Source organism: Quercus lobata, chromosome 8 (assembly GCF_001633185.2).
Source record: "Quercus lobata isolate SW786 chromosome 8, ValleyOak3.0 Primary Assembly, whole genome shotgun sequence".
In the NCBI taxonomy this organism is placed as follows: Eukaryota; Viridiplantae; Streptophyta; class Magnoliopsida; order Fagales; family Fagaceae; genus Quercus; species Quercus lobata.
In genome coordinates, this window is record NC_044911.1 from 12,921,138 (window position 1) to 13,065,316 (window position 144,179).

General features: G+C 33.3%; 6 protein-coding genes, 2 long non-coding RNA genes and 4 pseudogenes across 11 annotated transcripts in view; 10 read left to right on the forward strand and 2 right to left on the reverse strand.

Moving 5' to 3' along the window:
- The first annotated feature begins 9,844 nt into the window (after positions 1-9,844).
- Positions 9,845-10,722, forward strand: LOC115958040. Its single transcript, XR_004084441.1, has 2 exons — positions 9,845-10,098; positions 10,234-10,722. It is a non-coding gene; the product is annotated as an uncharacterized LOC115958040 (long non-coding RNA).
- A 7,166-nt stretch (positions 10,723-17,888) lies between these two features.
- Positions 17,889-30,480, forward strand: LOC115958009 (annotated as a pseudogene). Its single transcript, XR_004084432.1, has 14 exons — positions 17,889-18,312; positions 18,976-19,093; positions 20,253-20,308; positions 20,468-20,517; positions 20,621-20,720; positions 21,447-21,556; positions 21,690-21,817; positions 25,709-25,773; positions 25,951-26,039; positions 26,789-26,851; positions 26,988-27,132; positions 28,745-28,912; positions 29,540-29,637; positions 29,790-30,480. The product of XR_004084432.1 is annotated as a tRNA nucleotidyltransferase cca2-like (transcript).
- Positions 30,481-36,178: 5,698 nt separating this feature from the next.
- LOC115958426 (MYB-like transcription factor ETC3) lies at positions 36,179-37,293 on the reverse strand. Its single transcript, XM_031076843.1, has 3 exons — positions 37,002-37,293; positions 36,384-36,468; positions 36,179-36,289 (listed from the first exon to the last, which is right to left on the reverse strand). Exons 1-3 carry the CDS (start codon positions 37,069-37,071, stop codon positions 36,202-36,204), a joined length of 243 nt encoding a protein of 80 aa, XP_030932703.1. The 5' UTR covers positions 37,072-37,293; the 3' UTR covers positions 36,179-36,201.
- A 5,590-nt stretch (positions 37,294-42,883) lies between these two features.
- LOC115956092 (protein translation factor SUI1 homolog 1) lies at positions 42,884-45,439 on the reverse strand. Its single transcript, XM_031074555.1, has 5 exons — positions 45,290-45,439; positions 44,438-44,524; positions 43,656-43,861; positions 43,505-43,558; positions 42,884-43,150 (listed from the first exon to the last, which is right to left on the reverse strand). The coding sequence occupies exons 2-5, from the start codon at positions 44,472-44,474 to the stop codon at positions 43,106-43,108; spliced, it is 342 nt and encodes a 113-aa protein (XP_030930415.1). The 5' UTR covers positions 44,475-44,524; positions 45,290-45,439; the 3' UTR covers positions 42,884-43,105.
- An 11,825-nt stretch (positions 45,440-57,264) lies between these two features.
- LOC115956408 lies at positions 57,265-61,544 on the forward strand (annotated as a pseudogene).
- Positions 61,545-81,254: 19,710 nt separating this feature from the next.
- On the forward strand, positions 81,255-88,011 carry LOC115955483. Of its 2 annotated transcripts, XR_004084145.1 has the most exons (8): positions 81,255-81,324; positions 81,756-81,856; positions 81,936-81,944; positions 83,240-83,387; positions 85,313-85,393; positions 85,509-85,605; positions 85,728-85,881; positions 86,727-88,011. It is a non-coding gene; the product is annotated as an uncharacterized LOC115955483 (long non-coding RNA). The 2 variants fall into 2 exon arrangements; XR_004084144.1 differs by lacking the exon at positions 86,727-88,011 and having other exon boundaries at positions 85,728-86,141.
- A 36-nt stretch (positions 88,012-88,047) lies between these two features.
- On the forward strand, positions 88,048-93,740 carry LOC115955481. Its single transcript, XM_031073606.1, has 5 exons — positions 88,048-88,557; positions 89,338-89,390; positions 89,787-89,850; positions 89,936-90,079; positions 93,597-93,740. The coding sequence occupies exons 1-5, from the start codon at positions 88,528-88,530 to the stop codon at positions 93,663-93,665; spliced, it is 360 nt and encodes a 119-aa protein (XP_030929466.1). The 5' UTR covers positions 88,048-88,527; the 3' UTR covers positions 93,666-93,740.
- A 294-nt stretch (positions 93,741-94,034) lies between these two features.
- On the forward strand, positions 94,035-97,006 carry LOC115956409 (annotated as a pseudogene).
- Positions 97,007-101,600: 4,594 nt separating this feature from the next.
- Positions 101,601-107,581, forward strand: LOC115955480 (proteasome subunit beta type-2-A). Its single transcript, XM_031073605.1, has 3 exons — positions 101,601-101,906; positions 102,025-102,148; positions 106,931-107,581. The coding sequence occupies exons 1-3, from the start codon at positions 101,749-101,751 to the stop codon at positions 107,261-107,263; spliced, it is 615 nt and encodes a 204-aa protein (XP_030929465.1). The 5' UTR covers positions 101,601-101,748; the 3' UTR covers positions 107,264-107,581.
- A 1,480-nt stretch (positions 107,582-109,061) lies between these two features.
- Positions 109,062-113,328, forward strand: LOC115955482 (annotated as a pseudogene).
- Positions 113,329-137,324: 23,996 nt separating this feature from the next.
- LOC115954899 (sufE-like protein 2, chloroplastic) lies at positions 137,325-141,244 on the forward strand. Of its 2 annotated transcripts, XM_031072899.1 has the most exons (3): positions 137,325-138,179; positions 140,080-140,185; positions 140,867-141,244. In XM_031072899.1, exons 1-2 carry the CDS (start codon positions 137,523-137,525, stop codon positions 140,137-140,139), a joined length of 717 nt encoding a protein of 238 aa, XP_030928759.1. In that variant the 5' UTR covers positions 137,325-137,522; the 3' UTR covers positions 140,140-140,185; positions 140,867-141,244. The 2 variants fall into 2 exon arrangements, with proteins under 2 accessions (XP_030928759.1, XP_030928760.1); XM_031072900.1 differs by lacking the exon at positions 140,867-141,244 and having other exon boundaries at positions 139,998-140,172.
- Positions 141,245-144,119: 2,875 nt separating this feature from the next.
- Positions 144,120-144,179, forward strand: part of LOC115955377 (2S sulfur-rich seed storage protein 1) — a 626-nt gene continuing 566 nt past the window's right edge. Inside the window, exon 1 of the mRNA XM_031073487.1 lies at positions 144,120-144,179. This exon is cut by the window's right edge and continues 566 nt beyond it. Within this exon, the coding sequence (XP_030929347.1) occupies positions 144,168-144,179 (12 nt within the window). The 5' untranslated portion in view covers positions 144,120-144,167.

A 144,179-nucleotide genomic window follows, 5' to 3' on the forward strand; every position in this document is an offset into this window, starting at 1 on the left:
TTCCCTATGGTGGTATTTGGCAAGTGGGATTGAAGAAAGTTGATAACAACATTTGGTTTTGTAATGGTTGGCAGGATTTCGTTGAATACCATTCTATCTGTTATGTTTATTTTCTAGTTTTCAGATGTGAAGGAAAATTAAGCTTCCATGTTCTTATATTTGATAAGACTACCACTGAGATTCAATATCCAGTCAATAACAACTGTAAATTGGAAGATCATCAGCTATAAATAATAGACTTATATGAAGATGATAGAAACATATCCCTTAGCTGATTTGCCCATAAAACATGAAACCAGACAGAAGTTTGTTACGAAAGTAACAAAAAACTTTCTTCTACATAAAGAGGAAGACAGAATGAGTGGTTGGCCTGGTTTGGATGAGTCTATATGTAATGTATTTATATAAAGTAGGACAGTAGCAGAACTAAGATACACGGATTCGGGTATATGATACAGCAATTGATGGTGTCATATATATGAATTATTTGTATTATTGAATCATATGTGTGGTTAGTATGTGTGGTTTGGATGAGTCTGTATGTATTGGATCTATTAAATTTTCCTACAAGTAATGTGCAATAAATCTAAGTTGGGTGATGAGTGTTATGTGGGTAACATTCCAATTTACACAGAGAGAATATTGGAAACATCAACATATCTAAGCAGAGGACATTTTCCAACCAAAGCACAAGAATCATATGTAGCAACAAAGAACAACAGGGAAAGAATGAGTTACGATTTCATATACACTTAGCTAATCCATTGAAAACATTGCAACATACAAACAGAACAATGTAATACAGTACCAGTTTCACAGAATGCACGTTGGAAGGGAGTATTATCTTGAACAAATGTGTGTTTTTACACCTCGCCGGTGATGGTCTCAGTTGGGCCCCACTCTACTTCGGCGAGTCCTTGCTTTAGGAACCTTATGGTTTTTCTGTGAAAGAGTGGTTGGTGTGTGTGGTTTGGAAGAGTCTGTATTGTAGAATGTATGAAATTTTCAGTTTAAATTTTCATATGTAGCAACAAAGAACAGCAGGTAAAAAATGAAAAACTGATTTCATTTAAACTTAGCGAAAACTAATGAACAGTTTCTCTTTAGTAATGCAAAAGTTGAACGTACATAATCATCATTTGTCAGACGTTAAGAACAACATTTTGTATTGCACAAAATGTGTAGACATTAACAACAACGTCTAATGTTCGTTGGTAGAAATTTCTGGAAGTCATCATTGCTTGAATCTGAGAAGTCTGAAATATCTCTTTCATCATCTAACGCAGTAATTTCATTAATAGACTTCATGGCTCGCTCTTGCGCCTTCCCCTTTAGATGCTTCCTAGCTTTTTGGATTGCATGAAAACGGTCTAGTCGCCTTTGCATTTGATTGTTCTCTTGTTCAAGACGCGCAAGTATGTTGGCAGGTTCATCTCTAGGTAACTCGGCTGAGCGTGCCTTAGGAACTCGTAACCCGTGTCATCGACAATACACCTCCAACTCACACCTCTTCTCGTATAGGGTTGACCATGGTGGTTCTGCTACGGTGAACTCTATTGCGGTTGTATCTGTACTTAGTTTTGTGGGTTTGCCGACCATGATGTGTCCGACGCTTCCAAGACTCTCGTACGTGTATATTGGTATATTAATGAAATCCCTCTTCTTTCCGACCCATTTCCCTCCATAGTGGTCTGTGTATGTCTGTAGTTGTTGATTTGCTAGAGCTTCTGATGATCCATATGTTGAAGTAGATCCAAACTTGTTTCGCATTTTACGATTTGACATTGAGACGCTGCGACTCATAGTTTACTCAATCTAGGAATTTAGTGGGAGTAGAAAGAAATTCATTATTGTGGTGCATTTATAACCTTATTTCATGGTTCAAGCATTACAATCAAAATTTAGTAGAGCTTGTCATGTCAATACAGGCTAGAAAAACACTGTATGAAGAGGGTCATAACTGTTACCAATGTCATGTGTCTAGATTCTTGTGGGGACCACCAATTTAAATATGAAATTGGTGTCTAATTTTCCTCCATCTATCTAAATTTAACTGGGATCAATTGTAATTACGCTACTATTGCTGATAGAAGTTAGGTGAATTTCCACAGTGCTCCTTTTTGAAAACTTATTCCCCCACACCCGTGTATTTTCAGGTTCACCTCTCCTTCTACAATAATCAAAACCCAAGATTGTTCCTCTCCTACTCAACTAACGGTGCATGGTCGCAGTTACCACACTGATTAAGCCACCTTAACATACAGCTCCCCTATTTTTCAATGAATGCTATTTATGTATCTTATATAGGAAGAGGTTCTCCATCTATTCCGATTTTACTTTTCTTTACAACTTTAATGGTCTTGGTTTATGCTCTGCAAAACCAATTCCAACCATTCCTAAGGTTTGATTACTCATTTCTTTAATATGCCTAAACTTTTGTTCCTTTTTGTCAAAAAATTTTGTTGTCTAATTATATAATTTGATTGTTTTTCTATGATTGATGTTGTATGTTTATTTTCCGTTTCATAACAAGTTGTAAGGAAACTGATAATTTTAATGGTCCTGGTTTATGCTTCCTAAGGTTTGATTACTTCTTCCTTTCATCTGCCTATGCTTTCGTTCGCTGTTGTGAAAAAATTACATTGTTTAATTGTATAATTTATTTGTTTTCCTAGCATTGATGTTGCAAGGAAACTTAGAATTTAACTGCTCCTGGTTTATGCTATGCAGAACGAATTCCAACCATTTCTAAGGTTTGATTACTCTTTTCGTTCATCTGCCTATGCTTTCCTTCCTCTTGGTGAAGAATGTTTATTCTGTAATTATATAATTATTTTCTTTCCTATGATTTATATTGCATGTATATTTTCTGTTTCATAACAAGTTGCGAGGAAACTGTAGTAGTGTTTGAATTGAAATTGAGAGTTCTGATAATGCATTAATATTTCCATGATGTATTTCAAAAAACTTGTTTAGAAAAGGAATTTCAAAACAGATTTGGTTCTACATCTTCTTCTTCCCCTGATTGCGTAATAGTATATTTACAGTTTTATGTGTGTACATGCCCGGTAACTTATATGATAAAGGGTCTTTACACAGCTTATTGTCTCAACAAAGGTCATCATCAATGTTTTTACACTTTATGGAAAACTCTGTTGCCAATTAACTGAGGCTTTTTAACTACTTATTTCCTTACCAAAGGCTACCTCTTTGTTATTGGTCAATTATTCCTATGCCTTATGTGACAAGTAGTTAGTTGTGATTTTCCATAGTACCTGCTTATTTTGTTAACAAAGGTCAATTTTTTCCCCTGTTTATGTTGTGATTGCAGTGTGGTTAGTATTTAACCCTAATAATGTATAACAAATTTCTTACCAGGCAGAAAAAGGTTAGCTACTTTTTTATTGATACTATTGTTATTATTATTGGTAAATTACATGACTTCTTGTTAATATGATTTTCGTTAGAGCTTTTAACATATTCGTTTTTTATGGTATTGACAAACTAACAGAACTTTGTATTTTCCCAGTTATTTAATTTTCAAGTAACTAACAAATATGGCGAGTGGTTAGCGGTAATGTTGTGTTACTGGTTCGATAATTATGGAACAAGTATATTATTTGAGATAGTTATGGACGAAGCACGAGCTAGAAGGTCAAAAAGGTGTTTGATTTAAAAAAAGAAAAAAAAGAAAAAGAGGTATTCGAACTCAAGTAGAGATGTGTTGTAGAAGTGAAGTGGACCTTGGCAACCTATTTGATGGAGGCATTGTGTTCATCATTGGCCAATTTGGTGTTTGGTTTTAAGGGAATTAGGCTGCTTGAAGTGGTAATTTACGCTACTTTTTCCCTAAAGTAATTTACACTACTCTTATTCCATGGGGAATATGTAAACAAGTTTTCCATGTAATTTACGGTATTTTTTCTTAAAATGTAATTCATGCCACTTTATTTTAGAGGGTATTATTATATTATATATTTGAGATTCAATATTATTTTACCCAATTTAACCCTCACCTAAAGTGGTTGTTATCTAAGAAATTGTTGTAAACATATTTCTTTTGTAACATAAATTATATTTATCATTTGTATAATTCTATGTGAAATTCAATTTACATTTCCTCTTTTATAGACTATTACTTTACTGCTCCATTAACAATGTTATGTGCATTTTCTCAGTTTTAATTTCATTTAATTGATATCTTTGAAATCTAATCTCTTTTTAAGTTTTGTTATGGGGGTGTAGTAAGTGGCTAACCATTATTGATTCCTTCACCGGTGAAATAAGTATATTTCGAATTTCAACTCTTTTTCACTTTTGTTATGGATGTGTAGTAAGTGGGATTTGGGTGAAACATGTAGTTTTCCTTATTTTCTTAAGCTTTTAAATAAGGATAGGGTCACACGAATTCCCCATTGTAATCTTAAAATTTTCCCTAAATATAAGGATATGGATGGAGAAGTGGAAACACAAAACAAATCAGTGACCAGAAACAGGAAACGTAGGTATTAATTATGAAAAAAAATCTATATAACGTTCATCGAAAAAGTATAAACGTGTATGAGTACGGCATAGGAAATTTAATCAAATACAACTATAAACCCTAACACTTTCAGCACGCGCGTGCTCAGAGTCTCTTCAATTTTTTGGGTAAGGGTTAATTTACAGCATTTATTGTAATTTTGGATTATTATATTTTCCAATCATAAAAAAAAAGAAAAAAGAATGAAACAAATAAAAAAAACGTATGGGTGTGATGAGTATTATGTGCGGTGAATCACAATGCCGTACTTTTTTTTTGTTTGGAAAATGTAGTAATCCCAAATTATGAACAATGCTTTAAATTAATCATTATCCATAAAATTAGAACAACCTCTGTGCACGTGCGTGCTCAGAGGCTAGTATGTGTTTAATCTACTTTTATGATCTCTTTTTATTTTTTTGGTGTAGCCATTGCATAACTAATCGATAATGCATATAACGAGGTAGGTTCCTTTCTGTTATCATTTCAATGATTGTAGTTTTTCTTCAAATATGCATATCAACATTCCAGTTGAAGGAAAAAAAGAAAGAAAGCAAATGATCATTTGATATAAAAGTCATCACACATTGTGAATATGGTCATATTATCATAAAATTAAAACCATGTTTGTGGACCTTGAAGAGTACATATAATAATATACAAATACTTGACAATCACATAAAAAAACTTGAATACAAATTAGCCCTAAAGCTCCTACGCTACAATCCCTACTTCCCCTGTCTGTTATGTATTGCCAAAGGCAATCATCAAGAGTCAGACGGTGGCGGAGGTGGAAAAGCACTACTGTACTCTGAAAAATCTGCTCTCAACGCAGCAACCTCAGCAATAAGGCCATCTAAAAGCTGTCCATGAGCTGCTTGAGTCGTCATAATGGTCTCCATCATAGCACGAAGAGATAGGGGAGGAGGAACGGTGGGGTCTGCAGCTGTGCTGTGAGCATGTACCCCATCGTCACCAATGTCAGCAACGGTACCTGTAGGATCAACAGGACTCTGCTCAGCATGATCGTCTCCAGTGGTGGACTGTACTCGTGGCCTTTTTGATGACCCAACACTCGGTCCAACACTCCTCTTTTGTGCAGTCCGCTGTTTGAGAAAGGTGGCTCCTATAGGGGCTGTGATGTGGATCAACTCTAGGGAAGGAAAATTCTTTACTCCTACATAGCGTAGAATCCTATAGATGAAAACTGGGAAGAATAGACCATGCTTCTTACTCTTACTCCTATGCGCCCGAACAAGCGTTTCATAGAAAACGGAAGCAAAACAAATGGACGCATCAGTTACGAGGGCATACAAAAAGTAACACCTCTCTCTAGGAATAGTATGGACATGGGAGATGGGGAAGATGTTGTGACAAGCTATCCTAAATAAGATATAATTAAGCTCGGTTAAGTCACTCGAGTTAATTCTTGATGTTGTGAAGGCCAATGTCATTGGTCTTCCGCAAAGAAGAGTCATAACATCAGAGATTTCAGGACGGTTCGAGTATGAGTATGGATAAGTAGGTGTTCTAACACGAGGTACATCAAGAGCATTGGATATATCATTCTTAGTTATGACAAAGTATCGACCTCGAATCCAAGTAGCGAAATCATTAGAAGAACGAATTTCGAGATTGGCATAGAACTCTCTAATCAGTGCAACTGGAGGGGGTTGTAAATCTTTACATAGAGACAACCAGTTCCTACACTGTAGATTCCTATGGACAACAAGTGGTAATTCATCTAGATTGATTTCTCGTTCCGGCCAAATTGTCCAATACTGAATTACATTTTCAAACCTTTGCGCCTTCGTAACCGTTTCAAACGTTGTTTCATCAAACACAATTGCAGGCTTAGATGAGGAGGCAGACACTCTTTTGGCAGGCTTAGATGAGGAGCCAGACACTCTTTTGGCAGGCTTAGATGAGGAGGCAGACACTCTTTTGGCTTTGGTTTTAATGGTTTTAGACTTCTTAGGAGCCATAACTAGGATGTACAGGTGGGAATGAAAGCACAACAGAAAACCAATATTTAGAACTGCGTTAGAGACACATAATATATTCCAATGTACATATGCATGACAAAAAGACTGCATGATATTGATGCACAATAAGCGTCAATGAATGAATGCATTGAAATGAAAAATTTTCTGTATGTACATGAACATTGACCCATACAGTCAAGTTATTTGAGAACCATGCAAACCCACAGTGTACATGGTGCAGCGGGTGTAAAACCAGTCACTACCATCCATCAATGTCTTACCATGTGGTCAATTTCAGGCAATTATACCCAATTCAACAAAACGCCAAATTCCACAAAGAACAAGATTGGCGAATGAACCAACATGTATACCAAGATGTTAAAATTTTGAATATAAACGATAGAGAACATCTTGCCAACATGCATACACAGCAACCCATGAACCAGTTCAGATGAAATGAAGCAATACATCAAAATCCCGAAATTCCCAATATGAAGACATGAACTCTAATTTTTCATTTCTCACAAATCATGTGTTCTTTGCAATTAAAGGGTAGAAAACGTGTGTACAACATCCATACAAAAAAAACCCATTACCTATTTCATGTCAAAACACCAACACCCATGAAAATCCCCAAATTCCATATTAACACATGAACCCTAAATTGAATGGGCTTGTAGAAATCAGCTATGTTTATGTAATTAAAGGCTACAAATCGTATGAACAACATGCATATGTAAAAACCCATGACCCATTTCAGACCACAACACCCAAAATCATGAAAATCCCCACACTTGCATAGTTCGAAATTTCAGCTTTCACAGGGAGATTAATGCAGGATTTGAAATTAATTTCAATGGGAAGCAAGGGTAAAAGAGTCATACTACAGTTGAGGATCGATGTTTGGAACCCGGGAAGTCGCTTAGGAGCTTGAGGAATCGAGAGCAATCGACTGCTGCTACCGTGGGAGTCCAGTGCATCCACACAATGAGCTATGCTTTTTTTTCTTTTTATGAAACAACAGATAACACTGAACTGTGTATATCAGGACCCAAATAACTCGATAATATAAGCCTCGAGTTCATAATTACTCGCTTAACGAAAAACCGAGTTCCACGTTTTAGACCGATCGTGCACCAATCAAGTAAGAATCGATTCTTCCAGACAACTTTGGCTGGAGTTGTGATGGTACTAAATTTACTCGATAATTAAATTATCGAGTTACTTAATGTAACTCGATTTCTCGGAAAGCGAGTACTTCTGCTTATATTTTCAGTCACCAGTTATTACTCGACAATATCATAATCGAGTTATGTCTTTTAGACCGATCGTACACCAATCAAGTAAGAATCGATTCTTCCAGACAACTTTGGCTGGAGTTGTCATGGTACTAAATGTACTCGATAATTATATTATCGAGTTACTTAAAGTAACTCGATTTCTTCGAGAGCGAGTACTTCTGCTTATATTTTTCAGTCACCAGTTATTACTCGATATTAATATAATCGAGTTATATGTTTTAGACCGATCGTGCACCAATCAAGTAAGAATCGATTCTTCCAGACAACTTTGGCTGGAGTTGTGATGGTACTAAATGTACTCGATAATTATATTATCGAGTTACTTAAAGTAACTCGATTTCTTCGAGAGCGAGTACTTCTGCTTATATTTTTCAGTCACCAGTTATTACTCGATATTAATATAATCGAGTTATATCTTTTAGACCGATCGTGCACCAATCAAGTAAGAATCGATTCTTCCAGACAACTTTGGCTGGAGTTGTGATGGTACTAAATGTACTCGATAATTATATTATCGAGTTACTTAAAGTAACTCGATTTCTTCGAGAGCGAGTACTTCTGCTTATATTTTTCAGTCACCAGTTATTACTCGATATTAAATACTCGAGTTATATGTTTTAGACCGATCGTGCACCAATCAAGTAAGAATCGATTCTTCCAGACAACTTTGGCTGGAGTTGTGATGGTACTAAATGTACTCGATAATTAAATTATCGAGTTACTTAAAGTAACTCGATTTCTCGGAGGGCGAGTATTTCTGCTTATATTTTTCAGTCACCAGTTATTACTCGATATTAAAATACTCGAGTTATATGTTTTAGACCGATCGTGCACCAATCAAGTAAGAATCGATTCTTCCAGACAACTTTGGCTGGAGTTGTGATGGTACTAAATGTACTCGATAATTATATTATCGAGTTACTTAAAGTAACTCGATTTCTTCGAGAGCGAGTACTTCTGCTTATATTTTTCAGTCACCAGTTATTACTCGATATTAAAATACTCGAGTTATATGTTTTAGACCGATCGTGCACCAATCAAGTAAGAATCGATTCTTCCAGACAACTTTGGCTGGAGTTGTGATGGTACTAAATGTACTCGATAATTAAATTATCAAGTTACTTAAAGTAACTCGATTTCTCGGAGGGCGAGTATTTCTGCTTATATTTTTCAGTCACCAGTTATTACTCGATATTAAAATACTCGAGTTATATGTTTTAGACCGATCGTGCACCACTTAAAGTTCAGTACAACTACACACCTGACCGGCTGGCGTCTCCCAAAGCAGCGTGGATCAATGAACCGGCTGCCGCGTCAACTGTGTACGAACCGTCGGTCCAGGATCCACATTTCCCACTTGCTGCATATCTGACACGCATGCAATCATGTTAGACACGTAAACAGAGGCAAGTAATAGTGAAGAAAAGCTTGGCTTTTGCAAGTAAACACAGGCAAGTAATTGAATGTTCTACAACAAACTCACAGAAACAAATACAGAGAGACAGAGTGAAAGAGAGATTTGACAGAAAATTTAAAACATATAATTGCTAAACTGAATTATACATCATGCATCTATATACACTGATTTTCAATCGATTTAATCATATCAAGGAAGAGTTAAAGTAAAACACTAAACTATAAACAAGGAATAGTTCACGAAGCCTAATATGTTGACAGTAACGCAAAAGATTGTCGCTTTCCAAATATGTTTTCATTGTTTTTATGTGTTTCGTGCAGGTGAATCCTAGTTTTCCTGAAAATATTTTAGGTTGGGTGGGAAAACACAATTAAGAGAGGCCTAAACTATTTTAGGTTGGGTGGGAAAACACAATTAAGAAAGTTATGGTGAAGGAGAGAGCCATGTCTATTGCTTACACCACCATGTGTGGACAAATGAACACACGTGAACCAATATCCTTATGAAAATATATATGGAAAGACGTGGCTCCTTAAATATCCACTGCTCTGCTTAGTGCTTGCCCCTCCAACACACTCTGTCACTCTCTATATAATGTCATTTCGACGCCTAACATTAATGCCACAACAACAACTTTAGTACCTCATTTCCTAGTGCTTATAGCTACTTGATCATCAATAGCCTACTCCATTAAGCTAGCTCTAATTGGCAATGGCAGTCTCATCTGCAATGCAATCCATCTTAGTAAGACCAACTTTGAATCGTGTAGTTTCAAACAGATCTACTAATAGGGTGAACCAGTTTCTAATTCCCACTAGTTATGTGCCACATTTGCCCAGATATACTAGTATGCGAGTTCGTTGCATGGCAGAGGTAATCAAAAGTCTAGTTTGTTTTTCTTTTTGTGGAAATCTCAAAAGTTTGATAGAAATTATATAATCATGATCAGCTAATTGATTTCTAAGTTAAGATTTTGACTGTATGATTCCATGGCATTTCGCTTTGCAGGAGGACCAGCAGGAGCAGCCAAAGCCTGTAACAACTTCACCTTCACCACCTCAGCCCCAACAAACCCCTCGTCCTGCACCCAAGGTATACCTACCCTTAACCCAAAAGATACTTCTTTCTTTGTTTTTTTGAGTTAGAAACCCTAATTATATATGACTATTTACCAAATAGTTTAAGCACACAAAATTATTCATGAACTTTTTTGACCTCGCTCAGCAAATTATAATTAAAGCAAAATTGATTTCACATAAATTTGTTATTGATCCTAACTCTATTATACACAACTTAAAATATCTCACCTTGATTTTGTGAAAAAATTGTGCCTAATTTATACATTTTAAACTTTTTAAGTAATGTCAGAGACTTAATTATAACCGTTAAGGTATCTCTTCAACTAAGAAGTAGAGATAAGTCTTCAGGTATAGGTAGGCTACAACATGCGTGATTCTTTAAATACTAAGATAAAATACAGCATTCCCTAAAATTAAATATATAAAAAATACAATATAGCATGTATTAAATATATAAAAATACAATATACCATTGCACGAGCCCACCAATAAAGCTCTTCCAACACAAAAGATTAGACCAGCAATCCACCAGTTTTAGCCAAGATAACCCACAGTGAACATTTTTTTTGTAATTATTTTTGCTGTTTTTCGTTCCCAATCCATTGACCACCCCCATCCCCCCACAGCAACCAACCCACCCTGCCCCACTATCACTGCCAACCTACATGACCTCTCTCTCTCTCAAAATCTCAATTTAATTCCTACTTTTGTTTCTTTATTGCAATTTTCCATCTGCATCAAAAGCCTAGTGGCAATTCATATTCCATTCTTTTCCATTAATTAAATTACATATCAAACCCCATTCAAAAGCCTACACTTTATAGAGTCAAAAATTAATTCCGACACACAGAAATCAATACCCTAGGGAAATAAGTATAGTAGGCCAAACCACCAAAAAAATAAATAAATAAACAAAGCCCTAGGTCCGTCAGAAGCACCCTACAGGATGTACTATTTCCATTCCCAAAAGCCACCACAAATCTCAATGCTCCCTAACCTAACCCAACCTATTATGAAAGGATTGGGTGACCCTAAAAGGCCACTAAGGCCACTAAGTTCCTTTTTCAACCCCAAATGTAATAGATGATAATAATAATAATTCGATGTACTTAGTCACCAAACATAACCCACAGAAGCTGCTAATCTGACACAATACAGGAGCTTAAACGGGCTTTAATACCAAATTTGATGTAGCCTTTTTAGGAATTTCAACACTAAACTAGATTCTTGATAACATATTGATTGTGTTGATGGCTGTTTGGTATTTAAACAATAAAAAGAACATCAAATAAACAAAGATAAAACATCGGGCAATCACACCTAGGCCTAGGCTTTCCTAAGCACTCACATTTAGGTACGAGATAGCAATTGCGATTGAAAAAAGTTGGAATGTTCATTATATAGGCTACTTCTAAATCCTTTCTTACAAAGGCTAGGAATACTAATAACCAAAAAAAAAAAAAAAACAAAAAAAATTCTTTAAGAACTTCTAAGACAATTCTAGTCTCTTAAGACAATCAATTATGCATCTGTACACAAAATGTAAGTGACTTTCAACTGATGTGGTAAGTAGGTTTATATGTTCCCGTATGATATTACAAGGATAATGACATGAAACAAAAAAAATTACAAACCAAAACTTAGATGTTGAATAAAAACAATATGGCACAGTTAGAGCCCTAAGCAGAGTAAATGGCAGCAAAGGTTTTAGGATGTCCATGGTCTGTGTGTACATATATGCGTGCATATCCATTATACACACATTATATCTATTATAATAAAAACTAAACAGAGTGGAAGCTTGTAAAAACCAGTAACTTTGAAGCTTGTAAAACCAATAGCTTCCCAATTCAACATCATTCAGCATTGAATTAAAAAGAAATTTTCCCTAATTCAAAATCATGACATAACTTGTGACATAATTTCTGGAAAAAATAGAGATTGATTTGATACACTTTCAAACTATATGAATTACAAACCAATTTCCCCTAACAATGAACACCGTTGTCATGCTAACTGTATTTTACATGAATTTCTGCCCTAGATGTGCGTCATAAAACACTTCAAAACCAAACCCACTTCAAAACCAAACCCAACAAAGCTAAAACAGCAACAATAATTATGAATACAGATAGACAACAATCTAACAGCTAAAACAGCCAAATTTATATACATTACGGACAAAATCAAAATGACTACGTATTATAGATGGTGTAATTTGTAAGTTCGTAAATTACTCTTTAAAAAAAAAAAAAAAAAAATTCACAGCAGGCAAAGCATCCCCAGAGAACTGCAATAAATTTAAACACATCAAAAAAAAATTATGAAACCCTAAACAATAAATTAGGTAGTTGATTTCTTGCGTGTATTTCGTTCATCCGGATTGAATGAGATAGGATTTAGATTTTAGCCCCAAAAAAAGGAAAAGGATTGAATGGGAATATGACAGCGAAAAACTTAGGAAGCAGCGACACTCAAATCAGATTACATGCAAAGGGAAAAAATTAAAATTTGAACTCAGCATTTACAAATTACCTTAATACATTTGCAATCCTTTAACTCCGAAGACAGATTGGGTTGAGCTTCAGCCGTGCTGAGATTGAAGAAGTGTGGGTATGGGTATGGGTTTCGATTTAACTTCGGAAAAGGTCTACTGAACGGTTTGGTTTGGGTGCGGGTAGAAATAGGAGAATCTGAAGGTGGCTATTGACGGTGGCTACTGAACAGACTGGCGGTGGCTACTGATCGGACTGAGGAAGGGAGAGAGACTGTAGACTGCAGAGGAAGGAAGACAAACAGTTTTAGAGACATTACATTCAAAAACTGGTTCATATTCCGCACATAACTCGTTTTCCCCATTGACGAGTTCCAAACAGTAAGGCGGGAATATTTTATTCCCCAAAAGCCAAGCTGGAACACCAGCGTGGCAAGAACCTGGCTACAACTCGGTTTCTTCATAATCGAGTTACTTAAGTAACTCGCCTTTACGAAGATCGAGTTTACAAACAGGGGCACCCCCCTATATAGTTTCGAAACAGGGGCATTATGCCAAATATGTTTCAAAAAAAGGGCAAAAGGCCAGAATCCTCTGCTTTAGAAAGCGTTTCTTGTTTTAAAGAGGAAGTCTAGTACCACAATTAATTCTACAATTTTGTTATATGGCAACCTGTAAGTGATGGAATCATGGACTTGTTATTATATTTTCAGCACTTACAACTTGCCTCATAAGCAAATTGAAGTAAAAGTAGTGAAATTAATTAGCAATTAAAAGTCTCTCATAAATAGAAAATCAAATAATCAAATCAGGTACGGAAAATCACAAATTAAATCAAATTTGAAATTTCCCTACTTATGAAAACTACTTTATTATAGAGTCTAATTTGATGATTCCTTGGATATCAGTGGGTTGACAAGACTCGAGCGATGATCTTTGGGCTATATCCTGTAATACAAAGAACACTGAATCAGAGGGGACCGGCCAAAAGTCCTCCGATGATGAAGTTAGTTACTTTTGAACTCTCTGTAAGGAAGAAGTATTTTCTCAAAGTAAAATTGTCTGAATCCCCTTACCCTTCATCGAAGAAGCCTTATATAGTATGCGTGGAACAGTTATCTGTTTAGTAACTGTTCCCAATGTCGAGGAGTCTGGAGAATTGGGGTAACTTCCATAACCGCTATGGAAGTTACCTAGGTTGGACGGGCCGGTGAACTCGTCCATCCTTAGTAAAAGATGGACGAGACCTCCACGATGAACTCGTCCATCTTTAGTAAAAGATGGACGAGACCATCTTGGACGGCTTGCCCTGCTTAGGTGATGTGTAAGATTCCATGAGGTATTGTCCGTCCATAGACGGACAAGGTTAGCCAGAACGCTTGGAACATTCACTTCGCCTATCGTAGCTTGTCTTTCGTTGGACGAAACATATGGACAAGTTATGGAGTTGAATGATTTCTGTGACACCATCATAATTAATTTAATTCAAATCATTTTTATTTACGCCAAATACCAGATCATCCATAAAGAAAAGAAAATATATTCAAACTCTAAGAAATGGATCTAAGCCGACTAAAGAAAGGACCATTGATTAATTTAAATTAGCCTTATCATAGAGCTCCATAATAAATGTAAATTAAACTAATTTAAGCAAACATATGCATGAAATGCGTACGCCTGCAACCATGCTTGAGGCAAGCATACTCACCCTCATTTAAAAATAGTCATTCTTCCTTTTAGAATTGAGTTCTCTTTCCCTTAAAAAAAGAAAGAAAGAATTGAGTTCTCTTGAGTATGGTTGTTTTTTTGAAGCTTGAAAAGAGGAAGTTGATAGTGTAAGTATTATCACATTACCCGTTCCTCACGAAATATTTTAAGCTTGAAAGTTTCAAAGTAATTCATAAAAATAGCCGTAAGATGAGTTATCTAGCCACCCAAAATTATGGATAATACATTCAATTTCTTTAACTTGTTCCCATTCTTGGTTCAATTCTGACAGAATGGCCTTGTCATGGAAATAGAGGTTTTGAGACTCAGCTTCTTCTTTGGGATCTCTAAATTCATCAACTCCATGAGGTATGGATATTGGTTAGTTCTTGCATTAACAACTTGGTGTCCTGTTCCTAATGAGTGACGGGTAAAAGAATCTCATGTTGAGCATTGTTAAGGATAAGATCTAATTCATATCCAATCTAGCTGTATATCCAGCTGCATTACAGATGTGATAGAATGGTAGCATAAAATACGAAATACAAATTGTTATAAGATAGAATAGAGTTATTTTGTATTTCAAACTCTTGTATCTACAACAACTCCCTGTAACAATTCTAATATAAATGAAAGGCCTGGAATCGTATAAGGCTAGGCTGGAAAACAATTCTATTATTTGTGTTTACATGGTATCAGAGCTAAGTCTCTCACGTCTTATTAAATGGATTCATCATCCTCTTCGTCTTATTAAATGGCTTTATCATCTCTTCAGCCTCTACCGCCAATACCACCATTACTCCCACCCCTCTCACTCCTCCCACCTCACTCACTATCGTTCATCATTTGACTACCCTCAAATTGACTAGTGATAATTTTCTTTTGAGAAAGACACAAATTGTTCCTTATTTGAAAGGCCAGCACCTTTATGGCTAGATGTAACTGCACCTCCTCCACCTCAAGTCGTCACCTTTGTAGCAGTTGGAGGCACTCAGACTCTCCAAAATCCGGAATTTTAGCACTGGCATCTACAGGATGAGATGATTTTTAGTGCAATTATCTCTTCTCTATCCGAGAAGATTCTTACTCGTGGTTAAATGTACCACTTCTTTTGACATCTGGCATATTGGTTGAATTAGTGGAATAGGAATTGTCATACTTATGATAACAATTTAGTGTTGAATGTCCTGTCTTGTTGCACACCAGACAAACTGGACGAGTTGTGGATGAAGAATTTCCATTGCCACGACCACGCCCCTGGCCTCTGTTATTTTTCTGGTTGGAGGAAGGAGAGCCACGACCAAGTGCAGGAGAGGAGTTTTGGCGACCACCTTGGCCACCGCGAGAATTTCCTTGACCTGCAAAATTCGCTCTAGCAAGAGAGAGATCAACAGTGGGCTGTTTTTGTTCGAGATCAACAGTGAGCTATTGTTGTTCAAGCCGAAGTTCATGGGATAGTAAGTGCCCATATAAGTCCTCAATGGAGAGAGGATCAACCTGTGTAGTAACGGATGTGACAAATGAATCATAGTCAGATCCAAACACCAGCCAAAAGGAAGGAGATTAGCTCAAAATCATTAAGAGGTCGTTAAGAGGTTGGTCGATGGCAACAAGAGTATCAACCAGTGTAGTGGCGAGGTGAAAATAATCAGCAATGGAAGAGTTGCCTTTCTTCAAAGTGGCGAGCTGATAATGAATTTGCATTGTTCCCGAGAATGTGAGATGAACATGCATTCTAATGCATGCCAGACGTCACGTGAAGTGGTACATTTAACCACGAGTAAGAATCTTCTCATATAGAGAAGAGATAATTGCACTAAGAATCATCTGATCATGCACATGCCAGTGCTGAAATTTCGAATTTGGAGAGTCTGGGTGCCTCCGGTTGCTGCAACGGTGATGACTTGAGATGGAGGCAGTGTAGTTCCATCAAGATAGCCATAAAGGTGTTGGCCTTTCAAATAAAGAACAATCTATGCCTTTCATAACAAATAATTATCACAAGTCAATTTGAGGGTAATCAAATGATGACCGGAAAAAAATTAGAGTAAACAAATACATACATGCAAGGTTGTACGTAGATGAAAAGAAGAATAGAGAAAAAGAATCGTAAGGTAGGTATTCATTAAGAATTATGAGTTGCAGTGTTAAGCTCTCTTCTAACTCAATTAAAGTTTCAATTAACCAAAGATTTGCTTAGGTCTATAGCTTCACCAATCACAGTCATGTCTTAAAGGTTGGTCTGTTTTCTTATGTACATTGTCATAATGAGTTATGTGATTTTTGTTCAACATGGCATTTATAAAGACTAAAAAATGTAGGACACTTGCCAATTTTTTATTTTGCATTTCTTTCCAGTTTTTGTCAACATTCAGTTTCGTGATGATGAACTCATTATTTCTTAAGAAATATGGGGTTGCGAGGGTAGATACGTGTAGAATTAGATGTATACACTCCACGTTAAAGAAGTTGAAGTTGATATGAATAAAAAATTTAATGTTAGTTTAATTTGTAAAAGTGTGAAGCTCAAATTTTGTAATTAGAATTCTAATCAAATTAAGATTTTTATCAACTTAAAAACTATAAAAGAAGATAATATCTATATTTTATTAAAAATCACATATTGTAGCTGACTCAAATTTCCTCTTGACAGATTTAGGGTCCGTTTGGGAGTTCATAAAGGAATTGAATGGAATAGAATGATCTTAAGAGAATAGAAAGGAATGAAATGGAATGTATTTAAGTAAGGGAAAGGAATGAAAAAGAATGAAATGTAATGGAATTAAGTAATATTGATTGGATGTTTTAAAATAAATGAATGGAAATGAATGAAAGTGAATGGAATATAAATAATCTTATTTGAGAGTAACATGAAGGAAATATAATGGAATCATTTTATGACAATATTACTATTAGACTCCTATTTTAAAATAAATAATTGAATATATAGGGAGTTTTAGTAAAAAAATCATTAAATATAATTTCATTCCCTCTCATTCCTCTTAATTTCAGAGGAATGAGTGTTCCTTCCTATCCATTCTATTCCCTCCGTTAAAACTCTCAAACAAGGAGAGGAAATAATATTTTTAAAATATTGATTTTATTCAATTTCATTCCATTCCTGCCTTCCAAACGAAGGCTTAAATGTGAGGGGCGTATGGTTAAGGTGGCAAGTCTTATTCCTAAAATGATAAATATAAACCGTGAGGCATTGCTTTTGTTATGGATAAAATTTAACTAAAAAATTATTGTAACTTAAAATTACAACTTTACTCAGTATATTTGTATTAGGGGTAAATTTTGAATTTACTCTAGATTCCAAGTTTTTCTTTTACTTTCAAAATTTTTAGAAAATTAAAGAGGTATATACAAAATTGACTCCTCGTCCTCAAATCTTGACCATTTTTTTGCTTTTTCATTCCCACTCGCTCTCGCTAATACCCTGCACAAACTCCCAATCCCAAACGCAAGGGTTTTTGCCTTTGCATTGCAGAGCCAAGCGATAATAATGGCAAATACAAACTCTGCGTCTGCACCAGTGGTTGAAGAAGTAAAGGAGAGGATTGAACTGACACAGATTGAGCGGAGAATCTTCGACAGGCTTCTTGCCACTCTTCGCCATTTTGGCCTCACCAATCACCATCTCCGAGTTGCAGGTGGCTGGGTCCGCGACAAGCTTTTAGGGAAAGAGTGCTACGACATTGATATCGCTCTCGACAACATGTTGGGAAGTGAATTCGTCGACAAAGTCAGTGACTACTTGTTGTCTACTGGAGAACAAGTCCAAGGTGTCGCTGTTATTCCATGGTACTACTACAAATGTTAATTCAACACTCAAACTCTGTGTTTTTAATTTTTGTACTTGATTTTTATTTTTTGGCCGTATTTTGGGGTTTCATGAAATGGGTTTTGTAGAATTTCATTATTGGCATATAAATATGGTGTTCAATCTCTGTTCTAGATTTTTGTACTTGATTGTTTTTTGCCTGTATTTTGGGGTTTCATGAAATGGGTTTTGTGGAATTTCATTATTGGTATATAAATATGGTGTTCAAACTTCGAAGTTCATTCTTTTTTTTCTTTTTTTTTGGTGGAGGTCTTGAAGTTTCATTTTTCAACTTTTGAGAATATGGTACACTGACTACTTTTGAACTTTGTCTGCAAATTTTAGACATCCCACCCTATTAACATTCATAGGCAATGTAAAATTATGTCTTTTATGTTCTAATTTTCTCTTTGCTTTCTATAATTTCATATGGGTGCATGTTCCAATTTCATTCCTTCCTTCATTCTCTCTTTGCTATGGCACATTCAATTCTATGTTCTGCTGCCTAGACTTCCTTTATAGATTACTGTGATGCTTGAATAATGTGAATTGAATTAGATAACCATATTCATGACCTTGCAATTGTTAACCTTTTTATTTATTTATTTTATTAAGTGTTTGGTTCCTTTGACTTTGATTTTCAGCAATCCTGAACAGTCTAAACATTTAGAAACAGCAAGGATGCGCCTTTTTGATATGTGGATTGATTTTGTAAACTTACGGTCTGAAGAGTACGGTGATAATAGCCGCATTCCTACAAAGGTATATAGTTTTCGCATTTTTTTCATTATGATTTTCTATGATTATTTGAAATAAATCAAGAAATTGTTTGATATGTTATATCTCTGGTCATTTTTGTCCATTATTTAGCGTTTAGTGTGTTTAAGAAAATTCTGTTCAAAGTTTGCAATAAAAGGTTTTAATGGGTTAATGATGAGGTTGATTTTGCTAATTTCTTTGCCATAACTGGGGCCTTATGTTGTGGGATACTTTCAGTGGTCATCTTGAGCTTTACTTATGTTCTATCATCTTATTTTCGTAGTTCTATTTCTTTTAATTTTTGTTTGAAGATAGACTCTGAATATGTTCTTATTCTTCTCATTCTTAATGCTTGGTTGTTTTTGTTCTCATTTCTTCAGCTACATGTGATCTCATGTTGTTTTAGTACAAATTGTAGTTTTCATTCAAATATCAGGATAGAAGCTAAACCTTATAGAATCATATGTAGATGATTTTAAGCTTTGCTTGGGGGATGACTTGTGGTTGATATTTTCATTATGAAAGGGGAGAGAGCTCAGTGATTTTATGTAAAATACTTGTTTAAGGTGTTGCTTCAAACTAAAATATTTTCAGCTGCAACATTGCGCCTTCTTTTTTATTTTTATAAAAAAATTTCAATTGACACACTTTAGTAGGTTATGTCTTTCTGAGAGAGAAAAGGACCTCTGCTGTTCATAAAGCCTTGCCAAAAAAGTGCACCCCCCCCCCCCCCCCCCTCTTCTTTTCCCACTTTTCCCATGTTGGGAGCATCTTTTAGCCTTCTAAAACTTTGATCATTTGAAAGAGCAGTTCAAATTCTTCATTGTGGGAGTTAATACTTTAAGGGGAAACGGGCTAGTGAGTTTTGCTGATTTCTTTATGACATGATGCTTGTGTAAAATATCCATATGCTCTGCTAGTGTTTCATGACTAATGTCTTCCTTCTCTCTCTGTGCGCGTGTGTTGTGCATACACGTGCTCATGTGCTCACATACATTTATCAGGAAAGAACTGTTGATTACATGTAAAAGAACATAAGGAAAATTTTCCCATGATTTTTATTGCCCATTGATATGTAAGTGAACTAAAAGTAAACACTTTTTGCACTCTGGGACATCCAATTCCTCTTCTTTCTTTAATAAAGGTTACTTATGGCTTATAGCAAAAATTTGGCACAGCAGAAGAGGATGCATACAGAATGGATTTAACCATCAACAGGTATCTTTCATGGGAAATGCATGTCGTCATGATGGGCTAATTATGGTGCTTAGGATGACCTTTTTTTCTGTCTCTGTGTGCATACAATTTGTAAGATGATTTATTATCATTGATTTGAAAATTTTTTATCTTAATTATTAATTTCATTTGATTCCTCAGCCTGTTCTACAATATTAACACTGATTCAGTTGAAGATTTTACTAAAAGAAGTTAATATAGTTTTCATTTGCTTTTGCCTTTCTTTTCCTGGGCTACTCTGCCCACCATGTTAACTGTAACTTTGGTTTTATGGCCTTTGTTTTGTCATTGCAGGCATTGCAGATCTAAAATCTGGAAAGATAGCGACCCCTTTACCTCCGAAGACTACTTTTTTTGGATGATCTGTTACAAGTTATTCGAGCCATCCGTTTTGGTATTTTGTAATTTTATCTTCTGTTATTGTCTTTGCCATTTATTTTTTGTGGCAAACTTTTATTGTTGTCTTTTTTTTTTTTAAATCTTTTAAAAATGTTGCTCTGTGAAGTTCCATTAGCTTTATGAATAAATATCCCATATTCTTAGCTCCACCTAAGCTTAATATTAACACTTCCAAACAGTCCTATTCCTAAACCATTCAGCTCTCTCTATTAGAGCAATTTTTCTGGTTAATTATGGGATATGTCTTTCTTCTAGTCTTGGCCTACACTCTCTCTCTCTTATTTTTACTTTTTAAATTTTTTATCCTTTCTCTTATGCTTGACCGATATTGCCTTTTGTTTTCCTCCTACCTCGTAGCATGTTGATCTTGAACCAAATCATGTTTTGTTTGAAAGCCTTGAAGACATTTTTCTTTTTTTCTTTCCTTTTCACTTTTGTACGTGATAAAAATATAAATGTGTGCTAACAAAAATTTGAAAAAGTATAATCTTTTTTGATAAATCTTGTAGTTGGCATGCACGTGTGGGTAATGGCTCGATAGGAATTTGAGTAAGGTACATGGCAATTACCTAGGTGTAGATTTGGCCCCTCAACTCACCAATTTGTTTATTTGTTTGTTTGTTTGTTTGTTTTTTTTTAATATATATATAATTTTAATTTTTAAACTTCTATATGCACACTTGCTTTTTGCAACACTATTGTCTCATTTGTGTTCATTTAGGTGCAAGATTTGGATTCCTATTAGATGAAGATCTAAAGGAAGCTGCTTCCTGTGATGAAGTGAAAGATGCTCTTGCAGCTAAAATTAGCAGAGAGCGCATTGGAGTTGAAGTATGTGCAATATCTTGATACTTAAGTTGCTTTGAACATTGAGTGATTTTTGAGAACACAACTCTTAACTTCTTTTATGATGAATGCACTGAATAATATTATTTATGACTTCACCTGTTACCCCTTTTTGCAGATTGATCTCATGCTCTCTGGAAATCAACCAGTTAAAGCAATGATGTATATTTGTGATTTGATGTTATTTTGGATTGTCTTCACTCTTCCTCCCAAGTTTGAGCCTGCCAAGTCAGAAGGCTGTGATAGGTATTTGTTAATTTTATGGAATCATATTTTTCAGGTCTTTTTTTTGGTAATGTTTTTGGCAAAAAGTACATCTTGGATGAAGTAACTTGTTACTACAATAATTGTTAATTTTTACTATAAAATTTCACTTAGCTTTTGATATGCTTGGAATTTTATAAATGATGGTTGTAATTGTGAAACTTGAGTATCAATGGACCAAGTGAATAGCAGTGTGAAAACTACCCTTCACACACATAACTGTGTTATACAAGTCCTATAGTTTTGTATAATTGATGTATTTCTTAATTGTTAATGCTTGTTGTTTCTACATAACATCTTTAATGTCAATGCTATAACACCTTTCCTTCATTCTCCTCCTCATTGGACAAGTTGAGACTCGCTAATAGGTGTCCAATATGCAGTCTAAGTTTAACTTGTAGTGAACACACCTATGCTCCATTAACGCAGCCAGCAAAAAGCTCTTGGAAAAGCAAGATCAAAGATGAAATTATTCCACAAAAAAGGGTCTTGTTTTGATGTGGGATCTAATCGGCTACCTTCATAGGCTGTTTTAGTGACTAAAAAGTCTTACTTTTATGTTTCTTTGCATTAAGTTTCTGGTCAGTTTAAAGTAAGCTTCCATAGCTGTTATTAATTCTTATTCTTTGCTTACAAAAAAAGGAATTTTCTTGAGACTTAATGTTTAAGGGGTAGTCTGGTGATTTTTAGACTTGCTGGAATGGGCTGTCTAAGAGGCCTATGAGTCATATCTTATGTTCCTGGTCTTTCTCTATTTTCTTTTCCTACTTGGTTCAGAAATTATTTTATTACTTTAATATTAAGGAATTCTAGTCTTTTTTGAAAAAGGATTGTGGCAGCCTACATAAAGGCCTTCTTGTTATTATCAATTCATATTTCATAGAGAGATTTGAGTCCAATAAAATCCTAGCAGTCATTTTTTTTTTTTTTTTTTTTTTAAGCTTTGGCAGTTTTATTGTTTCTTCTTCGTGTGATTGCTTACGTTGTTTTCTTTTTTTCCCTCATTCAATCTTTTTTTTTTCTTTTTTCTTTTTATAAATTTTTTTACACCAAGCAGCCATCAAATTCTTTAAAGATAAAAGTACACTCATAGAGTCAAGGTTCTTCATTGGTGTCCAACTTTATCTCGAGCTTTGCATGATTGGTAACTTGAATTTGTTGAGATATTTTTTGAGATTCTCTACTGGGAGAGGCATGGTTTGGATGGGTTAGCCTTTATACATGAACTGGATGTTTGATGTGAGATCTTACTATCAAGCCTTTCAAGTAGAATCAAGGATAGATTTCTTTTGGAGAGCAATTAGGAAGACAAAATCTCTAAAGAAGGTTGAAGTCTTTGTTTGGACAGTTGTAAATCTCTAAAGAAGTTAAGTCTTTGTTTTGACAGTTGTTCATGGTAAAATCTTGATGGTGGATAACCTTTGTAGGCAAAACATAATCATGGTTGGTTGGTGTTGTATGTGTAAAAAGTTGCTGGGAGACAATTAATCATCTTTTCTTGCATTGTGCTATAGCTAATGAGATTTGGTTGCTGTCGATGAGCTCTAGCTTAAATTGATTTACTCTTATAATAATGGGATGTAACTTACCAATAAAAAAGAGAGCTTCGATCTCTAGGTTTTTGCCTTACTGAAGTTTATTGGGTAATGCCGAATTCAGTGATGTATCTTTTAGGTTAGGTAATATTAAGAAACATTTTATGTGTGGTATGCTATTCCATTATGTTTGACTTGGTGTTTTTGGAGGGGGAGAACTTCTATGATGCTTGAAGGAGTTTAGACCACGTTGTTTGGGACTTCTATTCTTAAGATCCTTGTCTGAATGGTTAAGGGGTATTGGAGATCTTGCTTGTAATTCTTTTAGTTTTTTTAAAAAAAAATTAATTAATATATATATACACACACACACACTTTGTAACTTCATATGTTCGTTTTTTGGTTGTGCTCTTGTATAACCCCTCTTGGACTAGGGCTTTGCCCTTCATTCATGATTGGTATGTCACACACATTCTTGAATCCATGGTACGAGAGGAGGTGTAATTTGAGCTAGGGCTTCATCATTTTTTCATCATTTAAAATTTCTTTTACTTATAAAAAAGAGATTCACTCTTTTTATTTATTTATTTAAATTTTTATAAGTACTGTTCTTACAATCTTGCCACCACTAAGTCCTTTAAACATCAAACTAAATCCAAGAATCCTTCAGGAACTTATCAAGAAACCTATTATGGTGCTGACTTTCTTAAGGATCCTGCATCATATAGGTCTCAGAGCCTATCACACAATTCTATCCCATGTCATCCATCCTAGTTACCTAACTGGTGTAGTGCTAGTAGTATGACGAGCTTTGATATACTTCCTTAGCCCAATTTGTAGGAAAGATATGGAACTAGCACCCTTTTGGGGAGTGAAGGGAGCCCCTTGGAGAGTGTCCTTTCTTATTTGGACGGCTGTGTGGGGGAAGATCCTTGTGACAATCTTAGGAAGGGAGAATATACTATAGTGGTTTGCTATTGTATGTGTCAGTATAGTGGGGAGGGGGTGAATCACCTTTTAATTCATTGCAAGGTGGCTTATCAATTGTGGTGTTTTGTATTGACGTCTTTTGGCATCTCCTGGGTTTTGCCAAGGAGTGTGAAAGATATTTTGTTTGGTTGGCAGAGTTGGTTTGGAAAAAATTTCATTGGATATTTGGAATATGGTTCCCCTTAGTTTGATGTGGAACCTTTGGTGAGAATGGAGTAGCAGAACGTTTGAGGACTTGGAGAGTTCTAGGGACTAGCTTCTAGCTCATTTTGTTGGGACTTTGTTTGATTGGTCTCTAGCTCAGGGAGGCATGAATAGAGATTCTATTCCTATGTTTATTGAGTCATTTTGTATGAAGTAGTCTCTTTTCAATAAAACTTCCTTACTTATCAAAAAAAAAAGTATATGAATCAAAAAGTTCCTCAAATAATGTTATTGGGTACAAACTCTATAGTTTTTTCATGCATATTAATATTAAGGATAAAATGATTACATGAATAGGAATAGGATTGGTTCTGAGTGGCCTTGTCAGTTATATAAAAAGCGCACCTAGTAGCTAAAGAAGTGCCAGGTGGAGTGACTAGTGAGGCACAATTGCAGGAATATTTAGTGCTGAAGGTGCAAAGTTAAGGAGATCTTTCTAATAATAATATTATTTAATGCTATATTAGTTAGTTTCATTCTAGTCAATATTTTTGTTTTATGTATTTTATTTTTCACTCCTTTAAGATTGACTGGCTGGAGAAGAAAATTTATGAACTATAGATGATTCAAGAATTGTTGACAAGTTACGCATAAAATCTTTTGGTCCTTGTTCTTCTTTGGTTCAACCTCTGTTTCTTTCCCTTGATCTTGCAGCAATAATATCTAGACAATATGTTATTAATTTATGGGGTATCATCCTCCTTTTCTAATGGACAATGGTCCAACCGTTAATATGCCAAGATATTCCTTATCTTGGTTGGTTAACCAGTTTGGAGAAGTGTTTGACTCTTTTCCCTCCCCAAGCATTTTTGTGAATTTCTTGTATTAAAAATGCACCAGACTCAGCTTCAGCTTGGACGCATCCTAGGCTGTTGGAGTCCCCAGTACCTTACAGTGTGCCTTTTGACTTCAAATATTTATGGCCTTTTTTTTTTATGATATGTGAAGCATTTAATAAGAAAAAAAAAAAAAAAAAGCCCAAATTTCAGCATTTGTATGTCTACTCAGGTTTGATCAACATGCCTAGAGTTACATGTAATCAGACAGAATTCCTTGCACATAATCAGCCTTTTGCTTTTCATGTGTTTTGTTTTCCACTTTTGTATGTTTTTCATTCTCAGTTATTTCCATTTACCTTGTATAGGATTAGCATTGGTTACTTAGATGCTACATGGAGCCTCATTCAATTGATTGGAGACTCTACTTTCAATGTAAGTGGCTACTATATGAACATTATATATCTACTTAATTTTCTCACATTACTCTCATTTGTCGTTTGCAGTTATGTATCATTATCAATAGTGGTTCTAGTTCATCCTCTACTCTTCTATGTTTAGTTTCTTATGTTATTCTTGGAATTATCGTTTTGTGTAACATGTGAATCTTCGGATGAACAACGAAGGCTGTCCTTGTTGTACGCTGCCTTGTTCCTCCCATTTAGGAAGACCATATATAAAGATAACAAGGCCAAAAAGGTACTATCTCTATCCCTTTTCTTATCCATCGTGTTTGTGGCTTCCATCTTACCGGTTGAATGGCCTGTTGTACTAGCATTATCATTATTGCACATGTAGCAAAGTGCATTGTTCAACTGGTATTAGTAACTATGTTGTTTTGACAATACAGATTCATTGACCCTTCTTTCTTTTGGTGTTATCAATCCCTTCCCCCCAAAAGGGAAAATAATATTATATATATAAAATCCCAGGACTAGGCTTTTCGGGAGAACAGGACTGAATATGTTTTAAAGAAGTGTAATAAAAATCTTTATTGCCAAAACAAAGATTTTTCCCTCTCTTGGGTGAAATAGCCTAGCTGAAATGATTCTTGTTGTCTCCTGTACTGGGAGCTGAATAATGTAATCCACAAAGTGAGTGGTCATCTATTGTGCTGCCACTGCAGCAGCTTTTACTCTGCTTGAATCTTAAGTGGAAATGACCTGGTGGGTTCCATCTATTGTTATATGTCTTGATTGGTTTTCTTGGTTTTAGGGAGAATGATACTGAAGAAAGGAGTAAGAGTTTAATCCTCAGTAACTTTTTTTAATATTTTATTTCAAGGGCCAAAGTATAATATTTTGGAATTTTTTAGATTATTCATTAATTATGCTTTAAGTGGCTGATAATAATTTCTGTACTTGATATCTATGCTTGTTCCTGAATGTAGCTTTCCAAATTTTTTAGATTATTCCTTAATTATGCTAGAGTTCGTTCTTGAACTACAGATACCTGTTGTCAATTACATTTTCCAGGAGTCTCTTAAGCGAAAAGCCAGTGATGCTGAGACAGTAAGCTTAAGCCTACTCTTTTAAGTTTCTAACATTAGATATTTTGGTTTAAATTACAAGTTCTAATGTATATTATTTCAGTATTTCTTTAATCTGCAGATATAATAGTTTGGTCACAATTTTTTCTTTACTGTAGGTTGTAAATCTACACAGTGCATTGGACAAATTCTTATCTTTGATTCCTTTCCTAGTGTCCGATGGGAACATCCAACCCATTGAAGTTAATTGGGGAAGAGGATTGGATGATGTCCCTCTTACTTCAAAACTTTAGGTACTGACAGGTATGGTTTCTATATACTGCATTGTATATCCTTTTTTCATTATCTGCAGAATGAAGATTCTGTTTCTAATTGTTGTGGGCAAAACCTTAATTAAAGTCTATCGAAGTTCTGTTTTGTTTAGTGCACCCACTATTACCCTTAAAACAGTTTAGTAAAATCGTATCTCCATTCAGGTATTAATGCATAAAGACAACTTGCATGCGCTTGTGTGTGTTCAAAGAAACCCAGCAGAATTATTTTGTACAGTCAAGGGAATGGTATAGTGGAAAATTTGTAGCGCACGCGCCGCACACACACACACACACACATATATATATAGAGAGAGAGAGAGCCCCATCCCCAAAAAGAAAAGGAAATATAGGAAATGGAATAGAATTTGAAATATTAACTCATGAGTAATTGAACTTTGATGCACTTATCTTTCCATTTGTAGTCTTGCTTGATTAGTTTGGATTCTGGAACCATAGAAAAGTTGTAAATGAAGATGGTTAATAGTAATAGGAGAACAATATGAGAGAGACCCATAAGAGAATGAAAATGAAGGGAGGAAATAAACGTAATAAATAAGTTTAGAACAATTACAATTCTACTGTGTTTTAAATGTAACATAATGTCTAGGTATTTATAATTTATTGTTTTCCATCCCATTTATTAGTTTTTTCTTCTTCTTTAAATTTGTTGTGACTTATGTGATGAGTTTTTTTTTTTTTTTTTTTTTTTTTTTTTTTTTAATTAATTTAAAAAAATGGGCACCAAAGAGCCCTACTCCAATAATAGTTGTATAAATGATCTGGGACTAACAATTTTAACTGAGGTTTGGGACATAATGAAATAAATGATTTTAAAAATCTTCATATAATTTAAAGTTTCAAAAACTTATAAAAGAATTTAATCTCTTCTTTCAATATCCAAATAAATCAGTATTTTTTTATAAGTAAATATTTCATTGAGCACAACCCATGCAGTGTGTACAATAGGTACACCAACAGTGAGCACTAAAAGTACAGGCATCAAGCATCTCAGCTTGGCAAAAGAGAACAGATTGGAAACATTTATCCACTCAAATAAAGATTTGAAGAATAAAAGCTTCAGATCAAGTACAAATATTTCACATCCTTCAAAAATTCCTAGCTTTCCTTTCTCTCCAATTCGTGACATTGCCACATCTACCAAACCTGCCTTGCCAACTTGCTAGAAACTCCACAACTTCCAAATTAAAATTTGTGGGGTTATTTTGAATTGTTATAGTTCCAATTGCAAATAATTCCATTAAAGATAGAATTAAGTTAAATGTGTAAAAAAAGGTTATACGTCTTTGTGTTCAAGGAATATATGTGGGACATGCATCTGGCTATGACAATGAAAGTGAATATTTTTTTCCAATTTGGTTTTGGACCGATCATTTTGATAATCAAAATAAAAGTTGTGAATTTTGACTAGACACTGAATCAATCTAGATACAGAAGTGGGCCTTTTTTATAATTTGGTTAAATAACACTCCTTTATTGGTTTCTAATATATTTTGTTACCTAATCATGTAATCTAACTTCTTATTGTAATTTTTAAGTTGCATAACTTTCTTATGGCTAACATTTTGTTCTTACCTATACAGGATTACTTCTACGAGAAATCAAAGATTTTTGGCGAGTGACCTTGTTGTTGTCTACATTGTTATATCCCACTGAAGTTGATTGTACAGAAGATTTTCCAAAGCAGCACTTTCAATTGGACAAGCAAAGAGATCTATTTGAGGCAGTTGAAAGTGCCATTGCTAAATTAGGTATGGACAATGTCTCTTTCACTATTTTCTCGAACTTTCATTTTAAACTTAGGGGGCCTTCAAAGAATTGCGTGCTAAATATGCTCTAGACTTCCATATTTATTGGTGGTGAGCGACATTTTCTCAAACTTTCATTTTAAACTTAGGAGGCCTTCAAAGGATTACGTGCTAAATATGCTTTGGACTTCCATATTTATTGGTGGCAAGTGACATCTGTGGTCTAATATCTTTGTCCAAGTAACATGCCATAACTGATTGTTACTCTATGAAACCTCATGCTTTCAAAGCCATAGAAGTCTATTGCCTTCAATTTTTCATATCTGAAAATCTGCATGATTTGCAGTGTTCAATCATGGAGTTTTCAATTTTCCAGTATCTGCTCACTGCCTTCTAATTCTCTGATTTTGTGAAGTCCATCCATGCATAATTATGTATAGGAGTGGCCCAGTATTGAAATATATTAATTGCCAACAAAACTAGAAGGTGGCAAAAATCATTATATTCTTTTGGACTAGTTATGTTTTCCTTGTTGGGAAACATTAGTTAATCCTAATGCTCATCAAGTCTTGGGAAGGATTCTTGCAAATCCTTTTTATCATTATTTGTTTATTTATTAATTGAATACAGGTCTTGAGAAAGTGTGGGATGCAAAACCACTGGTCAATGGGAAGGACATTATGAGTGTCTTGCAGCTTAAAGCTGGAGGACCACTTATTAGGGTTTGGGTAAGTGTTTCTTCTTCTTTTTTTTGAGGGAAAAGAGGGGGGTTTGTTTCTAGTGCCAAAAATTATTTTGGAACTTATAAAAATACCGAATCTGTGTGAGAGTTTTTGTCTCATTATAATTGCTGGTGACACTAAATTCATTCATTAAGCAGCAACAAAAATTGCTTGCGTGGCAACTAGCCCATCCCTATGGAACTGCAGAGGAATGCACTGATTGGATGAGGCAAAGCCATTCTAAGCGTGTAAAGACAGAGTAACTATCGACTCTTTGAGATTTACTCGTGGCGAATCTCATCTGGACCAATTGGTGAGAGCACTCTGGCTTGCACTGAAGGAAAAGCTTGACTGCTAGTTGCCAGAAATTGCTGAGACATGGTGTGGTTCCCTGATGGATTTCTGGGATTGGAGTTACTGTGGCTATTCAATTAGGGGGCACCAGCAATCCTGCCACATTTGAGATAAGAAAATGCTTCAAATATATAGTGCATCATCTTTCTCACAACATATGGTTCACACAATATAGATGCAAGAGAATTATTGGTCCAACTGATGATCTCCTGCCCACTCAAAGAGAATGAATCTCCATGCTTATTGTTAATGTAAATAAAAATTTCTCAATGTTATTGAATTTCTCCATAGGCAGCGACTTAGCACCTGTCCTGGTAAATTCGCCACTTTCTACAAGCATGGGCAAATTACACTTTTGTACAAGCATTCGTGCAAAATGATAGTTACCACCAAATTTCCTACCTTCTATTTTGTGCTCTTGTGATCAAAGAGTAACCAAGCTGTAAAAGTTTCATCCATAATGGTTAAAATAGAAATGCTAATTTTTTTTGGTGACGAATTGCACTTTTTTTACCCTATTTATTCTATCTCCGCAAAACTAACATTTTATTGATTGACATCCTAATTTGAGTGAATTATATTAGTATGCACTATATTGTGTTAATTGAGAGTTAAATTGAACAAAAATTGTGATCTTCGTTAATCATTACAACCAATAAGTGTATTTTTTTTTAATTGCACAATATCCGTCTGATTTTAACATCTAGGTTAGATGGTGGGGGGGGGGGGGGGGGTGTGGTGGGGGAGACTTACTTCATAGAACTCACAAGAATAGCAGTGTTTCAGTGTTTCAGTGTATATGTAAATAGGTAGGAGGCTCTAATACCAATTACAAAAACAAGGTGAAAATGAAGAAAGAATGGAAGAAAGACTTGTATTATTATTCGTCGTCTACTACAAAAGAATGTTACTCTATATATATATATAGAAAGAATGGAGTATAAAGAAGACAACTTATAAGGAATCACCAGAAGCTTTCTTAGGTGTCTCAAGTACATATATTTCTACAAGCTTCTCATGCTTATCTTTAGAAGTCGGTGAAAGTTTGAGGAACAGTGTAATTCCTCCACTTTTGGTTTTGTCTATTTTAAACCTTGGACTAATCTCAAATGGCATGGATATGGTAGTTTTGGAGTGGGAAGTTCTGGATCATAGGCAAGGAATGGACCTGGAGCTTTCTCTGTTACGACATGGAATATATGAAACAAAAATAATTACTCAAGGATTCAAAGGAAATGAAAGGGGCCAGTTGTCATTGTAGAAGAACGAGAGAGAACTCCTAAATGTGTATAATCAAACCACCAAAACTCTTATTTATTTATTTATTGGAAGATAATAAGGGAGGGGAGAGGTGAGGTTCAAATCACAGACATAAGATACCATAAAAAATGTCATTACCATTGGATTATCATTTAAACTCCATCTCGAGAGCTCTTTTTAAGGACACTAATGGGTTCTGCCTCCAACCGATTTTTATAGTAGGAATATCGCTAAGGCTATTTTTAAATTTTAAGGACAATAGTGAAGTAGGTGTAGGTGCGAACTCCTAAATGAGTATAATTAGACCACTAAAGCTCTTATTTATTTATTTATAGAAAGATATAATAAGAGAGAGGGAAAGTGAAATTCGAATCACAAACATAAGATACTACAAAAGATATCATTACCATTAGATTATCATTTGAACTCCACTTCAAGGGCTCTTTTTAAGGACACTATTGGATGTTGCCTCCAACCAATTTATATAAGATGAATATCAATGAGGTTATTTTTAAATTTTAAGGACACTAGTGAAGTAGGTGTAGGTGTGATAATTCAGAATGACAAGGGTGAGCTAATAGTTATGTTGAGTAAAAGAGAGAAGATGGTTATTTGTCAATGTAGCCAAAGAAATTGAGGCAGCAACAGTAATCCAATTATCCAAGCCCTCTCTTTTCCGAAGAATGTCAATATACAAAATGTGATTATCAAAGGAGACTCGCTAACAACAATAAAAGCACTCACAGAAAATGAACCTGATTTCTCCATAGTTGGTGACATGCTTGACGAAGTAAGGAATGCATTCAGAGCTTTATGCAATTGCATGGTCTATCCCATATGTAGATAGGCAAGGGAACACCGAACACAGCAGCCTATAAGCTAGCTAGGTATGCTCAAGATGTGGTAAGAGCTGAGGTATGTTTAGGGGATGCTCCATATATATATATATATATATATATATATATTTTTTTTTTTTTTTTTTTGAAACATTACTTAACATCCGATGTAATACAAGTTCATTAATAAAATCTTCCTTCATTCTTAAAAAAAAAAAATGATAATGACTTAATAAGGGTACAAAAATGTTGTAAGACACAATATGGGCCATTTTTATGATTTATTACTTTTTGATTATTTTTGTGCTGCTACTTTTGAAATTTTAGATTTGTGGGATTTAATTTATTTTTGATAAAGTGCAAATCATCAGTTTTTATAAGTACGTCTAGATGGAGCTGAGTCCTCGTCTGTGTCCCTGCAAATATGGTAAGATGGCTCCCTCAAGGTGGTCACCGGTGTGATGTCTGCCACAATGTCTCCGATGCCAAAATTAGTACAAGGAAGCCTTTAGAGAATAACACAAAATATCAGAATAACTATCAGTGATTTTAGGTGTGTCTGTGTACCTTGTGTTGATGTTGTGAGGGGTTTATATATGTTTCCACTCCTCCTAGCCGTTGTGGCTATTATTGTGGTTTTAATGCCTATCTTGGTAACGCTTTATGCTCTATAATATAAGCTTTGATGGGCCTCAACGGTCTATACAGCTGGTCTCGTAACCGTCCGTGGTATTATTAATTGCATTGAATGGCTTCCTTACCTTCGCCAGTGATGTGGATCTATTGACGAAGATATTTGCTTAGCTCATCTGAGACAGTAGACTTCGTCAGTCCCATCAATTTCCTTGAATTTTTTAATGAAAGTGTGGTCATTATATATATGTGTGTATTATTATTATTATTATTTTACAACCTAATGAAGCACTAGTCATATTTGTACAATACTCCACATTTGTGCAATACAATAGGTACTACTTGTAATCACTTGTACAGCTAAGATCAACTCTGTAAATGTTTGCTATGAGATTCAAGATATACCTGTGCAACATACACTTATACAATTTAATATTATAATAAAATCTATAATATGAGATATCATAATTTTCCCATTCTTAAATCTTAAACGTACTATTTAAGGCTCACACTATGTAGTACCCTTACACAATATCTAATATGTTGGGTTTAATATTATTTGCGATGACCCTAGGAAGTAATAGACTCATCAAAATTTACCCCAAAATGGCTCATCATAATTAGAGTTTCTTGTAATCAGATTTATGGATTTGTATCTAACTAGAATGAGATTGAAATTTTCGTTTTTGTTCTTTTTTTATTTTTTATTTAATCAGTTGATATATATATATATATATATATATATATATAAGATTTTGTTACTAATAAGGTGACAAAGTTGAAGACAATTAATCACAATTATTGGCATTGATCGTGAAACGTAGACTCATCTGTGCTATATAGTATATACCCCAAGAATGAATATAGAGATCTCTATAAGATGACATTCTAATCGATTTAAGACCAAGTGCCTATAAGAATCATGATAATAGTAGAAATAATCATGGAAAGATCAAGCCAACTTGTACGTCAGTTTATGCACTCATGCTTATGATAAGATTCCATACTTCGATGGAATCATTGGAATGTTAGGTTGAAATACTATTCTTAATTGGTTGTTTAGTTTTGAAAGGTTCTTGATAATCTCGAAAGCTAATGTTGCAAATTGGTAGGATGAGATGCAATACTATACATATAGAATTCAAGGGGGAAAGTAAATTCATTCATATGTGCTAGAACGAGGTCATTGACAAAGCAATTTTTTTTTTTCCTATCATTATGATCGAGAAAAAGATAAAATGACGACATTTTAATATAACAATCAATACGAGTTTTATGTGCAACAGTTAAAAAAGAAGATATCAATATAAAGGTTTGAAGATCCAAAACTACAAGTTGACGTTGAAGAAGAAACTCTAAAAATAAGAAAGTAGCAAGGTCGAGAAATGAACCTATGACAGAATTTGAAGAATTTGTCGTTGAAGATAGTTTTTGTTTTTATTTTTATTTTTATGAGAAGACAGTATTTTGATGGTAATTTTTGAAGTTTTTCGACTTAAATGGTTGTAAGCTATATCAATATAGTGATAGAACATCCACTAATTGTGAATTTTATTTATTTATTTTTGGCATGGTTGTTAGTATATACCTTACGATATCTGTGTACAACAGATTGAATTATGGGTGTATTGGGAATGCTCAACCTGCCATATAAGATTTATTATAAACGTATTGTGAATATAAAATTTCTCTAATATATATCATAATTGTGTATGTATATCGATAGGATGCACAATCGTATTGAATCAATGTATTGGCACGTATCTTCCATTCATAAACGCATGAATTTATTTTGGGACAACATGAATTTCAGCAAGTGGATCAGATTTTATTGAGCACAACAAGACAAAATATAGCTTTGTAATTAGTATTTTAATTTTAGGAGAATAAGCTAGTTTACAACACGAGTATGTTTTTTAAAATTAGTCCTTTTTTCCCCTCTTAATTAATTATTTTTCTTTGATTAAATCATATATATATGTCTTCAACTCTTATTTTAACGGTTTTCATCCATGACAATCTCTAATTTAGAGCAACACAAGGTCCACGACAGAAATGAACATTACCTTTTAAGTGTATGTTTGGTAAAAATTATTTTTGTTAACTTATTTTACTATTCAGCTTATTTTGCTACTATTTATGGGTCTCACTACACTTTTTGGTACTATTCATGGGTCCTATTATACTATTTCAGCTAACTTTTACCTTTATTTATAGTACTTTCAATAAAAAAATTTCAATTTCAACAAAATAAGCGAATCTCAAATAGGCCCTAAGTATGATAAAAAAATAATAATAATGTATCCATCCGTACTCCAGTCTCATACAAAATCAACTCTTCGCTTATGTAGTTATATTAATTACATGTTAATTACAAAATCATCAATTTGATTGTAGATATTGTAAATATAATTCTAGTTGAAATATTTATTAGATTTGGTATATATTATCATATAAGTGATGATAAAACAAATTATATATTAATTGAATATAAATTACGCCATTTTAGTTTGGTTTTATTTTCGTCAGACAAGTTTTATTTTGATCATATTTTCATCCTTCCACATTTACACTCACCCCTAATGCTTTCATCCATAACTCTCATTAACCGTTTAAAAACAATTATTTAAAAATAATAAAAACTATTTGCATTCATTTCCTCGTATTGAATTTTTTGATCTTTAAACCACCACTTACGTGACTTACAGATTCATTATGATTGCTTTCTCTCATAATTAAGAGTGTCACTGTAGCTAGTCTCATAATGTGATTATCTTGTTTAGCATTAAGTGTCATTGATTACATAAAATGTTAAAGGTATTATAAGTTTTGTTACATAAAACTTACTAATTAATGTGATAATAAATGTAATTAGTGAGCTTCAACCATATATAATACATATCAGTATAATTATAAGCACAATGCAGTAAAATTTATGGTATTCATAGTATTATTCTAAAATAATTAGTACTAAAATTTTTATAACTTTTTAGGGCAGATTAAGAGAACCTTCCTTTCAAATACATTTATTTGATTCTCTCTACATATGAGTGTGGAAGGGATGAGATAGAAAAGAAGTGTATGTATATTAGCATTACTTTTCAAGATTATAATCCAAACCCTACTTCAACCTATCTCATCCATTATATGTCACTTAAGAAATAAAATTATTTTCTTCTAGCAAAGAAAACAGACCCACAAAAAAAAAAAAAAAAAAAAAAAAAAAAAAAAAAAAAAGAGTTGATAATAATCACAAATTTTAATTCGTTAGGGCATGGGCTCTTTACCTTCTAAAGATCGACAGGAAAGAAATACATCCAGACGCGTTAAATATTGCGTTTAATATATATGTTACAAGACGTTTATAATAATAATAAATAAATAAAAACCATATCTAACTCCAAAGTTCCGAATGACATCCAATTTTTATTGATCACAATAAAACACTTTTTTCTTTTCTTTTCTTTATAAATATCTTAAAGATATATCATTCGCTTGTGGAGTATCTTGAATTCCAGTATTTCTCAATTTCCTCAGCTGTTCTTCCAGGGATTCTACCAGCAATTAGAGACCATCTGTGTAATTTAAGCCACATGCAATATTAATTAGTACAATAAAATAAGAAAAGAATAACAGAGAGAGAGAGAGAGAGAGAGTATGTGTGCGTACCTCTCACCAACAAGATTAAACATTCTTATAACTAGTGTCTCTTCATCATATGAGAATTGTAGCTCAGTCTCTTTATTGTTATCTTCTGCAGCAAATTAGTACAGTGGTCTAAATGAGAAAACACAGGCATATATGGGCATATATTTACTATTTAGTATCCGTGGAGAGAAAAGAACACAAAAAGGGAAACAAAACTATCAAACTGGTTAATATCTAGGTATTAAGGAAAAGCTTTTTTTAATTACAAACAAGTTTCATATTTTTTTTTTCAACCCCATTAAAACATCAAAAGAAATTTAGTAGTAATATTATTATTCCTCAAAAGAAGATTTATAATGGATACCAAAGCAGAATGGCCATCAGTATTGAAATGGGTGCATAGAAATTTACTTTATGTTACATGAAAAGCATAAACTCCATAAGAGACAAGACAAAAAAAAAACAAGCAAAAGAATGATAAACTGAAGACATAATGACGAGTTTTAACTTTTTAAAATTTTTACATTATGGATTATATAACTAATACTCATAGCTAGCCTTATTGATATTAACTTTTAATTTATTACAAAAAAAAATGAAAAAGACAAGGACATTATTGACATTAAATAGAGGGGTCACCTTTAGAGTCCAAAGTAGTAGTAGTAGAATCATCGGTATCAGTAGAAGTAGAGTGATCCAAGGAAGCCATATTTTATGCTGAACAGAAAGATATAGAGAGAATTTAGGACTTTAGTTGTCAGTAAGAAGAAGCTATGGGAGATATGTAGGTTTAGTCGTGGCTCTTAATCTTAAATACTGAGCCCTAGAGAGAAAGTCCTCAAGTGAAGAATGGAAGGTGGGAAAAAAAAAGGAACATAGTAGGAGTAGAATGTTAGTTGGCAAGGGTCGCTGTGTTTGGTGACTGAAGTGATTTATTTAACAAACACTATATCAGAGCGTTCAGAACATACTCAATTCCTTAGGGAATATAGCTACGAGTTTTATATAACTATACATATAGTCCAAACTCCAAAAATATTATTTAATTAATGTGCTTTCGAGTTGAGACACCTATGTTAAGACATTAATTTGGATTAGACATGACTCTGTTTAGCTTGTGATCATAAAGTCCTTGTTTGTATTATTTAAAAACCAAAAGCAAAGCTAGAAAATAGGGGGATAGGTTCGAGTTTTCTTCAACTTAGCTTATTCAGTCTTCCAATTGAAATATAACTTGTATCAGACAGAAATTCCATTCAATTCAAACCGTACACATGATCACCTAAGTTTCGTTTATTTGATGATGTTGTAATGTACTTTCAGATTTTGAAGAGGTTTCATTTGATCTCCTTGTAGTACTCATTACATTTGTTGGTCCATAATGAATTTCCTATCCATATGTGTTATCCAATCATCGTCAAATAATTATCTTCAATATGTAGAATATACTTTCTTGCAGATTTTTTTTTTTTTTTTTTTTTGCTTTTATTCTCATGATGCCTGTCTCAGTTATGCCCACACAAAATTATTCTTAATTTTCCAGGCATGCAAAGAATTTGATACTCTCTCCACTATCAAATTTCCTTGAAACAATGAAATAGGTCAAAGATGGCATGAGCACTATGATGCTTTTGGGACCTTTAAACATCATTATGTCCCATGGTGGACGGTCAATATTCTCATTAAGTGTTTAACTTTACGCCACAATCTCTTTTGTCGCAGGAAAAAAATGGGCCCGAGATGAAGCATGCGGTTAAAGCAAACCATAGAAATAAAAGATAAATTGAACAATCTTTGGCACGTTGTTTATTAACTAACATATATTCATATTAGAATCAGAATAATTTTTATTTGTTAGAGATATCAAGGGTGAAGAACCGGACACGTTGTAATTAGTTTAGATATAACCTGTTATGAAATCAAAGTAATCCTATAAAGTAAACCTAATCCTATATTTGAAGAATAATGCAAACTAACTTAATTAGAGTTCGTCTTTTCATCAGGTCAAATAATGCTAATCCCATCTCTCTCTCTCTTACTCTCTCAATTTAAATGCAAATTATACTTATCATCACCATATATTAATATAGATTAAATCCTGTCACACCAAAAATTATCTTTTTAAGTTATAAGACTCTTAACTCGTTACGGCATTTGAAATTTGAGCAAATTTGACAACTGAAGAAGACTTGTGAATTATATTACTAAACACCTTTGACCAATTGATCCTAGAACAAAACGTCAGGGATAAGGCATTTTTTTGGCTCTTAAAAAACTCCAAGTTGTTAGATTTGTTCTTATCTTAATCAAAGAATCTCTACTGTTGTGTAATAATATTCTTAGGATTTGAATCGATAACTGTAAAATTTTTGTTCTTCTCTTAATTAAGATATATCTACTATTGTGTAATAATATCCTTAGAATTCAAGTCAAAAACAATAAATAAAGTTATCACTACTGTTTCTGCTCCCAAAAAAAAAAGTTATCACTACTTTTGTGTAATAGTACCTTTACTATTCAAATCAATAACAATAAAGCACACATACAAAGAACAAAATTTTTTACTTAGTTGCCATTATATCTAAATTCAGACAATATTAAAGGAAGTTACACTAAGAAAATAAGATTATAATAGTAATACAAACACTCTTTTAAAAAACCCAAACCTCTTAAATTCACAATACTCTATTCTTTTAATCACTATATATGTGTGTGTGTATATATACACTCACATAAAATCGGTGTAGTTTTGAGCTCCTATTGGCTATTGCAAACGTGAGTGTACAAAACTATTTTACTTGATGCACCTTCAAGCCGCCTCACTATGCAAGAAGTCCCCGGTTATTTCTTACAAAAATACTCTACATCCAACATGCATGTAATTTACTTACTAGAAAGAGAAAAAAAAAATCACGTAATTGATCCCCAAGTTGCTATGCCCAAATTGGTGACCAAAACCTACAAAGACTGTTCTGTCTTTGTTGTATTTTACGTGTATTTGAACTATATTCAAAGTGCATTTATATAGACATACAGACTAAGATAGAGAGTGCAACAGTACAACGATAGTACAATAGTGTAAAATACTAGTATACTGAATTTACACAAGATATATGGTATAGGCCTTGGACCTATATGGGGGGAATGGAGTGTACTTGCAGGGCTGTCTTGGAGCAATTGTGGTGACAAATGAAGTCCCAGAAATTTCAATGTGGGATATGTTCATGAAGGATGTCTTTGTGCGCAATATATTTGGATTACACTCTAATTGTCATAATAGATCTAGGATAGGAGACACCTAGATCTTGCAGAAGCCAGATATATAGCCACAAGAGCTCTTAGGTGGTGTTAGCAAGTGTTCTATACTCACAGTTAAGCAAGTCAGATACTTTCTAAGTTGTTCCATAGCCATCAAATTGCATACTGACGGAAATAGTAGAAGCATAGTGGAGCCAAGTAATGATAATGATATTTTATGCCATCCCAATCTTCAATAGTTGAGGCAAAGTCATTATCATATCTGTCTCCTCCTCGTTCTTTGTGGGGGCCTTATATTTTTAAGTGACAAAAATCCAAAGCTTATATACCTTCGAGGAAACTAGGCATAGCCCAAGCCCAAAAAGAGTGATTGTGGTCATTAAGAACCATGTGGATAGGGGAGAGACATCATTTTGTGCCATTTAGAGGTTTCAAATTTACAAAAGGACTAAAATTTTCAAATTAGCTCAAAAACTTGGTAAAATGCACACGATCAAAGTCAATGGTCAAGGCAGTCAATGAGTAACGTGGCATTGACTTGGCCTTAGTGTTGACATGGCACTTGATATCGTGGTAGCTGATGTTGCCCTTTGATGACATGATAAGCAAATTCCATGGTAAAGTGTGGTAGTGACACCTAGCACATGGTAGGACAAAGCGAGGTTCTAGTGTTAGCCATGTGAGTGAGGCACATCAATACATATAAGTGCATGAGATCTCACGATGGTGTGTGCTTCAATTCTCACACGCGGCACGCCTAACAATAGAGGTCTTCCAATGCCTAAAGCAGCATGTGAAAGCATGTCTAGATGATTTTCTTGTGGAGTAGTTCTAGAACCATAAATTATTCTACAATTTTTTTGTCACAATTATAACATGACAGATTATGAGTGGTTAATTATCATTTACATATAGACCCATCATTTTTTCTTTACCAATCACACTTTGCCATATCACAGTTGTGACAAGAAATTGTGAAAAATTATGTGGTCCTAGACTTTTCCTTTCTTGTGTGCCAATCCTTCGATCTAAGAGGTTGTTCTCTCCAATCGATGAGTGTACAACTTGGATCCAACAGGGGCATCATTTTAAGGGCAATAGAGACAAGATTGAATGCTGCAGAGGAAGATACCGAAAAAGAAGAGAGAAATTTTCTAGAGAGGCTCTAAATACCATGAAATAGCTGGATGTCTCTGTTGTATTGTACGTGCATCTAATTGTATATAAGAATACCATTATATAGGCATACAAACTTAAGACAAATAGTACAATATATAGTACAATGATAGCACAGGAATGGAACAACGTTAAACAAGATATGATCTAGGCTTGATCTCTTGGGGTATATGCAAACCATTCTAACACCTACATTCTCGACATTAGTTTCTGTAATGTCAAGCTTCCCTCAGGAAAAAAATTGCAGCCTTCCCTTGTTTTGCTTTAAGCATTCTCACCTTCTTAGAGATGCAAAATTCTATTCGGGTCAGTTATGGGTAAGCACCAAACCATTGAGAGTTTAGACCACGTGGGTTAGCAACATTTTTTTTGGTCTACTGGCTTTACGCAATAATAAAATACCCAAGGTTAAAATATAAAATAAAATGATAAAAAAAAAAATTAAAAGAAGAAGAAGATGAAGAGGAGGAGAAAAAAGTAAAGAGGATCACCCTGAACCCCAGACTAGAAGGTTCTAGTACAACAGTAATAGTAACTGTCTACCAACACCAAATAGCTTTTTTTTCTTTTTCTTTTTCTTTTTCTTTTTTTCTATCAACACTAACCTCCCCCAACAAGGATATCTAACTGTAAAAACTAAAAACATACAATCCCACAAATTTTACACCAATGTCCGACAAAAAGTGGCCTGAACCTACTATTTCTAAGTTCTAACCCATATATTTCTCAACCAAAAATTAATAAGTTCTAACCCATATGATTCACAAAAATAAATAAATAAATTCTAACCCATATCCCTTCCCAAGTCCTAGACTCCTAGAGCCTAAAATCCTCCTCCTAAATCCTACCCCTTCTAGAAACACCCACTCTGCATACCAATCCGAATTCCAGAGTCTTTCATATATTAGGACAATGTTGCAACTTAAATATGATAGAATTGAAGTAATGTGGACGAGAGTCAAAGGACTGCCCGTAGGAATTTAACAAACTAATAATACTTTGTGCCCGTTTTGTTACAAAGCAGAGAAGACTTGGATCAGCTATTATCATTTTGTCACTTTGCAAGAGCTGTTTGGCCCGGTTTTTAGCTTTTCTTGAAGAACAGAATTTATTGTTCCTAGACGGTTACAAAGCTGGCTCTGATGAGCGGTTTAAACAAGAGTAATTTGCACATTTCGTTAGTTAAGAATGGTTGGTTTTCACCTGCTCAGATCTATATATTATATGTTTTTGCAATGCAGACGTTCAAGCCTAAAAGATACTTTCTTTCTTTTTTGATGAACAAGCCTAAAAGATACTAATTCAGCAGATACATGACTGGCAGATTTTGTTGTTGGTGGAAGGGGGAAAAAATACCCCACTATTTAAATCTTCCAATTCCCTCTAAGATGTGAGACACAAAGATATATATATATATTTTAAATGGTTTCATACGAGTTGGATTTTGTAAATGTTCTTACTTTAAATAAAAGGAGAACCCTTCCCTCTCTGATGAACTGGCTGTGCTCTCTAAAGTGCAAGGAAATTGCTGCTTGTTATGGTACCACACATTAATAGCCACGAACAGAGTCGCTACTAGATACGCAGCTGAGGGAAGCACTCTTACTCAGCATACCCCATTCGGACGGTGTAAAGAAGAAATGGCTATTATCTAGAAATCAATTTCAATCTACCAGATTCAACATCAACAAACAACCAAAATTTGATAGGGTACTCTCCATTGGGTACAATAAGCCTAAGCCTGATAGAGGAACTGCTCATTCATCTCACGCCTTTTACTAATCTGCCCTTTTGTGAAATACATATTTCATAAAGTTCACTAGCTTAAATTGCCATTGCAATATGACCATGAATTCTTGTATTGTACAAGAATTCCATATGTGGATTAGTTGGGAGTACAAATTATATGGTTAAGCAGGGATTTAACCTATGACACAAATTCAAACACATTCAAACATGCGGATTGTGATATTCATGACCAAGGATATCTTAACTTCCAAAGATCACCTTGGACTCATCAGTTGAATCTAATCTAAGCCTCAAAATTATAGCCATGTAAAAAATAAACAACAATTAGCAACATGACCAAGACCTTAACATCCAATTTTGACAGTGCTTGTTATTAAGGATGGAACAAGTAGTAATAAGTTCCATAATCATCCCACATTACACAGCAACTAGAATACTAGAACACACCAGAAACAGAGTGTAGAGTATTGAACACACTAAAACCTTAAGATAACATGACAGAAAAACACTTGGATAGCGTCTGGAACATATAAGGGCATAAAGCTTTCAGTTGCAGCCGCTCAGAAACCATGAATTTTGATATTTTCTTTCTTCACAATTCCAGCCTGTTATCCACAATCAAGACAAAAGAAAGCAAAAATTAGGACTGAACCACACCAAATTTTCTACTGCGACAAGTAAATTAATTACTTCATTTTATGCACATTTCAAGTCCAGAAAACTAGATTTTTTTTCCTTCCTATCCCACAAATTTATTGCACCTTTATTTTACCTCTGAAATTGTCAGCATGCAATTCTTTATTTATCAAATGTCATCATATGGAGAAAATAAAAGGAAAGCAAGAATTTTAATGGGTTGTTACCATTTAACATGGCATCAATAATATATTCACCAGGAAAAAAGATCACCAATACATTTAACTTTGTCCTAGCAAATCTAAGATGTGGTAAGTAGTTACCTGGACAAGGAAGGTGGAAACATTCTTCCTCTGATCACCTTGAAGTTGAATAACCTGTACACACACAAGAATATCAGAATTTGAGAAGAGCACAACAATTATTAGGTTTGGAAAAAGGCAAACATGAGCAGAGCATAGGTCTACAGCCTACCTGTCCTAGTTCGGGGTCCTGGACTACGGTACCATTGCAGCAAAATTCCTTCTTAAGGTCTTTGAGTATCTTGTTGTAGCTGTATTCTTTCTTCAAACCCTGCACAGTTGTCAGGCTCTTTCTACCGTTCCGCTGCTGTATACGAATGTGCACATACTCTTTTGTCCCAGCACCGGAGTCCTCAGCATTTGCGTCAGCAAACGGATCTATACCCAGCCCACAAGGACAACAATCTAATTAGAATTTCCATTGGAGGAAGAGGGAGAGAGAGAATTTATATCGGAGAGGCACAACTAACACAACCTCATTCCCACCACTCTATGCACACAGCTAACATAGAGTCAAATTTTTTTTATCCTCATATTTATTTCAAACACAGTCATGGCTTTACCATATGACAATGTCCCAGCCATCATGTTATAATCAGTGTAGTATGGCTTTTTCAAACAACTTGGCACTCAGAATCCTTAGTGTATTTTTTTTCATCATATGGCTGACTCCAACTAACCTGTTGTGAATCCATGGCCAACCCAAAATTTTAGGGACTAAGGTTTTGTTTTTTGCTGTTGTTGTTATAAGTAAAAATAGAAAAACATATTTTGGAAATATTTTTTATTTATTTATTACATTTCACATGGGGTAGAGGGGAATTGAACCCTGAACCCTACAGGTCATTAACTGCACTCAAAATCCTCTCTAGAAATTTTTTGCATGTGAAGACGAGGAAAATCATATGACATTTAAATAAGAGCAAAAATCAGACAGAAGAAAAGTAGACATACCAAAGGCAGTAGGAATTTGGGAGTCGAGTTCAGACATGAAACTTGGCTGATTAAATTGAACCAACTAACAACCAGAATTCTTCAGACCTGAATTATAAGGTGAACCCACATCAGAATGCCAAACAATGATGAACATATATAATAAGGCCTATTATCATCATATACAATTATAACTACACGTTTTATCTCTCATCAACCATACCACACTTCCAAGTAGAAGACTCAGGCAAAACAAAACAACAATCTATATGAAAAACAAAACAGGGTTACAAGGATCAATTGGGCAAATTCACAAAAACAAAACCTTATCACTACACTAAATCACAATCAAATTCAATTACACAAACATACAAATTGATAGACAAAAAAAATTAAACAACAAAAATCCAATAACAAGACAAACCCAACAAAATAAAAGCTTTGATCGTATGATGTTTAACTCCTAACACAACAACATCCAAAAGGGTAATACCAAAAAGAACATAGCACAAGCCACAAACATTACCAAAAACAAAATAACTCATCCCAAATCGTACATAAACATTAAAAGACATGCTTGATCTACCTGCAGAGTTTCACAAAGTCTCTTAATTAAAGCGATAATAGAATAAAACTTTAGGACCCATACACATAATTACAAACCTTTTCAGTTAGATTCTAAGAAAAAAAATCAGACAAAGACCAAATTAGAAAGTTGGATACGAAACGCACAAAATTTAAACACGAATCATGGCATCCAAAGCCAAAATTTGAATTTCAAAATCGAAACAGATTGAAAAACGAAAACCTAAATTAACCAGAATAAAAGATCGGATCGCGAAGAATTGTGAGAGGGAAAAGGTAGAAGAGTACCAGATCCGAAGGTTAGAGTTTCGAAATTGGGCGTCGGTGGTGAGAGAAGGAAACCCTAAAATTCGGATAGATAAAGACCTTTCTCTCTCTCTGTGTATCGCTCGCTCGCTCTTATAGAAGGCTGTTTGGTGAGAGAGAAAAGTGAATGGACATTAGAGGCTTTGACAAAATATATAGCGCATATAATATTTGGAAAAGTCTGAATTTTTATTTTATTTTTTGAATACATTTATTTTTTCTAAAAAGGGTGTGTAAAAGGTCGGTGACCCGTACAATCGCGCAATGAAAGGAAGGGGGTGTGTTGGTTCACAATTTCACCTCACATTATAGGAATAAATTTTAAAAATTAATAAATAAAGGATAGGTGGTGGTAACTTTGCCCATTAGTCAACCCAACCAATTTGAGATGGGGGAGAATCAAAATTTGTGGTGTTTCGAAATTGCGTGATTAGATTGGTTGATTACAGTGGTTTTATTGGGTGATAGGTTTTGGTTGAATCACAGGAGCGAGAATATAGATCATTTACAGCAAACTCAACCAAATTTTAACGAAATTCACCCATGTTAGTTGGGGTTTTTTTTTTTTTTTTAATTTTAAATTTGGTTTGTTTTGGTTGATGTGAGTTGATCTAGGGTGGGAGGATAGTGGCTAGGTTGCCATGGGTGGTGGACGACGGTTTCTAGGTCATGATTTGGTGGTGCCTCACACGGTGGTTGGTCACAATCTAAGGGTGCGGTTGATTAGTCTTTTTTTTTTTTCCTAATCTAGCTTAAAGGGTGGGTCCTTGGTTTGTTTCTTTTTTTTTTTCTTTATTGTTGATCAAACGTGGTTGGTTTGATGTTGTTTTGATGTGTTGTCGATGGGTTTGATGGATGTGGTGTGGTTGGGTTTGTATGAATTGTGTCTTTGAGGCGTTGAATTGGTGACTATGGAGAGACTTAAATTTGAGAAAGAATGAGGTTAAGTAATTATAATAATATTTGGGTGAGAGAAAATAATATAAAAATATAATAGTGATAAAGTATTGAAGTTGATGTAGTTGTCTACAGATTAGCTAAATTAGTAAAAATGAGATTTTTATAACAAATTTGGCTAAACTTGTATTGAGGCAAATGCTAATGCTCTTAAAGGTAGAGGGGCTAGCCAAAGAGGGAGGGATCTAGGGGGGTTGAATGGAGGGAGAGAGAAAGTATAACACTTCTAGTTGCAGAATTACAATTATCAATGTCAAATCTATGGTTGTCGGTGTCAAATTTGTGGTCTTGGATTCCATTAGGGTGGATGCATATTTGTAATTAGAAAGATGAACTATCAAATAAATGGCGGGCAGATATATGAGTAGCCATAGGTCAGGTTTGAAGGCTTGAAATTTGTTGCCAATTGCCAAATTTGTTAAAAAATATGTTTTTCATTTTGAGCATATTCATATCAATCTCTTCCCTAGCTTCAATCTCCCCCTACCCCTTACCCCAAAACCTATCTATTCCTTTTGTTGGGCTATACTTGGGATTAGGGATTTCATATTCAAAATTGAGCCCCCTCATGTGTGTACATGAGTCATTCTACACAAGTATTTGTTTTTTTTTTTATAATCAATGTCATATGACATCCACTTTGGCATCCAATTAGCATTATCACATTATTTTAATCACTCTATTTGCCACATTAATTTTTCATTCACTACTTAACCACAATGATTATTTTGACACAATAATAAAAGGTAACGACTAAAGGGACACATTCGAAAGGTTACAAACCATTTTGAATTAAGGGGCAAAGGGTGAGAAATAAAATTATAATTAAACCTTTTTTTAAAAGAAGAAGAAGAAAAAGAAGAAGAAGAAATACTTAGAAACAAAAGTGTTTGGTTCATGACTTTAAATTATATGAATACTATTTAATTTAAACATAGGGACCAAGACTGGTCAAATGTCGCGGATTATATAGGAAGTAGACCCATCACTCAACCTAATCAATCTATCGGGGTAGAGGAAACAATATATGTTGTTGTCCAACTTAATCGAACTACTTAATTGGACTGAATTTTCAAAGCAATGTTCAATTATAATGGTTTCATTGGGTGAGGGTTTCAATTGATTGTCAAGGGAGAGAAGTTAAGGGAGTGAGCCTAATTGGAGGGAGAGACGGAGTTAACATCGCAAATTTATGGTCACAAGTGTTGGATTTACGGATTTTAAATTAAATAGAGGAACTGTTGAATGAGGGGTGACAAATATATGAGAATGTCAAGTTTGAAGGTTGGAAACATGTTTCCAACTACCAATCTTGTTGAAACTGTTTAGGCTTGTCACTAGTTTGAGTCGAATCTGATGGATGGGCTAAGTTTCAAGTCTTGTAAGCAGCCTTAGTAAAACGGGATCAAATCTTAAAAACAAACTCCACCAAGGGTGTAGAATGCCATCAGACTATTAGCATTACTTTGGCCAGTGGCTTAAGGCTGCAGGTTCAAACCTTATTAGTGCAAACACCCCATTTTGCACCGTCTTTGAACTTCATCATGGGCAAAACCGTCATTTCACAACTCAAGGGAAAACTTGCAATTTTAATTGGCATATCTTCAAACTCTTCACATAAAGAAAATTTAGAGGTTCTAACAATCAAAATAATATATCACGAGTTTTAATCAGACCATCGGATTGAAGGTTATGACTTGATCAAATTTCAATGGCTAGTACATGTCCATGTGATTAGAATGGATCACATATGACCATAAATAATTAATTATGATTGATTCCTATGGGAATTAATTTTAAGTGATGACATGTTGAATTATAGTGGATTAAGCTCAAGATAATTGCGAGGATCCATGCACTAAATCAAGTCATCTATTTATCTATATATATATATATATATATGTATATATAATAATAATAATAATAATAATAATAATAATAATAATAGGTAAAACTGAGAGAAAATCCAATTAGATTTCAAATTGGAATTAAATTAGAACCTCATTTTACGCCATGTGTCCCATCTAATCTAAGTTTTTAAATTTTTGTGCCAAATGAGTTAATTCAATATAAAAATTATATTTCAATTAGAGTTTAATTTTGTGTCATGTGTCCCATCTAATCCAAGTTTTTTTTTTTTTAATTTTTGTGTCAAATGAGTTAATTTAATGTAAAAACGAGGAGTCCAATATAAGTAAACCATAAAAAATATAATTTTTGAATGATTTTATATTTATGGGCATTTTTTTTGTATAACTAAAAACAATTCAAGTTTATAAGTCATATATATATATATATATATATATTAATAGCCAAAGTTAAGAGAAAATCCAATTAAATTTTAAACTGGAGTTTAATTTTGCAGCACGTGTTTCATCTAATTTTTAAATTTGTGTTTTAAGTGAATTATTAGGTGCAAAAATTAAAGAGTCTAAATTCAATTAGATTCTAAATTGAATTTTAATTGGAGTTCAATTTTGCACGTGTTCCATCTAATTTTTTAATTTTTGTGGCAAGTAAATTATTGAATGCAAAAACAGAAGAGTCTAGATGTAATTATATTCTAAATTATATATATGTAATTGAGATTGTTTTTAAATATATCTGTGCATATGCACGGGGTTATACACTAGTATATGTTAAAAAAATCTAATATTTTTAGATTATTTCTAAAATTATCCTTTGAATCAAATAATAAAGTTATTTTTAAAAATATTTAATATTTAATAGCATTATATGTCTTAAAATGGCTAAAAATCGAATTTAAAATCAGGTTACTACTCCTAATTGGTCAGAAAAGTGCCAAATTCAAGACAAAACCGAAGTAAGGGCCTAGGATCGAAGTGTCGATTAGCATTTGGATGAGCACTTAGAGCATTCTCATCAACTCTTCTATAAAAAAAAATGTCATTTTGACACACCAAAAGTCTACTTTATTATTTTACCACATCATTTTACAATATCTCATTTATCAGATGTTTTATTCATCCCTTCTATACATTAAAATAATACTTACACCACATTAAAATAATATATTAAACTCCTCCAACAACAACAACAACTCCTCCACCACTGCCGCAACAATGGCCACCAACAACCACTGCCGCAATAACACCGACAGCCACCACTGACACAAACCCACATCCACCAACAACACCTTAAAAAAAAAAATCCACAACAACCCAAAAAATAACCACCACAACTACCCAATAATCACCACCACAACCACCAAATTGCCGCCACAACCACAGTACCACTACCGCAACTAACCCACAACCTACCACATTCACAAACCTCAAAACCCATCCCAAATCAAACAAACCCACAGCTCATTCGGCGAGATCGGCTTCAAGCAGCTTCACGAGATTGGTTTCAATGGTTTGAGGTGGCTTTAGGTGAGATCGGCTTCAGCGGTTTGAGGTGGCTTTAGGCGAGATCGGCTTCAGGCAGCTTAAGGATGAGAGAGGAAGAGAATGAGAGTGAAGAGGGAGCTGTTAAGGACGACTATGGCTCTGGCGAGATTGGCGGCTTCGACAAGATCAGCGACGAGATTAGCGGCTTCGACAAGATCGGCAAGAGAGAAGAACTCAGATGCAGAGAGAAAAGAACGAACTCATATGAGAGTGAGAGAGAGAGAGAGAGAGAGAGAGAGAGAGTCGGAGTGAATATATGAGAGAGAAAACCCAGTGAATAAACAAATAATAAAAAATTTTGGCATTGATGTCCATACCGTCTTATATTTGTGACGGTACTGTAGCATGTTGCAAAATTTTGACACATATAGAACACCTCATGAGGCTTGAATAGTGGTGTTTGGTGTGTCAAATGCCAAATATTTGGCATTTAACACACCTGATGAGAATGCTCTTAGCCAGATGCCACTTTTAAGTGTTAATCAACAATTGAATAAACCAAATTGATTTTTCAAAATTTAGCTAGCTAGCTAGTCTTATTTCCCTCTAATTTCAGTTTTGATCAAATTTTGAAATTGAAATCTAAGCCAGTCATTCTAGAGAGTCTCCTACACATCCAAAACTCATCATAAGGCCTATCTGCTTCCTCTATAAATAGAATGGAGATTTAGGCCTTGTTTGGATTTTGCAAAACTGAGTTAACAAAACTCAGTTTTGTTAACTCATAACTCAAAATCCGTGGGGCCCACATAAGGAAACATTGTTTGGATGATTTTTTGTTTGTTCACTTAGTTAACAAAACTGAGTTTTTTGAGTTTTGAGTTACCAATTTCGGAAACACCAGAAGTTTGTTTTCAAGTTATGAGTTTATTAACTAAGTGGCAATTTTCATAATTTTTCTTTCCAAATGGGTCCCACAGCAATCAATTTCTTATAAAGACTTAAAACTTTAATTTTTGTATTTAGGTCTCCCGTTCTTTAGTCACTCAATCTCCCATTCTCAACAGTCAACACTAAATCAAAATTTGAAATTAGATTTTAACTTTCCTTCATCATAGATTACCTTATCCAAGGTAAATTACAACTCTTTTTTTTTGAGAAATTATAAACTTTCTCACTCTAAATTTAACTCTAGAACCATAATATTTGATTCTCTACATAGTATTAGTCTTGGCTTATGTGTAAGATTTGTCTTTGTTTGAACAAAATTGAGGCTGCTGGATGATTGTATTATCAAATAAAATTTAGTAATGATGTTGAGAAATTTTATTATATTGTTCTACACTTTAAATTTTATTTTATTATTGTGATATTATAATTTTATATCACATGTAATGTTTCTTTTATTTGTATTTTTTTTTAAAATTATAAATATCTATATAGAGGTAGGGTTATGTATTACATGTGTCTTCATAGAATAATTTTCACATCATTTTGTATAAGTATTTCATGATATTGTTTTGTAAACAAAATTCCAAAGAAGTCTTTTTAGTTAGATAAAAATGATGTTACACTGATTATAGTTATGAAAAGAAAAAAATTGTAAAAGTTATTGTATGGAGCAATATTGTTATAACTAATAAGATGCATGTCTTGAAAAGTTATGTTGTGAATTAGTAACTTTCACTAGAATTTGGTTAAACCCCTTTCAGGTGAGGCGGCAAAATAGATCTCAACTCTTTTAAAGAGCCAACAAAAGAGCCATGAATCAATAAGTTGACCTTTCAAATATGATCACTTGCTGGAAAATTATATAGCTAGTGACATGAACTTATGAAGCCTCTTGGCATCTATGAAGCCTTTACAACTATTTTACTCTCTTTAAGAGCCAACAAAGGGGTATGCGCCAATGAATAAAGATATTCCGACACCCTCTTAGTTTTTTACCTTAATACTCTATTAATCGTAGCTTATTATTACATGTCTTTTTGTTTTTCCTTTATAGAGTCTATGAAAATAATAAGATACATAGTATACTGTAATTTGTGAAAGGGCAAGGATTTGCTACAAATTAAGTCGTAACCACTCCTGCAAAATACACACATGTCAATGTCTAATTTGGTGAAAATTTTAATCTTGACACGAAAGTTTCATTTAAATATAAGCCTAGATAGGTGTCTATATGAGGCATTGACATGTGTGCATTTTTGCAAGAGTTGTTACAACTTAGTTTACAGTAAATCTTTGCCCTTTGTGAAATATGATCAAGTGTGACACTAAGAGTGTGATAGAGGATTTTAATTCTGCACTAATGATTAATTTGAGTATAAAAATTATTTGTTCAACTTTTTGTATTGTACTTTATATTTCTCTGATCATAATTTCCCATATGTTTGATTTTTTTTTTTTTAATTTAAAACTTTAGTTGATATTTTATAATGAAAGAAAAAAGAATATATGTGATTCATAAAAAAAGAGAAAAAAAAAAAAAAGCATATGTGGCAAATAGTAATTAGTAGATAATAATCTAGACTGCAAAAAGTGGAGGGTTTATATTCCAATTTGATAAAGGTGTATGCGCTAAGGATCAATTTGACCTTCCAAACCTAGTAGGAAAAATGCTTGACTAAGCTCCCCCATTTGGTATTGTGGTAAAAAGTAAAACTTTAACCATAGGATTTTAATAGCAAAGGTTTTATTTTAGAGAATTCTAACTAAAAGTTCTTTAGCGTTTAGAGTATTTACCAAATTACAATGAATATTGTTTTAAGGCTTTGGATCTATAGGATGTGACTGGTCGTGTAACGCACACCAAAAAAGTTCCTTAAAAACCTTAAAAGCTTTTTTAGCAAAAATTGCCACACGTTTGGCAATTTTGCTGAAGTTCTTTTAAGGGTAGAAAGGCTTAAGGCTAAAGCTGAAATTTGGAACATTTCGTAAAGGCTCTGTAATTCAATATTCATGCTCTATAAATTCAAAATTTTAAAGTATTTTTCACTTTAATTTGCCTAATATTAAAATACTATAGAAATTTTTAGTTAAAGTTCTATATAACTATGTTGCAAAAGTTCTACAATTAATTAAACTTATACTTCTTATAGCAATGCCAAATGGGCTGTAGTAATTGGATGAGGAGTCTGTGGAGGAAGATTAGCATGACTCAGAGGCATGAAGGGTGATGAAACTGGTTCTTAAGGTGCATCTTGTGACACTCATAGACAAGGTGATCACCATGACACCAATAAGCGATAACACTAAGGGTCTATTTAGATTGAGGGGGAGGGAGAGGAGAAGTGGAGGGGAATAGAGTAGAGCTGGCAGGAAATTAGCTTAACTTTTGACAAATTCTACTCTACTCTTCTTCACTCCCCCTTCTTCCTCTTCAATCCAAACAGAGCATAACAAAAAGCATCTATTGAGATTGGTTGATAAGAAGAGTCCCTCAAGGTTGTAGATTTAGATATGACTTGAGAGGCAAACATCGGAGGGCCGGGTTGCTTATGCATAATGTAACCACGTTGGTTTTCCTCATAAATGAGTTTAGTAATTATATATAGCTGCTAGAGAGGCCTGTGTTGGCTCAAAACCTTCTTGAAGAGCCATCACAGACCGTGGCAACTCCAGGAATATTTTTCAGAGTGGCCATTATTGACCAAAATTTAATAAAAAGATAACTTCATATATTGACCAAAACACACACACACACAAACACGTACATAAAGTCTTACAAGTTACATTTCTTTCAAAATTTTAGTTAGATAAAAAATTTATTGGGATTTTTCTTTTTGTTTGTAATGACTTAGTATATTGTTAAGGAGACCAAAATTTAAAGACAAAGTTTTGCTACAAACTTAGTTATGACCTAAGATTACAACTCTCACTAAACAAATTAACATAACTACATTGTTAAGTTATGATTTACAACTATTTTTTATGTTGACTTTATTTCATGACAAAAAAGTGTTGTAATTGCATTAATTTATTTCCTTGTATTTTGTGAGATTACGTTGTATTGGGTTTAGTATTAAGTTGGTGAAGAATCGAGCATAAAATGAAGAATCAGTGGATTTCGTGAGTGTCTCGCTAGAGGCTTACCCACGAAATAGCCATGTGAGAAGCATATGCTGGAAACTGAAGAGTCATGCTAGGCTGTCCTTTTCGCAAGTAAAGTCTTCCCCTGAGATACTTGCGAAACATTTTGTTTGGAGGATTTTAAGTGTGACTTTCTTACCCTCCACCTATACTATATATACCCTCATTACCCACAAAAGTACGAGAGATCATTCAGGGAGAAAAATCCTAGATAGGTTTTCTACAACACACACATCCATCTTTTAGAGAGAGAGTTACTCATCCTTAATGAGAAATCATTGTAGTATCTTCTCATTCCCTCTCCCATTGCCATACCTTGAGAAGAGATTTGTACCCAAACACAACCCACACCTTTTCAGAGTGTAGAGAATGTTTTGGAACTTAGGAAGATTTAGGGATTTGCCAAAAGAAGCCAGTGAGGCTTGGCGGATGCAATTGGGCGTATTGCGGGATCCGGAAAGCTAAAGAAGATATGACTCCGAGATGTCTGTTGGTAGCAGAAGTTTGGAGGGCTCAAGTACATTAGGTAGACTAGGCTTTGGAGGGTCTTTTGTTATTCGTGTACTTTAACTTTATTCTCTAGTGAATCGATTTCGACTTGGAGGGTCGCTGAGAGGTTTTTTGCTGAATTCTTCAGTTTCCTCTTCGATAACACGTCTTGGTGTTATCTTGTGTTTGCATCTCTCTTCCCTTACTCTTGTGCTTTACATTTATTGTTTGTTGTTCATGTTTATACACTAGAGTAGTATCGGTTCATTGCGCACATTTACTCTTGTTCCGCACTTTGATTAAGTAAGAATAAAAGCAATCTTGCCATAATTTTTAATTGGGGGTCTGAACAAACTTTTGTGTTTATACACAAATCCGAGCTTTTATACATATTTTAAAAGTCTAACCGTTGAATTGCATGTTCTTTATGTTCTTAAAACACATGTCAAATTTCATGTTAATCGGATGTTATTTACTATTTAATTCATAAACTTAAATTTTTTTTTTTGTAATTTTAGACTACAAAAACTCAAAATTTAAAAATTTGATTGATGACACAACTATTGATCTTTAATATTTTTGAAATTTCACAAATATGGAGGATATAAGAAGAAAATGTAATCCAATGATGAATTTGTCACAATTCACATTAAAAAAAATATTTTGAGTGGAGTTATAGTCTTAGTCTACAATCAAGTTTGTTACCAAATTTTATCCAATAATTAATTATGTTGAGCCTAAAAAATTTTAGGGTGGTCACAAATATTTTTAAGGATAATAAAATCATAATTTTTTTTTAAATTTATATATAATAATTAATTTTTTTACTAGGTCAGGGTGGTCTTGTGACCACCCTAAACTCCATGTGGAGCCGCCAATGATCACGGAGTGCTTGAATTTACGACAACTACAGTAAGTTGCAAAAAAGAAAATTTTATTTTTCTATTTTAATAAGAAAAATGTATATAAGATAGTTTGTACGTTACTTAATTATATATTTAGTTTTTACTACTTCTTAGCATTTCTTTTGTTCTTATGATTACAATGAAATCAATTTTTTATTTTTATTATATTTTTCAATTAAATTATGAAACTTAAGTCATAATGAAAATCTATTAAAAAGATACAACTAATCTTGTGAATTAATTTGAAACAAGGTAAATGTTTCACCGAAGTTTATATATTAGAAATAATTTTAAATTGGATTAACACTTTACACAAAATTAGGGTATGATTCGAACGCTGTACGGCCCGTGAGGGCTGGCTTTTCAAAGAGATACTTCAGCGGGTCGCTAACATTAAAATTAAAGTAAATTAGTTCAATACTCTGTTTTAACCTCTGTTTTAATTATGATATATCAATTAAGATTGATATTGACATATTGTTGTAAATTTTATGGTCTAATTAAATTATAAACTTTCATTTTTTATAATTCAATAGTTATAACATGGAATAGAAATTTGAAATTTGAATATTTCCATAAAAAATATCATGTGCCAACCAATTAAGTTAAAAGACTTTTGGCACAAATTTCCATAGTTAAGAGATATATGTTTTCATTGAAAATACCAAATAGTGTCAACCAATTAAATTAAAAGTCTCTTAGCATAAGCTTTCGTAGTTAAGAGATAATTACCTCAAATTTAAAGTGTAAAAATTGTATCTTGATCTTTTATCTAAAAGTAATGCCACAGTTACACTATTTTACAACATTTCTGCAAACTATATATTGTTATAGTCAATTCTTACGAGTTTTATCATTTGAACCCACTAATAAAATCATTTTTTCAAATTACTAATAACCACTCATACATCAACGGTTTGTAAAATTTGTTATAGATCTAATATTTTCTTTTATCTAAATACAAAGTAAAAATTAACCATAACAATTATGGTGATTTGGATTTTTACGTAAGAATAGTGATTATTACCCAAGAGTACGTAGTGATTATCATAAACTCATTTGTGTACATTGTCCAATAACACTGTCACTTAGGGATGTTCAACAAACCGCATAAACTGCAAAAATCGCACCAAAACCGCCTGCAAAATAGCATAACCGCACCGCACCGCACCATACCACACCGCATGGTGTAGCGCAGTTTACGGTTTTATAATAAGAAAACCGCACAAACTGCACCACATCGCCGCACAAACTACACCGCACCACACCCTCTCTATATATTAATATATTTAATTATTTTTAATATTAAATATATTATTAATAGTTTAATAACCCTAGTTTTCAAAAAAAAAAAAAAGTTTGATAACCCTAGCAAGTGTTGATTAAGAAAGCTAGCTCAAAATAAAGAAAAACTAGCTCAATAGTTTAAAACTTGGACCAAAATAAAGGGAAAAATTAGTTTTGGGCTGAATAGAAAAAGCACAAAATTTAAAATATATACCAATTTTAAATCATTAAAATTATATCTTATACACCGCATCACATATGTGACCGCAAAAATGAGGTGCGGTGTAGTTATGGTTTTGGCTAAACTTTAAACCACACCGCACCGCACCGCACATGTGACCGCAAAAATAAGGTGTGGTGCAGTTATGATTTTAGCTAAACCACACCACAAAATACAGTACTAAAAATGACCCAAAACCATACCGCACTGAGAACACTCCTCTGTTCACTTTTTTTTTTTTTTTGGTGTGAATATCTATACAGAAATTTGTAGATAACATGCATGCAATTCTGGATTTAATTAATGCGTACGAAAGGTACACTATTGATCGTGTAACAAGATCTTTCCGTTACCCAATAACTTCCTTTTACTGAGAAAAGAGAATTTTTATATTAAAATTAAAAGCTTACTAATGATTAAACAGCAATGTTGCATGGAAGAACCGTACGTGGAAGCATGAATGCACCCAAAACCACCACGCATACTGCCACCCCACGAATATGCCAAATCCAACCTGACCATCCCTCCTTACACGTACTTTACATGCATTCCCCAAAATCTTCAATAAATACGTACCATTTCCTCCTTAGATTCTCACCGCAACCCAATTATATTACTACGTTCTATACATAGTACCACAAGTCCCCACCAACAATGGCCAGACTCTCAACCCTGGCAGCTCTCCTTGTAGCCCTTTTGTTCATCACCCAAGCCACTGCCGAACTCACCATCCTAACCACCGACGTCGAAGACGACACCGAAAACAGGAGGCAAGACGACGGGGACTGCCGGCAGCAGCTTCAGGAACAGCAATACCTCAACGACTGCCAGAGGTACCTGAGGCAGCAAAGCCAGCAGTCAGAGGGTTTTGATACTTCTTCCTAAAGGGAGCAAAGGCAGCAGTGTTGCCGTCAGCTGAAGCAGCTAAGCAGGAACTGCCGATGTGATGGGTTGAACGAGATGTTGAGGCAGCTGAGGGGTCAGTTGCAGGGTCAGGAATTGAGGGAGATGATGCAGATTGCTCAGAACTTGCCTAATGAATGCAACATGAAGCCCCGCAGCTGTGAAATAGAAATGCGCTCATCCCGGATCTAGAGAGCTGGCCATGAATGCATGCATAAATGTGCACCTACGAAAAATAATGGTCACTGCTAGCTCTAGCATTGTAGCTGGAGATAAAAGGGTGACTAGCTAGAATAAGCATATCATCGTGTGTATTGTAATATTATTATATATGTACGTATTAGTAGCTTAATCTTGTTATATCAAATGCCTTTATATATGTTATATAGTGGAAAATTATTGTATAGTCTCGGACTACATCTTTGTGAGAGGGAAAATTATTAGGTTCTCCTGAAGTACCATAAATGCATATTCTCCCTTTCAAATAAATGGTGGGTCTCACCATGAATTTAATTAGTAGGACCCACCATTCATGTGAGAGGAGGAAGTACGTATTTATGATATTCCGGGAGTATACAATAATTTCCCTTGTGAGAGAACTACACCTTTATGAGAGGAAGAGAGCATAGTCCGGGACTATGCAATAACAGCCCTTATATATTATAGTTAGTTAACTTGCTAATGCATTTTTCTTCATTCTATACTCAAAAAATAATAATAATAATAATAAAACATATTGTGTCTCACCTTATGATGAAAAAGAAGACCTATTACTCAAAAACAAGAGTCCAAAAAGGAAAATTATCATTTCGTATCCTGACAAAATGAAATCATATCTCCATATTTTTCACCTCATTGTTCACACTTTTGTAAGTGAATTTGTAAGTGGTTTCTACAGAGAGTGTATAAATTGGGATGTGTGATTATATATAGTGTGTAGAAATTGGGATGTGAGAAAATCACAGTCCATCCCAAAATAGGTTTTTTAAGTCATTACATTAAATAAATAAAAAAGAGAAAAAGTTATGTGTATAATACACATCCTATGTACACTCATGTACATTACTCCTAAAATGCACTGAAATTGAAAAAATGTAGTATTTTTTATACATATCTTGTAGTATTTTTTATACACATCCTATGATGTACACTCTTACATACATTACTCTTAAAATACATTGAAATCGAAAAAGGGAAGTGTTTATTATATACACATCGTATTATGTACACTCTCACATACATTACTTTTAAAATGCATCTTCAATTGCATCGCGATTTTATCTATACGCTTCTCCTATTTGGATTCCTCATTTTTTTAGTTCAAAAATGTCCATACACCCCTATGTTTAAGTAGAGACAAAATTAAAGAACAATCTGATAAAAAAGCAATTCTAACTCCCACTAAAATATTGTCTAAAAAATAGGACCACTCTCCTATTAATTTTCAAATTGATTTATTCACTTATAAATTAAAATTTCAAAATAAAAATTATATATATATATATAAAATAAATAAATAAAACACAGTTTTTTTTTTTTTTACAAAATAGGACCACTAAAAAAAAGACTCTCCTATTAATTTTCAAATTCTTTTATCCACTTATAAATTACATTCTCAAAATAAAAACATAGGTTTTTTTTTAATTTTTTTTATTTAAGATTGTATATGTATTAATTTCAAGACATTTTAAAAGTGTGTGCAAGAGTGTGTAGAGTATTGTGTGCACTAGTATTTACCCTTAAATAAAATATTAGATATTTACCTTTAGGGAGGATGGAAAATTGAGGAGAAAAAAAAGTGGAAAGATAGCATTAATATTTTTAGTGGTTTAATTTGTTTGGTTGGGAGGGGAGAGGAAAAAAAAGTTTTGAAGCATGGGTGTTTTCTCTTTGGGCCACCAAAATGTTTTCTTTCCAAAATGGAAAGAAAACTTGGGAGAGAAAAGCTTAATGTTTGAGTTGACCAAAATGCCCATGTGTATTTTTGGGTGTCGTTCTTGCCATTTTTTTTTTCCTTTTTCCTTAGATTTTTGTTATTGTGACTTTGTGTCTCCTCAAGTTTCCCTTTTTTTTTTGTTCCTTTATTCTTTTTTTTTTTTTTTTCTTTTTTTTTTTTAAATTGTGCTCATCTTTCTTTGGCTTGAGCTATTTTTTTTTTAAAAAAAAAAAAATTGAAGTTCCCATACACAATTTTTTTAATAAAACAAGTGTTACTTTTTTGTTTTATTTAATGGGAGACAAAATTGTAAATTTATACTAACTTTATTTTCCACCTTTCATTTTTCTTTTCAACCAAATGAATAAGTTTTTCATCTCTCCACTTTTTCATCCTTCCAACCAAACACAAATAAGAGAAAAGTAAATATTTTTTATTCTTCCATTTTTCTAGTTTCTGTCAATTTTCTATCCTCTCACTTTTCTACTCCTTTAACCAAACGGACCCTAAGACTCAAACCTAATCCAATCCATGAACTCATTTAGATTAAAGTTGCCCTTGGAACTCAAACTGTTCCACCTTTAAGCTATGTTTGTTTGGGTGGATTTAATTTAGAGATAATGGAAAAAAGATGAGAGAAAATAGATAGGAGTGGTGGTTGGTTGGAAGGGAAAGGGGAGAGCAAAAACGGTGGGGCTTGACTATTTTCTCTCCGGGCAACCAAAGATTGATCTCTCTAGAATGGAGAGAAAAGTCGGAACAAAATGCTTGGACAAAAATGTCCCCCGATCCTCTAATGTTTAAAAAGTGTGGTGGTTTTTGTCATTTTTTTCATTTGATTTGTCTTTTTTCTCCCATTATTTCTTATACGGTTTTTGTTTTTGTTTTTGTTTTGTTCCTTCTGTTACTTCTTCAGTTCTTCATGTCCAGTCTTTTTTTTTTTTTTTTTTTTTTTTTTTTTTTTTGCGTTCATCATTTATTTCCTTTCACATTTTTTTTTTTTTTTTTTTTTTGTGTGTTCATTTTTTCTCATTTGTTACTTATCTTTTTTTTCATCATTTTTCCCTCATTTGTTTTGGGTTTCTTGTGCTATCTTCTTCTCTCTTTTTTTTTTTTTTAATTTTTTTTTCTTTTTTTAATGAAGTGTCCTTCTATATACAATTTTTAAATAAAAATATAATGTGCAATTTTTTTATCTAATAGGGGCATGAGTGTAAATTTATACAAACTTTATTTTCTATTCTCCCACTTTTTTCCTCAATCAAATAAAAGAATTTTTCATCTTTCTATTTTTCCATCCCTCCAACCAAACACATATGAGGGAAAACAACAAAAATTCTTGAATAAAGAGACTTGATATATTGTCATATGCAATAATACTAAAATGAGCTCGTAAAGCTCAGACAAAAGCCTCCCATATTTCTAATAGTCCGAACTCCTTCCCATCTTGATACCAAATAAGTGGCTCATCTTCCAAGTGAAAGGAAATTATTTGGACCTATTGATGGTTTAGAGTGTTGTAGAGCTTGAAAATTGATTGGCTTTATAGAATCTATCCTAGATGAAGACCCTCATGAGGGTCTTCACCTTTAAATTTTGAACTCCACCTTCATGCCCGGACCAAACATATTGAGGTTAACTACCATTTTGTTATAATCTTAGTGTCTCATATGGATTAAGTATTAACTTAACTGTATTACAAGAAAAAAAGACATAATACAACAACTCAACAAGTATTATTGCAAAAAAAAAAAAAAATAGAGGTATATAATTTATATACTATTGCATCTCTAGATTGCTTTTTGTTGTAATAATAACTTAAATTTATTATATTAATACAAAGCCAGTCAGGGCGATTTGAGGACACTACTACTTTCTGCGACAAGCAGCAAAAGGAGCAGTGCTGCCATCAGCTGATGGACAGGGGGATTGCCGATGTGAAGGGTTGAACGAGATGATGAGGCAGCAGAGGGGTCAATTCCGGGGTCAGGAATTGATCAGGGAGATGATGCAGATGGCTGAGAACTTGCCTAATGAATGCAACCTCAGCCCCCAGCGCTGTGACATTGAAATGAGGCGCTCACGCTGGTTCTAGAGAGAGGTAGCCATGCATGCATGTGCACGCAGCACCTATGATGATAATATAAGGGTCACTGCTAGCTCTATCATTGTAGATAGAGATAATGGGTGACTAGCTAGAATAAGCACATCATTGTGTAATGATATCTACGAATTTGTAGTTCGTAGGTTTTATACGCTCTCTATTTAATAAAGTAGCTCAATTAAATTACATGCATCTTTGTTTGTTTGTTTTTTCTTCAAATTACATGCTTCTTTGTTAGTACTCTTAATTAGTTAACTTACATATATATATATATATATATATATATATTTTTTTTTTTCTTTTGGTCACAAAACATATTGGCTTATATTACGATGAAAAAGAATACCCACTAGTCAAAGCCTTTTGATGAAAAAAAAAAAAAAAAAAAAAACCTAATAGTCAAATTTATAGACAATAATCTACTTTTTTTTTTAATTTTTATTTACCAATAATTAATACTTATCACACAAATTGTTTTACACACAACTAAAAAAAAACTAAACCATAACTTAAAGTAACGATTTTGATTGTTTTTTTGGTCGTGTAAAATAATTTGTGTGTAATAAACACAAATTTTTTTTTTTAACTCCCATTTAGCATATATATATATATATATATATATATATATATTGTGGACAAATATTTGTCTAGACAAATGTAAGAAAATATTTTTCCCTTTTAATAAACCATTCACAATAGGCTCGAACATCATATAATATTCATATTTTGTAAATGGTGTCTATCAATTGTGAATATTTGTCTAGATCTAAACGACTGTAGGAAAATATTTTCCCTTTTTATAGGGATGACAATTTTTGCTTGACCCTTGGGTACTTGGCCTGACCTAACCCTAATGGGTTGGGTTTTACCCGGTTCGATAAAGAATAGGGTTGGGTTTGGGTTTTTTTTTTTTTAAAACCCGAAACGGGTCTGGGTTTTAATAAAAATCAGGCTTGAACCCGACTCGACCCGTCCTGGTTATATACTTAAGTACTAAAATACCCTCATATATATATATATATATATTTAGTTATAAACCCTACCATCTCATATCATCTCATATCATATCTTTTCCTTTTTTTTTTTTTTTGTTGATATATTTGTATTTTTTTTTGTTTTTTTAATAAAAATCACAAACTTTTCATTCAAACACAAACTATTTTTTTTAATAAGATATTCAAATACAAACTCTCACCAAAGTTTTTCCAAAAGTTTACTCTTTTACTTACTTTTTTTTTTTAATTTTTTTTTAAAAAATAAAGATAACTTTGGGTTTTAAAAATGATTAACGCTAAGTATTTTTTTTTTTAAGTCGTAGCATTTCATTCAAACACAAAGTTTGCAATTACCAACATGTTTCCATTTAAAGTTTGCTCTTTCCCCTAATTTTTTTTTAGGTTGACGTATCCATAATTTTGTTGGAGAATAAGAGACTTTACAAAAATTATTGTATGATTCAAGTCTCACATGATGTGGTTGTTATCTAAGAAATTATTGTTAAAGATCTGTTTTGTAAAAGAAACTATATTTATCATTTGTGTAATTATACATGGAATTCAACTTATTGTTTTCTGATAATTACTAATTATTATCACACAAAAAATGTTACATACAGTTATTTTATTTTATTTTAATTATTTCAAAGGTAGTTGCAAATCTTGCTAAATCTCAAATTTAAGCTCTTATTAACTTTTGTTATGAATGTGTAGTAAGTGAATAAATTTTAAGATTAAAAGTAAGTTGATAACTCTCATAAATAAATTTGAATTATCTTTTTTTTTTTAAATTAATAACTAATTAAAGAAAGAGGTGTAAATAAAAATTTGGATACACGAATCATTTTAAATGATTTATTCTTTTTCTATACTTTACCGAAAAACAAAAAAGATAGCACGTGCTCAGCGGCTTTTCTACTTTTTATTTTTATTTACTTATTTTTTAACTTTACAATAGTTTTTAATCATCATTATTCGAAGTTGCTACACTTTAATCACACAAAAATCTAGAAGTGTGATTAGATTTATGCATTTGTGGGTGAAATAATTTTATTTTTTATTTTTTTTATATAAATATCATCACACCTCTCAAAATTTTTGTAATTGAAAATTGTAGCAAGCTCTTCTGAGCACCTATTATCTTTTTTGTTTTGTTTTTGGGTGAAGTATAAAAAAAGAATACATTATTTAGCTTTGGGGTAATTACATTCCCTCCCTTAAGATTTGGGGGGAAATGACATTCCACTTCAAACTTGAAGGGAAAAACACTTTCCCCTAGACATTCACTTGACAAAATTTTATTAAATTAATATTAAAAATGTTATGTACTAATTAGCCCTTTGTTTAAGGGCAGATTTCTAAAATTATCTTATTTTATAATTAAAATTATTTTTTTTAAATTTTTAAATAATTTATATTTTAAAATATTGAAAGTGAAATTTTCTTTTTTCAACATGTTTTGGAAAGATTTGCCGTTACAAGTGTTTGATACTTGATAAATTTTGAATTTTTTTTCTAAATTTCTCAGTTATTTTTTTACTAAATATGATGAAACTTTTATTAGGAAATTCTTATAAAAATTTAGAATATTTGATTACTAATATAAACAAAAAAGGGGGAGTGTTAATTTTTTCAAATTTCAAAGAAGGTTAATGTTTTTTCTCTTCAAGTTTAAGATGAAATATTATTCCTCAGATTCCAAAGAAAGAGAATGTAATTATCCCTTTTAATTTTTAGCTTTTTTGATGAGGTATAGAAAATATAGAAGAGTTTTTTTTTATTTTTTATTTTAAATTTTAATGTATAGTTTTTGAAAACTTTTCCCCCTCTTTTTATTTTTCAAAATTTTTGAAGGTACAAGTATTCTTAGCACCAGCAACAAAAAGTTCTCAGGAAAAAAAAAAAAAAAAAAACTAGTATAAGTAACCCCCGTCAGAAAGTACATTTTCAAAAGAAAAAGACACACAAAATTTGCTTTTATATTCCTTCGCTCTCTTCTCTGCTTCAGAAATGGTGGACAGAAGGCGCAGCAGGAAGACACCACTGAGCCTCAACTATGCCATTACCGTCTTCTCCAAGACCTCTCCGCTCCTCCAAGCACTCTTTCGGTACTCATTCCTTCATTTATATCTCTCTCTAAGAAATTATTCAAAATTTTACCCTAATTATTGAATACTGCGTCTCCCGCAGACGATGATGGTATTCCCCAATTTCTCAGGGATCACCGATTTCGATTCTCCTCCACTCCGTACTCCTATCTCCCTCTCTCCTCACTCTTTTTTTTCCATAAATATTTTTGAAATTTTTTAGGGTAAATGTTGATTAGTTTACTGTATAGAAGTAGGAGAAGCGAAGCCATCGATTGTCATCGAAGACCATGACAATATTCCCGTGAAAAGTTTCGACTCGAGATATTGAAAACTATATGGTTGGCTTTATCGACCGTATTGTCGATTTTTGTTGTTGGTTAATGAAAATCGACATTACGGTCGATTAACCCAACTATATAGGATAGAATGGTGAAGAAGAACACATGTGCTCAATCTCAATTAGTCGGTTAAAGTTCTATAGTTGGTTTAAGATTCATTGGTTTTTTGTCTGCAGAATTTAATACCTATTTTGAATTTTAATTAGAGATTATATGTGTTAATTTACTTGTTACGTAAATAGGTTAAGATTCATTAAATTTAGAAAAAGTTTACAAGTTTGATAAATTTAGATAATGAAGAAAAAGAAAAAAAAAAAACGAAAGTGGATGAAGACTATATAAGGGGAGTTATCTAGTTTTTCTGGTTTTATAACTGGTAATATAGTTACTTTTCTCTTTTAGTGGTACTTTTAGGTAAGATATTACTTTGTTTTATTTTCTGTGCTTTTAAATAGTTTCTTTATAAGGCTGTGAGATTACTTCTGTATTGGCTGTGCCTATGGAATTATGGAACATGGATATTCTCAGTTATCCTCTAGACGAGACTTTTCTTGTCTCTGTTCTATTAAGTTTTTGAAGTAATGATGTCTGTCGGTTAATTTTTCAATTCACAATATTTAATTGCTGTATTTTATTATTCAAGGCCTCATTAAAGGTTAATATTACCAAAAATAGTAATAAATGAGGCAGAAGCAGAAATTTGGTAAGTTTTTGGGTTTTACCTTTAATATTTGTGAGAGTGGATGACTTTCAACTAACATTGACAGTCACCATTGTCATAAATTGTTTCTTTTGACCACGTCTCTTGATTATTTCCAAGCTTGACCGAACTGCACTTTCTCTGAAGGAAACTATCATATAAACTATCTGGCAACCAGAGGACCTGACTTGGAGCCTTTTGTGGTTGGATCCCTAATCCAACTACTTTGTCGTGCTACAAAGTTTGGGTGGCTTGATGATGATATATTCAAAGAGGCGATGAACTTTTTAAGCCAGTTGATGATTTTTTTTTCCTTTCTTGATTTTTGTTTTTGTTTTTGTTTTTTTTTTTTCTTTCCTCTTTATTTTTTTTAAATTGATTGCTTCTAGGAAATATATACCATTATCTTCTCCTGTGGCATATTAGTTTTCTCGTTGTGTTAGGTTGTTAGTACAGGACTTTTTATATAATATAACATTTTGGTTACATTATTATAGTGGTATTTTGTCATCATCATCATCGTCATAAATAATTGTATGCATTGATTTGTTTAGGTCTTTTTGGTTGATACCAATTATCTAGGTAATTGGTAATCACATTGTCTCTGGGTCTAAACTACTAGGGCTGACTTGGGCTAAAAGGCATATTCAAACCCAAATTCAAGTTTTGGACAATTGCCTACAGCCCTTTTATGACAAGTAATAAAATTGTATTAAAGCATGGGAACATCCTCAGGTATATTTATGGTGTATAGAATGGTGAAGAAGAATATATGATTAAGATATGCTTGCTTACAAATTATATGCTTTCATCAAGCACCATATCATTGTGCCATTGGTTTGAAGATATTGAATCAGCTTGTTTCTTTCTGAAACATGGAGAAGTTCTTTCTGACATCTCATGATGTCATTTGTGCCGAGGCAGTAGCGTTATTTTATATATATATATATATATATATTTTTTTTTTCCTGTGTCTTGGATTTTGTAGTGAAGGTTATTTTTCTTGGATAAAATGTAAATTCTTTATTTCTTGTTTGGCAATGTTTATAAATAGTCTGCTTGTGATCTTTTAATTGAGGAAGTGGGTTGCTTTGAGCAATGTAAAATTATTGAAAGGAGTTGGTTTTATGTCAGATCAGATCCTGTTTTGGCCGATTCGTCTTCGACAATCCAGTCTGCTTCTTATCTGATATTTATTGGGTAATTGTCTTTTTGGCTGGATGGCTGTTCTTAACTGATTTGGAGTGGAGGAATTCTTGAATTTCCAAAGAACTGATTCTTTTTATCTTCTGTTATGTGATAATTTTTTGTCTAGAATTGGGAACTTAATGTCCTTTATGTCAGTTGTAGCCAGTTTGTAAAATGAACGTGTTGAGGTGATAGCTGGGCTGTACTTTGACAAGTTTGTTCTTAATATTACTTAAAATAATAATGAAGATGAATTTTGGTTGCTTACATGCTTATAGTTTTGGTATTCTGTTTATACCATTTGACAGATTGTCATTTATTGTAATTTCAATTGAACTCAACTTGGCTAAGTCTAAATGCCAATTAAATTATGGTTGACTATATGTATCTTTTCTTATCATTATATTGTATCAAAGGTTATACTCTCTTGTTAACCTGAGTTAAATCACTCTAATTTGTGCAAGGATTCTCTTTCATGCATTGTGAGTTGTGACTAAGTTTTATGCTAGCTATCAATTTACAGCACCCACCACTTTTCTTTGGGCTTGGCACCAGCTGTATATGAAGATTAGGACACTAAGCATCACACAGGCAGAGTTCCATTTGACTCTGTACTTTTCTTTTTGTTGTCTTTTTGTGTGAACAAGTAGCTTGTGTTTCTATTTAATTAGGGGTCATGGATGAAATTGCTGATCGGGTTTTTAATATAAAGTCTTTTAGTTAAAATTTTCTTCTTTTTTCCATAATAGATAAAGATTCTTGGTCAATGTTTTGATTACAAATATTTCATCTTGGTTCATCAATTGTCAGCCCATTTTTGGATTGCCTTCTATGCTTCAACATAAGATAGCTATTTCTTTCAAGGATCATTTAGTTTTTCAAGTTTTCCAGATGTCTCTAACTTCACCGCACCAGCTTATTTGATTGTAGTATCAATTTTTTTTTGTTGACAAACACACCCCCCCCCCCCCCCCCCCCAACCAAAAAAAAGGTTGGAAGCAAGTTGCAGGAACTGGCTCTTTCAGTATCCTTTAATGTTTTAGTATTTGATTTAATGGGGACATCGTTTGATGAAAGTCATATGAGATTGGTATGGTACTGGTATATTTAACTTTTTTTGAGGCAAACGATCTTAATATAACTCATTACCTTTTATGTTTTTTCTATTTTGGTACTTTTTAGTTAAAACTATTGTTGCCTTGTGGTGTATGGATTCCAATTTCTTGGAGGCCAGTTATTTAGGATTCCTCAACACTTCAAATATTTTTGATTATTATGCAATCACTTAAAGCCATTTTTTGAAAGAGGTTTGTATTTATTATATCCCTTTTTTAAATTAACTTTTTTCTTAATAATTTTTTTAAAGCTGTCCTGGAGAGATATGTTCTTTATTGCAGCATCTAACTTTACTTTCATCATTATACTTTTTCTGATCTGCAATTAACTTTGGTTGTTGTTAATTTGTTGGGACTTATATTTTAGACATTTTAAATCCCATTTGCTATTACATAGTGGTATGCCTGAATAAGGTATTCACAGATGATTCTTGTCACAATTTAAATCCCATTTTGAATTGACCACAATGTTTTTACTCATACTATTGGCTTGTTACAATTTTTGAATCCTTCTTTTAATTTTGTTGACGCGTGACAAGTTGGCTTTTTGACGAAAGTGCATTTCCAACTTTTCCATCTTTGTGTCAAATGGTTCATTTGGAAGGAAAGGAATTACCGGACATTCAAAGCCATTGAACAACCTTTGGTGGTAGTGAAGTTGATTTTTTCTGCGCACTTTGTATGATTGGATGGTTACTATGGGTAGTCATTCCTTCTCTAGTTTGTTGGATCTTCTTGATTGGTCTACTTTTACATAATTTAGATGCACCTCCAGCACACTGGTACTGTTTCCTTGTCTTTCTTTTCATGTTAATGGGCAAGTCCAAGGGGTTCTTCCTTAGAAAGATATCATTATGTTATTTAAAAAAAACTAGTTAGCTTAAAAATTATATAGTTTAGACTTCTATAAATGTGATGATTTAAAACCAACGTGTAAACTCTCATGGGAAGGGTTGGAAAGGGTAGTAGGGGGAGGGGGATTTAGGCTTGTTGCTTGTGAGGAGATACTTGTTGATTTCATTAGAGAAGTCTGTCTTACTGTATGCTTGCAGACAAACCATTCCAATAATAACCATGATGTTTTGATTGTTGTTTCCTTGCTATTTATTTGGTGGAAATTTATTTCTTAAGAATAAATTCCTTGGTTATTTTCCTTTTTGTAGCTAATGGAAAATATGTGATGAATTTACGTAAAGCTTCATAAACATATGTCAAGACTATTGAGCCAGTGATCTTTTCCCAAAAAAATATTTCTGGAAATTTTATCTAGCAAAGCAACAGGAGCCTTGGGAAAGCTAACCCATTAAAATTTAAAGAAAAATTAGTTGTTTTATTTATCTCTCAATATTATCATCTTGAAAATTGTAATTGTCAAAGTTTTTGCACATTGTAAACCAAATCATGATGGGGAGTTGGGAGAATTCAATTACATAACTGGATCGTGTTGATTACTTTAACACATAGGCCGTTTTCGGTCATTTTAAAATTTACTTAAATATTTAATATGTATTGCCTGTCTATATACTAAAATAATAGTATTTTGATTATATTTATTTATGGATCATTTTATCCCCACTGAAATTTGTTCCCATTTGGTTTGGAGGCAGGTCTTGCTGATGATGATAATTATCATGCATTTTGTCATCTGCTTGGCCACTTTAAAGTGAATTATCAGGTGGCTTTGACTATATGCTCACTCAATATATGCATTCAACTGCTTCTGTTGTGCCTTATGTCGTCTGTTTGGCTTAATTGCTTCCTGTTGATTGGTAATTTGCTTAATCTCAAAATAAAATATAACTATAAGATACTTGTGTTTATAAGATATTTTGTTCTCTTGTAGCACAAGAACATTTTTTTATTCTAGATGTTGTATTTCATCGACATATATTTGTGTTAGTTTTTGAAATTTTTTTGGAGGAAGTATAAGAGTAGTGTAATCATGAAAAGGAACTTATGGTGATGTGTATCTATCTTCGTTTTGGTGCAAAGTTTTCTTCTTAAGATAAAATGTAAGTATATAGATTTCCTAAATGTTTTACTCGAAATGCCATTTGGATGGACAGTGTTATGTGAGTTATTAAAAATTTGCTTGATGGACAGCCTATACTATGGTGGGGCTTATTGTTATGTTAATTGGATGGACTATATCAGAACCATATTGCCTATATCTGGTCTCTACAATTGACCTAGTTTCCTTTCTAAAATTTTCCCTGAGACAATTCTTGACCCAGCATTGTAGTAAAGTTTTCAGTTGAAAGGGTGGTTGTAGAACCTAATTATTGTTTTCAAGCTTTCTTGAGTGAAAATCAGTGGAACAATGTTAGTTGTAAGAAATTTATAGCATTGTTAATTGTAGAAGGAAAAATGAGTGTGGATTTAAGACTGATTGACTGTGTATGTGGTTTTTATAAATAAAAGAACTGGAATGATGTTCCTAATACTTAAGTGCCTTTTTGGCTTGTTGGCGGAAGTTTTTTTTTTTTTTTGAGAAAGGGCTTGTTGGCGGAAGTTAGTGCCTGTTTTTGGGGTTTGTTCACGCTGTTGACATTGATCTGAGGTGTAGGGACTCTCACAATTTAGTCGTCTTACCAATCTTGATCCAATTCGACTCTGCTTGGGTCATGTGAGTGGTGGTTGTGATGTTGACGTTAGAGAGGGTATAAATAACTAGGTCTGTGTGTGAGTGTGGTCACTGAAGCCTAGGAAGAGAAATGATGTTGTTGTTGGAGTTGGATAACACCGAAGTCACAGGGAAGTTATGGTGTTGGCTGTGAAAGGGGGCTTTAGTTCTCTGATACAATGTTGTGCTTTGGGAAATGCGTTTAGGTTTAATTAATTTACCCAAACACACATGTATCAATTTTTTTGGATACATTTTAAATGGGGAGGGGAGATTCGAACCTTGAATGTCTTTGAAAAACACTAGGAAATGCTATCTGATCTAAATACATATACTTAAGAGGTGAGTAATTTGTATTACAAATTTATTCTTCACTTATACACATTCATAACAGGTTACATTCCTTGTTGCCAGAGGTAATTATGAAGTTGGCACTGATTTACAACCCTTAAAGGAAGATGTTGGTCATAATGTCTTATGCAACAGAAACAAAGGAAGTGCTGGGTAGTGAATCATAAGAAATGAGCCCTTTAGTTGCTGGAGGAGGATTTTGTTGGAGATGTTGCCACAATGTGGACTTTTAGAGTGACCAATAATGCCGTTAATATTTAGGGTTCACATGTTACTTAAAGTGAGGGATATGGTTAGTCCATTAACCAATTATTCATCCAGAGCTTATGGGGAGCTCTGTTTTTTGGGCTGGATGTATTTTATACTATTGAACTTTTAGAAGGGTGCTTTTGTCTTGGGATGAGGAGGGGTAAAGCATGAAGGAGGATATGTAGCTGATTCTATTTTTTGTTTGTTCAAGATTGAGGATGGTTTCATTCAGGTAGTTACAAGGGTGTATAAACTGAATGACGATGAGGGGAAAGCAGAAATTGGGGATTCTCCTTTATGAGTTGTAGTGGGAATAGACATGTCATATTTAATGCACTGCTGTTGGGGGGGACATTTTATTGCATTGAGATTTTCTAGTGAGAGACATGGTTGTCTTAAATGCTGTTAGCTAGTTCAGAACAACAGTAGAAATAACTCTCTAGTAGGATGCACACCAAGAGAAAATAAAGCTCCCACAACCTGAAATCATAGACAAGGGGTCATGACGGAGTTTCGAACTGAACAGAAAAACTTCCAAATCCGTTTCAGTGGGGGACAATTAGAATCACTCCAAATTTTGGAACAAAATTTTTTGTGGGGGGGGGGGTGTTGGGCCATTGTGGGGTCTGATTTCTATAAGGGGGACTTCTGACTTCTATTATATTTTTTGTTTATTTTCTCTTATTTTTTGGTGAGCACAGTCACTGATGGTTACACGAAATCGTCAATGCTGATGGTTATACTGATTTGATATGCTTAATAGCAGACTTTATGTTTCTTGTTCAAAGTGTTCACCATCGTGAACATGATGTTCAATTTTTTCACTAAAAGTCTTATTGCCTCTCAAAAAAAAGGAAAAAGAAAAAAAAAGCAGACTTCACGTTGAAATCTCTTCGTTCCTGACAGGTTTATTTATCTCCCATAACTTTTGAGTATTTTTTATGAAGAAATTATGGAATTTGATTTTATTATGGATAGATTTAATGAAATTCCTTATCTGAATTGATGAATTTGATATCTTTTACCAGTGGGCTGCCGTTTTATTACCTTTTAAGGCTGTGGTCAAGATTGATCACGTATATACAGTTTTTGATTCCTGACACAGCAAACCTGCTGGATGAATATGCACCCAAGGTTGTAGAAGGTTTCATTTTTTCAAGATTTGATTCTTTGCAGGTGAGATAGCAGCTATAATTTTAGCAGTGATGCAATGCTTTAATTTTCAGTAAGTAAATTTTTACATTACTTTTTGTTTCATTTAGCTGCTACTGTCTGAATTTTCTGATGAACTCTTTGAGGATCCACTTGATAATGCTGAACTCATTCAGGATTAACTTGATTTTGTTCCTTACCTTTGCAGATTTCAGGTTTGGAAAACACGCTCAAATCAAGAATACTTATGAAAAGTTTTACATTTCATTTTTGGTTAAACTAAACTACCCTTAAAATTTCTCAAAAATTGCTGATGAATTTGACTTTAACCCCATCTTTTCTTGCGTGAATTGCAGTTTGAAAATTGTGGTATGTATACTTTAACTCCCTTTCCTCATTTTCTCTTCCTTTCTGCAAAAATCTATATAATATAATATGATATAATATAATATAATATCATATAATATATAAGTGAAGCTTTTGACTTTTCTTTGACCACTTCTTTTTGTGCCATGTGGCTATACAAATTCAGGCCACTTATACTTTTAAAAACACTGACCAAATGTGCCTGTTCGGTTTGCCGATTATACGAACAATTTCAGTAAATCTAAAATTAAACATATCTACTCATTGTTTCAGACCCACTGTAAAATAGAAGCGTGTAATATCCAACGGATAGATAAAATTTCTTATTAACATAACTTGTCATCCCAAAAGACACTGCCTAAACTAAAAACGCTTCTACAAAGTTAAATAAATTCCATTAGAAGCGTTCTTACCAATTCACTGCTTCAAACACCATTATAATCTCTGACTGTTGCTTAAAACCCATATATCTTCTTCTGTACAAATCTCAAATAAACACTTTGAAACCACAGAAATCCCCACTCAGATCCAAGAGACTGCCTCTCATGGCATTTACAAGGTCTAGGTTGGCATTTACAATGTATGTGTAGTGTTCGTGATCTCCCTTTTCGGCAAGAGAACAAATGGGACATTGGGACAGATCAAATTTCAGGGACTAAGATAGTTCTCTTGGAGAGAGGCTACGGTTATTTTTCTTAATGATTTTCGCCATAATCATCTTTCCATTGAGGAGACGATATGGTATGTTGGGTTTGGTATTTGATTTTGCCATTACTCTTGCTCTGCGTTGCTTTTATGATTATTTCAATTAAATCTTCAACTTAGATGATAAAGCATTGGAAGTGATGCATGTTTGATCTTGCTCATGCAAAGTATTTTATTTAATTTTATTTCTGATTGGTTACCAGGATAAATGAGTGGAAGGGATTAGAAATTTAGGTCTTCATAATATGTTCTTTTAAGGGGTCTGCCATTTCTTCTTATTTCTTATGATATCACTTGCCCGACTACCTTTGACCATGTCAACTGGTGGTTAGATGAACTCTAGTATACATATTTATATTTATTTATTTATTTTGTATATTTTCATATTTTTGATTGAAAGGCGAATCTTGGGTTTGTGGTTCCTATCAAATTGAGATAGATGTGTACTTCTTTAGTATTTTTCTACTCTTCTGCCAATGAGGTCTTCCTCCTCTAATACAAATGAATAGTGAGTAAGCAATTTTCACATTTGAGCATAATACTATTGGATACTTACACTTTTGCACATTCTTAATCTAGTAGAAACTTTAACTCTCACATATACCAGTTTTACGGTTTATTTATTTTGTTATTAAACTGTTTGTCTTTCTTACAAATAAACAATGGATGTGATATTGATAGTTTGCTATTTCAGTAAAGCACTGATTCATAGATTCATATGAATGCATGCTAATTATTGAATTAAATCTGAAATAATTGTTGATGCATTTGCGTCACTTGGATCAAAGGTTTAGAGAGGTACATTTTAGAGGTATGACTTCTTTGGGTGTATATTTTAAATTTTTGAGAAAACAATCATATTGATAGATGGATAAGGATATATTAGTAAGTGCATTTGTCCATAGAGAACAGATATTGGAGCTTCAAGGAGGCTGAAAATAATTATAAATGAATCAATACAATTCCATTAGTCAATTTGTATTTACGAATCATTACATTTCTAGGTCTTTGAGAAAATTATGATCTATGTTCAAAGAAGATGAAGATTACAAATAAATTGAGCATCCCATTTTAGAGAGAGGGCCAACATGTAACTAGCTTCTGATAATAATCTCTCCCGCTTTGCAGGTTTTTTTTTTTGTTGAGAAACCTCCCCATTTAAAGTAGATTGGCCAATATTTAATTATATTAATGATGGATTTAGAATGTCAGGTTAGTTTGTGATAACATGGTTTTAAGTTGTGGAAGTATCTAACACATGATTTATTACATATATATTTTGAATTTGAGGTAATGCAACTGCTGCAAATGCTTAGTCACTTAAAAAGATTAATAGAGAAAGACAAAAGGACATGTCATATGTTATTCAGCTGATGGTATGGCTGATAGAGTGAATCATGGCAAGTTATTCTTTTTGGCAAATTGTTAATTGAGCCGAAAGCAACTTCTAAATTGAGTTCTATTTGTAATATTGTACTTTATGTATATACTAATGCTTCTCCTGTAACTTTCAATTCCAATTTAGTAAAATTAATTTGCTAACATCTCTGGTGCAGGAGCTCTTAGATGCTGAGCCACCATGTTCAGTCTTGATTTCCTCTTGTGTGACTCCTATGGATTTGTTGTGCTATAGAAATCATGATCCACTCCCAACACTTTGTGATCATGGTTTAGTGTATCAAAAGTTTGTTTTTTCTTATATTTATCATTAATATTTGCTTGCAGTGCATTTGCATCAGGTCTCATCATAGAATTCATGTTTTTTTAAGCCAGGTGATGAACTCTTTTTCTTTTTTGATTTTTTTTTTCTTTCCTCCTTATTTTTAAAAATGATTGATTCTAGGAAATATATATCATTATCTTCTCCTGTGGCATATTTGTTTTCTCGTTGTGTTAGGTTGTTAGTACAGGACTTTCTATATAATATAACATTTTGGTTACATTATTATAGTGGTATTTTGTCAACATCATCGTTATAAATAATTTTATGCATTGATTTGTTTGGGTCTATTGGGTTGATACTAAATATCTAGCTAATTGGTAATCACATTGTCTCTTGGTCTAAACTACTAGGGCTGACTTGGGCTAAAAGGCACATTCGAAACCAAATTCAAGTTTTGGGCAATTGCCTACAGCCCTTTTATGATAAGTAATAAAATTGTATTAACGCATAGAAACCTCCTCGTGTATATATATGGTGTATACGTAGATAGCCTAAAGAATTACAAAGAATGATAGTTATAATCATAGTTGTCAGTCTCGTATGATACGCGATATATATGGTTATAATCAGGTTTGGAAAGATACATCGGGAATACTTATGAAAAGTTTTACATTTCGTTATTGGTTAAAGTAAACAACACTTCAATTTTTTCAAAAATTGTTGATGAATATAATTTTATCACCATCTTTTCTTGCGTGTATTGCAGTATGAAAGTTGTGGTATGTATATAATGAAGATTATGGAGCCTATCTTGCAATTGTATGTGGTACTGTATTGAATACTTCCTTTTACCCACTTTTTCTTTCTTTCTGCAATAATTTGATATTACACGTAATTTGCTTTGAATAGGATGGAGCGAACCTTCAATGCGGTGCAGATAACATTCAACTCTCTTTGGCTGAAGTCAAACTTGCTTGGATAGTGCATATTGTTGCTGCCGTTCTCAAGACTTTGCAAATTTCTGGCCACAAGTTACATTTTTATTGCTGATTACAATTATAGCTTTCAGGAGAGAATTGTGTATCTCATCAGGCCCTTTTGCTTCTCTATTCCACTGCAGAATTGCAAGAAGTATTTGATGCAGAACTTTATGCTCGTGTTTGGCAGTTTATAAATGTGACAGATAGTGGGTGGGTTACACAGTCAGGTTTGTCATTAAACTGAGTTTGCTTTTTTAAAAAAAATATTTTTTTGCTTTCAGATATTTTCAGAAGAATTTAAAAATGCAGTATTTATGGTGTGGAATTGTCGCATTTTATATCCATTTTTTTTCCTTCTTAAACATGTTTTTGTAAAGTTCAACATGTCATCTTTGTATTTGGAGCTTGGGAGTTATAAGTTTATATTAAATAGTTATCTCATATATTGGTGTTGTAAGGGGATATCTCGGGCAATTCGTTAGTGGAGTCTATTAATCATGTGTTGCCCATATCAAGTTGTATCTACACCTGTTGCTGCTAGTAGTGTGATAAAGCTTATTATTTGAGGTCTGGATATGACTTCAGGAATCAATATGAGGTCTAAAGTAACTTGCTTGACCAGTCACAATTGTAGGACATTATGAAGTATATGTTACCATTTTGTTATCTGACCTCATTAATAATCCATATTTTGAAACTTCTAATCCCTGGTCTTTGCATAAAGTTAGGGTGGTAGCCAGTTTGACTCAAATGTTCTGAGGTGTCATTAGAATTGTAAAATACCCGGAATGAAAATTCAGTTTTCCTTTTTGGAATAGTTAAGCCCAAACTTTTACAATAATGTATTACCTGATTATAAATAAACTTTTTGGGTACAGAATGACTAGATTCAGTTTTGGACTTGACATTTGGAGATTATATAATTGTTTTCCCACTTAGACCATAGCCTGATTTGACTGGTTGCCACTTGTTTTGAGTAATATAAATGTGAGGGACAAATTAGAAAACATAATAGAAATAGTATGTGTTGTTTTGGGGTAAGTAATTTTAATCCTAAACACTTCCTGAAGATTAACACTAATTAAATTGTATTGCACTTGGTCTTAGTTACCTCCAATTAAGTTGAACCAACTGTGAGTCTTACATGTGAAGGAAGTTCAGAGAAAAGTGCTTGTTGCATTTTGGAACTTTTACTTGGTTTTCATCGTTTAAATTTTATGGTGATCATTTTTCATATTATCCATTCTTGAAAGATAATGTATCATTTACTAGTATCTATTTCTTTGTTATGAAGAGTGTGATGTATGTTGTGGCTGAGTTGTAGCTTAAATGGCACTTCCTCCACTCTTAAGAAGGTGTGGAGGTGAGGATGCTTTTGTTTATAGAGAGAGAGAGAGAGAGAGAGAGAGAGAGAGAGAGGATGTGATTTCTACCTTGTTAGTTGTCTTCTTTTTTTAATTCTTAATGCAGTATGCTATACTACTGGATTCTTCTCCTGCTGCTATTAATGTTATTGCTACTGTCATTTAGCCAATTTGTTAATCTCTGGATTATTATTGAACACCATTTCTGAGTTTTGATGTTTGCAACAAAAGTTGACCTTGTTTGTATTACATCACACATTTATCTTGTTACAAAATTATCTATGACATGGGTCTGGATATCCATAAGAGTTCCATTGGAAGCATCCCCATCCAAATCAATTTTGTGGGGTATCCTGAGACTAAAGGACTAATGTCTTCACCATGAGTCTTTTAATACCCTCCCCAAAGATGTGCAATAAAGAATAGAATCGCAAACCTTGCTTGGTTGCGGCCAGTTCCTGTGGCTTTGGTTATCTTTTTCACTTCCATTTAATCACTGATCATTTAAATCTTGTTAGAATGATCCACTGTGTAATGTCAGAGTGCAATAATAAATGATCCACTATGTCAGAGCTTCTAAAAAACATGCAACACCAATGTACTAAATCGTTTCATCTTTTCATGAGATTATCACAAGTTAGAAGCTTCTTGTAATTTGCTATCAATGACAAAGAATGCTATCCTTTTAGAAGCCTTGGCACGTGAATACATTTATATGGGGAATGTGTATCAGCGGCATAATATGTTTGCACATTGAACCTACTATTCATATTATTACAAAAACAAAAAAGCCTTACTCCTAAAATTTTGTAGTGAAGATTATTTTTCTATTCATATATATATATATACTTTTTTTTTTTTTCTTCATGTGTCCTGGATTTTGTAGTGAATGTTATTTTTGTAGGATAGAATGTAAACTCTTCATTTCTTGTTTTACCACCTTTATAGATAGTATGCTGTGATCTTTTAATTGAGCAAGTAGGTTGCTTTGGGCAATGTAAATTTATTGAAAGGAGTTGGTTTTACATCAGATCAGCTTTTGGCTGATTCTTCTTTGACAATCCAATCTACATCTTATCTAATATTTATTGGGTCCTTGTCTCTTCGGCTGGTTGGTTGTTCTTGACTGATTGGGAGTGGAGGAATGCTTGAATTTCCAAAGAACTTATTATGTTCTATCTTTTGTTATGTGATAATTTTTTGTCTAGAATTGGGAACTTAATGTCCTCTATTTTCAGTTGTAGCCAGTTTGTAAAATGAATGTGTTGAGGTGATTGCTAGGCTATCCTCTGACAAGTTTGTTCTTAATATTACTGAAAATAATATCGATGATAAATTTTGGTTGCTTACGTTCTTATAATCTTGATATTCTGCGTAGACCACTTGACAGATATCGTTTTATTGTAATTTCAGTTCAACTCAACTTGACTAAATCCTAATCCCAAATAATTTGTGGTTGACTATATGTATCTTTTCCTATCATTATATCATATCAAAGGTTATACTCTTTTGTTAACTTGAGTTAAATCACTCTTTCATTTGTGCAAGGATTCTCATTTATGCATTGTGAGTTGTGACAAAGTTTTATGCTAGCTATCAATTGCCTGCACCCCCACTTTTCTTTGGGCTTGGTACCAGCTGTATATAAAGATTAGGACACTAAGCATCACACAGGCAGAGTTCCATTTGACTCTGAACGTTTCTTCTTGTTATCTGTGGAACAAGCAGCTTGTGTTTCTTCTTGTTATAAATGTTTTGATTACAAATATGTCATCTTGGTTCATCAATTGTCAAGCCAATTGTGGATTGCCTTCTATGCTTCAACATAAGATAGCTATTTCTTTCAAGGATCAGTCTGTTTTTCAAGTTTTCAGGTATTTCTAACTTCACTGCACCAACTTAAAAATGATGGTAATACACTGATTTTTATGTTAGAATGGTATCTTTACTTTTTTTTTTCTTTACAAACTTTTATTTGATTGTAGTATCAATTTTTTTTGTTGAACCCCTCCCCCCCTCCCACCCAAAAAAAAAGGTTGGAATCCAGTTGCATTCATTGGCTTTTCAGTATCCTTTAATGTTTTATCATTTGATTTAATGGGGACATCATTTGAGGAAATTCAGATGAGATTGGTAAGGTACTAGTACATTTAACTTTTTTGAGGCAAACGATCTTGATATAACTCATTAGCCTTTTGTGTTTTTTCTATTTTGGTACTTTTTAGTTAAAACTATTGTTGCCTTGTGGTGTACAGATTCCAATTTCTTGGAGGCCAGTTATTTAGAATCCCTTCATACTTTAAATATTTTTTGATTATTATGCAATCACTTAAAGCCATTTTTCGAAAGAGGTTTGTATTTATTATATCCCTTTTGTAAATTAACCTTTTTCTTAATAATTATTTTGAAGCTGTCCTGGAGAGGGATGTACTTTTCGCTGTATCCTGTTGCAGTATCTAACTTTACTTTCATTATTATAGTTTTTCTGATATTCAATTAAACTTTGGTTGTTAATTTGTTGGGACTAGTATTTTAGACATTTTAAATCCCATTTACTATTACATGGTGGTATGCCTAAATAAGGTATTCACAGATGATTCATGTCACAATTTAAATCCCATTTTGAATTGACCACAATGTTTTCAATCATATTGTTGGCTTGTTACAATTTTTGAATCCTTTTAATTTTGTTGACGCTTGACAAGTTGGCTTTATGATGACAGTGCATTTCCAACTTTTCCATCTTTGTGTCAAATGGATCATTTGGTAGGAAAGGAATTACCGGACATTCAAAGCCATTGAACAACCTATGGTGGTAGTGAAGTTGATTTTTTCTGTGCACTTTATATGATTGGATGGCTACTATGGGTGGTCATTCCTTCTCTAGTTTGTTGGATCTTCTTGATTGTTCTACTTTTACATAATTTAGATGCACCTCCAGCACACTGGTGCTGTTTCCTTGTCTTTCTTTTCATGTTAATGGGCAAGTCCAAGGAACTTATCAAAAAAAGTTAATGGGCAAGTCCAAGGGGTTCTTCCTTAGAAAGATATCATTATGTTATTTAAAAAAAACTAGTTAGCTTTAAAATTTTATAGTTTATACTTCTTTAAATGTGACGTGTTAAAACCAACATGTAAAACCCAATCACTAATGGGAAGGGTTGGAAAGGGTAGTAGGGGGAGGGGGACGTAGGCTTGTCGCTTGTGAGGAGATACTAGTTGATTTCATTAGAGAAGTCATTCTTACTATATGCTTGCAAACAAACCATTCCAACAATAACTGTGATGTTTTGATTGTTGTTTCTTTTAGGATCTGTTTTGTTTTCTTGCTATTTATTTGGTGGGAATTTATTTCTTAAGAATAAATTCCTTGGTTATTTTCCTTTTTGTAGCTAATGGAAAATATGTGATGAATTTACTTAAAACTTCATAAACATACATCAAGACTATTGAGCCAGTGATCTTTTCCCAAAAAATATTTGTGGAAATTTTATCTAGCAAAGCAACAGGAGCCTTGGGATAGCTAACCCATAAAAAGTTAAAGAAAAGTTAGTTGTTTTCTTTATCTCTCAATATTATCATCTTGAAAATTGTTTTTTGCATATTGTGAACCAAATCATGATGGGGAGTTGGGAGATTTCATTAATATAACTGGAATGTGTTGATTAATTTAAAACATAGGCTGTTTTCGGTTATTTTAAAGTTTACTTAAATATTTAACATTTATTGCCCGTCTATATACTCAAATAATAGTATATTGATTATATTTATTTTTGGATCATTTTATCCCTACTGAAATTTGTTCCCTTTTGGTTTGGAGGTAGGTCTTGCTGATGATGATAATTATTATGCATTTTGTTGTCTGCCTGGCCACTTTAAAGTGAATTATCAGGTGACTTTGACTATATGCTCACTCAATATATATGCATTTAACTGCTTCTGTTGTGCCTTATGTCGTCTGTTTGGCTTAATTGCTTCCTGTTGATCGGTAATTTGCTTAATCTCAAAATAATATATAACTATAAGATGCTTGTGTTTGTAATATCCATTTTAACTATTCGGCTGAAAATAATTGAAAAGCCACACCTTTTTCACATCAAGAGTTTGTTCTCTTGTAGGACAAGAACATTTTTTATTCTGGATGTTTTTTGTGGACATATATTTGTGTTATTTTTTGAAAATTCTTTGGAGGAAGTATAAGAGTAGTGTAATTATGAAAAGGAACTTATGGCAATGCATATCTATCTTTGTTTTGGTGCAAAATTTTCTTTTTAGGATAAAATGTAAGTATATAGATTTCCTAAATTTTCTTCTCTGCTTCAGAAATGGCAGACAGAAGGTGCTGCAGGAAGACACCACTGAGCCTCAACGATCGCCATTACTGTCTTCTCCAAGATCTCTCCGCTCCTCCAAGCACTCCTTCGGTACTCACTCCTTCATATATCTCTCTCTAAGAAATTATTCAAAATTTACCCTAATTATAGAATATTGTGTCTCCCTCAGATGATGATGGTATTCCCCCCACTGATTTTGATTCTCATCCACTCCGTACTCCTCTCTTTCTCTCTCCTCTCTTTTTTTTTTCTATAAATATTTTTGAATTTTTTTAGGGTAAATGTTGATTAGTTTACTGTATAGAAGTAGGAGAAGCGAAGCCATCGATTATCATCAAAAACAATGATAATATTCCCGATGACACTGCTCGGTATTTCTTTATTTTCCCCTTTTTTATCTAGTACACCATGTGTATGTATAAATTTCTGTATGAGAGAAAGTGTTTTTGTTGTTTTATTATGTGATTGATTTTGAGTGGGTTTGTAGGGAAAGAGATGAAGCCAGCGGAGGTTAAGATTGATGGTAGGCAGCATCCATGTAAAGTTTCGACTCGAGATAATGAAAACTATATTGTTGGCTTTATCAACCGTATTGTCGATTTATGTTGTTGGTTAATGAAAATCGATATTATGGTCAATTAACCCAACCATATAGGATAGAATGGTGACGAAGAATACATATAGTCAATCTCAATTAGTCGGTTAAAGTTCTATAGTTGGTTTAAGATTCATTGGTTTTTTGTGTGCTGAATTTAATAACTATCGTGAATTTTAATTAGAAATTAATTATATGTGTTAATATATTTGTTAAGTAAATTGTTTAAGATTTATTGGTTTAAGATTCATTTACTGTTAAGAAAAAGTTAACAAGTTTGATAAATTTAGATGATGAAGAAAAAAAAAAAACGCAAGTGGATGAAGTTACTTTTCATCTAGTGGAATGTGCTTAGTTTTTCTGGTTCTATAACTGGTAATATAGTTACTTTTCTCTTTTAGTGGTACTTTTAGATAAAATTTTACTTTGTTTTAGCTTCTGTGCTTTTAAATATTTCATTATAAGATTGGGAAAAAAAAAATCAGAAAATAGATGGTGAGATTACTTCTGTGTTGGCTATGCCTATGGAATTATGGAACATGGATATTCTGAGTTATCCTCCAGAATCTAGATGAGACTTTTCTTGTCTCTGTTCTATTAAGTTTTTGAAGTAATGATGTCTGTCAGTTAATTTTACCATTCACAATGTTAATTGCTGTATTTTATTTGTCAAAACCTCATTAAAGGTTAATATTACCAAAAATAGTAATAAATGAAGCAGAAGCAGAAATTTGGTAAGTTTTTGGGTTTCACCTTTAATATTTGTGAGAGTGGATGACTTTCAACTAACATTGATGGTCACCGTTTTCATAAATTGTTTCTTTTGACCACATCTCTTGATTATTTCCAAACTTGACCGAACTGCACTTTCTCTGAAGGAAACTATCATATAAACTATCTGGCAACCGAGGTCCTGACTTGGAGCCATTTGTGGTTGGATCCCCAATCCAACTACTTTGTCGTGTTACAAAGTTTGGGTGACTTGATGATGATAGATTCAAAGAGGTGATGAAATTTTTAAGCCAGGTGATGATTTTTTTTTTCTTTCCTCCGTATTTTTTAAAATGATTGCTTCTAGGAAATCTATACCATTATCTTCTCCTATGGCATATTTGTTTTCTTGTTGTATTTGGTTCTTAGTACAGGACTTTTTGTATAATATATCATTTTGGTTACATTATTATAGTGGTATTTTATCATCATCATCATTGTCATAAATAATTGTATGCATTGATTTTTTTAGGTCTTTTGGTTTGATACCAATTATCTAGTTAATTGGTAATCACATTGTCACTTGGTCTAAACTACTAGGGCTGACTTGGGCTAAAAGGCATATTCAAACCCAATTTCAAGTTTTGGACAATTGCCTACAGCCCTTTTATGATAAGTACTAAAATTGTATAAAGGCATAGGAACCTCCTCATGTTTATTTATGGTGTATAGAATGGTGAAGAATAATACATGTGGTCCATCTCGATTAATATACGATTAAGATATGCTTGCATACAAATTATATGCTTTCATCAAGCACCATATCATTGTGCCATTGGTTGAAGATATTGTGCCCGTTTGGATTCGAATTATAGCTGCATCTGCGTTTTCTATTTTTTTTTTTTTTTTCCCAGCCGCACTATTTGACCAAGTCAACTGTGAACAGTGCATCTATGCACTGTTCACAGACCCACAAATTCCACTTTTCAGCAACTTTTTCATTAAAAATGGGTCCCACGATATTATTCACACATTTAAAAATTATTTTGTTACAGTGTTTTCAGTTTCAGCAAAAATAAGTTCAATTCAAACGGACCCATTGAATCAGCTTGTTTCTTTCTGAAACATTGAGAAGTTCTTTCTGACATCTCATGATGTCATTTGTGCTGAGGCAGTAGCGTTATTATATATATATATATATATATATATATATTCCTATGTCTTGGATTTTGTAGTGAAGGTTATTTTTCTTGGATAGAATGTAAGCTCTTTTTTTCTTGTTTGATAACGTTTATAAATAGTCTGCTTGTGACCTTTTAATTGAGGAAGCAGATTGCTTTGAGCAATGTAAAATTATTGAAAGGAGTTGGTTTTATGTCAGTTCCTGTTTTGGCCGATTTTTCTTTGACAATCCAGTCTGCTCCTTATCTGATATTTATTGGGTAATTGTCTTTTTGGCTGGTTGGCTGTTCTTAACTGATTTGTAGTGGAGGAATTCTTGAATTTCCAAAGAACTAATTCTGTTCTATCTTCTGTTATGTGATAATTTTTTGTCTAGAATTGGGAACTTAATGTCCTCTATGTCATTTGTAGCCAGTTTGTAAAATGAACGTGTTGAGGTGATAGCTGGGCTGTGCTTTGACAAGTTTGTTCTTAATATTACTGAAAATAATAACGAAGATGAATTTTGGTTGCTTACATGCTTATAGTCTTGATATTCTGCTTATAACACTTGACAGATGTCATATTATTGTAATTTTGATTGAACTCAACTTGACTAAGTCTTAATCCCAATTAAATTATGGTTGACTGTATGTATCTTTTCTTATTGTTATATAGTATCGAAAGTTATACTCTTGTTAACTTGTGTTAAATCATTCTCTCATTTGTGCAAGGATTCTTATTCATGCATTGTGAGTTGTGACTAAGTTTATGCAAGCTATCAATTTATAGTACCTGCCACTTTTCTTTGGGCTTGGTACCAGTTGTGTATAAAGATCAGGACACTAAGCATCACACCGGCAGAGTTCCATTTGACTCTGAACATTTCTTCTTGTTATCTTTTTGTGTGAACAAGCAGCCCATGTTTCTATTTAATTAGGGGTCACGGGTGTAATTGCTTATCGGGTTTTTAATATAAATTGTTTTAGTTAAATTTTTCTTCTTTTTTTCATAATAGATAATGATTCTTGGTCAATGTTTTGATTACAAATATGTCATCTTGGTTCATCAATTGTCAGCCCAATTCTGGATTGCCTTCTATGCTTGAACATAAGATAGCTATTTCTTTCAAGGATCAGTCAGTTTTTCAAGTTTTCCAGGTATCTCTAACTTCACTGCACCAACTTAAAAGTGATGGTAACACACTGATTTTTCAAGTTCTTCTGACTACTATTATATATTTGTCTATTTCCTCTAATTTTTTGGTGAGCACAGTCACTGATGGTTACCCGAACTTGTTAATGCTGATGGCTATACTGATTTGATATGCTTAATAGCAGACTTCACATTAAAATCTCTTCATTCCTGGAAGGTTTATTTATCTCCCATAATTTTTGAGTATTTTTTATGATGAAATTATGGAATTTGATTCTACTATGGATTTATTTAATGAAATTCCTTGTCTGAATTGATGAATTCAATATCTTTTACCAGTGGGCTGGCAGTAGTGTTTACCACCATCTAAGGCTGTGGTCAAGATTGATCATACATATACAGTTTTTTGAAGGCTGACACAGCAAACCTGCTGGATGAATATGCGCCCAAGATTATAGAAGGTTTCATTTCTTCAAGATTTGATTCTTTGCAGGTGAGAAAGCAGCTATAATTTTAGCAGTGCTGCAATGCTTTAATTTTCAGTAAGTAAATTTTTACATTACTTTTTGTTTCATTTAGCTGCTACTGTCTGAATTTTCTGATGAACTCTCTGAGGATCCACTTGATAATGCTGAACTCATTCAGGATCAACTTGATTTCGTTCCATACTTTTGAAATGTTTGACATTTCATTTTTGGTTTAACTAAACTACCCTTCAAATTTCTCAAAAATTGCTGTTGAATTTGACTTTAGCACCATCTTTTCTTGCGTGAATTGCTGTATGAAAATTGTGGTATGTATATAATGAAGATTATGGAACCTATCTTGCAATTGTTTGTGGTAATCTATTGAATACACCCTTTCCTCATTCTCTTCCTTTCTGCAGTGATCTTTATATATATATATATAAAAAAAAAAGTGAAATTTTGACTTTTCTTTGACCAGTTCTTATTGTGCCATGTGGCTATGCAAATTCAGGCCGCATATACTTTTAAAAACAGTGCCCAAATGTGCCTATTCATTTTGCCGATTAAACGAACAGTTTCAGTACACATTTCAGTAAATCTAAAATGGAACATATCTACTCACTGTTTCAGATCCACTGTAAAATAGAAGCGTGTAATATCCAATGGATAGATAAAATTTCTTATTAACATAACTTGTCATCCCAAAAGACACTGCCTAAACTAACAACGCTTCAACAAAGTTAAATAAATTCCATTAGAAGCATTCGTAGCAATTCACTGCTTCAAACACCATTATAATCTTTGACTGTCGCTTGAAACCCATATTTCTTCTTCTTTGCACAAATCTCAAATAAACACTTTGAAACCACAGAAATCTCCACTCAGATCCAAGAGACCACCTCTCATGGCATTTACAAGGTCTGGGTTGGCATTTACAATGTTTGCATAGCGTTTGTGATCTCCCTTTTTGGCAAGAGAACAAATGGGACATTGGGACAGATGAAGTTTCAGGGACTAAGACAGTTTCGTTGGAGAGAGGCTACGTTATTTTTCATAATGGGTTTTTGCCAGAATCATCTTGCCACTGGGGAGACGATATGGTATGTTGGGTTTGGCATTTGATTTTGCCATTACTCTTTCTCTGTGTTGCTTTTATGATTATTCCAATTAATTCTTCAAATTATATGATAAGCATTGGAAGTGATGCATGTCTAATCTTGCTCATGCAAAGTATTTAATTTCTGATTGGTTACTAGGATAAATGAGTTGAAGGGATTTGAAATTTAGATCTTCATAATATGTTCTTTAGGGGGTCTGTCATCTCTTCTTAGTTATCATATCACTTGCCCTAATACCTTTAACCATGTCAACTGGTGGTTAGATGAACTCCAGCATACATACTTATATTTATTTATTTTGTTTATGTTCATATTTTTGATTGAAAAGTGAATCTTGCGTTTGTGGTTCCTATCAAATTGAGATAGATGTGTACTTCTTTAGTGTTTTTCTACTCTTCTGCCAATTGGGTCTTCCTCTAATACAAATGGATAGTGAGTAGGCAGTTTTCACATTTGAGCATAATACTATTGGATACTTACCCTTTTGCACATTCTAAGTCTAATAGAAATCTTAACTCTCACATATACCAATTTTACTGTTTATATATTTTGTTATTAAGCTGTTTGTCTTTCTTACAAATAAACAATCGATATGATATTGATGGTTTGCTATTTCAGTAAAGCACTGAGTCATAGATTTCATATGAATGCATGCTAATTATTGAATTAAATCTCAAATAATTGTTGATGCATTTGCGTCACTTGGATTGAATGTTCAGAGAGGTACATTTTCGAGGTATGACTTCTTTGGGTATATATTTTAAAATTTTGAGAATACAATCATATTGACAGATGGGTGAGGATATATTAGTAAGTGCATTTGTCCATAGAGAATGGATATTGGAAGCTTCAAGGAGGCTGAAAATAATTATAAATGAATCATTACAATTCCGTTAGTCAATTTGTATTTACGAATCATTACATTTCTAGGTCTTTGAGAAAATTATGATCTATGTTAAAAGAAGATGAAGATTACAAATAAATTGAGCATCCCATTTTAGAGAGAGGGCCAACACATAAATAGCTTCTGATAAGAATGTCTCCCCCTTTGCAGTTTTTTTTAGAAACCTCCCCCTTTGCAGTTGATTGGCCAATCTTTAATTCTATTAAAGATGGATTTAGAATGTCAGGTTAGTTGGTGATAACATGGTTTTAAGTTGCTGAAGTATCTAACATATGATTTATCATATATATTTTGAATTTGAGGTAATGCAACTGCTACAAATGCTTAGTCACATAAAAAGATTAAGAGAGAAAGACAGACGGATATGTGTAGTATGTTATTCAGCTGATGGTATGGCTGATACAGTGAATCAAGGCATGTTCTCTTTGGCAAATTGTTAATTGAGTCAAAAGCAACTTTTAAATTGGGTTCTATTTGCAATCTTGTACTTTATGTATATACTAATGCTTATCCTGCAACTTCCAATTCCAATTTAGTAAAAAGTAATTTGCTAACATCTCTGATACAGGAACTCATAAATGCTAAACCACCACGTTCAGTGTTGATTTCCTCTTATGTGACTCCTATGGATTTGTTGTGCTAGAGAAATCATGGTCCACTCCCAACACTTTGTGATCATGGTTCAGTGTATCAAAAGTTTTTTTTCCCCTTATATTTATCATTAATATTTGTTTGCACCGCATTTGCATCAAGTCTCATCATAGAATTCATGTTTGTTTTAGCCAGTTGATGAACTTTTTTTTCTTTTTTGATTTTTGTTTTGTTTGGTTTTGTTTTTCTTTCCTCCATATTTTTTAAAATGATTGATTCTAGAAAATATATACGATTATCTTCTCCTGTGGCATATTTGTTTTCTTGTTGTGTTAGGTTGTTAGTACAGGGCTTGTTATATAATATAACATTTTGGTTACATTATTATAGTGGTATTTTGTCATCATCATCGTCATAAATAATTGTATGCATTGATTTGTTTGGGTCTTTTGGGTTGATGCTAATTATCTTGTTAATTGGTAATCACATTGTCTCTTGGTCTAGATTACTAGGGCTGATTTGGGCTAAAAGGCATATTTGAACCCAAATTCCAGTTTTGGACAATTGCCTACAGCCCTTTTATGCTAAGTAATAAAATTGTATTAAAGCATAGAAACCTTCTCATGTATATATATGGTGTATATGTAGATAGCCTAAAGAATTACAAAGAATGATAGTTATAACTGTAGTTGTCCGTATTGTACGAAATGTGATATGTATTGTTATAATCGGGTTCGGAAAAGATGCATTTGGAATACTTTTGAAAAGTTTTACATTTCATTCTTGGTTAAACTAAACAACACTTCAATTTTCTCAAAAATTGTTGCTGAATTCCATTTTATCACCGTCTTTTCTTGCGTGTATTGCAGTATGAAAATTGTGGCATGTATATAATGAAGATTATGGAGCCTATCTTGCAATTGTATGTGGTACTTTATTTTTTATTTTTATTTTTTTTGAGCAAAGATACGATAGAAATTTTATTAATAGAAATCTGAGAGTGGTACAAGTATAACTAGATAAACAACATCTAGTAGTGTGGGGAACATCAACACAACGAAAACAATACTGTGATGTCCCAAAAGAGAGCAAAAAAGTGTGACTGCATACAGACAGAGGGGTACTAGAGCTTCCTATACCCGTTGCGCTGCATTTAGGCGTTGGTATTCCTCCAGTAAACCCATTGCACTGTCAAAAATAGCTTTCAGGTGTGCCTGGACATGCTTAAAATATAACCTATTCCTAGCAATAGGTTCTATCCCTACTTGTGCTTTCTTTCTGCAATAATTTGATATTACATGTAATATGCTTTGTATAGGATGGAGCAAACCTTCAATGCGGTGCAGATAACTTTCAACTCTCTTTGGCTGAAGTCAATCTTGGTTAGTGCATATTGTTGCTGCCATTCTCAAGACTATGCAAATTTCTGGCCACAAGTTACGTTTTTATTGCTGATTACAATTATAGCTTTCAGGAGAGAATTGTGCATCTCATCAGGCTCTTTTGCTTCTCTATTCCAGTGGAGAATTGCAAGAAGTATTTGGTGTAGAACTTTCAGCTCGTGTTTGGCAGTTGATAAATGTGACAAGAGTGGTTGGGTTACACAGTCAGGTTTGTCATTAAACGGAGTTGGCGCTTTTCTTTTTTTTTTTTTTTTTTTTTGCATTTAGATATTTTGAATACAACTTAAAAATGCAGTATTTATGGTGTGGAATTTTTTTTCCTTCTTAAACATGTTTTTATAAACATTAACATGGCATCTTTGTATTAGTTGTTTGGGAGTTATAAGTTTATATTGAATAGTTATCTCATATATGGTTGCTGTAAAGGGATATCTCAGGCAATTCGTAAGTGGAGTCTATTAATCATGTGTTGCCCATATCAAGTTGTATCTAAGCCTGTTGCTACTAGTATTGTGATAAAGCTTATTGTTTGAGGTCTGGATATGACTTCAGAAATCAATATGAGGTCTAAAGTAACTTGCTTGACCAGTCACAATTGTAGAAGATTATGAAGTATATGTTACCACTTTGTTATCTGACCTCATTAATAATCCACATTTTGAAACTTCTTATCCCTGGTCTATGCATAAAGTCAGGGTGGTAGCCAGTTTGACTCAGAAGATTTGAGGTTTCATTAGCATTGTAAAATACCTAGAATGCTACTTGAGTTTTCCTTTTTGGAATAATTAAGCCCGAACTTTTACAATAATGTACTACCAGGTTATAAATAAACTTCTTGGGTACAGACTGACTAGATTTGGTTTTGGACTTGACATGTGAAGATTATATAATTGTTTTCCAACTTAGATTGTAGCCCGATTTGACTAGTTGCCACTTGTTATGAGTAATATAAATGTGAGGGACAAATTAGAAAACATTATATAAATAGTATGTGTTGTTTTGGGGTAATTAATTTTTAATCCTACACACTTCCCAAAAATTAACACTAATTAAATTGTATTGCACTTGGTGTTAGTTACCTCCAATTAAGTTGAATCTTCTGTGAATCTTACATGTGAAAGAAGTTCAGAGAAAAGTGCTTGTTGCATTTTGGAACTTTTACTTGGTTTTCATCTTTTAAATTTTATAGTTATCATTTTCATGTTATCCATTCTTGAAAGATAATGTATCATTTACTGGTGTCTATTTCTTTGTTATGAAGAGTGTGATGTATGTTGTGGCTAAGCTGTAGCTTAAATGGCACTTCCTCCCCTCTTAAAAAAGCGTGGAGGTGAGGATGCTTTTGTTGAGAGAATGGATGTGATTTCTACCTTGTTAGTTGTCTTCTTTTTTTAATTCTTAATGCCGTATGCTGTACTACTGGATTCTTCTCCCGCTGCTATTAATGTTATTGCTGCTGTCATTTAGCCAATTTGTTAATCTCTGGATTATTCTCAAACGCCATTTCTGAGTTTTGATGTTTGCAACAAAAGTTGACCTTGTTTGTATTACATCACACATTTATCTTGTTACGAAATTATCTATGACATGGGCGTGGATATCCATAAGAGTTCCAATGGAAGCATCCCCATCCGAATAAATTTTGTGGGGTATCCTGAGATTAAAGGAAATGACTTGGACTAATGTCTTCACCATGAGTCTTTTAATACCCTCCCCAAAGACGTGCAATAAAGAATAGAATTGAAAACCTTGCTTGTTTGCGGCCAGTTCCTGTGGCTTTGGTTATCTTCTTCACTTCCATTTTAATCACTAATCATTTAAATTTTGTTAGAATGATCCATTGTGTAATGTCACAGTGCAATAATAAATGATCCACTATTTCAGAGCTTCTCATATAAATGTAACACCAATGTACTAAGTCTTTTCATCTTTTCATGAGATTATCACAAGTTAGAAGCTTCTTGTAATTTGCTGTCAACACAAAGAATGCTATCCTTTTAGAAGCCTTAGCACATGAATACTTTTATATGGGAAATGTGTATCAGCGGCATAATATGATTGCACATTGAACCTACCATTCATATTATTACAACAACAGCAAAGCCCTATTCCTAAAATTTTGTAATGAAGATTATTTTTCTATTCACATATATATATATATATATTTTTTTTTTTTTTTCCCTGTGTCCTGGATTTTGTATTGAAGGTTATTTTTCTAGGGTAGAATGTGAACTCTTTTTTTCTTTTTTTACCATCTTTTTAGATAGTATGCTGTGATCTTTTAATTGAGCGAGCAGGTTGCTTTGTGCAATGTGAATTTATTGAAAGGAGTTGCTTTTACGTCAGATCAGCTTTTGGTCGATTCTTCTTTGACAATCCAATCTACATCTTATCTGATATTTATTGGGTCCCTGTCTTTTCAGCTGGTTGGCTGTTCTTGACTGATTGGGAGTGGAGGAATGCTTGAATTTCCGAACAACTAATTATGTTCTATCTTCTGTTATGTGATAATTTTTTTGTCTAGAATTGGGAACTTAATGTCCTATTTTCAGTTTTAGTCAGTTTGTAAAATGAATTTGTTGAGGTGATAGCTGGGCTATACTTTGACAAGTTTGTTCTTAATACTACAGAAAGTAGAGCACGAGCCATAGCTTGGAAATGGGAAATTTGCAGAATAACACGAGAAATGGTTGAGATGAGATCTCAAAAGCAGGGCCAGACTTATTAGTCTCTGGTCAATCAATGAAGTCCACGCAGAGCCAGCTCTCATCAATGAAATCTAGGCCGTACATCATCAGTTCACGCTTATCTATGATATATTCTCTTTAATAATGAACATTTTAAAGTTGTAGTACTGTAGTGTCTGGTTACTATAAAAATGATGGTTACTTCCTCTACATGTAACATAATGCAGAGGAAAGTGTCTGGTTACTATAAAAAAATCACTTACCTTGTAGCATCTCATGTACTATCAAACATGATGTTGTTTGGAACCTTTCTAAACATTGAGGTTTTTGTATGAATGAATTAGATGGCACTCTCCTCTGATGAATAAACATGGGGATGACGGTAGAGATTCTGCGGAAAGTAGCCAATCAGTTGAGGATTGTTAGTAACTTTTCGTTATATATATATTGCTTGGCTCTGAATCCAACTGTGAGACTACTTGTATGCAAGAAAGAATTCTAATTCTTTAAAAACAAGCCTTTTATCCTTCATATATCCATCCCTTTTAGGAGAGACTCATTGCCATCAATCTATCTCTAAAGTATGACCCTTCCTTCGCCAATTCCTAGATTCATTTATAGTAACCATGTTCTGTACTGGAGAAAACATGGAATTAAGACATTAGAAATAGCAGCAGAATCAGCTTGTTTCAGCATCAGGTTCTTGTTTACTACATGGTTTATGAGATTAAATTGGCAAATGATATGTCCTGGAGTTACATTAAATCTGCTTTAATCTTATGGGAGTCTTTGGAGTTAAGTATTTTGATTAGGATTTAGGGTTATTTCAACACGGAAAACATTTTTCATTTTCCTTATCTTTTTGCCAGTTGTTTTATTTATGAAATTTGTATTTTTGGCGTACTTTGCCTTTTCATAATCTCTCCAATGAAAGGGTTCTTGATTGGTTTTAGCGAACAGCCGTCCCTTTTTTTGTTGTTGTTCAAGTTTGTAAGTACACTTCACTTTTGACTAATTGCGAATCTTCTCTTCTTACAGGGGCATATTGATCGCTTAGGCATGCATGCTTGCAAATATGCAATACCTTTGGGAAAAGGTGTTATCTAAATAATTCTCTTGACCTAATAATTGTTGAATCTCATGTGTATTTGGAGAGATGAATGCATGTTGTTTTTGTTTGAAGAACTTTGAGGAGTAGTTCTCTTCTTCTTCTTCTTTTTTTTCTCTTTTTTTTTTTCTTTGGTTGTGGCTTTCCCACAATTAATTGATTTCTAATAACGAAAAGTTATTAGAAAAGTTACTAACAATATATATATAACGAAAAGTTACTAACAATCCTCAACTGATTGGCTACTTTCCGCAGAATCTCTACCGTCATCCCCATGTTTATTCATCAGAGGAGAGTGCCATCTAATTCATTCATACAAAAACTTCAATGTTTAGAAAGGTTCCAAACAACATCATGTTTGATAGTACATGAGATGCTACAAGGTAAGTGATTTTTTTATAGTAACCAGACACTTTCCTCTGCATTATGTTATATGTAGAGGAAGTAACCATCATTTGAGTGGCACCTTAAAATCCTTTTTTTATAGTAACCATCATTGTTACATCTGAAATATTTTGTACAAATTTGCATTGCTAACATTTTACATGGTGCACCTTTGCCCAGGTTCTTAAGCAACTTGACCGCCCCATATTGTATTCACTGTCTCCTGGAACTGGTGTGACCACATCAATGGCCAAGGATGTGAGTGGACTAGTGAACATGTACCGCATTACTGGGGATGATTGGGATACGTGGGGAGATGTTGCGGCTCATTTCAATATTACTAGGTGAAAAGACTGTTTGTTTCTGTTCAAGAGTTTAGGAGTTTAGGTTACCTTTCAATTATTATTTCTTTTCCATTTACTGCTTTTTTGACCTATCATTAGAGAATGCAGAAATAAAATTTAATTTTTTTATCAGGGACTTATCTACCGCTAATATGATAGGAGCTAAGGGCTTGATGGGGAAGTCATGGCCTGACTCGGATATGCTAGCACTAGGATGGCTTACTGATCCAGGTTATAATAATTTTCTTGATGCTTTTCCTTCATTCATCTCATGAAGAAAATTTTTACCCTTATTTAAAGGGTTTGGTAGGATCGAATGAACCACAATTTTTTTGGCCATGTCAGAGTACCGTTAGATAAATCTATGAACTTAGTTATTGTTTAAGTGATGTTTGCTGTACATTTTGGGCTTCTTGATCTAGCAGTATCGAGTGTCAAATAGGTCCATGCACTCAAATATGCATAACATCAACTTTAAAAACAAAGAACTCACCATTCCAAGTCCGCTGAGTGACTTCTACTAAAACAGAAGTATGTCTAGACCAAGTGGCATGGCTTCAGAAACAAGTTATACAACATACTTCTTTACTTGAAACATTTTGTATATCTATGGCAAAGCATTGGCAAGTGAATTAGAACATCTAGGCTTCTTCCAGATGAGCAAAGAACTCAGGTATCTATCTAAAACAAAATAGTTAGTTCTCTGTATCCCTCAAAATAACTAAGCACTCTATTTTGACCTTATCTTTCTTATTTTTGCAGATGACCTTGTGGTCTATGGCTAAGTCTCCTCTCATGTTTGGAGGAGATGTGAGAAAGATAGACGGTGCCGCATACAACCTTTTAACAAATCCTACTCTGTTAGAGATAAATTCTTTCAGCTTAAATAATATGGAGGCATGTGCACTCATCTATTCTTTTGTAGTCTTGGGAAAAATAAACTTCGTCTAAATAGCAACATAACATATTATTTAGTTGTTTGTGCAGTTTCCTTATATTACTAGTACGAAGAATTTTAAGAGTATTGATGGCCAGTCAGGAAGATATCTGACAGATGTAAGTACATCGGATACACATGTTTTGAGCCTCACAAGCTGCACAAATTCAAAAGCAATTGGATGGTCTATTAAAGCTCTGGACCAAGACCTTGAACAAATCTGCTGGAAAGAACACTTAGGAAGCAAGCATCAAGAGCCATTTTGCCTATTCAAGAAAGAGCCTCAATTTTCATTGTAAAATTGCTTTCTTTCTCTGGTCTGATAGTATCAAAATGTTTTTTTAAAATATTTTCATGTTTACTTATACTAAATTTTTTATATCAATGTTTAATTATATAATTACAAATTAATTTTAATACATTTGTTCTGATGCAGAGATGAATGGATGTCCCACAAACAACAATATCAAGGGAAACTCCAATTATTTGCAACTGATAGAATGGACTTTTGCTTGGGGGGTTCTCCAAATCAAAAGCTTACTTCAAAAGAGTTAAAAAGAGTGGTGCATTTGCACCTTGCAGATGGCACACAAATCAGGTTTTTATTTATTTATTTATTTATTTATATATATTTTTTCCAATATATCATGAATAAGAGATGTTTCAAACAAAATAATATAAGTTTTAGGTAAAAATGTAGGGAGTAAACTATTATTTCTGGATGACAGATTCATCCGAACTTTTTTAAAATCGTGTGCTTTGCCTTTGTATCTTAATTTCATTATTGTGATACTTACTCTTAGCTACATTTATGAATTGATGTTGGAAGCTAATGCATTTAGTCTTAGCAGATGTGGGAGCTGAGCGTTAATGGAACTTTGGCAAATAGCTATTCTGGTCTATGTGCAACAGTAAACTCTATCAAAGGTGATAGATTTGTATGCTTGTGCCTTATTTTATAAAATGTTGCAAACAACTTTGCTAGTGGTCCCATTATTTCATATTTTTGAGTTACTAGCTGATTATTTGTGCAGCTGAAGTCCGTCCTGGTGGAACTCGTTCTTGGATCGCAACTGGAAGAAAAGGTATGACTCCCCCACCAACATAGAACTCTAATTTGTAGAGCCCCATAGCTGTGCATTTCCCCCAAGTGGAAGACTATTTTTTTAATTAAAAAAAATGCATAATTCTATTCTTCACATTTTTAATATTTTTTATGAATTATAAAATAAAAATAAGTGCAAAACTCTATTCTTCATGCTTTCTAATGATTATTCTTTCTGCCTTTCTAGGAGAAATATATGTTGCTTTTATCAATCTGAACCCTGAGAGGACAGTAATATCTGCAAAGATATCGGACATGACTAAGGTACTTCCTGGTAAAAACTTTAATGGAAATTCCTGTCAGTGCAAAGTATGGAGTGGAAATGACATTAAAGTTAGAAAGCAGACTATATCAAGGGGAGTAAAAGCCCATGGCTGTGCTCTATTTGTCCTGAAATGTAAGTTGGCAGGATTAATTTAAACTAAGATGTATGGAGTCATCTATGCTGTACCACATATAACGAAGGCAATATGTATATGACAAAGTGCTGAGGCAATGATAATTCTTTAACACTCCTACTTCGTCTGCATTTTGATTATGTCTTTAGGCTAATTGATGAGAATTATACCATTGCTCTCGTCAAATATTATGTTCTTTCTCTCTCTTTTTGTTTAGACTAGTGGTATGAATGAATTAAATAAGAATTCTGTATATGTTTTTTTTTTTCTTTAAGAAAAAGATTTCTCTGATATCATTAAAATCCTGGTCTGTATGAGTCTAAACAATCTGGAGTTATTGGTTTAAGATGGGTCAATGATGTAAGTAATGCCCTTTTAGCTAATTTGGGCTGGCAAGTTGGTTTTGGCAGCAACAAATTATGGGCGCAGTTGGTAATGCAGAAACACAATAAAAGTTGGACTTTGCCTTTCACCCAAAATGACCGGTAGCCGATTCGAATAGAGAAATCAGTTTTTCCAAAAAAAAAAAGAAATTGTGGGTAAGGTTGCTTACCACCAATTCTCTCAAACCCCGCATAAACAAGAGTTTTATACATTGGGTAGACTAGGTATGGCCTTAATCATTGGGTTTAGACATTATTTCGGTGATTTTTAATCATTTCAAAAAACGTCAGCATACTACAACTAATTCCCAAAAAATATAAATTTGTATAAAATTAGAACTAGTAACTAATCCCAAACTTCTGCTCATGATTCATCCACTTGAATCCCATTTCTAATATATATATATATATATATATATATATATATATTACTTTTGTACTATTTTTATTGGTAGCTTGCAAGGCTCATAACCTTGAGGTCATGGGTTCAAATCCCATCTTCACAACATTTTTTTTTGACAAACCTTCTCTTAACAGTATTTTAACAAGGTTTTCGGTGATGTTAGTAGATGGTATTTGAACTGTTCCCAAAAGGTAACGGAGGCGTGCAAAGGTTGGTATTACAAAAACTCCTAAAAGTTTGCACTTCCTTCAAACATCAGTGATTATTGATTAGTACTGATGCTTTAGTCAAGATATGGGATGATCCATGGATACCTTCCTTGACTTCTTTCAAACCATAACCCAGGCATCGTGTTCTTCCAGACATTAATTGAACTTATAGATGAGCAAACTAGACAATAGGATCATTTAGTTACTGCTAATCAGATCCAAAGAATTTATTAATTTATCTCGATCTAGCATTGAGTATAAGCTGATCTGGGTTTCCTATGGCTAGAGAAAATTATACTGTTAAGCAAACCTACCTCACTAATCAGGTAAATTTTCTTCTTCAACAAGAGTCATTTGCCATCCATAGTAGGAAATTCAACCTCCCAGTTCCTCATGCCACAGGTGTAATGGTTGTACTAAAACTCATGAACACCTCTGTTGTCTTTGTTTATTTGCAATTACAGTTTGCAATAACTCTATTTGGCCTTTTAACTTTACATTATTACATCTATAAATTTTGTTAGGATCTTAGTGTATCTTGAATATTTGTGGGTTAAATTGTATTTGATTGAGAGGTCAAAGTGTTGAAGCTAGAATTGCTGCATGGAGAATCTCGATTGAGCGAGATATGTCTATTAGGCGAAGTACAGTTTTAGAAAAACAATTAACCTGCAATCTCACCTGAGTCTTGCTTGATACTCGATCGAGCAAGATTGCTAACCTAAGAGAAATCAGTTACACCCATCCAATTAGCCCTATCATATAAGTATATAACCCTCTAATCCCAATAAATACTAGACCCAATTCACAGATTGAAGAGCTAGAGAGCTACCTATTTTCCTTAGGAGTTTTTCATTCAGTAAACACTTTGCAGTGTTTGAGTGCTTGTGACTGATTTTGGAATTAGCTATTGTGTTTGTGCATCAATGCATATATTATTTGTCTGATCAAATTAACAATTGGGCTTAATTTAGTAACATAAAATTGATATAAGCCATAATTTAGGGTCTAATCGCTTTTGTAATCTCTCAAATTCTCTGCCAATCATTGAATGGGCTCAAAATGATTCTCAATCCATTTAATATGTACCTAGGTGTGGTTAAAAGACGAGCAAAACTAGCACACTTTTTGCTGCTATATTTTGTGATCAGCTCTGGTGGTCTAGAAGCAAGCTAGTTCATGAGGGCCTTGACATTATTGAAGGTAATGTGAATGCCAGTACGCTAAATAGCTGAGCACTGATTAACCAAATTGTGGGTGATTGCTAATCTTTTGTTCTTGATATGAAATTCATGCTCTATGTTGTTGGTGATTGTCAATTTTGTTATATTCTGAGAAAGGCAAATTTCTTAGGCTCATAATCTTATAACATGGGCTATTATCTAGTAATGCCTGGCAGCCCACTAACGTTCCTTCTTGGGCTTTTGTTGAGGAGTTGGGTTTTTAATCCAAGAGGAAAAGATATTATTGAAGAAAATTTTAAAAACAGATTTGATTTTGAAGTTGTTAATTAAAATAAGCATTGAAATAGACAACAAATTAAACACAAATTTAATTGTCACACATAATTATAAACTCATACTTTTTAGGTCTAGTATCCATATTAACAAAAATAAATAAAAATATGTATTCATCAACATAATAATTTAGAGTAATTCATATGTATGTGTGTATATATACATATATATATATATATATATATATATATGTATATAAGACATTTAAATAGATAATTTGATTAAGAGTAAATGGAGTTCATATAAAAGATTAAAAGATGAACAATATAGTTGAAAATTTTCAAGAGAATTTCTTTATACATGCTTCAATTTCTTTCGTATACAAGAGTTTCTATGAACAAAAAAAACATTTATTTAGTTGGAAATTTGAACCCACATTTTCAAACTCACCAACAGGCATTTTAGAAAAATATATTTATGCTATTAAAGTATGCCTAATTTGCAAACTTCCAAATATTTTGAGACCATGTTTGTTAAACTTACAGATTGGATGATTACTTGTGTTCACCTAAAAAATAAGTTTCACATAAGCAAGTCTATATGGGTAACATATGACTCCGTGCAATAGGCACTTCTCCATAGAAAATTAGAGATTAGGGATGAGCAAAAGTTGGGTACGGATGTAGATCTGCATGTAGAGAATGACAACGAATTGGGCAACGTTGTGGTAGGTATGGGGGCAATTTGAGACCATGTTTATTAAACTTATAGATTGGATGATTACTTGGTGTTCACCTAAAAAATAAGTTCCACATAAGCAAGTCTATATGGGTGACATATAACCCCGTGCAATAGGCACTTCTCCATAGAAAATTAGAAATAAGGGATAAGCAAAAGTTGGGTTCGGATGCAGATCTGCATGCAGAGAATGACAACGAATTGGGCAACGTTGTGGTAGGTATGGGAGCAAGGAGACGAGAGGTGGGCAAGGTCAATGGAGGATAAGGGATGCTAGTGAATGTTAGGGGGACACAGAAAGGTCGAGTTTACCAAGTTCAAGAAAGAGGACTCAAAGGCTGACATAAACAAGTTGGTTTTAGGTTTCAAAAACCAATTATGTAGAATATATATTTTAGTGAAACCCTCAGTGATGAATTGGGTTGGGAGAATTTAGTTAAATTCTCAAATTTATGTTCGACCCTAATAAAAATAATTACACATTGGTTAATTGATGAAGGCAACATATAGCCTTATTTTACTAGTTGACAAGTGGCTAGTGTACTAGTTGGTTTCCAATTATTTTTGAAATGATGCAGATAAAGAGAGAGTTGAAAAGTTTAAAGATGAAATATGCCTCGCTTTAAAGGAATAACTATGGTTTTCAAAACTAGACCAAACCTCTCGATTGAATCGAATTAACTATGAGTTGAGAATTAAGAAAATTAGGAATTTAAAATAATGGCCATCTTTTCACATAAGGATCAATCTTGGCATCTAAATATCTTGCTTTTTCAGGGTTCACAGCATGGTTATGATTAAAAAAAAAAAAATGCAACGTTACAGTAGATTGTAAATCTTTCATCAGGACAACAAGTTTGTCTAATCTCGACCTTGCACTCAAGATTCTTTTTTGGATTCAGGTTAAGATCATTATTATTTTTGCCTTGCCTTGACAATCACATGAAAGAGTAAAATATTTTTAAATCTCATCATCTCCAAGTCTAGAGTTTCTCTTGGACACACCAAAACTTGTTTGTTTAGTACATTGTAGATAATATGCTCTAACTTATTCTGAATCAAACAATCTGCAACAATTTTATTTCCATTTAAAATCTTATCTATCTCATACTCCTTTTCTTTATTCTTCTCAATCTCTAACATAATTGTATCCATAAAAAAACTACAATTCAATTATTTAGTGAGAAAAAAAAAAGATGAAATTCACCAAATCCATAAAAAAAAACTAAATATAAATGAAAAATGTAAGGAAATATAGGTCACGTATGGTACGTGTGTTTAAACAACAGTTTTCAATTTTTTTGAAAATACGTGTGGATAAAAAAATATGTAAAAATACGTGTAATATTATTTTAAAACTGAAAACTTGTGTTTAAACTCGATTACTGATCGGGGTCATAGACCTCACATATCATAGATACGAAAGCCATGAATAATAATACCATAGGATACATCTCAAAATCTATAATAGAATTTGGGCCCAGACCAAAAAAAATCACCACATCAAATAGGCCCATTTCTCAAGCCGTATAAGCCCAAACCTTGCTTTAAAAAAAAAAAAAAACAAAAACAAAAACAAGGGTCCCTCAACTTGTTCCTCAAGGCGCTGATGCTTGTTTAGTGTTATACTCCATACCACTCCACAAAATCAAATCAAAAGTTCTCAAACCCCCACACACAGAAAAATAAAGAGAGAAAAGCGAAAACTCATACACTCATAGATCATGGAGTGCGTGTTCGGATTGGTAGGCAATGGGTTCGCCATAGTGGTAGCCGATTCCTCTGCAGTTCACAGCATACTGGTTCACAAGTCCAACGAAGACAAGATCATGGTCCTCGACTCTCACAAGCTCATCGCCGCTAGTGGCGAGGCCGGCGACAGGTTTTCACTCTGATTTTCAATACCACCCCCCCCCCCTTTTTCTTTTCGCTTTCTTTCGTTGTTGGATTTTTGGGTTTTGATTGGTTTTTTGAGTTGTTGCGTTTTTGTTTATCTGCAGAGTTCAATTCACTGAGTATATACAGAAAAACGTGGCTTTGTATCAATTCCGTAATGGGATTCCTCTGACCACAGCCGCTGCAGCAAACTTCACTCGAGGCGAGCTCGCCACTGCTTTGCGTAAGGTATAAAGTGTAAACTAATTTAGGGTTTTTTTTTTTTTTTGGTTTGTTGTTGATGTTAAAATTTGGGTATTTCATTTGGGAAAATTGCAATGAGGATACAAAGAGAAAAAAAAGGAACGATTTTGGGATCTGGGTGTTTGAACAATTGCTATGGGGTTGGGGATTCTAGGGTTTTTTGGTTAATTGGAAGGTTTGAAATGGGTTTTATGGTAAATGCAAGGAGGGTAGAAAGAAAAGTATTGGTTTTTTTTTTAGATATACGTGTGATTGGTTGTTTGTGATTTGATTATTTGAAGTTCTGCTCTCTGCTGGGAAAATGGTAGGATTTGCAATTAAAACCAAGTCTTAGTTCCAAAATTTTATGGTCGGCTATGGATCCAACAGATTAATCAGGGTCAGCCATTTAGTAGGAGTTACATTACCAAAAAAAATGGGTTTAGTGATATTCTTAAGGACAGTGTTATTGTGTCTAACGAGTTTAACTCTTTTCTTTTATTATGTCTCATTTGGTATTTTGCTTGGACACCCATTAAAAAAAATTAAGTTAAATTGTGCAATTTATAGGAAGTGGATAGTTTCGTATGCTTTTGATTGCTGAACCGGGCTTGTATATATGAATGGGAATTTTTCTATGAAGAGAAGTCCTGTAAGTGTAATTCTGAGCCAAGAATGAATTCGTTGTATTATCAACTATGATATCTTGCCTATGAGATTTGGCTTAAATGGTATTTCCTCTTCCCACAAGAATGAGTGGATGGAAGGAGAACCGGATTCAAACACTGTGATACCTTGTATTTTTTTTAATCCTTGGAGAGATTAGGATATTTTGATTTAGAGCATGACATATTGCCTATATCAAAGTATCAAAGGCATTTATTGTTTCATTTACTTATTAAGATTGTAGTAGAATGAATATAAGTTATTATTTGTTGGTCCATTTCTTCATTGCCCTATAGCTAAGGAGTTGTGGACTATGGTATTGGGTCTGTTTGGTGTTCAAGGGGTTATGCTGAGGAGGGTTTAGGATATGTTAGCTTTCTGGCAGGTTCAGTTTGGTCATCATTAGAACATAGTCATTTGGAAGGTAGTGCCACATTGTTTAATGTGGCATTTTTGGAGGAAAGGAATCTAGAAGTTTCGAGGATTGTAAATGGTCTATTCTTGATCTTAAGTTATTTTTCTTTCAATCTTTGTTTGATCGGATCCTAGCTTTGGAATCGTTTCTTTTACTTCTTTATTAGATCTGTTTGATCATTATAACTTGAGAGATTGATTGTGTTGTACCCATAGTATACCCCTTGTGTACTTGGGCTAATTTTTCATCAATAAAGTTATGCTACTCATAAAAAACAGAACAAAAAAAAAGGAAAACTTAATGTGTAAATGAGCATGATTCTGCTTCATTGTTAGTGTCAAGCATTTCAGGCCACACTAACTCATGATAGATTAAATATGATGGAATTAAAGCAACAGTAGAATACCCAAAACGAATATCCCAAATGGTGGATGGAGATCAAGACTGGGAAGATGAGGGCCATTTTATTTTATGAGTAGTTAAATAGTTATGATAGTTAAGGGTGTAACATCAGAGATTTGGGATCCAGTTTAGTGGGGATTGGTAGGTGTTAAAATGCACTATTTGGTAATATGGATTTGGAGTTTGCATTGGGGACTTAGTGCTAATATGGTTTATAGAGACCTAAAAAGCACGGACACAGACAAGAAACCAGAAGGTACAAAACACAGTCACATGACAGTTATTGAAAATTTAGGACATGACATGGAAAGGACATAAAGATTAATTAATATATATACTTTTAGGCATATTTTATGTTTATTCTAGGTTTTTACAAATTAGTAATAACCATTTTTTTTTTTTTTTGAAAACGTATCTAATATAAATTTAAAAGCAATAATAGATAGCAAAAAAGTACATTGATACCTAAAAATTGATGTTTAGAGTGCAAATAAACTACAAACAATTAACCAAAAACAGTAATTAGAAAAATGCAACTAAGTGTCGGTCACGAGAAAGGGAACTTTAAACAAAGGAACTCTTAAATAATACACATTGTTTTTGTTAAACTTTTTCTCTCTTCTTTGGGGAACGTCGGTCTACGATATTTTTTAAAAATATATTTGGGGGGAAAAAAGAAACCAAAACAAATGATATCGGTCTAATCTGAGGACCACCCAAATAAAGATTATAGCAGACTTATAAAATGAGAGAAGATGCACCCCAAAGAGAGAGAAGATCATGGAGGTCTTTCATGCTATATCGATAAATTGATACTCATGCAATCATGTCCCAAGCTATGAAGCACGGGTGCGTTTCGGGACTCGGGTGCGGGTGCGGGACTCGGCAATTTTTGAAAAAGGTGGGTGCGGGTGCGGCAGGACTCGGCGATTAAAAAATTATTAAAAATATTTTTACAATACATGTTTAATATATTGCTAAGCATACTTTTTCACATTATATAAACAAATACCAAATTTAAGAGCAATAGTAGATAATAACTAAAACATGATGTTCATAAATTAAATATAATCCACAGATAAGGCAGAAGGGAGATGAGGGACGGAGTGAGAGAGGAGTTTTGGACGAAGTGTGAGGGTCTGGGGAGTCTGGGTATTTAGGTTAAGACCTTAAGTCAAACGGTGCGTTTGCACCTTTTTTTTTTTTTTGAATTTCAGCCTGACTCGGCCGTTTCGGCCGATACAGGCCGATACGGACCGAGTCGGCGCCGATTTCGGCCGCGTCAGCCCGAGTCGGGATCCGCCACGTGGTGCGACGCGGCACGACGCGGGACGGACGCGCGGTCTGCGGCTTCCCTCCCGCGTCGCCGCGTCCCGCCGTGTCGGACACGGGTTCGCCGGCCTGGGAGCCGCGTCCGTGCATCCTTGGTCCCAAGCCTGTCCATGTCTGGCACGTGTATGACATGGATGCAGGTATTTATTGTGCTTGTGCTTCTGAGGAGACTAAGTTGATGTAGGAACAATATTTATTAAATTACAGGGGCTTTGAGTTTTTAAGTTATTTTAAGTTATTGTGATATGCATGGGTTTCAGTAATTAAGGGTAATGATATATTGTTAGTTTCTCTCTCTTATAATAGAGGCTATGGCATAAGGAACTTTCACTTTTGATTATAATGAAAATTAGCATCTGCTTTGAAGTTTTTGTTTAAAGAATTTGGGGCTTTTCATTTGGCTACCTTAGAAAAGGTGCTACTTCTTTTTCTCACTAAAAAACATAGTTTGATTGAGGACCAAAGTAGGCCTGTCTTCCCACAGCCTGGACAAGAGTCTTTTATTCCTTCTTATAGAGCTAGTGTCAAGGGGGAAGGTATGTCCTTTTGTGACTTGCAACCCCATCAGCACTCCTGTTGGTGAGTCATCCATCTTACTTGCACGTCAGCATCCTTTCCTATATATACTTTGAGAGAAACAAAAGATCAAATAGGCCCCCCCACCCGACTAAAACACGTGTAATATATATATATATATATATATATATATATCCTCAGCTAGGCATGTAGGGTGGGAACCCATCATGTTAGGCCTAAAGATTTTTGTCCAAGTTTTTGGTGCCCTAAAATGGGAGGAGCTTTATTTAAGATGTTGCTGGCTTCTCTTTCATGTAGTTACCTGGCCTTGGATAGGCTGTTTGAGCTCATTTGAGGGTTTTGTTTTTCTACTTTGGTTTCTCATTTGGAAATAGCAGTCATTGCTATATGGAAATTGTAATTGATAATTAGATGGTTATATTGTAAGTTTATTCTAGACAGGGATCTATGGTAAGGTCATTGGTTCAATGCTCACTGGTTGAGAATTAACTTACTAATAGCAAAAGAAAAAAAGGATAGGAATCTTAGGGGGTTTACAGGATTCATAAACAGGTTTTAATTCTTGCCTTTTCAAGATGTCATATAAAGAAAGCTAGATGCTTTTCTTTATCGGCACAAGGAATGTTAATCAATCCCAATGTGTTGCTGACATTGTGGTGGAGAGATACTGTGCTTGGTCCATTGTTGTGCTTGGAGGATTATGTATGGGCTGAGTTATTTGTACCATTGATCTGGCTGATTGCATATGTCCTTTGATAAAAAAGATTGGGTAATTCAAGGCTGACTTCTTAGCCTGTAGGAGTATAGTGATATCAGAGACACATTTGTCTAGTTTGAGCTTTAGCTTCCAGGTTTTTCCTTTCATTCCTTCTTGGTGCTTCATCCATGTTCTTTTTGTGTTTTTCCTTGGAGGAGACCTTACTTAAGCTTCTCTGCCTGCTTTTAGTATAGCAGTAATGTCTCTTTCCTAATTGTAATCAAATTGAAATATATATACCCAACAGAGAAGAACGCTAACGTTAATGCTCAGTGGTCTTCTCTAGTGAACTTGCATTAAGATCAAGAGGTAATCATTTAAGCCAGTTGACATAGAGTTTTGCCGGTTATGTTCAGAAGTTGCCATAATTTTGTGTTCATTTCTGTGTAAATGTGAGAGAGAAACCTAAAAAAAATGTCTCTATGAGAGAGAGAGACGAGAGATAGGAAGGTGAGGCGGGGGGGGGGGGGTGTAATTATATGATCATATCACATATAAATGCTTGTTCTGGATCTATTCTGTGATTGTGCCCCTTTCATTGAGTTGGTCCTAAGGAGCTACAGTTGCTAATGCGGTTGCCTAGTACATCCACATGTGGAGACATATGCATCTTATAGGCATAATTGCTAGGTAGTTGATACTTTGGCTACTTGATATAATTGTGATTCTTTTTTTTCAGAATCCATACTCTGTGAATATCCTTCTGGCTGGCTACGACAAGGAGACAGGCCCATCTCTTTACTATATTGACTACATTGCTACACTTCACAAACTTGACAAGGGAGCATTTGGTTATGGGTCCTATTTTTCCCTCTCCATGATGGATAGGCACTACCACAGTGGCATGTCAGTGGAAGAAGCAATCGATCTGGTTGATAAGTGCATATTGGAGATTCGATCCCGGCTTGTTGTGGCACCACCAAACTTTGTTATCAAGATTGTTGATAAGGATGGAGCAAGGGAGTATGCCTGGCGTGAATCCGTCAAGGATGGTGCAGTTTCTACAGCCTGAATTCCTTTTTATGTTTTAATTTAAATGAGTTAAAAGGGAAAGTTATATATCTCTTCCTGAACTTTAGTTTGAAATACTCGTACTGACTATTCTTGTTTCATTTGCTGATATGCCAGAATAGTTGTATTGTTATAAAATTAATGCAACTCTTGTGTTTTTCCATTTTCTTTTTCTTTTTTTCTTCAAGTGGGTCTTGTGTGACCTTGCCTTAATTTAATTCTCATAATACATTCCACAATTAACGACTTGATGAAGGATGATTTGTTTATCAGTTTACATTTACCGTGAGCAGCAAAGTAAAGGTCTGGTTGCAAAACTTGTAAGAGCTTATTTTCTCATTGATGTAAGATGAAATGTCAACACCTTACTTTGTCTCTTGAAAGTAATGGTGAAGGAATTTGTTAGTCATGCAGAACATGCCAGGCTGTTGTATTGGCTAAATGCATGATCCAATTGAGTTATATGTCTTTGGTTTAAATTCGAGTATTGGGTTATTTTGAATTAAAAATTAAGGTTAAACACGTTTACAAGATTTGATAAAACAGAATATAGATCATTGCATTCAGAAAGGCCTCTCATTCCGTGCAAGTGGGGATAGGTTTATACCTTCACGAAGCTAAGCCATAATTTCACACCCGGATAAGTTCAAACATAAAACATCAACCTTTGAACGGACTGTCGTTAGACACTTGTCATTGAAATTGAATATATCTAATTTAAACCTTGTTTCCTCAAAAATTAGAATCTGTATTACTGTTTTATTTTACCTTTTGAACTTTGAAGTCAAAGTATTTTAAGAAAAACTTGTTGCACATCGGTGTGTATAGATACAATGGTGTACAACAATTGAAAATCGTGAGTTGAAGAGACAAATTCCAACTTGAAATAGTTTTAGTTCAACACTCTGCCCAATTATATTAATAAGATTGGCAATAAAAAAGCAAAAGGAATATCCTAATGATCAATAAGATGCGTTTATTGGTTTGAATGAACTGGGACTGTAACGCAGTAAAAATGTTGCTCAAATTTGTGGGGAATTCAATAGTCACAGTTCACAGCTTACTACTCATGCTATTGACGCAAAAAAGGGGGTTAATATTTAGATTATACCCTTCAAGTGGGTGAATTATTGTTAAGTTGGTCATAATAAAACTACTGTGAAGTTCGATAAAAGAACTTATTAGTATTATATATTTGAAAAAGTGACAGTTTTATAAAGAACAATAGACAATCATGATGAGAATGTTAAAATTTAAGGACTAAACTGACTAAAAATAAAAAACTTTTATCAATGATAACGATAATTCAACAAAAATTTAAAGGTCACCATTTAGATTTTAGTGAAAAAAAAGAAAAAAAAGAAAAAGAAAAACAAAACAAAAGATATGACAACCATCGTTCTCGTTTTTGTGAGTCTTGTGACTGTCTCAACTGATTAATCATTCTACTCTATTATTCACTTTCCTGAATTTTTTACTTGGGCTATATATTTATGTGTACAATTAATTAAATGGGTCTTCTTTGTTTTGCATTTTGGAGTTGCATATATATGAGATTTGAGACGGATTGAACAAATGTTGCTCTTTTTAGCTCAAAAAACCAAAATTGTAGTAGTTTTTTTTTTTTTTTGGGTACAAATTTCATGATATTGGTGAAGATGAAGATTAGTGCATAAACTATAAAATTAATGGGCTGAAGGGAATTCATGAGTGTGGTGTTTTATGATTTGTATCGGTTTCTATGTCTTTGTGTTGAACCATGTGTTTGAATTGTGTCAAGCAGTCAAGGTTATGTGGCTGAGTTTTTTATGAAGAAAAATTATGTGTACAAATGGTGTCGTGTTTCAGGGTATCGGCGAAAACTCTATCTAATGAGGAACCAGAACATGCCAGCTTCCCACCTAGAGGTTGGAATTCCTATGATTGCTTTAGGTGGATCGTTTCCGAAGAAGAGTTCTTGCAAAATGCTCAAATCATATCTGAGCGTCTACATGCTTATGGGTATGAGGTGTGAAGACTGAAGATGTCTATAATTGATTTTCATTCAAATTGATTTAGCAGTATTAGGATTAACAAATTTACTCAATTTTTATCTCTGCAATGCAGTATGTTGTGGTGGACTTTCTTTGGTATCGGAGAAAGGTCAAAGGTGCTTACACTGACTCTCAAGGATTTGATGTAATTGACAAATGGGGGAGGATGGTCCCTGACCCAGATAGGTGGCCTTCCTCTGCTGGTGGAAAAGGGTTCACTGAAGTAGCCAATAAAGTGCATAGCATGGGTTTGAAGTTTGGGATTCATGTTATGAGAGGAATAAGTACACAAGCAGTGAATGCAAACACCCCTATCTTGGACACAACCACGGTATTGTTCTTTATTTCCACTATAACTCAAAGATTGAAATAATTGTAAAATTGGAAGTGTTAGAGCATGCTTCGTTTATTATAGTTTCTTTATGAAAGAACAAGAAAATCTAACCAATTGGTACCTCTTAGTGTTTTCAATGGAAACATCCAAGTTTTAAATACACCCTCCCCCAACTATCGAATTATCAAAAGAAAATATTTAGAAATATAAAAAAATGTTATAGGAATATGTAATGCAACTAACAAAAAAAAATGTCAAGAGTTAGAATTAGAAATCATTGCTTAAGCTTCTGTTTTTATATATTTGTTTTTATCAGGGAGGTGCTTATGAAGAATCGGGCAGAAAATGGAGTGCAAAAGATATAGGGGTTAAGGAAAGGGCGTGTGCATGGATGTCACATGGTTTCATGAGTGTAGATACCAAGTTGGGAGCAGGAAGAGCCTTCTTGAGGTCACTTTATGAACAGTATGCTGAGTGGGGTGTTGATTTTGGTAACTTGACCATTTTTAATGAGTAGTTTTCCTGCGTACTCTATACGCATTGCCACAACACATGCCATCGCATTTGTATCATTTAGGGTGTTCTGGACATCCCAAGAATTTATGCAAGTAGACACGTATAATTTTTTATTTGTGCATGTAGTACAACTGTAACTTTGTACAATATTTTGATTGCATCCACTACCAATCGCAACAAACTCAATTGGACAGTCACCTGATTGGCAGCTCAATCTTTATTTTTCACATTTTAAGTTTGACATTGATTGCTTCTGTTTTCCTGTAGTGAAACATGACTGTGTCTTTGGTGCCGACTTGGATATAAATGAAATAAGCGTTGTGTCAGAGGTAAGCTGCATACCTCCCGTTCTCTACGTTACTGTCGCATCTGCTATATTTTGTTCAAATTTTGCATGGTTGACTTATTACATTGTGTGCCTTTGCCCAGGTTCTAAAGCAACTTGACTGCCCCATATTGTATTCGCTGTCTCCTGGAACCAGTGTGACCCCAGCAATGGCCAAGGACGTGAGTGGACTAGCAAACATGTACCGGATAGCTGCGGATGATTGGGATTCATGGGGAGATGTTGCAAGCCATTTCGATGTTACAAGGTGAAAGACTGTTCTGTTTCTGTTTAAGAGTTTTGGAGTTACCTTTCAATCATGATTTCTTTTCCATTTACTGCTTTTTGACCTGTCCTTATAGAATACATAAAATCCTTTGTCTTTTATTAATTTAATCGGCTTATTCGACCACTAATATGATAGGAGCTAAGGGCTTGCTGGGGAAGTCATGGCCTGACTTGGATATGCTACCACTAGGATGGCTTACCGATCCAGGTTATAAGAAAATTCTTGTTTCTTTTCCTTCAAACATCTAATGTAGAAATATATTACCCTTATTTACTCTGCTTAGTAGGATTGAATGAACCACAAATCATTTGCGCGTGATAGAGCACTGTTAGATAAATCAACAAACATGGTTATTCTTTAAGTGATGCTTGCTCTTACATTTTGGGGTTCTTCACCTAGCAGTTTTGAGTGTCAAACAAGTCCATGCACTCAAATGTGCATCATTTCAATGTTTACAAACAAAGAACTTGCCATTCCAAGTCCGTGAAGTGACTTTTACTAAGACAGAAGTATGTCTAGACAAGTGGTGTGGCTTCAGAAGTCCCAGAATATAAATGATTAGATTTGACTGTTTAATTTTAATGTTGAGCCTAGCCTAGACATATAAAAACCCACAATTAGCTTTAATATTTTGAAATATTTTACGTTCAAATGACGGTCCTCACAGAACATCTAACCTTAATGCAGACGAGCAAAGAACTCAGGTATCTCTATAAAAACAAATCAGTTAGCTCTCTACATCCCTTAAAATAACTAAGCACTCCATTTTGACCTTATCTTTCTTATTTTCACAGATGACTTTGTGGTCTATGGCTAAGTCTCCTCTCATGTTTGGAGGAGATCTGAGAAAGCTTGATGAGACCACCTTTTAACAAATCCTATCCTGTTGGAGATAAATTCTTTTAGCTCAAACAACATGGAGGCATGTGTATACATCTATTCTGTTGTAGTCTTGGGAAAAATAAACTTTGTCTAAATAGCAACATAACATAATTTAGTTGTTTGTACAGTTTCCTTATATTACTAGTACGAACGGTTTTAAGAGTAAAAACGATGTTCCTGACAGCCAGTCAGGAAGATATCTGACAGATGTAAGTACATCGGATACACATGTTTTGAGCCTCACAAGCTGCACAAATTCAAAAGCAATTGGGTGGTCTATTAAAGCTCTGGACCAAGACCTTGAACAAATCTGCCGGAAAGAACACTTAGGAAGCAAGCATCAAGAGCCATTTTGCCTATACAAGAAAGAGCCTCAATTTTCATCGTAAAATTGCTTTCTTTCTCTGATCTGATAATATCAAAATGTTTTTTTTACAATATTTTCATGTTTACTTATACTAAATTTTTTATATCAATGTTTAATTATATAATTACAAATTAATTTCAATACATTTGTTCTGATGCAGAGATGAATGGATGTCCCATAAACAACAATATCAAGGGAAACTCCAATTATTTGCAACTGATAGAATGGACTTTTGCTTGGGGGGTTCTCCAAATCAAAAGCTTACTTCAAAAGAGTTAAAAGAGTGGTGCATTTGCACCTTGCAGATGGCCCACAAATCAGGTTTTTTTTTTTTCCCAATATATCATGAATGAGAGATGTTTCAAACAAAATAATTTAAGTTTTAGGTATAAATGTAGGGAGTAAACTATTATTTCTGGATGACAGATTCATCCGAACTTTTTTAAAATCGTGTGCTTTGCCTTTGTATCTTAATTTCATTATTGTGTTACTTACTCTTAGCTACATTTATGAATTGATGTTGGAAGCTAATGCATTTAGTCTTAGCAGATGTGGGAGCTGAGCGTTAATGGAACTTTGGCAAATAGCTATTCTGGTCTATGTGCAACAGTAAACTCTATCAAAGGTGATAGATTTGTATACTTGTGCCTTATTTTATAAAATGTTGCAAACAACTTTGCTAGTGGTCCCATTATTTCATATTTTTGAGTTACTTGCTGATTATTTGTGCAGCTGAAGTCCGTCCTGCTGGAACTCGTTCTTGGATCGCAACTGGAAGAAAAGGTATGACTCCCCCACCAACATAGAACTCTAATTTGTAGAGCCCCATAGCTGTGCATTTCCCCCAAGTGCAAGACTACTTTTTTAATTTAAAAAAATGCATAATTCTATTCTTCACATTTTTAATGATTTTTTATGAATTATAAAATAAAAATAAGAAGTGCAAAACTCTATTCTTCATGCTTTCTAATGATTATTCTTTCTGCCTTTCTAGGAGAATTATATGTTGCTTTTTTCAATCTGAACCCTGAGAGGACGGTAATATCTGCAAAGATATCGGACATGGCTAAGGTACTTCCTGGTAAAAACTTCAATGGAAATTCCTGTCAGTGCAAAGAAGTATGGAGTGGAAATGACATTAAAGTTAGAAAGCAGACTATATCAAGGGGAGTAAAAGCCCATGGCTGTGCTCTATTTGTCCTGAAATGTAAGTTGGCAGGATTAATTTAAACTAAGATGTATGGAGTCATCTATGCTGTACCACATATAACGAAGGCAATATGTATATGACAAAGTGCTGAGGCAATGATAATTCTTTAACACTCCTACTTCGTCCGCATTTTGATAATGTCTTTAGGCTAATTGATGAGAATTATACCATTGCTCTCGTCAAATATTATGTTCTTCTCTCTCTTTTTGTTTAGACTAGTTGTATGAATGAATTAAATAAGAATTCTGAATATATATATATATATATATATATATATATATATTTTCTTTAAGAAAAAGATTTCACTGATATCATTAAAATCCTGGTCTGTATGAGTCTAAACAATCTGGAGTTATTGGTTTAAGATGGATCAATGATATAAGTAATGCCCTTTTAGCTAATTTGGGCTGGCAAGTTGGTTTTGGCAGCAACAAATTATGGGCGCAGTTGGTAATGCAGAAACACCATAAAAGTTGGGCTTTGCCTTTCACCCAAAATGACCGGTAGCCAATTCGAATCGAGAAATCAGTTTTCCCAAAAAAAGGAAATTGTGGGTAAGGCTGCTTACTATCAATTCTCTCAAACCCCGCATAAACGAGAGTTTTATACATTGGGTAGATTGGGTATGGCCTTAATCATTGGGTTTAGACATTATTTCAGTGATTTTTAATCTTTTCAAAAAACGTTAGCATACTCCAACTAATTCCCAAAAAATATAAATTTGTATAAAATTAGAATTAGTAACTAATCCCAACCTTTTGCTCACGATTCATCAACTCGAATCCCATTTCTAATATATATATATATATATATATATATTACTTTTGTACTATTTTTATTGGTAGCTTGCAAGGCTCATGACCTTGAGGTCACGGGTTCAAATCCCGTCTCCGCAACATTATTTTGACAAACCTTCTCTTAACAGTATTTTAACAAGGTTTTTGGTGATGTTAGTAGATGGTATTCGAATTGTTCCCAAAAGGTAACGGAGGTGTGCAAAGGTTAGTATTACAAAAACTCCTAAAAGGCTAAAAGTTTACACTTCCTTCAAGCATCAGTGATTACTGATTAGTATTGATGCCTCAATCAAGATATGGGATGATCCATGGATACCTTCCTTGACTTCTTTCAAACCTCAACCCAGGCATCGTGTTCTTCCAGACATTAATTGAACTTATAGATGAGCAAACTAGACAATAGGATCATTCAGTTATTGCCAATCAGATCCAAAGAATTTATTAATTTATCTCAACCTAGCATTGAGTATAAGCTGATCTGGGTTTCCTATGGCCAAAGAAAATTATACTGTTAAGCAAATCTACCTCACTAATCAGGCAGATTTTCTTCTTCAACAAGAGCCATTTGCCATCCATAGTAGAAAATTCAACCTCCCAGATTCCTCATGCCACAAGTGTAATGGCTGTACTAAAACTCATGAACACCTCTTTTGTCTTTGTCTATTTGCAATTACATTTTGCAATAACTCTATTTGGCCTTTTAACTTTACATTATTACATCTATAAATTTTGTTAGGATCTTAGTGTATCTTGAATATTTGTGGGTTAAATTGTATTTGATTGAGAGGTCAAAGTGTTGAAGTTGGAATTGCTGCATTGAGAATCTCAATTGAGTGAGATATGTCTATTAGGCGAAGTACAGTTTTAGAAAAACAATTAACCTACAATCTCACCTGAGTCTCGCCTGATACTCGATCGAGCGAGATTGCTAACCTAAGAGAAATTAGTTACACCCATCCAATTAGCCCTGTCATATAAGTATATAACCCTCTAATCCCAAGAAATACTAGACCCAATTCACAGATTGAAGAGCTAGAGAGCTACCTATTTTCCTTAGGAGTTTTTCATTCAGTAAACACTTTGCAGTGTTTGAGTGCTTGTGACTGATTTTGGAATTAGCTATTGTGTTTGTGCATCAATGCATATATTATTTGTGTGATCAAATTAACAATTGGGCTTAATTTAGTAAGTAACATAAAATTGATATAAGCCATAATTTAGGGTCTAATCGCTTTTGTAATCTCTCAAATTCTCTGCCAATCATTGAATGGGCTCAAAATGATTCTCAATCCATTTAATAAGTACCTAGGTGTGGTTAAAAGACAAGAGTAACACAAGCACACTTTTTGCTGCTATATTTTGTGATCAGCTCTGGTGGTCTAGAAGCAAGCTAGTTCATGAGGGCCTTGACATTATTGAAGGTAATGTGAATGCCAATATGCTAAATAGCTGAGCACTGATTAACCAAATTGGGAGATTGCTAATCTTTTGTTCTTGATATGAAATTCATGCTCTATGTTGTTGGTGATTGTCAATTTTGTTATATTCTGAGAAAGGCAAATTTCTTGGCTCATAATCTTATAACATGGGCTATATCTAGTAATGCCTGGCAGCCCACTAACATTCCTTCTTGGGCTTTTGTTGAGGAATGAGATGGCTCGGCCCCTTGTGGCTCTGTTTTCTTTGGAATCAATATTATGAATTTACTAGCCCAAAAAAAAAAAAAAAAGCCTAAATTCGTGACAAAGTAGTGTACGTTCAATTTTTTTACTAAAATAAATTTATAGTAACAAGTTTAAATTAAATAGAAACTTCTTTCAGATTTCATGAGAATTTTTGAAATAAAATTTTAATTATAGTATCATTCTAAATGTTTTTAAACCTTGTAATAGCATTTCACACTTTTTTTTTTTTTGGGATGAGAGCATTTCACACATAAGGAAGTAAGGAACTATCTTGATAGTTAGGTCGCACAACCACAAACATTTACAGACTCAATCAAAAAATTATGGTAGATGATTAACATACTTTATTAACAGAATTTCACATAGAATTTTAATTGGACTCTTTTTGTGTAGTGTAATGACTCTACTCTTAGTTGGGATTAAAAATCTTCAAATATGCAAAATAAATTGTAAAAGACTATTCACGTGACATAAGTCGAAGAAAAAAAAGAAAAGGGATGGAGCAAACTTGACACATGCAACTTTGGTCGTGTTTGATTCGAGGAAATTTGATTTTTTAAAAACATTTTCCACATTTATGGGTGTTTAGGGCGACGAACAATGTTGGTCAACTGAAAGTCTGAAAACTATAAAATAAAGGCAATTATGATGGAAATCGCTTACCATCTTAATTTCCATAAACCATTTTCTGACTCACTCAAAAATTATTAACTGGACCTCCACTTTTCACTGTCTGCCACCCAACCACCACCCTCACTATTGTCCCTAGTCTCTGATAGCCAACCACAGCCAATCACGATCACAATTTTTTAATCTAATTTTTCCTTTCTTTGATTATATATGTATTTGGGATACGGAAAATGTAAGAAAGTAATAGAAAATACACTTTTTATTGCATTTCAGGAACGCGGCTAAACACTTGAAAATAATTTTTTATTTTTCGTCGAACCAAATACGGCCTTTGATTGTATAATATTTATGATCGAAAGTTGAGAAATTTTGAAATTATATGGTTTAATTTGTTATATTCCTAAACTTTAGGATTTAAAATATAATTTTTTTGAAAAAGATGGGGAAAAAAATTGAAGGAGGAGAAAAAATAAGGTGAAAGAAAGTTAAAAGATCTCTATCTAAAACTTAGTTTTCATGTGTCTTCTTCCCTCCCTTTCATTGTCCAAACCGATAATGAAGTAGACGTGAAAATTTGAAATTAAAGTCCTTTTACATTCAAACTTCAACCTAGAAATTTCAATGAAACTTATCCACAACACCTCTCTATTTTCCTCAAACAAAAAATCTTTGAAAAGAGAGTTGAATTTTTCCTAAAGAACTAGGAAGCAACACACACGCAACGTAAATATTTTTAACACATTTATATATTTATATTGTTTCATATGATACCTGATATTCATATTTTATAAAGTAATGTCCCATGTGTACATGTGGAGTGTGAACATTTAAAAAAAAAAAAAATGCGGCAATCATTGCCCTATGCTAATGCTATTATGCTATATTGTAAATTTCTTTGTAAAAATAGTAGACTTTGTGATAGAGGGTGTCGGGGAAAGAACGTAGAATTTTCCATGTGAGTTGGTCTGGTCCACTCTATAAATATAAATCTATAATTTCTCTCTAAAAATAAATAAATAAATATATAAATATAAATATATATATTTATATAAAATATATACATCATGTCATGTATAGTATCATCTGTGCGCATGTGTCATGCATGACGATACCATTCTTTGTACGTATTACAAACAGAAATGTTTTACGTAAAAAAGGGTATAGAACCCGACGGCCATTCGAACTTGTTCCTTTTTGGTTAATAAATCTAACCCATTCAAACAGCAAAAAGTGATACTTTATATATATATATATATATATATATATATATGATGCATGGGAGAATTTACTGGTGTATTTGTATAATCGTTATCACCATGAAAGAAAGAGAAGGTTGGTGTGGGAAAGAATATACTGTCCTAGGCTTGGAGAATACACCCCCTGACTCATAAGATCAATTACCTACCTCTTTTATTATTGTTATTTATGATTGGGTTGTGTTACGGGCACCGCAAGGTGTCCGTATGCCTGTTAACAACAATTTTTTTGACTCTTTTCTAATAATTTTTTTGTTTTTTTATTTTTTTTATTTTTTTATTTTATGATATTTTCTCAATTTTATAAGTATTTTTATGTCATTTTCTTTAATTTATCTTTTTTTTTTATTACATATGACCCACATTAGAAAAATTTTAACAAGTACCGCGCAGTGCTTGTTAACATTTCTCTTTATTTAGCACCCATTAAAAGAAGTAGATAAAAGTCTACTTTGAATTTGGGATGGATTCGAATATAAGTAACAAGTATTCTCATTGAATAATGCAAGATGTTGTTGTAGCAAGCAAATTACTTAAAACTCACTACATTAGGTTATCTATTATTATAAATAAAATTAAAAAAAAAAAAAAAACAAATATGATGCAGTGGTTATTAAATGAGTACTAGTATATACTAGATATATAAAATATTTTATTGTACCAAAGGCGAAGACTTTTAGGGTGTTTCAGCTGGCACACACAAAAAAAAAAAATAAATAAATAAAAATTAAAAACATTTAGAAAAATGTTATAAAAAATGTTATTTAAGTTAATACATAAGATTAATGTACTCAAACTAATATTTGTGTTTATAAAATATGTGGATTCTAAATTATATATTAATAAACATATAAACAAATAAATACATACACACACAATGGCAACTTCAAAATGGTACACCAGTATCAACATATACCGAAATATTACGTTCTCCTAACAAAACCAAAATAGCATCCCGTGGGAAATTGTTTCCCTTGGTATAAGTACAAAATAGCAAAATAAATAGAGGGTTGGGACTAAGAGTCTTATAAATCTTTTTTGATAATTCAATAATTAAGAGAAAAAGAAATTAAATTTTGAATATCAAAGACGTCAAAGATATCAGAAATTACTAATAAATTGATCAGCTATGTACAAGATTCTTAGAATGAATCTTATAACTTAACATATATTTTATGATATTTTTAATAGAAATGTTCATAATTCAAATCAAATTTTTCTTAACCAACAAAAAAAAAAAAAAAAAAAAAATAATAAATAAATAGAGGACCGGGAATATTCCTAAACGCTGTAAAGATTACTCGCACACAAAGGGTGGTTGTGCTGCATGAATCAAACTGAGGATTGCCTTCGTTTTATTTATTTTTTTGCTGAGATTTAGTAACACTTTCAAGGTGTGATTATTAGATTTATGCCACAAAGAAAAGGTGATATTTTTTTGTGGAAGAAACAAAAAAAAAAAAAATAAAAAAAAAAATAAAAAAAATAAAAAAAGATCTTGTACGTGCAAATTTGTTTATTAAAGCAAGGATGAAGAGATCACTCTTAACTTTTTCTTGTAATATATATTGTTCTCTTTTCTCTTTTAATTACCAAATCATGTTATGATCTAGCTAATTTTGATTGCCTATAGGCAATCAAAATTAATGACTTAAAAATTTTGATTGCCTATAGCTAGCCTCCGTGACCCTCAAAATTAATGACTACTTAAAAATGGAAAGATAATCATGACTAGGCAAGAAATAGTGTGCAAAGAAAAGGTATTGTAGGGGCACAATTTGTATGGTCCAAATCCTGTTGATCAAGCCTTGGCCCAAGAAGCCCCACACAAAAAATTTTCTGTAGAGGATGGGTTGAAGAACTTAATCTCAGTGAACTTAGACGGTTTGATACATGGACAATAGAATTACAGAAACAAGAACACAGAAATGGACATGAAGAAAGATTTTATTCATGAGCATAGACTCGTACAGCAGGATTTTTCTCCTGTATTCCCTCCTTTTTTCTCTCTCTTTCCCCGACTAAGTCTAGACTTCTCCCCAATGATTCGTCATTGCTGTCTGGGGTGAAGGCGTTAGTCTTCAGTGTGGGGAAACTGTTCTCGACTGGGAGCACGGCCTCAGCCCTGTAAGTCATTTCTGTCCATTTCTTCATGTCCATTTCTGTGTTCTTGTTTCTGAAATTCTATTGTCCATGTATCAAACCGTCTAAGTTCACTGAGATTAAGTTCTTCAACCCATCCTCTATAGAAAATTCTTTGTGTGGGGCTCCTTGGGCCAAGGCTTGATCAACAGGATTTGGACCATACAAATTGTGCCCCTACAGGTATATAAAGTGTGTTTTTTTGTCAAAGAAAAAAGATGTTCATCTCATCCATTTCAAATCTCACATCAACCTTTCTTTTAGGTTGATCATTTTTGGGTAGAGATTAAAGTTAATTTTCAATAATCATGATGTCTGAGCACACGCACCAGCTAGAATAAAATAATTTTAATGCTTGATTATACAAATACAGTAGATTTCCATTTACTACTATTTTTTTTTAATTTTCCATCAAACTTATTTTATTTGGAAAAAATTTGGCTACGAACTTAATTATAGCTTAAGGCTATAACTTACATTAAAAAATTAACATGATTACATATTTTGAAAATCTAACAGCTGGATTACATATTCTTTATGACCTTAGTACATATGTTAAATTTTGTAACAATTGAATATTCTTTACTATATGATCCATAAACTTATTTTTTTATGCGTAATTTCAGACTATAAAAACTTGCAATTTAAACAATAGATTCATGACATAGTTAATGATATTTAATCTTCTGGAAATTTTGCAAGCACGAAGGATGTAAGAAAAAAAATGCAATTCAATAATAGATTTGAAAATTCACATCCAATAAAAAGATATTGAGTGAAGTTGTAATCTTAGGCTGCAATCAAGTTTATAACCAAACTTTGTCATTCTTTTAATATGTTGAGAAGTTTTTAAAAGGATAGAATAAGATGAAATGAAATGTCACATATTTTCTTGTGAGTTTATAAGATGAAAAGTGAAAAGACAAGAAATATATAATTTTATAATTATATTATTAACTTTTTATTTGTTTTTCCTCAAACTAAGGGTAGAATTGGTACTTACACTTTTGAGACGAATATTTAGAAGGGAATTGAATTTGAATGGAATGAGCTAGCTTTGCTTATTTATTTCATTTCTTTCTATTAAATATCCAAACAAGATAATAGATGAATCTTTCTCCAAAAAAGAAAAAAAAGAAAAAGATAATAGATGAAATATTTTTAAAATAAATAAAGAATTTCAAATGGATTTCCAAACAGAGTTCTCAATTTATTTCAAAATAAATAAATAAAGATAGTTTCAATTTACAGTGTCCGCTTTGGATGATTACTTTTTATCATTAGACCAAATTACCAATTGATTTTTTGGTATAGGTGGGAATCAAACTTCATATCTCTTATTCGACGATAAGAGACTTTACCAATTAAACTAACTAAAACGCACCCAAATTTTTTTTTTTTTTTTTTTAAGAAGTGAAACCTGTACAATAACATTTACTAATAATTGATCCATCGATAAATATTTATTTTCATTTCAAATCAATTGACCTTTAAACAAGGTGGTAGACCATTTGTCAATGAGCCATTCATCATGATTTAATTTGATGATTGGATCATTGCCAAACACTAGGCCTAGGGAAGGAAATTGAGGAAAAAAAAATGTAGTAATTGGATAAGGAAGATTCGTTTTGATTATTTCAACATACTTCATATTGATTCAGCCAAAAGAAACGTACTTCATGTTGAAATGGTTGATAGTTACATTGGGCTAATGCGCTTTGTCAAAGAAAGCAGTTAACCGTATCAAAGAAAAAGTAATTCCTGAATCCTGATTAATGGAAAAACTCATCAGCATACCAAATGACATGTACCATTTTTTTAATACTTCCAACAAAAATTGCCATATTTGGAGGGAAAAAATGACTTTGTTGTATAAGACCTTTAGAGAGAAACATTTATTAGGGCAGAGTTGAGCTACAAATTTGAATGTGAATGCTGATAAATTCACTATTAAATTACATTTTCTTCTTATATTCTGTATGCTTTCAAAATTTCTAAAATATCAAAGATCAATAACTATATCATCAATCAAGTTTTTAAATTTCAAATTTTTGTAGTAAAAAATTATGCATAACAAATAATTTTATAGATTAAATAGTAAATAACATCCGATTGACACAAAATATGCAGTCATATTAATTTTTTCAGTGGGAGTTGTAGTCATTGGCTATAACCTAATTTGTAACCAAACTTTGGTCCTATTAATAATTGTTTCGAAACATATATGACTCTTGTGAATTTTAATTAAATAAATATATATATATATATATATATATATATATATATATATATAATATTGTTAAACAAGAGATAAGCGAATTAAAACATGATTTTAAAGATATTAAAAGTGATAATCTTAAACAAGGATTTGAGCATAAAGATGGAAATGAATCCCGTCAACAAGCTCTTCTTTCTGGTAAAGGTATTCCTGATGATGTCACTATTTCTCAACTTGCTCTTGTTAATAAAATAATTCCTCCAAAATGGTTTACAAAAGTTAAAATTGTTGTTTCTCCTGATTATCATTTCACTGTTATTGTTATGATAGATTCAGGGGCGGATATGAACTGTATCCAAGAAGGACTGATACCATAAATCAGAGCCACTCTTTTCTGGCCGGTGGTAGTGTGGTTGTGTTCTTTGTCTCTTGTCCGTATCTACCCGAACGCTTGATATTCCGTTGTTGTGTTCCCTTCTTACCGTCGTTGGCGCCACCCTAGTCGTAAAGTGAAGTCCTAGAACCTAGCTGTAAGGCTCGTTTGAGCCAAGAGAGGGCGTGTAGGGCATGAGAGGTATAAGGTTGGTTAGGGTATGTGTTACGAAATGCAACGGTTGTGAGAAAAACATGATAACTGAGTGTTGAACCTAGGATAGTATGGATAAGTTGTGGAGAACTAACTCCTCTATCAGCTCCAGGACTATTTGTCCTCCTGATATTGTAAATGAAGAAGATCACACTATTGATGATAATGAGTTGATCCCTGATTTTCGTAAATGGACTATTCCTAAAGTTGATACTAAAACTATTTATAAAACTAGTTTTGTTGAAAGTACTTTTCATTCTGCTTACAAAGCTAGAACTGTTGAACAAATTTTCTCTATTTCGAGAAAATGTTGTTTATTCACTAAAAAGAATATTAATGATTTCATTCTATTATTTACATATTGGTATGGTTCAAGTTGCTATTAAACCGCTTACCCGAAAGGGTATTAATGCTTCTGTTCTCATGTGTTTAAGAGATGCTAGATTTAAGATTTTTAAAGATAGCATTCTTGGTATGATCACTGCTTCTTTGTATGATAGTCCTGTTTATTTCAACTGCTATCCTGATCTTACTCTTGCTTTGGATGATCCTAACATTGTTAAAGCTTTGACTTTGAATATTGCTTCATCTGGCTATCACATGGAAGAGGGTAGTAAGCCTTTTGCTTTGATCTATCGCATTTATTACAAACTAATGGGTACTCAAATGAATCCTTGTGCTATAATGCCTAGAGAACCTTCAGGTAAAACCATGTTAATTCAATGTTCAACTCCTGATGCTAAAATCCAAGTTCCAAAAATGATTCAATGGCAAGATGTTAAACTTCCTAATGATTGGTTGTTAGAACAAGGAACCCCTCCTGCTAAACCCATTTTTGATGAGCTTGATCTCACCCATATTCAACAATATCTTGATGGTACTGTTAAAATAAGTTTTCAAAACAATCCGCCTTTGAAGATCAACGAAGGAAGACATTCCTTTGCTGGATCTGAAAGTATTTCAAAAAGAGATCGAGAGATCAATGAATTTTTGAAAAAGAATTTGGAAACATCCTCTGATTTAAAGCTAAAAGGTATTTCAAGTGATAAATCCCAAATCAGCTCTGTTTACTATTCAACTAAACCTGAAACTTCCACTCCATTTAGTAAAACTGCTAATGAAGATGAGGAAGACACTGTTTCCGTTACTCCATCTGATTTCGATTCTCCTATTGAAAATCCTCCTGTTTACCAAAATCAATTAAGAGTTTTGACTGTTTTAAATGATGATTTTGAAATTGATTGGGATTCTTTGTACAATGAGTTTATGCTTGCAACAAACAAAACCAAGAGAAAATATTTCCAAAATAATTTTGCTCAGTCTGATAAAGACTGTGTTAAAAGAAAATGGTTGGAAATGATGAATCAATTGAAAAAACATATTTTGTTTTTTGATTTTCTTGAAAACCATTATGTTCCAAATAATGAGGTTTCAAAACAACATCTAAATGTGATAAAGAAATCAAATTTTGTTAAGATTGATAAAACCATTATTAGGTCTAGTCATCCTCCTCTTGATTCAATTTTGATAACTACTAAGAAGGATGAAGTGACAAAAGAGGAAGTGAAGGCCTCTCCTTTCAAAATTGCTGATGATCAAACTCCTATTGTTAGCCTTATTGAACAAAACAATTTTACTAATCAATCTTTGCATATTATTGGTCAACAGCTTGATCGTATTGAAGAAAAAATCGTTGAAAGACCTGTTTATGAAAAACCTGTTTTTGAAAAATCTGTTCCTGTCATGACTGAGAAACCTTTGATTGATTTACCCAGTCAAAGAGAAAAAGTTATGTTTAAAACTTCTCAGTCCAAGACTCTTGAAATTGTTGAAAAAATGCTTTCTGATTTAAAAGTTAAAACTGAGGGTACTTCTACAAGTACTCCAACTGCTCGAACTATTTCCAAAAAAGAAATTGTTTCTGAGGAAAATACAGATTCTGATACTGTTTCTTCTGTTTCTTCTGTCCCTGCAAGAAGAATCTTTGATGATGATTTCCCAGAAATTAAAAGATTTGTTGGGAACTCCAAACCCATGTCTTTTACTAAAAATTGGTATCCAAAACCCACTCCTCCTGATATGCAGTTTGAAGAGAGATCTTTTCAAACACAATTTTCTGTCTCTGCTGATAAGCTCTATGAATGGAATATTGATGGTTTGTCTGAACAGGAAATCATTAATAAAATGAGTCACATGTCTATGGTTGGTATTGCTTATTAAAACAACCATGATCTTGATCAACCTGAAATTGTTAACTTGCTTCTTACTGGTTTTTCTGGTACTCTTCGTGGATGGTGGGATTCATACATCACCGAAGAATCCAAAGAATCTATTAAACATGCTGTTAAAAAGAATGATGAAGGTTTGCCTATTTTTGATGAAAGTATTGGTCGTGGTATTCCTGATGGTGTTAATACCTTGATCTATACCATTCTCAAACATTTTGTTGGTACTCCATCCAATATTTCATCCCGTGTTTCTGATTATCTAAATAATTTGAGTTGTCCAACTATGTCTGATTACAGATGGTATCAAGATGTTTTTACTTCCAGGGTGATGCTCCGGAAAGATTGCCATAAGCCTTATTGGAAAGAAAAGTTTATTGACGGTCTGCCTCCTATCTTTGCTCATAAGGTAAAACAAGAATTAATAGGTAAAAATGATTCTATTGATTATGATAATTTAACTTATGGGGATATTTTCAGTACTATTAAAAAACTTGGGATTAATATGTGCAATGATGAAAAATTGTTAAAACACCAATTAAAAAATAAAAGAAAAGCTAAATATGAAATGGGAAATTTCTGTGAACAATATGGTCTGCCTCCTATTGCTCCCTCTAGGCAAAAAAGTAAAAAACATGATAAAAGCCATAAAAAATACAGAAATAACTTTATTAAACCTAATGATTTCTATGCTAAGAAGAAAAATGTTCCAAAAAGACATGTTAAACAAAGACCAAGTAAAGGTAAATGCTTTAACTGTGGTAAACCTGGACACTTTAGTAAAGACTGTAAAGAAAAACCTGGTAAGTTAAAAAACAAGTTCAACATGTTAAACATTGATGATAATGTGCAAGAAGAATTATTCAGAATCCTTGAATCAAACACCCCGTCTGATTCTTTGGAAGATGATTTTTCTTCTTCATCTGGTTCTTGCTATCAATCTGCTGATGATTCTTCTGATTCCCCTAATATTAAAATTGGTTGTAGAGATTCTTGTTGCAATGTTATTAATGCTCTCACCAAAGGTGAAGAAGATGAAAAATTGATAATTCAGTTAATAAATCAAATCCAAAACCCTGAACTCCAGAGAGAATATTTGGATAGGTTTAAGAAAAACTTGATAAGAGATGAAAATGGTAAAAAACCAAAATCAACCATAAGTTTTGAAGAAACTTTGGAAAGATTTAATAAAAAGAAATCTAAGGAACTAACTGTTAATGATCTCCAAAATGAAATTCATATTGTCAAACAAGAGATAAATGAATTAAAACATGAATTTAAAAGCATGAAAAGTGATAACCATAATCTCAAACAAGAATTAACAATGCTAAAACTTGATAAAGACCTTAATAAATCCAGTAACGAACAAAATGAGCACAGTGATGGAAATGATTCCAGTCAACAGGCTCTTCTTTCTGATAAAGGTACTCCTGATACTTTCACTAATCCCCAACTTGCTTTTGTTAATAAATTATTTCCTCCAAAATGGTTTACAAAAGTTAAAATTGTTGTTTCTCCTGATTATCATTTCACTGTTATTGCCATGATTGATTCTGGTGCAGATATGAACTGTATCCAAGAAGGATTAATTCCCTCAAAATATTTTGAGAAATCTACTGAAAGATTGGTTTCTGCTAATGGTTCTCAAATGAAAATTAAGTATGAATTGAATAATGCTCAGGTGTGCCATGATAATGTTTGTTTCAAGATTCCTTCTGTTCTTGTCAAAAATATGACTGATAAGGTGATTCTTGGTCTGCCATTTATTAACGCTTTGTATCCCTTTCTTGTTGAACATGATGGAATTACGACTGATCCATTTGGACAGAAAGTCAAATTCAAATTTGCTTCAAAGTTTGAAATTGATATTGATAATCTGTCTTATAAGAAAGACTCTCCCATGAATGAACTTGTTCAAGAACTAATAATGAATTCTGATGATTTTAAAGGTAATTTTCATAACACCAAAATGTTAAAAACTATCCATTATCTTAACAATATTAATGATTCTTTGCAGGAATCAGATAATGATGCGTGGATAAATACCACTAATAAGTGGGACAACAAAAATATTCATATTTATACCACTAGTAAGTGGATTATTATGGAAAGGAAGAACAAAGGAAAAGCTCCTGCACAGGACTATTCTCAAAACAAAGGGTTCCCAGCGGGACGACCTTTTAAAATGCATGAAGGCGCATCTTCTGGTGTAAAACCCAGTGGATCAACATCCCTTCAAGGAGATGTCCCGGCAGAGGTGACATACTCTAATGGTGATATATTAATTGCTTTACAGGAAGTTTTGTCAAAAAATCTACAATTCCACAATGGAAACTATTCAGAATTACCAGATTCTATTAAATTCATTCTTGATAACCTTCAGTTTGCTTTTACCAAAAACCACAGTAATGTTTTTCACAAAACCCTTAGAGCCCTTGAAATCCACCTTGTTAACCTTACTGCTCAAAATGAGATTTATATGAGCCATTATGGTAACCTTATTCCAGAAAATGACCTTGCTTCAAATATTGACTTTGTTCCAGAAAATAACCCTGTTTCAAAAAATGAGGCTCTTGTGAGCCGTCTTAAAGCCTACATTAGTCAACTCTTTGGCAAAGAGGAAATCCATTCGATGGATAAAAAGACTATAATGGGCACTGATTATGCTAGATTGAGTCTTAAGACCCAATCCATGTTAAGAAGTGCTGTTGCCAACTTGCCTTCAGATTTACAATCTCGTATTCTGGATAGCAAGGTTATGTCTAGGTCTTTTGACCTATGGTCCAAGTATTTCAGAAAACTTGTTACTGCTACTATTCCTGACCCTAATGAAATAGACGAAGGTGATAATGTCTTTATTCAACTTGAATGGGAAGATCACTTTGGGAGCAGTCTCAGAGTGTATGAAAAGAAACATCCATTTCCTGGTCTCCTTATTAATTTTGGTGATGGTTCATATTTCACTGATGAAGATTCAGATGATAGTGATGATGATGATCCTAATTCTAGCTGGCTTTCCCAAATGTTTGAATATGGTTTTGTTAGGTTTGTAAAGTTGACAAGTCATAAACAAGCCAGCCAACTTCCACAGATCATTCAGGATGCTATCAAAGGGTTTGAAAACTCTTCCACTAGACCTTTTGTTACCATTAGATGCTGGAGCACTCTACCAAAATGGGAGAGAAATAACTGGATGAATGTTAACCCCTCAAAGCATCTTATTCTCATCAATGGTCATACTCACCAAGGGCCTTGGTTCAAAGGCAATTCCCAATTGTCCTTTAAAGATCCTTCTGGTCTTGCAAAATGGTGGAGGAATTATTTTAATAATCAAATTCGCGAAGTTGCTCATGATCTATGGAAAAATTATCATTTCATAGGAAGCACAGGTAGAATTGCTGTTTTTGGTCCCAAACCCTATGCTGATGCCTTTGTTCACCTACAAACAAAAGATCATCCTAATCTAAACAGTCTCCTTATCCCAGGAAAAACTCCAAAGTTTGAGCCAATTTTATATTGCGGATTCTGTAATAAGTATGCTATTTACCATGAGCATGTATGTGATTCTCCACAAGGTCCTTTTGATCCTTTTGATGGTTATCCCTCCGATGCTCCTCTACTGATTGATGAGGTCACTACTATTTCGAGACTGGTGTTACTTTATTTGTCTGGCTTGCACAACAGCCAAGATAAAATATTGTCCTTCACAAATATGTTGCGGAAAATCCGGTACTGGTTCATAATACTCCGGATTTTGCGGAAGATTTTGATTCTCTTATTTGTCTAGCCTGCACAATGGCCAATGCTCCAATATTTACTACTAGAAGCTGGTTTTCCACTATTATGATGCTTCCAAAGGATCCCAAAGATTAATGTTCACGTGAAGACAACAAAATGCATGCCTATTAGTTCCTTTTGTTGGCTTCTTTCTTATTGGCTTCTTTTGTCTTTAAAGGACACCAATAATGAGGCCTTGTTCCTACACTTAAGGGCTATTGCTGATCACTACGGAGGATTCCCATAATCCTGCAAGATTCCTCACAAGATTGGGTCAAAAAAGAGGAGAAATTCCAATTTTTACTATTCAGTCACTATTCACCTGTCACTATTCATCTGTCACTATTCACTGTTACTGTTCATCCGTTACTGTTCATGACACTGTTCACTCCGAATTTTGCCTATTTAAGGGGGGTTGTCCTTATGTTTGGAGGCTTTTCACAAGCAAGCAAAGTTTTAGTTCTGATTTCTCTTCCCTTAGAACTAGCCTTCTTAGAGAGAGAACCCACTTGCTTCTACTACTACTACTACTACTACCTTATTCACCTTTGTTCACTACAAGCCTTGTAATCCTACAAACCTTGTAACTAGGACTAGTTCAAGTAACTGTTAACCTGTAACTGTTGAGATCTTGTATTCACTACTACTACTGTAAGTGTTTATCCTACTTTCAATAAGAAGTATTTTCAGTTCTATGTTCATTACTTTACTTGTTGCTACCACCACCTTGGACGGATTACCGCCATACCGGATGGTTTTAAATTGCTTTCATTTATTTTGAACTATTGTTCTTATTTACTTTGAATTACTTTGATCTATACTGCTTGGCTGGTTCACCGCCTTATTATTGTTTTTACTTTCAAGTTACATTATTTCCATTTACAATATTACTGTGCTTCCGTCTCCTTCTCTTCAGCATATATATATATATATATATATATATATATTCTGCAGTGCATATCTGGTTAAAATTTGGATTTAATTAATGATAAATTGTAGTATCATCTACCTCTCTTATTCTACCCATATATAACAGATATATTTGAAGAGATTAAGCTAATAAGAATGAAGTTAAAAAAAAAAAAAAAAAGATCGATGTCTTGGTTTGATAATAAAGAACTATCATCAGAAGTAAATGCTATAAGTTGAAACTTTCTAAGAAAAAAACATTGATGTTTTATGTTTTAGGTGATTGTAAAAGAAATTATTAAATTAAACAGCCGCCCCAAAGAGAAAAGAAAAGAAAAAAAAAAAAAAAAACAAAAAACAAAAAACAAAAAAACAAACAAACAGCTCCTATAAAGTGTTGTCTTGAAAATTATCATGAGACCCCAACGCAATATAACAATTGTATATAAACTTAGTTGTAAATTATCTATTAATTTTTTGAAGTTAATATAAATGGTTGGACTTTAGTGCATAGTGTCATTCATGATCCACCGAATATATATATATATATATATATATATATATATTTATATTTGGTGGATTTTAATAATCCGTCTCTTCCAAATTAAAGACAAAACTGCTTACAAATCGTATCTCCCTGTAAAATTGGAGGTATTGGGCAGTAAGTACGACCTTTATAAATTATTAATAGAAAAAGTTAACAAATGCTCTAAAGTAATTGATTTAAGAAACATTTTTAGAAATTTATCGTGAGAAAAAGAAAACAAATTTTGTTTTTATAGTTTTTTATATTTCCTTTTAAAGTGATTTTAAAAGTTTCTTAAAATAGTTTATTAACAAATATTTTAAAGGCAACTGTAAACCCTTTTTTAAATAATATGTCATACGAAAATATATAATTAGGACTAGGTCTTTTTTTATTTCTTCCCCTTTTAGCGTACTTTAATGAAAACCTAGGAATTCAAGCATGACAGAAATAAAAGAGGGAACAAGATTACATAAGAATTCAGGGACTACAAAGTACAAATAATAAAGCAAAAATTATTATTTAATATTTTTCGTTTCAAAAAAGATAATTGATTAAATTATATATTGATTTGAAAAAGTTAGAGTACCTTCCCGAGGATTAAAAATAAAAATTGATTTCACGATTTTTTTTTTCCATATTTACAAAGAAGATAGTTGAGTAATAAATTATTTATTTGACAAAGATAGAGTACCTTATTAGAGAAAGAAAAGAAATTATTTCAAGATTTTGTTGAAATATTGTGAAAAATATTTATTAGGAATTCTAGAGTACTAAATTATTTTCTAGCTTCAAAAAGAAACAAAGATTTTTTTTTTCAATTTTTTTTTTGTGTTCTTTTTTCATTTTCTGTGTTCAGTGTCACATCCACGTGGATCTCATGGAAACATCATCGAAGAAAGTTGAAAACTCTGAGACACGGCCTTGTTTGGTTTAAAAAAATGGTCACTCATCACTCAGTTTTCATCACCCATCACTTATCACTCAGTTTTCATCACTCATCACTTATTACTTATCACTCATCACTTAAAACACCCTATCTTGTTTGGCACCATCACTCACTTATCATCACTCAATATTTTTCAATTATTTGTGGGCCCCATACTTGTACCTTGTGTAGCTTTTACTTTTTTTTTTTTTTTTTCCTTCAACCCGCAGTAGCTAAATTCATTGAACCCAATGAGAAAAAAAAATAATTAAAAAAAAAACCAAACTCACTGAACCCAGAAATAAAAAAATAAAAAAAAATAAAAAAAAAGAAGAGAGAGAGACGAAGAACTGAAGAAAGAATCAGTGAAGAAAGAATCAGTGAAGAAAAAAAAAAAAAAAAAAAGAAAAGAACGGAAGACCAACCAGTGAAAAAAAAAAAAAAAAAAAAATGAGTCAAGACCGAACAGTGAAAAAAGAAGAAGAAGAAGAAGAGAGAGACGAATCAGTGAAGAAAGAATCAGTGAAGAAAAAAAAATAATAACGGAAGACCAACCAGTGAAAAAAAAAAAAAAAAAGGAGTCAAAGGTCAAAAGTTTCGGCTGTGGGTCCCTCCATGTGTGTATAATTACAAAAATACCATTGAGTTATGAGTTATGAAAACAGCTAAAATGTGTTTTCAGTTTCCATAACTCATAACTCAAAAATCAGAGAATTGAGTGATGGAAACTGAGTCATGGATCATGAGTGATGGTGTCCAAACAAAAAAAATTTATGTGGATCCCACAAATTTTGGATGATGAGTGATGAAAACAAAATCATATCACTCAAAACTCACTCATCTAAACTCACTCTGAAATTGAAATTTTTCGCCAATAATACATGGTGACATTTAATGCTACCCGTCACAGATTTCTTAGTCTAGGAAGCAACAGTATAAAAATCAAATTTGAATATAAACTATGGTAACGTGAACAGATACCTTTATAATAATTGCTAATAAATTATAATAGGAAAATTTTAACATTATTTTTATAAAAAATATAAAAAAATATTAACAATATTTATTATTTTATTATTTTTCTAATAAAATATTTTTAAATAATTCTTAAACTAATGCCCTAAAATTGGTTAACATTATTGGTTAACATTTCTCATAGACTACAACCCGAATCAAACATGATTACGTACCTGTCATTTTTTTCTATTAACTTGACTTTGGGAATAGAAATGCTGACCTTCACACTTAAGGACAAACAAATTCTATACCTAAACATTTTATCCAAAATATGAATCTTTTTGTCTCTTGTCTGAAGTTTATACCATAACATTTGCACTACTGCAAAAAAAATGCTTTTTAGATACTGCAAATTATAAGTTACTTTATATTTTCTTTTTTATGATAACTTAAAAATATATGCTACAATATTATTCGTTCCTAAATTTTGCATGAAATTTATTTTTTGTCCTTTAACTATTAAAAAGTTTTCACTTTTTGTTTTTAAACTTTTTTAAAAAATTATTTTTAATCCTTAAACTATCATTGTTTTAAAAACCGGTCTAGACCTACTGATTCAATCGAGATCGAATCCCAAAAAGATTCATTTTCAGTTTTTTGACTGTTCTGGTTTTTAAAACTATGTAAACTATTGATTTTTTTTTTAATATTTTTTTTTATCCTTAAACTATTGGAAAAAATTCTTTACAAAATTTAGAGATAAAAAACAAACATTTTAAAGTTTAGGGAGGAAAAAAATTTGGTAAAATTTAGGGACAAAAATAATATTTTGAGCTTAGAATATATTTAACGGATCGTATCTACTACTTTTTTTCTTTTAATTGAGAGAAAAAGATAAACCAAAAGATTTTGGTTATTTTCCACAAATTACCAGTTTGATTAGTTTTTATGAGTTTTATGGGAACTAAATCACCATTCAATTAAGGGTCACCAAATATCTCTCAACTAGTCCCAGTCGCCTGTTGACCCATTGGGTTAATGGGCGGCCCAACCTAGTACTGTTATGACACATAGGTAGCCTAATAGCCTAATGGGCTAAGCCATGGACTGGTTTTTCTACCCATGGACACTTGTTGTTCGCCAACTCTTTAGCCTAAATTGTTGCTTAGGTTGTTAACCCTAAATTTAAAACAAAATAATTTGGGGGGGCGGGGGTGGGGGTGAGGGTTGAACTTGAGATATGAGAAAGGAATACTTTAAAGCCACACACTTAATCAATAGGATGCTTAAAAGTGATTGTGTTAAATCATGCTTACTAAATACTTCCCCCATCCCAGTTTGTTGGTCTTCTATTCTATTTTGGGATATCCCAAAATGAAGTCCTCTTTCTAAAATTAATAATTAAATAAAATTTCTATCTTACCCTTTAATTTATTTTAAATGTCAATGCCCTTATTTTTTTATAGTTTAAATTAATGAGGCTAGTTCTGGAAACTTGTAGGCTAGTAGTATATTAACTTTGATTTTTTAAAATAAAAAAATAAAAAAAATTTGGACATTTTTTAAATTAAAATATAGAAAAAGAAAAAACATTTAAAACCTTAATATAAAAAAATTAAATAGGTTTTGAATTCTTTGATTCTTTCTGTAGGGATAAGGGCCAAAGTATATATTGGGCCTTGAGCCTTGGCCGAGAACGTGGGATGATCCGAGGACGAATAAATAATAGTGAGGGGGTTTAAGCTCAGAGTCGCATGAGTAAGTTACAAATGGAAAGGTTGGGTAAGGTAGGCCGAGGAGGAATATCTCCTCGGATAAACCAAGCATAGGTCAAATGTATATCCTATCATTCAAAGTGACATTCCAGGAAGTTCCAGTGATAGGAACATGCATCATGAACGTACAAGAGGGATGGGAGCTCATAAATATCTAAGGGAAAGCTACTACCATCGCATTGAATACTCTGTAGCTAACTCCCTAGGCACATTAATGAGGAAGTGATCTCTGAACAGTATTTTTTCAGCCTTATAGCTACTCCTAAAGATTTCAGGAAGGTGTTGATGGGACAAGAATCAACTTGAGCAATCTACTGTCCACGTGTAAGGGAAGGATGAGAAGGGAAAATAGTATAAATTAGAGGGAGAACCCTGAGAGAAAGGGGGGAAGAATTGGGAGAGAAAACATTGTAGCATTCAAAACTGAATCTGTAACCATTTTCAATTGATAAATATAAGAACTGACCTCCTTAGAATGGGCTGATGATGAATTTACTTAGATAAAACCTTTCTACTTTTGCTTAATTGCCTTTTAAATCCATTCTAACAGTTATTCAACTCATTAGGGCCTAGTTCTCCAACCCACACTCTACAAATTCGTTGTACTGTGCTCATTGGGCCTAAATCCATTTACACTTTGAGCTTGGGCACCAAAATGGGTCCTTACACTTTCCTTTAAAAAAAACAAAGAAATTGATTCTTTCCTTATTTCGTAATGATGCAATTATTCTCACCCTAATATATTTATGAACACATCAATATACTTATTTATTCAATCAATAAAAGTTAATCAATGGTTTTTTAAAATATATTTAATGGTTCAATTTAACGATTTTTGTTTTGTGATGTAATATAATTATAATTTTTTTTATTAAATTTTATAAACCCATTGAAGGCCTATTAAAAAATCCTAGTAGCCTAGTACACTATAGACAAAATGGGCATTTCTCATGGGTAGGGCCATAGACTGGAGTTTTCCCTTTAAGATGGTCTAACCCACGTAGTCAATGGCCTGCTAAGCCTGGCCCAATTAGCCCATGGGCCAAGTAAAAAAATGACCCGCCCTAGCCCGTTGCTAGCCCTTACATTCAATTTACAAAACAATAAGTTTAGTGTGATCAATTATGATAATTGATACCTATATTTTTTTCGTAACAAATTTCACAATTACTGAGTTAGTCAACTTAAGTAATTGAGGTGGGTTTCAGTTAGCTTAACTGGTAAAGTCTCTAATGGTTGAATAAGAGATATGGAGTTCAATCCCCGCCTACGCCAAAAATCGATTGGTATCTTGGTCTGATGATAAAAAGCTATCAATAGGAGTGGACGCCATAGGTTGAAACTCTCTCCCAAAAAAAGAAAAAAAAAAAGAAAAAAATAGAGAGTCCATAAATGTTAGTTGTGTCCCTCTCTCTTTCGTGTGAGTATGTGTTTGTTTCTCAAAAAAAAAAAAAAAAAAGGACAATGATTTGCTGCATACAAGTGTGTAGAAGTTGCTGTAAACAAGATTAGGTGGCAACAATTCATGGTGACACTTATCCTAGTATCATGCAAAACGCACATGCTTAATTTTAGTTTGTATTATCTGTTAACTTAAGTTACAATGTTTTCTCTCTCTCTCAAATGTCAAACATGCAAAAAGGTTAGGCTCTCTCTCTCTCCTCTATCTTCCCCTCTCTCTCTCTCTTCAAAATCATTAGACTCTCTCTCCATCTCTCTTCCTCCTTCTTCGTTCCTCTCATCAGAAACCACAACCACCTAAACCCATAAAAAAACTCTTGCTGCCAATCCCACCTAAAACTGAAGATCCAACATGCAACAAGGAATCCTCCAAAAATTTAGATCCGATCTATGAACAGTGAAGATTTTGGCTCCGATATGTGCAAATTTTTTGGAAATCGGGGTTTAGATCTGATGCTAAATCAAATAGGTTTATGGGGATTTCGTTTTGTTTTTTTTCGGGAATTTTGGATTCTTGCTATTTGGATACCAAGAAAATATTCAAGATTGAAATTAATGTACTTTTTGATGAATGAAACTAATTCAAAGCTTCTTGAGAACCTATTAAAAAAAAAAAAAAAAAAAAGGTTCTTGAGATGAAGGTAGATTTATCTTTGGCTAGTTTTAATGCTTGAGATGGTTGAGTGTTTTTTTTTCTTATATGCGTGTGATGGCAAAGAGAGAGAAAGGGATGAACGAAGAAGGTGAAGAAGAGAGAGAAGGGATCTAATGGCTTGATGGGTGAAGAAGAGAGTGATTTTGGATTTTGAGAGAGAGAGAGAAAGAGTGCTGCTATTTTAACGAAGAAAGTTAACTCAAATTTGGTCATGTGCAATGCACATGACCTTAGGACAAGTGTCACCATGGATTGTTGCCACCTAACCCTGTTTGCAGCAACTTCTGCACACTTGTGTGTAGCAAATCCTTATCCAAAAAATAAAAAAATTGTGAAACATATATTTTAGGACCACACATTGTTACAATTTGATGGTATATGTAACTGTGATTAATGAATCATTACTTTTATATAGATTCATCACTTTTTCTCTACTATTTATAGTAACACATGTCAAGATTGTGATTTGTGATAAGTGATAAGAGGTTTTTTTTTTTTTTTTTTTTTTTTTTTTTGAGTTGATAAGAGATAAGAGTTGTGAAACAAAAGATGTGTCCATATACTTTCTTATTGTGAAATTTGTTATGATAAAAGCTATGACTATAGATTAAATAATAACCTACCAAGTATCGAATCAATGTTGTAAAAACTGTTTTCTTTGTAGCGTTGCTCTTTACAAAATAAAAATATTTTGGGTGGATAAAGTGATGGGAAAAGTTAGCAAATGTTCTAAGAGTATTAGTTAGGAAATATTTTTTAAAAATTTTTATGAAAAAAGAAAAAAAATATTTGATTTTTTTTAATACAAATTTATATATATATATATATATTTATATAATTTGCACAAAAACTTTCGACTAAAAGCATCTGTTAACTAGGAGTGTTAATGTTTGATACAAGCTACAAACACAACACAGGTTTTTATAGAATAGAGTTGAGCCTTAGCAGGTTCGAGTTACAGGTTCAAGTTATAAATGGATTGACCCAAAAATAACATGATAAGAAACGTGTTATAAAGCAGAAAAACTCACGTTGATGGTACATGCAACTGTGATTTGCCAAACACCTACATCCCTTGTTGGTAGGCCCACGATGGTGGCAAGGTTTCAGGAGAGAGAGAGAGAGAGAGAGAAGTGGAAGGGACTAATGAGAGAGGAACGGGGGAGAGAGAGTGAAGGACTATAATAAAAGAGAGAGAAGAAAAAGACAATAAAAAAAAAGAAAAAATGAAAAAAGAGAAAGAAACCTACTGCAGGTACAAGTATCCCATTTACCATATCAGCTAAATTTATTTTAGCAATAGCAGCCTAGGAAATGATAATTTTGGAGAAATTATTTGGTCCACCAAGAGGACTACTGATGTCAATAAAATGTTATTATTTATGCAAATATGGCATCATCTAGTCATTTTTATTTTTTATTTATTGTGCTGATTAGATTTACATAAATATCATCATCTCATCCATCAAGAAAAATCACATAGAGTCTTCTTGACGTAAGTAATAATCTAAGGCCCACTAACACTCTCTATATATAACTAAAGGTTCCCCACTCACATCTACAACTACACAAAACACAACACAACACAACACGAGCTCTTAGATTCAGAGAACAACATTAACACACACAAACAGTTCGCACTTTAAGGATCTCCCTCCCATTTACTAGCTCTCTCAACTATTCTATTCTTAACCGACTCTCTCTCTCTGACTTTTCACTCTCTTACATTAATTTTCCTACTTACATTTTTTTTTTTTTGTTCCTCAGAAACAACAACATGGTCTCTGGTCCAACAACAACATCACTTTCTCTTTCTTCTTCTTCATCTTCTTTTTTGTTTGGTTTTAATTCCCTGAAATTTTCACAGCGTGCTAGGTTGAAGTTTATAGACAACGTGAACGAAAGAAAATTCACGTTCGCGCCTTTGAAATGCATTCGCATATCGGGTTTTGATTCGTGTTCCGCCTTGACGGCGACGGAAGCCCCGCTAGCTCCGTCGTCGGAGCTCGTGTCCGACAAGCTCCACCGCCTGGCGACGGAGTTCAGGGCCCTGCATGAGCCAATCGACCGGGTGAAGCGGCTGCTGCACTACGCGGCGATTCTTCCTCCGGCGGACGAGTCGAGGACTCGGGCGCCGGAGAACCGGGTCACGGGGTGCACGACCCAGGTGTGGGTGGAGGCCGAGTTGGACGAATCGGGTCGGGTTCGGTTCAGGGCCGACAGCGACTCGGAGATTTCCAAAGGGTTCTGCTCGTGCTTGATTTACGTGCTGGACGGTGCGGATCCGGAGGAGGTGGCCATGGTCAAGGCCAACGACTTGTCGGATTTGAACGTTGGCTTGCACGGCAAGTCGCATTCTAGAGTCAACACGTGGCACAATGTGCTCGTGGCTATGCAGAAGAGGACCGAGGCTTTGCTCCCACAACAACCTCAGGTTAATTATTAGCTAATAGCAATTACAATTACAACTGCTTGTTTTTTTTGTTTTTCTAATTATTAAAAGATTTCATTTTGTTTTTATTTGGTTTTTGGAATTTTGTTGTTTACTTTGGTGATGCATTAATAGTGTGAATAGGGAATAGTGAAAAAAGGGTATTTTTATTTTTTATATGTAACTAGAAATAGAAGAAATGTATAAGATTTTTTTTTTTTTTATCGTGGATGATCTTCAAGTCAACGGGCACTTTTTTTTTTTATCTTTTTATTTATTTTTTATGTAACTAGAAATAGAAGAAATTTATAAGATTTTTTTGAGAAACAAACACAAACAGGAGAGAGGAAAAAGAGTTAAATATATAAGATTTTGTATAACACTTCTGGTTGTTTTTATCGGAAATGTTCAAGTTCAAATCCCATTCCTCCACTTAAGATGTATCTACAAAAAAAAGATGGATTTTACTAACGTGTGCTCTAAGAGCACATATTAATTTCCATTTTTAGAAATTTTTTTTTCGAGAATTGAAAAAATAATGACAGTTTTTTCAATTTTCAAGAAAATATTTTCAAAAATAGAAAACTTAATGTGTGCCCTAAAAGCACTGCTTCACCCAAAAAAAACACAGAATTAAACAAAGATTCGGTCAAAAGAAAAAAAATAGAAGAAGAACACAACAAAGCAAAGAGACATGGGTTTTGTGTCTTTTGAAGAAGACCCCACTTGGCACATACCCTCATAGTTAACACTTAACACCCTTTGGAGAAAGAAGATTGTCAGAGGCAGCAACCATTGGCAACCACAAGAAGAAGCAATTGATTGAAACATTAATGGGTAACCTTTTTGTGAAATCTGTTTTTGGTTGTAGGGTGTGCCATTGATTGGTTTTTGGTGTTTTTTGGGCTTAGTGGGATGTATTATTTTATTGTAGTTAGATATATTATTTTATTGTGATGTTTATATTATTTTATTGCGTTGAAAGCTAAAATAGATCCATTGTAACTTAATATTTTGTAAAATGAGTAGATAAAATAGATAAAGTAATTTTTTGTAGTGTCAAATAGCTAAAAAAATAACTTCACTGCCATGGATGCTGTAAAATAATGTAAAGTTTTAAATTTTGTTAGGTATGAGTTGGTGCCGTTCTAGTGTGAACAGGGAATAGGGGAAATTTTTTTTATTAAAAAAGGGTATTTTTTTTTTTTGGTGTAAAAAAAGGGTATTTATTATGTGATTAGAAATAGAAGAAATGTAATTTTCAGAAAATGAAATAGAAGAAATATTTAAGATTGCATCACCAATGACCGTATCTGTAAGTGATGTCCAGAGTTCAAATTCCCCTCCTCCACTTAAGTTGTGTAAAAAAATGAATAAGATTGCATTTGTTTGGGTTTTTTTTTCAATAGTTACTTTGGGAGAGGGATGATTTGAACCTTGGATGTCTTAGTCAGAGATATTAGGAGTTACCAATTGAGTTATAAGGCTTTTAGCACATCTAATTGGGTTTCTCTTCATGTTTTTTTATCTTGCTATTTAGTCGATCTTTTCACTTTATGCATTTTGCCACCCAGGGGCTTCGAACATATTAATTTGTGGAAATGGCAGAAATTCAACTATGCTAATTTGAGGAAAATTTTGATTATTCTTCTGTATTTGCCTTTATAATGAATTTTCTGGCAGTGTTAGGTTCATAAGATTCATGCTGTAAATGCAAGCAAGGTTCTTGTGTTTTGTGTTGAAGGTTAAAGAACTTGTTACTGTAATAAATGACAAGAAAATAGGTGTTTTGTTGCTTATTTTTATTTTATATGGGTCCAGAGTTGCAAGGGGTATTAAGTATTAACAACTGCGGAGAAGATTTGGCCTCGTATCTAGACATCTGAGTCATTGATTATGGCAGATACCACAAGATGGCAAAAGCTGGATGCCAATTTATCACGGTCTTAAGTGTGGATTTTAGTTGGGAAAACGTGTGTGCGATCCTTGATTAGGCTGGATTTGGGAAGGTATTGTCTTACTCCTTATTTGTTTCTTTCTTTTTGGCAGATTTGTTAAGCTAATGAATACAAAACAAACTTTTCAACTACCTCTCAATATAACGTGTCTTTCATTACGACAAGATGGCAACTCCTATAGGCTTTAGGGATTAGATTCATGCACTGGTGGCTCATCCCTTGACTACAGGAACCCACTTGAGATTTTTTCAGCAATAATTGGTTCTTTCAATAATGTGCTTGCAACTTGGATGTACACCATTAGTCCAACCTACCTCAAATAATTGATTTTGTGCCCTGGAGGCTCAGCTTTGTGGTCCTTCTGACTATATTGCCATTAGCCAAAAGTATAGACTTTTTTTTTTTGGGTTAAAAGTATAGAGATTTTAACAAGCTTGCTAGTCCTTGTCTCTTTTAAGCGTGCCTTTCTGTCACGTTTACAATCTTGATGTGTGAGCTTGTATTGGACAAAAACTGTTTTCCCTTCATTCATGAACTTTATTATTCTCCTTCACTATGCCTAATATTCTTCTAATGTTGTGCAAACAATTCTTAAGGTAGATTTTATTATCTCTGCCATTTTGCTCTGTTCAAGTATTACCTGTGCTTCTTCTAATGTTGTGCAAACAATTCTTAAGTGATGTTGATGTATTAATTGGTCCATGCTTTTTTATGTGCTGAATTGTTTTCCAGGGATTCCTATAGTATAAATTTAAACATACTTTATGGACATGATCCCTACATGACTGCAATATTACCAAGTTGTTTCAGCGGATGGCTATAATGGGAAATGAAAAGGTTGCTGAGATATATCCAGGACACCACGAGAGACTTCGATAGTATCACTGTTGCCTTGCCTGCACTATTACCATGTAACTCTTTAGTTGCTTTAGGGTTTTTTTCTTTTCTTTTCTTTTTTTGGGTATAACTACTTTTTAGGATATGTCGTATGGATTAAACGTGGCTTTTGGATTTTATATCATGTCAATTTTGTTTACTTTCTAGTTGTATCTTGTACTTAATAAAAGGAATGTTCTGTAAAAAGTTTCTTTTACTGGAACTTATGACCTATCCTCCTTCAACTTTTTCCTTTGTGTCTTACTGATGACATGGTTGATATGGTTCTGAATTAAATTTTTGAATCCATCTTCATTAGCAAAATCAGCAGCATATTAAGATAATTGTGCTTTTTAAATAATCGGCAATAATACCTCTACTTTCTTGTGTTTATTGGGATCAAATAAAAAAGCATTTGAGTCAAAAATCAATAAGTGAAACTGCATCAAAAGTAAATTAAAGGTATTGTCGCTGTAGAAACTGAATTGGAAGTTTTATCAGGGCATTACACCAGGAGTAAGTAGGAAAATGTTAGAAGTAATGTATACGAAATAGGAAGTGAACAGATTATATTCCATGTTCCTCTAAGACTGGTATGTTTATTTAATGGAAATAGTTTTTACACTTTTCTTGCTAAATATGGACAGAATTTCTATCAATTCAAGATGGACGGTTGATTACATCCAGGGTTACATAAGCATAATCATGACATAATCATTAGAATTTAATTTTCATTGATTTTACCATTCGAAATCATTAGAATTCTTTCTATATTGGATCCATTCAATTCTGTGCTATTTTGCTTGGGTTTAAAGTTACTGAAATAATTTTAGTCACAAGTTGCATACTTTGTTAATTTCTATAAATCTTTTATACCAGGATGGAAATGTATTGTAATTTGAACATAACTTATTAGGACATGATGTCTTGGAGAAGATGAAGGATATATATTCTGGGAAAAAAGTTCTATATTCTGATAGTACATATGTGATAGCTCGTTTTGAAGTTCCAGGGGAGATTTTTTTTTCCTGGAAATTGAAGCAGAAACTATTCTTATGGGAGTTGTGGGCTCTACTCAAAACATATTTGATTTCGTCAAGCAAAGGATTCAAGAGGCTTTAGAGACAGACACCTACCTTCAGTACCTTGTTTTTGTTGGGGACTGTGAAATGGAAAGTGTAAACATCAATTATTGTAGCACTGGCAGTGGCAGCTTGTCACGTTCTTATAATTGCTCCTCATAAAACAGCAAAAATCAGCATCAAGATTGTCTTTTCAGCTGATTGATTGCCAAACTAATCTCCACATCCCAACTTTATAGTTTCTATCACACAAGCAACTAATGAGAAATTCTGGCCACATTCTTTGGATAAAGAACAATCACAGCACAGATGATCTCGGGAGTCAGGACAAAATGTTATGTCCCAGACAAAGCTGGAACAGCCGTGGTTGATACAATTGAAGTCACGCAGCTGAAGTTACCAAGTTGCTGAGGATTGAAATATCTGCTATGTTTATGTTCTGTTAGTTCAATTTGATTGCAATAAGAATTCCTATTATTTAGGAGGTTAGGTTGGTTGTGATCAGGTTGGTTAGGTTGGTTCTCTATTATTTAGGAGATTGAGTTGATTGTTATTAGGATATAGTACCCTCTTTGAGATTATTATATATGGGGATGGTGGCAACCAACGGAATCTTAGCAGATCGATGCTGATCAGCTTGATACTTATCGGTGAAGAGATAAGACCCTCCTAATTCTTTTACCTTTTGCTTTTTTGCTTCCCGTTCTATAAATTTCTTTGGGCTTTGTATCATTACTGGCCAAGGCAGTATCATGGTGTCCAACTACCTCACACTCAGACTCAAACCACTAGGCACCACAACTGTGGATGGTAGGGACCTTGATGTAAATTACAAGTTTTTAATAGTCAAGGACCAAATTTGAAATGAGCCCAAACCTAGAGCACTTGCATCAATAGGTGTACATAGAAGAGAAAAATATGTAAAATTTACACATATTTACCTAAATATAACTCATATTAGTTAGTTATAATTGTGTAAATTTACAAATTTATTACAATAATTGTATAAATTTATACTGAAATTATTTATTTTACATTTAATTTTTTTTTCTTTATGTATCCCTAGAATGAAGAAATGAAGGAAGAAGGAAGAGAGTTAATGGTAGTTGTTGTGTGTAAAGAAAGATATACAATTAAAAAAAATCAAGAAAAATTGATATTTTAATGAAATATAGTGTAAAATAGATAATATGAAGTGGGATGTTTTAAAAAGTATGTAAAATAAAAAAAAGTATGTTTTTATGTTAAAAAAAAAAAAAATTTGCACAAGCTAATGCAAATACTCTCTTAAAGTGTAGATAGCATTTGAACATCTAATTTAAATATCAAGTTAAAAAAATCAAGTTACAGTGAGTAAACGTTTTTCCCAAGAATTTCCCTTTATTGAGTAAAGAAACTTTTACAAATATATTCATTAAAATTTTAAGGACTTTTTTTTTTTTTTTTTCACATCAATTTTTTCATATTGGTTATTAATTTCACATCCACTTTTATGGGTTAAAATATGAAAATTTTCATATCAATTATAGCCTTTTATAAATATGTGTGTAAAATAGAGAGGTGAATTAAGTATATTTTTCTAAAGAGTAATACTACCATAAATTATTTTATAAGATTTTTAGAAATTATTGATGAGACAAATTTTTACTAGTTCTTATCTGAGTTCATCACTAATATCAATTTTTTACTTATCAACAACCCCTAAAAAAATTAAAATAGTTTGTCTTTATTATTTTCCTTCGAAATTTTAATCAACCTAACCACAAGCAAAACAATGCTTCTCACTTAACCCAAAGCACTTTAAACAACCAAACAAACTCCGGTAATGGTAATGCATGGCAGCCTTTGCATGGAAAAACCTTACGTGGGAGCATGAATGCACCCACATGCCACCATGGCATATAGCCACCCCAAGTATATTCCTATGCCAAAACCAGCCCTCACCATCCCTCCTTACACGTACTTTACACGCACAGCCCAACATCTTCTACAAATACCAACCACTTCCTCCTTAGTTTCTCACCAAAACATTTCATCACAACCCCATTACTATTTCATACCACAACTCTTCAACAATGGCCAAGCTC

Coding starts and splice junctions, on each gene's coding strand:
- LOC115958426 (XM_031076843.1), bottom strand. CDS start 37,071: ATGGCTTCCTTGGATCACTCTACTTCTACTGATACCGATGATTCTACT. Junction 36,469..37,001: donor TACTACTTTGGACTCTAAAG/GTGACCCCTCTA, acceptor AATTTGCTGCAG/AAGATAACAATAAAGAGACT. Junction 36,290..36,383: donor TTTAATCTTGTTGGTGAGAG/GTACGCACACAT, acceptor TAAATTACACAG/ATGGTCTCTAATTGCTGGTA.
- LOC115956092 (XM_031074555.1), bottom strand. CDS start 44,474: ATGTCTGAACTCGACTCCCAAATTCCTACTGCCTTTG. Junction 43,862..44,437: donor CCAAATTCCTACTGCCTTTG/GTATGTCTACTT, acceptor GGCTGGGTATAG/ATCCGTTTGCTGACGCAAAT. Junction 43,151..43,504: donor TTTCCACCTTCCTTGTCCAG/GTAACTACTTAC, acceptor TGTGGATAACAG/GCTGGAATTGTGAAGAAAGA.
- LOC115955481 (XM_031073606.1), top strand. CDS start 88,528: ATGGTCCACTCCCAACACTTTGTGATCATG. Junction 88,558..89,337: donor CCCAACACTTTGTGATCATG/GTTCAGTGTATC, acceptor CGTGTATTGCAG/TATGAAAATTGTGGCATGTA. Junction 89,391..89,786: donor ATGGAGCCTATCTTGCAATT/GTATGTGGTACT, acceptor TGCTTTGTATAG/GATGGAGCAAACCTTCAATG.
- LOC115955480 (XM_031073605.1), top strand. CDS start 101,749: ATGGAGTGCGTGTTCGGATTGGTAGGCAATGGGTTCGCCATAGTGGTA. Junction 101,907..102,024: donor AGTGGCGAGGCCGGCGACAG/GTTTTCACTCTG, acceptor GTTTATCTGCAG/AGTTCAATTCACTGAGTATA. Junction 102,149..106,930: donor TCGCCACTGCTTTGCGTAAG/GTATAAAGTGTA, acceptor CTTTTTTTTCAG/AATCCATACTCTGTGAATAT.
- LOC115954899 (XM_031072899.1), top strand. CDS start 137,523: ATGGTCTCTGGTCCAACAACAACATCACTTTCTCTTTCTTCTTCTTCA. Junction 138,180..140,079: donor TGCTCCCACAACAACCTCAG/GTTAATTATTAG, acceptor TGATTATGGCAG/ATACCACAAGATGGCAAAAG.